The sequence below is a fragment of the Lontra canadensis genome, unplaced genomic scaffold, assembly GCF_010015895.1.
Source record: "Lontra canadensis isolate GAN:19392208 unplaced genomic scaffold, GSC_riverotter_1.0 scaffold32, whole genome shotgun sequence".
Lineage (NCBI taxonomy): Eukaryota > Metazoa > Chordata > Mammalia > Carnivora > Mustelidae > Lontra > Lontra canadensis.
In genome coordinates, this window is record NW_022631026.1 from 12,931,230 (window position 1) to 13,075,408 (window position 144,179).

Below are 144,179 nucleotides of genomic sequence, written 5' to 3' on the forward strand. Positions count from 1 at the left end.
TGATCTCTTAACTTTTTTTTTTTTAAGTTTTTATTTGTTTATTTGACAGACAGAGATCACAAGTAGACAGAGGCAGGCAGAGAAAGAGGAAGGGAAGCAGGCTCCCTGCTGAGCAGAGAGCCTGATGTGGGGCTTGATCCCAGAACTCTGGGATCAAGACCTGAGCCTAAGGCAGAAGCTTTAACCCACTGAGCCACCCAGGTGCCCCTGATCTCTTAACTTCTTAGAGCCTTAGCATTTTCATCTGTAAAATTAGATTTAAAAAACAAGTAAAGGTTACTTTTCATATATGTAAAGTTCCTTGAATGGTGCTAGCAGATTCTAGTCTTCTCAATAAGAACTGAAGAACAGAGAGGGGAAAGGAGGACAGGCAGGTTATTACACTTACTGTGATTCATTAATGCTCATCCTTCAAGATGTGGCTTAGGGTCCTTTGGTAAGTGGCAAATTTAAGAGCATTCTTCTACAAATTACCTGCTTTACTTTTTCTTCCCTGAACCCAGCTAATTAAAAAATACTGTGAATGGGCTAATTAGACCACTGACATTTCTTTTCCATAATGGCAAAGAGCCTTTACCACGTTCAAGAACACGTTAATACTACTCTGGTATGTAACTCGCTCTGATCTGTTGTTCATGCTCATTTGTAGAATTAGATACATGGAGAATAAGTTACATTCATGGGACAAATGGGGAACCTGAGACCTCTTTCCAACACACAGGGTCTATCTCAGAGCAAGTAGGAAGTGAGGCAAACTAGCAGGACCATCCAACTTAACACATTCAGCGGCATTTGGAGCGACGGTGGGGAAAACAGGCTCCCCAGTTACTTTCACACTTCCTCTATACATTTCAAAAAACAAGGTGTGACACTGCAGCTGGATTTTTAAAAGACCTACAGAAGGCAAAATGCCAGGTATTCTGCAAACTCCCTGCTTGAAATAGGTTTTCTGTTTCATGACATCTGTTTGCTGTGGGGAATCCCAATCCGCTCTGTTAAAGCAAGGGCTTTAAGCTTCTTGAAGGATATTTCTTGCTCTTTAAGGTTCTGGGTTTACTGGAGCTGTTGGCCTTTGTCATTCTGAGCAGGGGCATGTTGGAGGCATGTCTGCGCTCTACCAAAACTCAGGAGAATTGTGTTGAAGAAGAAGGCAAGAGGGAGCCTGGCATCCACCGTGTGTGTGCTGGGTGCTGTCCTCCGGAGAGCCTTATTGAAGGAAGAGCTATTACTGTCTGCATTTGACTTGCTGGGGAATCCAAGCCCAGAAGGCTTACCTACCTGTCCCTCCCACCCCGCCCCCACCATGCAGCTTCTCCACCAGTACACCCCATCTGCTCTGAACTGGGTAGCTCTTGCCGGGGAGGGGGGCCCTCTGGGGCACCCTGGCCACCACCTCCTCGCTGCAAATTGCCCTAGGTTTGTTTTCTTTGGCTCCCTCATTAATGAGTTCCAAGGACAATGCTAAGTCTAGTTAGGTGGCCTTAATTGGTTTAGTTACAACAAGATAATTCCTTTTTTCTTCTCTCAGAGGCCTTTTTGTTTAAAGACATTTTAGCTGGAAGATGTTAATTATCAATGAGGAGAAAGTGACACCTGAAGAGTTCATTTTCCATCTTGGTCCTCGGTGTCTCCTTTGAACCCCCTCCGCGGCCCTCTTTCCCACTTCGTCACCTCTCCCCCAACCACCATAAAAGAGAGCTCTGCCCTGGCTGGTGGCGGAACTTTCTTTCTCACTTGCCAGGGAGCTGTTCTCTCTGCAGCTGTCCCCCAGGCATGGACAACCTGCGCGAGACCTTCCTCAGCCTTGAAGAGGGCTTGGGCCCCTCCGACAGCCCCGGCCTCCTGTCCTCCTGGGACTGGAACAACAGGGCAGGGCCCTTTGAGGTGAACCAGGCCTCCCCGACCCAGAGCCTATCTCCGGCGTCATCGCTGGGGTCCTATTCATCTTCTCCCCGACCGGCTGTGGCTGAGCTGGCCTGTGGGCACGGAGGTGCCACCAATGGGGCCAGCGGTGGCTGCGATGGCCGTGGGACCGGTGGCCTGGTGGAGGTGGACTACAATATGTTAGCCTTCCAGCCTGCCTATCTGCAGGGCGCGGGGGGCCCCAAGGCCCAGAAGGGGGCCAAAGTCAGGATGTCTGTGCAGCGGAGACGGAAGGCCAGCGAGAGGGAGAAGCTTCGGATGAGGACCTTGGCGGACGCCCTGCACACCCTCCGGAATTACCTGCCCCCCATCTACAGCCAGCGGGGCCAGCCGCTCACCAAGATCCAGACGCTGAAGTACACCATCAAGTACATCAGGGAGCTCACAGATCTCCTCAACGGCGGGAGGGAGCCTAGGCCCCAGAGCGCCTGAGCGCTGCCCAGGACCCGACCCATCCCAGCCCCGGCGCAGGGGGGCACAGGAGAGCTTTAAAGACCTGGACTAGCTCACGGAACAACAGCATGAAGGTTTTTGTTTTTGTTTTAATATAGAAAGCGTGGTGATGACTTTGTTGTCTGCAACATTGTAAGGGAATCCCCACCGGACTTGGAGCTACCAGAACACTTAACAGCCAGACAAGCTGGTATTTTGCTTCGTGTTCCCACAGTTGCTCAGGAGAGGAGCCCCTAGCAAAGAGATCCATTACTTGGCCCTTCTCTGCCCGTCCCAGGTATTTTAAAGGGTCCGTGATTTGAAATGTATTGTGTCCAGAATGTAAAACTGTTACAGTTAATCTCTTCTCACTGTTTGGGTCTGGGAGCTTCCTTTCTGTGGCTAACTCAACCCATATTTTGTATAGCATCCAGCGTGACCCCCCCTGGATTCTTATTCTGAAAGATTTGTATGGAGTAAAGGGCTCTAGCTTTCCTGTTTTTATTTTGTCTGTGTGCCTGTGTGCTTGTGTGTGTGTGTGTGTGTGTGTGTGTGTGTGTGGGCCCTCGCGCGCTTGTGTGTGTTTGACTAAAATCATGCCTTTTCTTTTGCAGGAGCCCAAATCACGTAGATGCAGAAGGAATTAGCATCATGGTAAATAGCAAGGCACAGGCAGGCAGGCTACACTGAGACACAGTGAAGTAAGGGCCAGCACCTCTTCTCTTAATGCAGGGCATGGGGTGGTGGGGACGGTGGGGGTGGGGAGTGGACGAGGGAGGCTGCCCACCCTGAGGGCTTGGGGATGAGCAGACAGGAAGGAGGAGGAAGTGGGGGACGACCCAGCCCCACAGGAAGGGCCTGAAGCAGGGCTGGAGGTAGGCCGTCCCAGTGCCAGGCTGGTATGAGAATAACCTCATTGAATTCCTTCGCTTGCTCCCTTCTCAAATGAAGAGATTGGTTCAAAAACAATAACAGGGGGGGCGCCTGGGTGGCTCAGTTGTTAAGTGTCTATCTTCAGCTCAGCTCATGATCCCAGGGTCCTGGGATTGAACCCTGCATCGGGCTCCCTGCTCAGTGGAAAGCCTTCTCCCTCTCCCACTCCCCCTGCTTGTGTTCCTGCTCTCACTGTCTCTCTCTCTGTCAAATAAATAAATAAAATCTGTAAAAAAAATAATAAAAGGCTATTTTAATTCTATAGATGAGTGAAAGGGTTGGGATTCGAATTCAGATCTGTCTTTAACACCCCCCACCAGAGGTTTTTATTCTCCCCCCACATCCTCTCCTCCTCCCACAACCCTCCCCATCACCCCACATACATCTATACACAAACACATGTTCCTGTGCAGGGTGCCCTATTTCAGGGTGGGGGAGGCACACTCTCAGTTTGGCTAATGTGAATGGCACAAGGCATTGAAAAGAGGGCTTTGAATTAAGGAGTTTCCCCAAACCTTTGAATTAAGGAGGTTTTTTGTTTTTTGTTTTGTTTTGTTTTGTTTTAGGCTGCATTTTCCTCCCAGTGGTTATTAACCATTTGCATTTATTTTTCCAATGAATAGTCTGTTAAGGTTTCCAGTCATTTCTTTTCCTATTGTTGCTTTTTCTTCTTTGTAATGACACATTAACAAAAGCAGATGTGTTACAATTTAATGTATGACTTCTTCACTTTATTCCTTTGTGGATACACGCATAAGCAAATAAATGAAGGCATCTATACGTTTAAAAAATGCCTTTAATTCTGCAAATTCCTTTTTTTTTTTTTTACTTATCAATACATAATAAAAGTCCTTCCAATGTAACTCAGAGAAATCTGTAATGTAAGTACCATTATTACCTTGACTTTACAGAGGAGGAAACATAAGCACAGGCTTGCTCTAAGTCACCATGTGAAGAACACAGTGGATATCAGAAGTTCAATTTGCAAGGGCATAGGTGTTGTATAATTTGTTTAATGAGTCACCTTTTGAATAATATTTAGGTCATTTCATTTTTTTGTTACAGGAAAATACTTAACAAACATCGCAGACAACTAGCTTTATCCCCAGGTATTTTAAGTAGCCTGGAAATTTCCTGGAAATGGGATTCCTGCCCCAGAGTGCATGCACATTTTAAATTTAAATCAAGACTATTAGATGACTTATAAAAGTTGGCAATTATTTGTGGTCCCTCTAACGTTATGCAACAGAACCAGCTCTCCCACATTGCCACTGGATATGACCAATATTTAATGGATACAAAATGGTTAGTTCACTGTTGTGTTAATTTTAATTCCCCATCTACTAGTTGAGATGGTGCTTTTTTTTTTTTTAACTTTATGTAACTTTTGTTCATTTTGGTTCCTCTGCTATAACTTGTCCTTTTATGTTCTTGGTTATTTTTCTATTGTGTTACTTTGTCTTCTTGTTAATTTGGGAGAGTTGTTTGTATATTATACATATTGAAAATGTTTCCTCCTGACCTATCATTTTTGTGATAGTCCTTGTTTATGGTATCATATATTTATGATTTTGATTATGGTATTTTTTTTGCTCTAGGAAGCTTTTCATTTTCACATGCTCAACTCTCTCTCCTTTTTATAGCTTATGGGTTCTTCCCTCTTGCTTAATTTTTTCCAGTCCCGAGGCTTTCCAAACCTTCAGATTTTTTCAAATACTTTCATAGTTATTTGTGTATGTATCTTTTCAAAATAAGTGTTATGCACTATTTGTTTTTAAAGTAGGCTCCATGCTGAGCATGGGGCCCAACATGGGGCTTGAACCCACCATCCTGAGATCAAGACCCTAGCCAAGATCAACTGATTGAGCCACCCAGGTGCCCCTATATGTATCTTTAATATACCTGCATTTTATTTTTGTCTACAGTGCAAAGAAGGAATCTAACTTTATTTCTGATTAGTGTTCTTACAACTGAAGAATATATATATATTGTCATCAAGAGTGATGAGCTGTGATGGGGCACAGCTGCTAAAATGTCATTCTGTGTATACAAACCTCCATCAGCTTCTCATGTATTTGTTCCTGGTGCTTTACTGAAAAGACCAGAAAGTGTTGGACAGCATCAAGTTTTTCTTCAACGGACTCTGCCTTGTGCTTATATAGATATTTGTGTGAGACTGTATGTTTGTGCATGTGTACCTGTACTTGTATTGGGTGTATGTGTGTGTGGTTTCACATGTTGGGGAGGACTGGGGAAAACAGTAATATGGGGAAGGGGATATCTAGTCTTTGATCAGGTTTTAGATCAATCACTATTTTCCTTGCCATTTTTAAAAGAGTGGGATCCAAATGCCCTTGGCTTTGATTTTTTCAAGATCAAGCATTAAGAATGGTTTATGAATAATTTGGGTAATTTCGGTTACCCGTAGGGACCAGAATCTGTGGATGAGCTAGAGGACTCGCTTGTCCTCACTCTCTAAAAACTTGGAAAGCCACACACTCACCTACTAGTTGGCCTGGCCCTCAGGACGCCTACAGTGTCCACTGGAAAATGAGGAGGAGGTGACAAGCTTGATGGAAGGGGTGCCTCTGGCTCTAGGCCTTGTCACACAGTCACGGCGGAGCTCAGCATGGAGGGAGTCTGCCTCAGGCCGGCTCTGAAGCAACAGCCAGGTCCAGGAGAGGCAGCTGTCTGTGAACCAGCATTTGATTCCGGCAGCAATCCCCTGTGGAGAGGATAGCTGGACCGGGACCCCGATTCCCCTTCGGAGCATTCAGAAGCAGCTGGCCCAGGCAAAACTCATAAATCGGAAGAAGGTATTTCTAGGGCTTGGATAGGGAACCGCAATCTGTGTGTGTGCGTGCTGTGTGTTGGTCAGATTTTCAAAATTTATTATTTCAGTATTTCTCCTCACAATGCCAGGAGCTGGGCATTACTGTCCTATCTTGAGGGTGAGGAAACTAAGGATTGGGCCAGCTCAACGGCACAGAGCCCCATGACTAGCTAATGGCACATGGTTGAATAGTTAGCTGAAGAGCTCAGCTCTAAGTCCAAAGCTCGAGCCTTTCTCGAGCCTTTCTCATGATGCCTTTCCTTCCAGCTCCCCGCCGGACACTGTGGGCTGGGCAGGGGAGAGCTTTCTCAGCAAACACTTGCTCCCGGGCTTCTCGACTGTTTCTCTGCTTCCCCATCTCTGGTACCTCCATTTCTTTCAAGCATCAGAAACATTTCTGATGAAGCTGTCATTCCTCTTGTCTTCTAAATTATTTCCCTTTGAAGTTCTGCCTCTGCCTCCAACATTTCCTCAAAAATTCCTTTTACTTCCTTGCGGGCCCCTAGGATGAACCAGCGAGGAAACCTGACTGCTGTTCATTTGTGTTCAATAAAATGTTCCACAATTCACACCGGGTTGAGGTTTCTTTGTTCTTCTTGTAGTTTCTGCCAATTGGCTAACTGGGACAGAGACCAGAGCAGGGGTAGGGGAGATCTTATGCAAATTGACAAGGAGACAGAATTTCCTTTACTTTAGGATATTTTAAAAATTCAGCAGCCAAAGAAGATGTGTATTCAAGTGAGTTTGGGTGTCGTTGCCTTCGGGATCCTGTTACCATAGCTAAGTGTGTGTCTACTCTAAGGAGTCATTTGCTTCCTATATACACTCCAGGCTATAGAAAGGGCTGGGCCTTGACCCAGGCTGGCTTGAAGGCAGCCAGAGTTTGGCACTCTCCTCTTGTCCTTCTCTGACAATTTGAGAGTTGTTTACCTCCAAAATGAAATCTGAAGCCAAAACAGCGTTTCTTAGAGTACCTGGAAGGACTTGATATTTTAGTTCCAGAAAGGCCCTTAAACTGTGAGAAGGAAGAAAGCAAAAAACTTGTGAGGAAGTTCTTGTTCTTTATCTCTTGGGTTTGGAAGCCATTCCCTTCCCTTAGCAGAATCTCCCCATCATGTTCTTCTGCAGATGAACTCTGTTGACTTCTGTTTTCCTTCATTAAATAAGGTGGGAAGGAAGGCAGGGCTGGGGTCAGGGAAGCTGTAGGAAAGCACCACATGGGCGGTTCCCAGCATAGCCAACAACAGTTGTGGATTCATCACCTGAGGTATCAGGCTCAAGGTCAAAGTCTTCACTTACTTTGTCTCCTTCAGACTTGACTTTCAGACTTAACAGCTGACAATAACACAGGGCTATATTAGCCCAATTTGCAAATAAAGAAACAGAATCAGAGAAGTCAAATCACCTTGCCCAAGGTCACGTAATCAGTGGCGAGCCCAGGGTTCCACCAGATCTGCTTGACTCCTTCTTTTGGCCATTCTAGATTCTAGACTCCAGCTGCCAGGAATGAAGCAAACAAACAATAGAAAAGTCTCAGCATTCCAGCCTTTCTCAGGAGCTTATGCTCTCATTTGAAAAAGCTTCCATTTGAAGTTGCACAGTCCAACAGACTTAGAATTTATGTAGATCAGGGCATAGTTTCAATTGTGATATCCTTTCTAGTCTCCTCCTACGTGATGTGGAGCGTGATTATTCTCTCTTATAAAATGGAATGTGAGAAAAGTGTGGGGATTCGTCACAACTTTGGGGCATTTGTACGTCTCCATAGGGATCATAAACTAGATTTCAAAACATACCCATTCTTAGGGACTACAGCTCACATGCTTTTCCTTCAGTTTCTTTAGACATGAAGTAACAAAACTAAAAATGGCAATTATAATAATAACATCAACTAATACTTACTGTGCCTTACTCGTGGTAAGGCACTGTTTTTTTTTTAATTTTTTAAAAAGATTTTATGTATTTATTTGAGAGCGAGAGAGAGACAGAACGAGTGGGGGGGGCAGAGAGAGGGAGAAGCAGACTCCCACTGCAGGGCTCAATCCCAGGACCCCAAGATGAGGACCTGAGCTAAAGTCAAACGCTTAACTGACTGAGTCATCCAGGTGTCCCTAGGCCCTGTTCTAAGTACTTTACATGGAATAGCTATTTTAACCTTTCTGAGGTGAGAAATAGCTACTTAAACAACCCTACAACATAAGGGCCAAAGCGATCCCATTTTACAGATTAGGAAGCTGAGGCATGGAGAGGTGAAAGCTTATTTAAATCGTGCAACTTGACAGCAACAGACCCAGGATTCAATCCAGTCGTGCTCCCGCTAGGCCCTTACTAGCACTCCCGGCATGTCTTCATGTTGCTTTCCTGATTACAAAGCATTTTACTTACATTATCCGGCTTAGTTCTTATTTATAACTCATTATATATGAAGTTGACTAGGGATGGTTACATCCATTTTACGGATGTAGAGGTTAAGGCTCATCAGGACGAAATATCACAACCGCTAATAAATGACAGACCCGGCATCAGATTTCAAATTTCTAGATTCCTAGTCTGGTTCTTTCCGTTTAAACTCTTCTGTCTCCTGACTTGTGATAAATAAATAAAAATCTTTAAAAAAAAAAAAAAACTTTTCTGTCTCCTGAGGATATCTAGTTGTGCCCGGAAGCCTGCCCCACAGGGCATCGTCCTAAAGACAGAACAACAAAATGTGCTCTATGGGACTTTCCTTCTTGGTGGGTTTTGCAAGCAACCTTTCTGAATTTTTACGTCTCATCAGTGTGCACACAGAAACAGGCAACGTCTGCAAGTAGGGTGGGGTGATGAAATCCTAAGCCCTTGAACTGAGTTTCATTCATGATTCAAGAATTTGTGTCCCCAGGAACCTCCCATCACTATTCCGACTGCACGTCCAATTAGCAGACGTTTAAGTAACTTCGGTCCTGGGGTACTAACAAGCATCACCATGTGCAAAAGCAGGGAGGTCTGTGAGCGCCCCAGGATCTGGGGGGTCAGATGTGGGCTGGTTTGGCTGAAGCACAGAATCAGTCTGGAGGTTCAGGGAGAGGAGAACCCACGGGAAGGCAGGGGTTGGACCGGGAGGGCTGGAACATCCTTCAAGCTCTGGGAAGCCGACTCCGCCTGAGCCAAGTCCCTCTCATTCCGGGACTGCCTTGGGGGTTATTTCTCCAGGTCCCAGGTGCCTGTGGGGTGCCTGGGTGGCTCAGTGGCTTAAACATGGGACTCTAGGTTTCAGCCCGGGTCATGTTCTCAGGGTTTGGGATAGAGCCACACAGGGGACTCAGCTTGGAGTCCTCGCTCTCCTTCCCCTTCTCTCCCTCCCCTTCCCCCTCTCTCCTTCCTCCTTTTCCCCTCTCCCCTTTTACCCCTTCCCCTCCCACTGCTCTAGATCTCTCTCTGTCTCTGTCTCTCTCTTGTTCTAAAATAAATAAATAAATAAACATTTAAAAAAGAAAAAAAGATAAAAGGATCGGGTACTGAACATAACATTAGGATGAACAACAGGCTGTGTCCCACGTGGCTCAGGTACTAAATACTTAACGATTTCCTGATTTACTTCTCACACTGTAGTTCTTTTCCAACCCATGAAGGAATAATCCAGTCTTTGGTGATAATGCTTAAAATCCTCTTTCTTCTCCTGTTTTCTCTGTATCTCACAGCTCCTGCCATACCTTTATTTCAAACTTTGCAAAAATTCCCTCCCCAGTTGTACCCACATGACCCTTGTCCTTCAACCCCTCTGTCTCTCACCACCCCCACCCTTCTGTACATGCCCCTCCCTCTGTTCAACCCTTAGGATAAACTTGTGAGGGCAAAACTCAGCCCCTGTTCTCAAGATAATTAAATGGAGCTGGGGGAATAGGCTTACAAGTAAATAAGCATAAAAAAGCACCTAAATAATTAAAAAAAATTTTTAAAAAGGTCCAGAATCCTTGGGAATAAGGGAAGGAGAGAGGAGTTCTAGCTGATGGGGCACCTGGCTTCATAGGTGAGCTAGCACCGAACTTGAACCTGAATGGGTAAGTGGGATATCGATAGGGCAGAAAGATATTTCAAGAAAGACAGCAAAGCCAAGGTAAAAGGCAGGAAGGCAAGAGGTACGGCGCGTGGGCATGGGGATTGAGGGTGTGTGAGTACAGACTGTAAAGGGCCAAGTGCCAAGTTAAGGGGTGGATGTAGCAAATACCTTTATTTTTTGTTTGACTCATTCTGTAACGGTATGCAGTGGTGATGAATTAATGCACTGATCAAGGTTTTATGGGCTTGTGGGATGTTTCTTAGCCTGCACTTGGTACCTGGGAGAGAGGCAGGATCCCTGCTCTTGGGGAGTTTATTTTTATTTTTTAAAAGATTTTATTTATTTATTTGAAAGAGAGAAAGTGTGAGACAGAGCACAAGTGGGGAGGAGGGGCAGAGGGAGAGGGAGAAGCACACCCCTCGCTGGGCAGGGAGCCTTACACTGGGCTCCATCCCAGGACCCTGGGACTAAAATCTGAGCTGAAGGCAGACCTTCACTGACTGAGTCACCCAGCACCCACTCCTCTTTGGGAGTTCATATCTAGTGGTGGAGGAATAAGATTTCCTGACTGAGGAGAACGGATCGTGGCGTTAGACAGTGAGTCTGCATGAAATTTGGGGAGAGAGGTGAACTCTCTGGCAGTTAGAAGCATGGGTGGAGGGGTTGGAGGGTTACAGAATGTGAGAGCAGAGGCTGCAGGCTTGGGAAGGGAACAAGGGCAGAGCATTCTTAGAGGAACAGAAAGGTATGGGGAAGGAGGGACCAGGAGCGGTGAGAAGGGAACGGTAGGTCTAGTTTTGGAAAGTTATGGAAAAGCCAGAGCAGGAGACATCATTCTGAAATACTGATCAGTCCCCCAGCATTCTGTTGTTTCTCGAATGTTCACTTCAGTGAGTACCTGCCACTAACAGACCTGCCACTTTCTAGCACATCCATCAGGCTGTGAGGTAGCTGCCATTTTCCCCATTTTACAGACAAAAAAACGAGGCTCACAGAGGTCAAGCAAGTGGCCTGGGGCCCATGACTGATGAAGGGCTTCCCCCAGGCCTCTCAGCTGCACTACCCTCCTTCACACAAAGAACCTGAAAGTGAAATTAGAGCATGATGATCCCATGGGAGGAACGACGGATTGCTCAGGACAGTTCTGAACACAGGAAATATCTGTGATTAACACTAAAACTGAAGCATTCCAGGAAAGGGGGAGAGACAGATTTCTTTGTTTATAGCTGATTTAAGGAAGTACAAATGCCTCCTCCTTTTGATCTTTCAGTTTTTGTGTTTGGGAAGGATCTATCCAAAATTCCTAGGGGAGTTAAATAAGTATATGAGACCAAATACAATCGATGCTCCCGTCACTTCCCTGGGGTCTCCGCTTCTTCCAAAAGAGGCCCTTTCAGTCCATCCTACCTTGGTGTCCCCCTGCCCACCTTTCTCCATGGCAGATGGTGAGCAGGCTGGAGGTGCCAAAGTAGGCCCCCAGGAGGCCAGAGGGACCAGGAGGTGCCATTATGAAGGGCTCTACTTAAAAGGAGCAAAAGGTGTCAGAGAAATGCTAGGGCCTTGCTGTTCGTTTGTGTGTGTGGATTTTAAATACCAGGAGGGAATGGCCACTTCATTCCCGAGCCCGAAGCAAGGTTTACAATGCCAAGCACTGGGCAGCAGCAGAGCAGTGCGACTTTGTAGAAGCAGGAGCTGGAGGCAGATGCGATCTCCCCCACTTTTGGAATGCCCTGCCCATCCTCTTTGTGGACAAAGCTGCAGGTGAGTCTCCCAAGCCACCAAGCATCCAGTCCTTGCTTCCAAACCCAGCTGCTCTAGGTCACCCTGCAGCTCAGGCTCACTGGGAAGGCCATGGACAGATGTTTGGGATGCCAAGGAGGCCCACTTGCTGCAAAACAAGAAATCCATTCAGAAAACTTTATATCCAGGTGACAGGCAATCTTGCACCAGCGATGTCCCTGGACTATAGAGAGGGAAGCCCGGAGCGAATGGGCTGCTAGAGAATTTCCCAGCAGGCACCTCGGGGGCTGTGCTCCTGGGCTCCAAGGGGACATCCTTTTCTCCCAGCCAGGCTATGGACAGACTGTGTACCAAGGCAGAAGAAGAGATCTGGGGACCCAGTTTTGTGGTCTGAGAACATGAGACAGTGAGAAGCCCCGTGGGTCAGTGTAGGAACTTAGCAATGTCTCCAAAGCCACAAACTTCATGAAGTCTTTATCTGCAAAATGGAGAAACAAAGTTTAATTCACATACCAGGTGTGAAGATTAAATGGAACGATGACCCTAAGTTCCATGCATAGCGACTGATGGTGTAAATGCTTGTTTCTTTCCCCTCAGGTTGAGGAGATCTGGTAAAAAAAAATTGTCAACGAGTTAAATCAGCAAGCTTAGTGGAGGAGCGTTAGCTGCACACGATTGTCTTCCCCAGTGGGGTGGCAGGGGATTGGTGGCCCCACGATGTCGGAGACTGGGCTCACCATAAATGATCCATCCTGGGGGCAGTGGTCCCAGCTCAACCACAGAAAGAAGCTGACGTCTTTATTTCAGCCTTGTGATGATAGAATTATTAAGTGCTTCATTATATAACAACAACACAAAAAATTCAAATGGTTTGGACAAACTGAAAATGCAAAATAAAACTAACTTTCCTCATTGTCTAGACAACTATTATACTTTTTTTATTCTAGAGATTGCCCTATGAGTTTAAATGTCTATGAAAGACAAGGAAATTGGCATTTGCCTGTTTCAAGCACTGCATCTCCTAATTGTTCTTAATGACTTTTTTTTCATCAGTAGGATTTATTTTTATTTTTTAAAAATATTTTATTTATTTATTTGAGGGACAGAGGAAGAGAGAGAGAGAAAGCATGAGCCGGGGGGAGGGGGAGAGAGAGAAGCAGGCTCCCTGAGGAGCAGGCAGCCCAACCAAAGCTGGTAATCCCAGGACCCTGGGATCGTGACCTGAGCTGAAGGCAGATGCTTAACCGACTGAGCCACCCAGGTGCCCCACATCAGTACGATTTAGAACTTATAAATTTTGTTCTGTAATTACAGTGAGTTGTTCTGTGGTCTACTTATAGGTCAAGTCTAAAAACTGAAAACTGATGAACAACATTTACAATGTTATTCGGTATATTTTATACCATGAATGTTTAACCACGAAACTGTGTTTGGAGCCTTATGGAAGCAGTACATCCATGACTCAGTCTGATATCAAATGTATATTACCTGCACGGCCAGGAAGGGGGGCATCCAAACACAGACGTGGTCACATTTATCTCTAGGGGGAAAGAAGAGGACCCTGAACTTTTCTGGGTTTATCTTCGCCACAATGAGGAGGATCTTCCTGGGGACAAGGAAGATGAAGGAAGGACCAAGCTAGGCATACCCCAAGTCCAATTCTAACTGTGAAGTTTTCCGTTTCCTAATGAAGAATTTCCGTTTCCTAATGAAGAACTTCCTTTGACCTGTTCAGACCTGGGGATTTGTTGACTGCGACCAAGAGCCCCAACACGGAAATAGTCCCTACATAGTACAACAGGCTAACCCCCCCCCACAGGGCAACCTACAGCTGGGTCCAAATTAGCATCATTTGGCGCAGCTCATAGAAAATGTTTGATCTGGGCGCCTGGGTGGCTCAGTTGGTTGAGCGACTGCCTTCGGCTCAGGTCATGATCCTGGACTTCCGGGATCGAGTCCCGCCTCGGGCTCCCAGCTCCTAGGGTAGTCTGCTGCTCCCTCTGACCTTCTCCTCTCTCATGCTCTCTCTCACTCATTCTCTCTCAATAAATAAAATCTGTAAAAAAAAAAAAAAAAGAAAATGTTTGGTCTAACAGCAAAAGCAATGCCTAGAATCTGCCAAGAACCACACGTAGTTAGGATCTTGACAATTTGTTTCAAAGTTTGTTTCTGTAATAGCTAAGCTATATTGCCGAGTGGTTATAAAATAAATCCATTTGCATTTTCTATACAAAATTTATATCTTAGAATTTTATGGGAAAAAGAGTCTGCTTCTTTTTGCAAATGGCATTCCGCTTCTTGTCATTTAAAAATCTCTTTGACTAAATAGTATTTTAATGACTTTTTAATGATGAAGAGACACCATAGTCTAAACAATCTTAAAATTTGAGATCTCTAACTTCCCTTAACGCCGCCATAATATTTATATAATCATTTTTTCTATACTGAATCTATACATGTGTTCTTTTCAGGGGTATCCCAAGGTCAGGAAATATGAATTTTGTAACAAATTCAAACTGCTTTATAATTAGCGTTCTTATCATTTAGAAAGTCTTTGTTAGTTTTGTGGAGGAGATTAAAAAAACTCTACAAGTTTTCATTTTTAATTCATAAATTGTTTTCATAGGAAGAAAAAAATATTCTTAAATTTAGAAATGCTGGGCTTTGGGGGCTGTGAACACAGCCTTCAACAGGCCCTTGTGTCAGTCCCCTTCAAGGTCAGCCAGCTGGAGAAGAACATTTTGGGGGGTAAACTCAAGTCTAAGTGCTCTCCATAATCTTTCACAGTTTCTATAAGATGCATAGCTTCTTTTGAAGGGCTAGCCGCCCCCAAACAGCTGTATCTTATTGGTAATAGTCAACTATTTCCATACATGCATCCATTCCAATGTGAAGTCAGTGGTCATGTCATGGCCAGAGGTCCAGGTCTCAGCGAAATAAAAATCTTCAGACGGCAAATGGGGGCTGGTTAATGTTAAGAAAGGTGGAAGGTGCCAGGGATTTATGGGAAACAGGAGGTTTGAGCTCTACCTACAAAATATACAATCCTTTGACAGTTAAAACCAAGGAGAGCTGCCATGGCTCCCCATGCCCCGTGAGAATCCAGAACAGTCAAGGCTGCAGCAGGAAGGTCAGTTCACTAGTTTCTGCTGTGTGTGACCTTCAGGGTCATGTGCATGAGGCTCTCCCACACTCCAGAGTCACGACGTCTATACCGTCAAGGGGTGGCGAGCCTCTGATTACCACTTGTAGACTCTCTATGTCCAGGTGGACAAGATGAATCTTATCACCTACCAGTGGTAGTGGCTACATGTCTGAAAACCAATGCTCCTAGATGAATTAACATGCAATACAGCACAGACCCTACTGCTGGTCTACACACCAATGCCTTCCCCTCTCTGCTTTGAGAGTATTGAGAGAAGTTTACCAAACAGTCGGAGAAAGAGGGGATGGGGGGGGGTGGGAAGAGAGAGACACACACAGACATACATGCACAGAGAGATGGAGATGGACAAACATGCACACAAAGAGACAGAGAGATGGACATGCACACATATGGAGATGGACACACACAGAAGGAAAGATGGAGAGAAAGAGAGATGATTAGAATCCTGAGATCCTACGGCTCTCTCAGACCCATAGTAAGAGCCTGTTAGGATCACTCACCTTACAAGATACAGACCATGCTACAATAAGAAGCCCATCTTTTTGGACTTTTATCTCTGCAGACAACCTCTGCTTTCTGTTTAGCCTGTTGGCATGGAACTGCCCTCAGTGGGGCTTGCTATCACCAGGAGAAACTATTAGATCTGCCTTTGCTCCCTTCCCGGCAATAAGACAGGTTCCAGAACAGCTGTCGTGCAAGGAGGCCCCACCGTTCTCTGGTTCTCTCCTAAGGCCTGCCTTTAGCTCCCTCAGAATATTCCACAAACACTCCAGAAGAGGCCCCAAAGTAGGCTTCCAGATAAAATACAGGATACCTTAGTAATTTTTAATTTTAGATAATACTTGGAATATTGCCATATTTGGGACATACTTAGAGCAAAAACTTATCCATTGTTTATCTGAAATTCAAATTTAACAAGGCATCTTTCATATGAATTTGCTAAACTCAACATCTCTACTGAAAAGGTTTTGGTTTTGTTGACCTGAAAAGGAAAAATTTAGGATAAGCTAGAATAGATATATTTTTTCAAATAATTTTTTTTCTGCCACTTTTGGTCTGATGCACAAATTAAATGGGTAGCCAGGGAGGGTCCATGAGGTGTCTTTGGCCAGGATGAGGGGAAATCAGCCAGGATGTGAGTCACCCTGAATATGTTTGTGCACACCAGAAACTCTCTCTCCTCATCAGAATGGGAACTTTTCCATGGCAAGAACATGTTATGGACTAAAACCCTTTTGACCAGGGATTGTGCAGAGACCAGGAATGCGGGGGTGAAGAAAACACTTACTTTGTTGCTCATGGCTCACCGGCTGGTAACTTAGCCTCCCCGTGGCTGGCGTGCATCACCGGGAACTTCGTGGGTACCCCTGGGACTGGCTCTGTGCTCAGAGGGAAGAGACAGACGAGGGCCATTCCAGACCGGTACGTGGCAGCTTTATTACACAAGAGAATTTACGTCTGAGGCTTCTCCTGGGCACCACAAGATGAGATCTTAAGACCCCATCCAGCAGGGTCTTAAAAGGTTATAGAGGGGACTTAACTGGGTTTAGTCACCTCCACTGTCCAGAAGCTCTCCTCAACCCACTGCTTTCTCAAGTCTGCATCCTTAGAACTAGCAGTTACTTCGCAGTTATGTGCCATTTTTCTTTATATGAAAAAATGCCCGAGAATAGCAAAATTAAATTTTCTCGGGAAGCTAAGTGAAAAAAGAGTCATATATATCCGCATGCTTTCTGTGCTAATGGGAAGTCTGCCGGAAGTAAATATGACAGAAGAGTAATGCAACAATTTCTGTGCATAAGGTTCTTTCTTCTTTTTTCTTTGGAGAGAATTTTATTTTTTTAAAGATTTATCTTTTTTCCCACTTATTTTTATTTAAATTCAATTGGTCAACACATACTACATCATTAGTTTGTGATGTACTGTCCAATGATTCATGGGGTGCCTTTAACACCGTGTGTGTGTGTGTGTGTGTGTGTGTGTGTGTGTAGGATTCTGAACACTCAAATTTCCAGGAGGCCGCAGTCTTGCGCAGATGCAATGGCAGAAGCCTGCCACAGGGGGGCGCGCGGGCCTCTCTAATGGTTTTCAGGAGGCGCCGCAGAACTGCAGGTGAGGAAGAAAGCCTCGTGAGATAAGGGCAGTCCTAGTCGCTGGAAGGACCCTACTGAAATAAAAAGTGCCCTAAGTCCTCCTTTGTACATTAGCTGGCCCCATGAGGGAAGGCGACCTGCTAGAACGAGGCTAGAACTGAGAAAACAGTCCTAGGTCTGACTTGTGTGTGGCTCAGAGTCAGGCCTCCCTCCTGCTCTTACTGGGTTGAGGGGGCCTTTTCCCTTGGCCCTTAGGCATCTCTGCCAGCCCAAGTGGAAGGGCCCAGTCCCCCAGCAGGGGCAAGTGCCCACCACAAGCTCGGACGCGGGAAGCTCCGGGAGATATGGGAAGGACAGTACACACAGGCGAGAGTGGCCCCCTGCCTGAGCAGAGATCTCGCAGTGCTGGGCTGAGCCATCCGAACGGAGCGAGCAGGAAGAGCTCTGGAGACAGACGGCAGGCGGGGAGGAGGGTGGACTGTCCCCCTTGGGTGTGGGGAGAAGGAGGAGTTTTCCATGGGCCGACTGGGCACCGTGGGCGCCCCCCCGAGGTGCGCAGGGTTGCCCTCTGTGACCTCCGACTATGGGGAGGGGCTTCAGCTGCGAAAAGGAGGGGCTGGTGGTGGGGAGGGAAGAGGCAGCAATCTGGGCTGGAACCTCCTATGTTAGTGGCGTGGGGGAAGGAGACTGCCAGGTCCTCCGAGGTGGGCACACCTCTCCACCCACGTGGGACACTTGTCGCACAAGAGCACTGCTGGCCCGTTGGTGGGAACCAAAGGAGCCACGACCACTAACAGAGAACCACAGCAGTGGCCAATTCATCAAAAAGAAAAAAAAGACCCCAAATCACACCCCACCACACCCACAAAATGACTGTTTCCCCCCCACACCCCCGCTCTTTCTTTCCTCCCTGTTGGCCTCTTGGTCCTGGAGAATGAACTAGGTTGGGGAGGGGATGGGCTAGGAAACAAGTCACCCCTCTCCACTCGCAGGTGTGCCTGACTCCAGGTCCCTTGTCCTGGGCCGACTTCATAGACTCTGGTTATTTTCTCTAATTAAGGTGAGGGTAGCCAGTTTATGATGCCAGACTCATCTGAGAATCTCAGCTCTCCTCCTAAGCCGTCTGAGGCCATTGTCCTGCTCCACAGCCTTAGAGGGTGGAGTGAGCATGTTCTCCTTTCCTCCTCCTCCCCTTCTCTACCTTCTGCTTCTCCTGCCTCCTCTAGTCTTCAGTCCAGCAGAGAGCTGGGGTGGGGAGGTGGGAAGGGGAAGGAAAGTCTCCTGAGTTGTAGCATCTGCCTAGTTCTGTGAGGTAAATGTCCCACCATGGCTACTTCAAGCTGCCAGTGCGGTGTAGCTGGACGTGGCGTTGGGAAGAGGTTGTGAGCCAGTGCGAGGTGGCTGAAGGAAGGATAAAGGCTAGTCTACCTGAGGGGGGCGGGGGCAGACACTGTCCTCTTTCTGCTGACTGCCTCTGCTGCTCTGGGTGCCATCAGTGGGCCCTGATGTCCTCTGTGGGCTAGGTTCTGAGGGGCCCCCGGGATCCCCACTGTTCAGTCCTTGCACACGGAAGACCTGACTCTTCTACTCCTCTTCAGTGCCCACCACTAGTGCCCAGTCCAGGGCCTCTTGCTGGTGATCTCCCAGGGCAAACTGGGCAGCCCCAGTTTGTCCCGTGGGGGACATCTGCAAGATGGTGCAAGCTGACCTGCGTTCCAGAGTGTCTTCCTGATGCACGGAGAAACCATGGACCCCGACACAACACATCAGTGGAATGCATGCGGTTTCATTCCTGTGTCCCCACACTGAGCTCTGTATGAAGCTGTTCTCACTCTCATACCACTTCTGACACCAAATGTGTGGGTTTTCTCCTCCATGCAAGTCTCCAGTTCTCTGTGGACACTAAGTAGGTATCCTATGAGTCCATTTAATTCTGACCCTGACTACCTGTCTTCCTTCTGCCATGTGAGGGCACAGGGAGACGACAGCCATCTGTGAGCCAGGAAGCCAGCTCTCACCAGGCACCAAATCTGCCAGCAACTGGAGCTTCGACTTTTCAGCCTCCAGAGTTGTGAGAAATTAATTTCTGACCTATGCAGAGAATCTATAAGTGTACATTATTCAACATGGGTATTTTAGGAAAAGTTGGATTCCCTTGGGAAAGAGGAGAGGTCTTTAGCAATACAGCAGAATTCATAGGAAGATAGGAACAGCCATTGGAATCCCTGGTGCTCACGTAGGGAACCTGGACAGATTCTAGGGCAGTGGTATTAGATGCTGACCATTCCCTAAGGCTATGATTTGTGTGGTGACGTTGGGGGATGGGCTAGGCAGGGGCCATGCACTGGTAGGAGATGGGTTGCTAGATTTAGCAAAACCCCCAAAAGGCAATTATATACACACATGTATACATGCGTGCGTGTGTGTGTGTGTGGTAGCCATGAGCTGAAGGTTTGTGATTGCCCAAATTCATTGCCTCCACAGTGATGGCATTTGGAGATGAGTCCTTTGGGAGGGAGTTAGGTTTAGGTCAGGTCCTGAGAATGGAACACTCATGATGGGATTAGTGTCTTTATAAGTGTTATACTTGGGGATGAGCTCTCTCTGTCTCTCCAGAGCACACAATAAGGAAAGGCCACGTATGCACAGAGCAAGAAGGTGGTTTTATACAGACCAGGAAGAGAGTTCTCACTAGGAACTGAATCTGCTGGTACCCTGACCTTGGACTTGCCATCCTCTAGAACTGTGAGAAATAAATGTCTGTTATTTAAATCACCCATATTATTATATATATATCTATCTATATATATATATCTCCCAGTTAGGTTGTTTTTTAGTATAAATATGTCTTATGCTATATTTGGAAAATCTTCTGAAAGAAACATTCTGTCAGAAAGCAATGATATGGGGCACTTGGGTGGCTCAGTCTGTTAAGCATCTGCCTTCAGGTCAGGTCATGATCCTGGGGTTCTGGGATAGAGCCCTGTATCAGGCTCCCAGCTCTGCGGAGACTCTGCTTCTCCCTCTCCCCCTGCCCCTCCCCTGCTGTGCTCTCTTTTGCTCAAATAGATAAATAAAATCTTAAAAAACAAGAAAACAGTGATTAAAGGATGTATATTATAAAAAAACCAATGACGGTATAGGTAAGTCTCAAAATTCCTATGCATTCCCATTCATATTAGAGTACAAAAATTAAAACATGTGTGAATTATTGGACACTAAATAAATGGATTAAAAATGTCCCCAGGTTTGGGACACTCTAGTCTGTGCGGCAGCAGATCATTGGTTTTCTGGGTTAGATTTTAGACCTGAGTATCACTAGATGAATTCATGATTGAGGAAGAAAAGAAAGGAACAGCCTTAATTTTTTTTTAGAATGATGATGATAATTTTTTTTTCTTTCACTTTGGTCTTCTCCAGAGTATTAACCCTGTTCTAGCAGCTGGGGGAAAGAATGCTTGGGAACGTGAACTGTTTGATGGTGCTTGCATATTGTGTTTTATAAAGAAGGACGTGGAGGGTCATTTAGAAATGGTTCTCTGAGAGCTAGCCTGCCCCAAGGAGACAGAGCTGGCACTCCTGATGACTGTGAATTCTCCAGAATCTAAGAAATAAACGGCAGACATTTGAGCTGGGAGTGAGCTCTGATCAGGAAAGGTTCCTTCCAACACTAAGCAAACCGGGTTCATCAACAGAGAGTACTAAATAAATCAAGAGTAGTGTTCAGAGGAGCGTTTGGACAGTTTGAAAAGAATAAGCTAGGAATCTGGGTTTCTCACCATTGCAGTCTGCCTGGGAGCCTGTAAGGCTACGATGGGGGCTTGGATCATCCCTCTGTGCTTGTTCCAAAGAGAGATGAATGGAGGCCTGTGAGAAGCCATCTGAACCCTAATGGAATGGCCAGACAAGGATTCTACATTAAGTTTTGCTGATCTTAATGAGCCTTTCAAATTATACACTGATACCTACTTCAAAGGCTTGGAGGTGGTGTTCTGTGAGGAGAAGATGAGGAAGAGCATTTGTGTATTAGTGAAATTTGTGGAGCTCATCTAAAGGCAAAGTCCAATGTCTTGTTTATGATGTGGAGCTTTCAGTAATGACATGGGTTGCTGGGTCCATAACAAGGCTAAGTTGGGTGCTGTGGGGCAGCCCTGGGCTCCAGCTCTAGTAATCATTGGTGTTAGCATTTATCAACAGCCTGGTGTAGATGCAGAGTCTTAGGATGTCTGTCCTACCTGTCCTACCCTCAGACCATTGGCATTGCTTCCAATGAGGGACTGGGGGCCATCTGCAATGGCAAAGGGACTGGTCTATCAAAAAAGGAGCCATCACTGACGACCGGGCAGACATCAGTCACAGATATGCCACTTAGACCTGCTCAAGATAGGGAAGAATGATGGTTGAAAAATTCCTCACTGAGAAGATTCCAGGATGTAGAATGGGGGGAGGGGGAGGGGCAGGAAACAGCCCTTTTTGGTGGTGGATATGATGGAGCTCCTGGCTGCTAGTAACTGAAATGTGACTGATAAATTTAATCAAAGAGTAATTTCCTGGGAGCTCACAGAGTTCATGAGAATCCAGAAGATCACATTTGGGGATGAGCAGAATCAAGGACATTCTGGGTGGTTAAGAAGCTGACTAACTTTGGAAATCCAATGACTATAGGAAGTAAATACTACCCTCCCATAAAGCCCGAGTGCATAGAAGACTAAAAACCTAGGAAAAGACTAGAATAGAAAAACAAACCCACCTTTTGATAAATGGAACTGACAAGAAAGCTTGTCTACTTCAATTTGGATTCTGGGCAGAATAATTTTTTTTCTACCTTCCCAACTAGGTTTGGGGTCTGTATTTATACTATCTTATGGTCCACAGAACTCCCATGCCATGCCATTAACCTAAATGTGGTCTCCAATGATAATGCACCCAAGAAAATAAACACCGTTTGGTACAGCAAGCTTGAAACCAGGCCTTACAGACATCTTGGATGAGTGGGTTGATGTGTTCATTAGGATGAGTGTGGGGCTCCCTTACACTGTTGGAAGGAAACAGAATGGGAAGGCAAGAGTATCTGATAAGGGTCAGGGGACCTCTACCTCTGCTCTTGTCATGGCCTCACAAATATGGATAGGGACAGAACTAAATCCATGGGTTACTTTGCCAACCAGTGTTTGCTAATCAGTCAATCTTTGGAGGTTATATTAGGTCTGTCCAACTGGCTGATTGGTAAAAATTTCCCATCTACTATGAGCTTTTCAATGACAGGGACCATGGGTGCTTAATATATAGTAAGATAATGTTTTAAAATATTAATCAGAGTGTTTCTCCCATCCACAGTTTTTATATACAATTGTCTCCCCATTTAGTTAGAGGTTAGGATTAAGATTATAGGGATGCAAAGAGGAGGAAATATCAGAGTTTGACTTCTAACTTGCAAAATAGGCTCTTGACGCTCATATCTCCATAGCTTTGAGAGAAAGGAATTAAATTATAGAAGCTCAAGAGCTAAGATTCTAGCAAAAACAGTAAATGGGAAAGGGGATACACGAAAACCAGTTTTCCTAGAGTTGATAGAGCAAGCTGAGAGGTGGTGGGAAGACCTTTGATCTGAGAGCTGGTGGAGGCCCTAAGGAGGGGAGGAAGAGGAAAAGTCTGGGTAAATTTGGAAGAATCCCAGAGCAAAGGATACCAGTGTCCACATTTGAAGCCAAATAAAGAGATCTGCTCCCAGCACGGTGTCTGAGGCAGACTAGTGCGCTGAGTAAGCTATTGGGGAATATGGGCCCAAGTGTACCTTACAGGGTGCCATACACACCACATGGTGTAGGAAATGAGGCCAGGAGTTCCACATCCTGTAGAAATGCTGCAGATTGCGAAGGTGGGTGATGGCCCCAAAGTACTAGGGTCAAGTCCATGAGGGACACAGTGAACTCAAGAAGCCCAGCGAAAACGTGGAAACTAGTAATGCACAATGGGTTAGGATGAGTATCAAGCACTGGGCAGCCCAGCCCAGTGGAGGGCTGTAGTAATGCTTTACTTCACTTACCCTCATTGCTGGGGTGATGGTCACAGGCCTCTACAGATCATACCTTTGACCTCAGAGAATAAGGGAAGACAGCAGGTGGAGGGGAGGCTGATTTTACAGAATTTAATCCTATGAATTTCAGGACTTACCTGGAATTGCCAATATTGTTTTCTGCTGTCATGTAGAAATGAGTCCTCAAGAGCCATCAGAGATAGAGAAATAAAGAAAATTAAAAAAAAATTGCACCTATAGATCTGTGTTCTTGAAATTCACATTCAATAATCCCAGTTCTTTGCACTGATCCTGATGTAATAGTCATGTTCTGAAAACCTTTGTTGACTAAGGTATTGAATGAATGACAACACAGCTCTTCTGATCATTGGGGAGAGCATACTAGGAAGCCATGCTGCCAGCCCTCTGGCCTACGGGGTCCTTCCTGTCATCATCTGGCAGGACTTGGAGACTCAGCCCTGGGATGGTTTACGTAGAATGAGAATGTTGTTCAACTAGATGCTCAAAACCTAGTACTCTATTGTGAGAACAGAAGGATACACTTCGAAGTTTATGTGGAATTTATATTGATGCTTCTCATTAGCCAGCTAGAAATTTATTTTGTTCGTGAGGAATTCCTCTTTATATACAGAACAGGAGCATGGGTGCTATAAGCCAGAAAGAAAAGAAGAAGATAAATCACACTTATTACTCTCTCTTGTGCTTGGTGGGGCACCAAAGCCTCAATACAAACTTCTAAGTCAGTAGTATTATTACCATTGCCCTCCCCTTCCCCACATAATGACTAAATTGTAGCTGTGGTTAGTATACTTGACACTCAGTAGACCTTCAAATGTTGGTTGAAGGAATTAATAAGTGAAAATTGAGTCACATGCTCAAGGTTAAACAGGTGGTAAGTGGTACATCCTGGATACAACTCTGAAACCTACATATTTCCATCACATGGTGACATGCATTCTAGGACTATAATTCATTCCTTATGCAATATCTGGAAAATCTTCTGAAAGAAACATTCTCTCAAAAAGCAATGATATGGGGCACCTGGGTGGCTCAGTCAGTCAAGCATTGGTCCTCAGGTCAGGTCATGATCCTGGGGTCCTGGGATCAAGCCTAGTGTTGGGCTCCTTGCTCAGCGGGGAGTCTGCTTCTCCCTCTCCCTCTGCCCCTACCCTCACTTGTGCTCTCTCTCTTCAGTCTCTCTCTCAAATAAATAAATAAAATCTTAAAAAAAAACACCTCTCTTTCTCTTTAGTCTTGCTTCTCTTGGGGACCTCAAAGTACATGGGTATAAGAGGCTTTCCTCAAAGCAGGAGTAAAAGAAAATGTTTCAACCTCAGAGAGACTTTTGACGTGGAGCAGATGGAAGGTGAGGGACCACACATCCTGCAACCTCTATTGTCTCAGTAAGCAGATGGCCAGGTTACATGCTACAGATGAGAACTGGGGATTGGGTGGGGATGGAGACACTCCAGGGCTCAGAATGGAGACTTGGGTGGGGTTCTATGGGAAATGTGGACAAAATTGAAGTTGAGTAAGAAAGATTTGCTGAGCACAGAAAGAGATCCCCGAGTAGACATGTCACACATTTCTGAGGGTGGAAGTTATTATCCCCAAGGTTCCACAGGTAGTGTTATTTGAGATCTGTGTCAACTCCTGTAATTCTCTGTGCATTTTTAGAGCTGGCTCTCCATATTTATCTCTCAGCTGATTATCTTCTAGAATGCTCACTTCTTGAAAGCAGAGATTATTTCTTCATCTTTGCGTGTTCCAAAGTCCTTAACACAATGTGCAGCTCTGAGCAGCCTCTCTAAGGACCAGGATCCGATGGAGGTTGAGGGCTAGGAGATGTCAACATATACAAGCAGGGGTTGAGTCAGCAGATAAGCTTGCCTAGAAGAGCAGCCCTGGAGAAAGAACAGAGGCAGGGAGAGGAGCTGAATTCACTACCTCATGGAAGTGTCTTCTATGAGGGTGAACTCTTGTAAGGATCAAATTGCCCCCCGGCTCATCAGGATTCTTCTTCTGACTCTGGATCACTGTGTGGGAGGGGATCCCCTTCTTCCTGCTTCTCCTTGAGTGCACCTCCATGGCTGATGATTGACTCCCAAGCTTTCTTGCCCTTGCTCTCTATGACTCAGCATCCTACAGCCAGCCTGTTGTACAAGGTTATTGAAAATGATAACTCATGATAGCTCAGTGCCCTGATGAAGGAGAAATCTGGGGCCTTCACAGTGTCAGAGAACCACAGGAGAGTGTTCCTGGGTGTGGAAACAAGGGTGTACCCATGTGTGGCTGTGTGTGTGTGTGTGTGTGTGTGAAGCACATATGTAACTTCTTGAGAGCATATGTATATGCCCACGCAGGTGTGTGCATTTTCGTGTCTTTGTGTGTGAATGAGGGTACACGGGAGCCCGAGTCTTGTACAACAGACTTACTGTCCTAGAAATCTATCTGCTGGGTCAGACGAAAGGAGAATTTTCCATACTTTGCAGCCACAGAACAACCTGAGCCCAAACATTGATTTGGGTCTCCTGAAGGGAGTTATGAAAAATTCCTACCATGCATTGTTGCACCACCACAAAACTTGGCATTTCAGAAGCAAAAAATAAATAAATAAATGAATGAATGAATGAATGAAGCATCTCCATTTTTATAAAACTTCATGACTGCTTTAAGAGCTAAATAAAATAGTACGTGTAATATTTATTAATAGTAATGAAGTAACTGTTGAGATTAGGATCACTCTCATTCATACACACACAGGCACACAAATAAATTGCTTATTTTTCTTTCAGGTAAAAGGGTTGCAGTGATTGGCAGTATATGGCATTTCTCTCATAGCTCCATGAAGTGGGGAAGGCCCCAGAGTTAAACAGCTCTTTGAGATGGGTGTCTGTCAGTTCCGATCACCTCCTAGTCACCTGGTTGGCGAAGGAGCATTCTTGCCATAAATAGGATGAGCCTTGAACACACGACAGCTGACTCAAGACAGATGAGACTGACAGCAGTTTATTAATCACACGTACTCATAGCCACGGGGAGGAGGACACCACACCCCACAGGGGGCCACTTGGGAAAGCTTGGGAGCAGAGAACCAGCAGGGGCTCTCAGGAGGAGTGCTTTGCAGTGATGACAGGATGAGGAGATTGTTGGTTCCTGCAGGAGGATGTGATTGGCTTGTTTGAATAATTCCACAGGCTGGCAGGGAGGCAAAACCCATTAGGTAAAGAAGCAGGTAAGGCGTAGCTGGTCTAGTCAATAGGGGAACTCGCCAGAAGGGGAGACTTTCCCCCTGTGTGGGAGGCATATCTGGCCAGAGTAGTAGAACTCCTGGCTAAGCCTCAGGAGTCCTGCAAAGTTCAAAGGTGTTAAGGCAGCACAAGGAATCTCATAATAATTGGGGGATACCATACAGTATAATATCCCCATTTTACATGGGAGAAATAGAGACCTAGGAGGGACAGGTGACAGAGCTAAATTTTATGTTGAGTTGGGCCAGGTGACAGAGGGCCAGGTGGCAGAGCTAAATTTTATGTTGAGTTGGATACCAAGAGACTTTTTCTTTTCTTCCTCTATATTGCTCATTATCTTATTTGAACCCTACTCCCACTCTATCAGGGAACATCTACACAATGAAGAGACTGAGGGTCAGAGAGAGAGGAAATGCTCCAAGTCTCACAGATAGAGGGGAGTAGAGCCAAGGTCAAACTCAGAGGGTTGAGTCTAGGTCAAACTCAGAACAGAGCCAAGGTCAAACTCAGGGGGTTGAGTCTCAGGTGCCTCACTTGCTGGAAGAGCAGGCTCAGGGGCTGGCCCTGAGAGTGGTCACAAGTCTGCAGACTCCCACATCTCTGCACGGCATTGGGTAGGATACAGCCCCCACAATACAGATGGAAACATCAGCAGGGTTTCTGCAGCTCTGAGAATTCCATATAATAGGACAAGAAACTGGACTGAATTCTTCAGATAAGTTTGTTTTTGTTGTTATTGCTATATGAAAAAATAAGGACTGGGACGATTGTGTCGAGCATGTGCCTATCCAGGGGCAATAGTCAAAGTATTTAACAACTGCTAGAAAGACTGTTCAGTCTGGTTGGGCCAGGCATTGACTCTTTAGTTGTAGGATGGTGGGAAGTTCTGGGGGATCCTGAAGAAGGGCTGAGACAACAGGAAGGATACTCAGGGAGCTTCAGGGCAGCACTATTTACCAACTGGTATAAGTATTTCAATATTTCTATCAGTCTTGTCCATACCCTCTGACCTGCAATCCTGCTGTTGGATATATATATATATATATCCCTCTCAAATTCTTCCCAGGTCCATAAGTGGGCACATGCAAGGATGTCCGGTTCAGTGCTGTGGTGGTGGTGGTTCCCATCATTGAGGAGGGGATGGTGTTCACAATTAAAAAAAGAAAAAAAAGGAGCATATGATGCACTCAGAGCAACAAACAGGGATGGAGGTCAAAACCACCACAGTGTGGAGTGAAACACTCCAGAAGATTAAGATAAAGGACACATTTCCATTTGCATAAATTAGAAATGCATGCACTCAAAACAACCTTCTACAAGGACATGTGGAAACAGAAGGTTATCAATAAGCACATTAGAATGGCTGCCTATGGAGGGTGGGCTGGCAATGCAAGTGTGGAATGGGGAATAAAGGAATAAACAAACAGAAACAGAAGAGAGGTTTTGTGTGTGCTGCTGCTGCCAATATGCCATACCCAAGGATGGTGAGTGATTTAATCCTCTGCAACCAAGAGGAAAAAAAGAAAAAGGCAAGAAACATGAAGTCAGTGCAGCTACCCAACTCTCATGGGTATTTGCAGTTGCATTTAAAGAGGAAGAGGAAGACTGGGGTGCATTGGAGAGAGTGGTCTCCCAGCAGACAGGAGGGCACTAACTTTCCATCTTGCTCTTCCAGAAAGATCTTTTGGTTGCTTCTCACTGTTGTGTCTTGATATGGGAGAATCTCCTCTTTATCACTGTAGTAAGAAGTTGTGATTTTTTTCCAAAGAAATTTTGATAGAACATTCCTTCTGTCACTGAGACTGAATAAGCCACTTCCATGGCCATCCATAAAAGAACTCAGTCATCTGATCTCCCCTAGTGACATGGGAGGCTTGGACATGTAGGCTTTATCCTGGCGCTCAGTGTATCGAGTAGGATGATCAGAGTCCTGGTTTGTCTGGATCGAGGAGGTTCCAGAGATACTGGACCTCTAGTTTTTTTTTTTTTTTTTTTTTTTTTTTTATGCAAGTAAGACAATCCTAGGAAAACCAGGAAGAGTTGGTCACCTTATGATCCAGGTAACCATTGGGTATATTTTTACTGAAGAAACAGAAGAGAAAAGATCACATGGGGTTGTGCCTGGCTGTCTCTACTATGGAGAAACTTTCCACTCTTCTAGTTGGAAATAAAGGCTAGAACCTAAGTTCTATCACAGGTATGCAGGATTATTTATTTATTTATTTTTAAGATTGTATTTATTTATTTGACAGAGAGAGAGATCACAAGTAGGCAGAGAGGCAGGCAGAGAGAGAGAGTTCGAGGAAGCAGGCTCCCTGCTGAGCAGAGAGCCCGATGCGGGGCTCGATCCCAGGACCCTGAGATCATGACCTGATCCGAAGGCAGAGGCTTAACCCACTGAGCCACCCAGGTGCCCCGGTATGCAGGATTATTAAAATAGGTGCAGAACTCCCCAAGAGGAGAAAAACCATGAGGTTGGCCCATCCAGTATTTGGTCCCTCTGAGTTTGTTTTCCTGTACTCTCCCTGAAGTCTGAAGACCTTAGTTCATCCATCTATCCATCCACCTACCCACCCAACTACCTATCCGTCCGTCCATCCATCCATCTATCCATCCAGCCATTCATCCATCATCTATTTTTTTTTATTCTTAGAGTAGTCACTGAACATCTGTAATGCACCAGGCTCTGAAGATACTGAGATGAATAATATCACATAGTGCCTGCCCTCAAGGAGCCCACAGTTTAATAAAGAAGACTCAGTCTACACAGGTGACCATATTGTAAGAGCATAACTGTAACTAGAGGTCTGTACGAAGTATGATGGAGCCCAGTAGAAGGAATAACTAAATATGATTTCTGAAAGCTTCAAAGAATGGGTGATAATGATATTGCAGGTGGAGCTGGCATTTGCCAGGTAGGGAAGGGGGCCTTGTAGAAACAGGGTGCGGGCAGGGCCAAGGTTTAGAAAGCACACAATAAACACAGTGGAAAGATGGATCTAATGGGTCAGGCTGGAAGGTAAGAAGGGATGGTGTGTGTCAGTGTGGGGGAGGGTGTGTGGAATGAATGAGGCAGGGAGAAAAGTGGGAAGAGCTGGAAATATGAGTGAAGAGGTAAGCTTCAGCCAGATTTTGAGCCCTCTGGGAGTCCATCCCTTGGAGTATTTTCATGGCCTGACCTCTCAGACTCAGCCCTTACTACGCTGAAGTAGATTATTATGAATACTGAGACATGGAACGTAGTATGTGCTTGCCCAAAGTCTTCTTGACTATGACACAGGTGTTCTATGGAATTCATCTTGGGAAATGCTCAAAGTCCTCAGAGGACATCTCCAAGACCTGAGGAGAGGATTCCTTTGTGCCTGGAGACCTAAGACATATTCTGTTACAGAGGCTTTTTTTTTTTTTTTATTGAATAATTTATAAATGATGTCCTTTTATCTGGGTAGCTGTAAGGCTTTTAGAACTGGCAAACACCTTGGGGATCATCTTGTCCAAACCCAAATAGAAAGCTGGAGAGGAGAAATCACTGAGCTGATCAGAGGCAGAGATAGATGAGAATTCAAGTCTTTGGACTTGAAGACCACAAATATTTAAGGCACTTTCTTTATTTTTGCTTTATGTTTTAAAAAATATTTTATTTATTTATTTATTTGTTTGTTTGTTTAAGAGCCAGAGCGTGCACACCTGTGCATCATGGGGGAGGGGCAAAGGGAGAGGGGGAGAGAGAATCTCAAGACTCTGCAATGAGCACAGAGCCCAACCAGGGGCTCAATCTAATGACCCTGAGATCATGACCTGAGCTGAAATCAAGAGTCCTAAGTTCATCCAAATGAGCCACCCAGACACCCTCAAGGTACTTTGAATATAAAAATAATATAACAGGGCATTTAAAGTAAACATACACATAATTTTGTGAAAGAACAGAGATCATCGTAGCAATAATCTGGAATAAAAGAATTCTAGCTAATCAACCAGATTTGGTCTTGACCTGCCTGGCATCCTAGCAGAGACTGATGTGATGGTTCATATGTTTTCTCTTTATCTGATGGAAGAAATAATATATTTCAGTTCCCATTGGGAGCACACAGAGCCGAGCAGCCCTATGATGGAGGCTATGGTAAATCACTTCACAAACATGCAGACCCTGTTGAAGGTCCTAGAAATTCAGCCTTCAAGGAGCTCACTGCCTTTTTGAAGATAAACAGTGAAAATCCAGTATGTAGGTGCTACGTAAGTAAGAAGCAAAAGGCATGAGGGAGAATGAGAGAGAGGTTCAAAACCCTGGACAGGGGAGGGGTCTTTCCAGAGGGTAGTGATTAAGAAGAGAATGGTGTCCTAAGGGAAAGAAAATTGGTTGAGCAAAGAAAGGCTTCTGGTTGGGAAGGATGGTCCAAGAAGAGGGAGACCACTGTGAGTGCAGGGAGACATGAAAAAGTCTGGCACTTCAGGAACTGCAAATGTTTCAAGGGCTCCCATTGGCTGGTGTGACATTCAGATGGCTGTTTAATGAGAAGCCAGTAAGAGGAACAAATGTTAGCCACCATTACTAATACTCCCTCACTCACCATCTTCCTGTCAGAGATGAGAACACCTTCATTTTCACACGAAGACCCTTTTCCATTAAAAAAAAAAATTAATACCTCCCCTTCCTCCAGCAATGACACACAGCTGGGTTTAGGGTCAGGGACAGGTTTGGGAGGGGAGAGGAGCAGGAGAACGTGGATAAGTGGGTAAGTGGGTAAGTGGGTAAGAGAACGTGGGTAAGTGGGTAAGAGAGGAAGAACTTACCAAAGGAGTATCCAGAGCAAGGAGAATATGGAAGCCCACATTTGCTTGGCATGTCTCCACTGACTCTAGGAGTCTTCTGCAAACCATGGAGGGGTAAGTACTACTGTCAGCTGACGATCAACCTCTTATAGGTTAATGCATGGCTTGCACAGATGCTTTTCTATGTACACAGTTAATGAAAAGGATATGGGCCATATCATGTGGCATAAAGACATTCTGATGGCGTAGGAAGGAGGCAGTTATATCGACCAGAGCAGGCACTGCGGCAATGAAGACTGAGTTCAAAGGAAGAGGCCCTAGGCACAGGGGGCGAGAACATGGCCGTGTGTGTGTGTGTGTGTGTGTGTGTGTGTGTATGAATCCATTTACTTTGCCTGGCTCAACCTTGGTAAACTGTCAGGGATGAACTTTCGGAGAAACAGACATGTACTTTATGACCCATACAACGCTTTCCTGTGTATTAATTCCATTTGCTTCATATGATTGCCCTCTAAGGGAGGAACTTTTCTTACCGAAGAAGAAATGTTGAACCACTAAGTGACTCGCTCACAGGGCTTCCCCTGAGTCCAGCATGATGAAAAGCCAAGTCTGTTTCTTAAGTCTGTGTCCCTTCTATACCCTGTCCCATATGCGCACAGTGGAGGCCTGTCCATTCTGTCCTAGCTTTCACAGATGCTGCATGGAGGTCCTTTCTGACCTCCACCGTGGGTGCCTTCCTCCAGTTCGCAAGTGCCGTCCAGACCTGTGAGAAGGCCCTGGTTCCCTGGCTTTTCTGCACTGCAGATATGCTCTGCAGTGCATGGAGATTCTGAACATCTCTTATTCTCAAGTAAACAATGCTGTACTTTTCAGATAACTTAGTGATTTAATATGATTAAATAGCTGACTGCTGGGAGAGATTCGGAAGCATTTTTCTCAGGTGTTGACAAAATATAAGCATATTTTTAGAATAATCTTAGATCTTAGGTTAAAGATGCTGATTGTATATGCAAATTACCTTCTTCAGAGGCTTGCGAACAGCAGTGTAGACAAAAGCTTTGGCTTCTCCTCAGGACAGGCTTGGGGGAGCCAAAGAACAATGGAATTAGGGACAGGGCCCCCCAAACATCTGTTCCCCAGCCACCTGCCTCCGTACCTTGCCTTCCATGAGCAGAATGAAAGTGCTGGTGTCTGAGGGAACACTGAGTTGGGCTTATGCCTCTCCTCTGCCATTCCTGCTTGCTACTACTTTCTCCTCCAGCCAAAACTCTCTGTAAGGTGCAGGTTTCATGCCCTTAGCCTACAAGATACCCTGAACATTTCTCCCCTTTCTCTGATTCCTACTGTGGGTTTTGATCAAACAAAAACAATGAGAAACTCCAGACACCCCAGGGTACTTGGATGAGGTCAGAAAAAGTGTCTTTCACCTTTTCCATGCATCTCTTCGCCCCTGCCCCCTCCTTAATGCCGGCGCCGGGCCTGGAACTTAACTCTGTGTGGTCTCGCTAGGTGCTTGTCTGAGGCCAGTGGTCAGCAGGAGCTGGCTTGGGGGCAGTTGTCCCATTGCGTGATGTGGGGGCGGGAACACCGGGCGCCTATAGCTTGGAGCAGCTGGCTCGGAGGAATTATTGCAAGTCTGCACAACTTAAAAATCTGCAGTTTGGGGGCGGGAGGGGGAGCGCGGGGGTGGGTCCCCGAGCGTCCCATTTCTCCTCCCGGCGGTTCACTGAGTTCTTGCTCACTGCAGAGGGGCCGACCATGCCTTCCGGACCGCAGGCCGTCCTCGCTGAGGCCGCGTTCGTTCCTCAACCTCGGGCTGAAGGCATCTCCCTCTGACCTCTTCCATCCTTCAGGAAGGAGAACCGGCTCGTCCCCGTTTCGCTCAGTGCATGCGACTTGCTAGGTAAGTCGAGGAACAGAGCAAGAAACAGTCTTGCTCTGCGCAGTGCCCGAGTCTTCGGGCAGCGGGGCTGGTGGTAAACAGGCTGGACCGGGGCGGCTGTTTCTTCCTTCGCACTTTGTTTTAAAACAAGTTGGGGCCTTGATACTTCCTAGGAGAATCCTGGCAAATTTGCAGAGTGTCGCTTGGGGCCGCGACTTTCGGAAGGCTGTTGCCGGTGCCGCGGGGTGCAGCGGGGGGACGCGGAGGAGACGGTCTTGCCTCCCGCCGAATCGCGGGCTCCAGCCCGAAGGGCGCGCAGGTGAGAGACAGCGGGCGCGCTCCTGCTCCCGCCGGGCGGGACAGGGCACGCGGCTCCGGGGGTGACTCTGCACTCGGGTCTCGGCGGGGGCACGCGCGCCGCCAGGGCGCCAGTCTGTCCTTCCGTGCGTCCGTGGTTCGCACGGCCCGAGCCCGGTAACCTGCAACAGACCTCGGCGGAGAGCCTGGCCCTCGGCCCGGGGAGCGCCGGCGGGGGCCAGAAGCTAGGCGGCGGGCGAAGCGGGACCAATGGGGCGGTGGCCGAGCAGCCGGCCCCGCCCCGTCCCGCCCCGTCCCGCCCTATCCGCGGCTCCCAGGAGCCGCGCTCGGACCGGGCAGGACCGACGGACCGACCCAGGCGGGCCACCAGGCTCTCCTCGCCGCCGCCGCGGCGGGCACCGGGCCGCGCGGCGAGGCCTGATTCCTGCAGCGCGGGCCGGCGGCGTCGCCAAGCGGAGCGAGCCTGAGGCACCGGGACTTCTGCAGGTACCTGCTCGTGTCCCCTCCTCCGCGCGCACTCCGGCGACTTCTCCGTGCGACCCCGCAACTTTGGCCACCTTTTGCTGCCCCTGCAGCCCCGTGGCTCGGGTCACGAGTGCACGGCCGCGCAGGTCTAGGGCCGCAGGGGACTTGGCATTCTGCTGAGCGCCTGCCTCGCGGCGCCCCCTCATCCTCCGGTTCCCGGAGCCCGCCGTCGCTGGAGTCCTCAAGATCCGCCTGTTGCGCGAGCTGCGGCCGGCGGCGCGGTGGCCGAGCCCCTCGGAAGGCCGCAGCCGGGGTCGCTAGGATCCGCTGTTGGGCGTGGGGTGGGTAGTCGCGGGGTGGAGGACTCACTGGAGGCGGGAGAGTCGGGGAGCCGGGGAGAGGCGGCACCTCGCGGAGGGCATCCCTGGGGCGTTTCCTTAGCCGGGAAGCCTTTCCTTCTCTTCCTCGGGAGGAGGCGCTTTCCTGGCGAATGTAAGTGCTTCCCCGGCCGCCTGCTCCGCCTTCTTCCCCGTCATTCCTCCCCTCCCCTTTGCCCTGCAGCGGGGCCGGGCGCCCCGCGACCGTCGCAGGGCAGATCGCACCCCCGACCCGGGAGCTGTGCCGCGCTGCGCCCACGAACCGGCGGCGCGCTCCGGCTGCGAGCGGCTTGGGGCTTGCAGGGCCGCCCGCCGGCTCCCCGCCTTTGCCTCGGGGGTGGGGGGGTCGGGAACGTCCCTTTCCCGCGCCCCTCTGAGGGGGTGGCTGCCGCACCACCAGAGGTGAATGGGCTGGTGAGCGAGCCAGACCTTGCCGTGGGGGCCGCGGCCCGCCGGGCTGGGCTCCTTTCGCATTGCAGGGCTCCGGCTCCCCCCAACCCCTCCTTCCCCGCTCTGTCTCTCCCCGTCTCTTTTGGGCAAGGAGGACCTTTGGCGTCCTTGGTGTGTCACCCGCATCTCGGCTCGGGAGACGGAGCCGGTAGTCTAACTCCGGCAGCCCGCAGCGGCGGTGGTGGGCGGCAAAGATTCCCCTCCAGCCGCGGGAATAACTCCGGGGCTCTGGTTCGATGTCTGAGCGTGAGCGGGTGAAGCGGGGTCGTGCCTGGGCATAGAGAGCGGACTTGCCAATCTTCCCGCTCTTGGATTTTTATTTATTTATTTATTTATTTATTTATTTATTTATTTACTTCGTCTTTCCCTCTGAAGAGCGGGGCAGGTGAGGAAAACCGGATCAGAAACCTTCCCCTCCATCTTCCATGTATTTGTTTAAGTGATTTGCATAACCATTTGCTTAGTACTGTATACATTGTCCCCTCCCCCCCTTTAGACTACTTGCAAATACCTGCCTAGGTAAACAGGAAGCCAGCATTTTTCCTGAGCACCTGCCCCCACACAGTTCAGGCTGAAGGAGGGTGGCATTGATAGTGTGGTTGAACTTGGTGTAACATTTCGGTTTCACTCCTCCCTTGGGTTGTAGAATCCGTGGGGCCGTTGATTGAATCAGTTTGCGTTTACAGCCGGCTTTCCCGGGCTAGGCCCCGGGCTCTGTCCTGGGGATACACAGTACAAAATGAAGTTTCTACTCCGTCTAGTTCGGCCCTTCTTTTTCCTTTTTTCACCAGATTTCACCTTGTGTTCTAACATTAAATCTGTCTTTTCACAACTAGGGATTGTCAATATTGGGGTAGGGAGGAGAAGGTGAGGTGCTTACAAACTCTGAATCCAAAGCACGTTGTGAAAATTCTAAGAAGATCCGTGGAATCTGTTTTAATTCACTTTTGTGTCTGAGCCATTTTTTGCCTGGAAAATCAGCCTGAATAAGCCCATTCATCAATGCAGCAAAGCTAAGCTTTTACGGGTCAAGTGTATAAAAGCAAATGGGTGTGTGTGTGTGCAAGCAGTCTTTGCTTTGTTGAGACATATTACAATATTAAAAATCCGATGCTCCGATGCTTGGGCTTGCCAGCAAAGCACCAGCTAAGTATTTTTTCTTCTTCCTTATTATTATTGTCATTGTCATTCTTATTTTTAAGAAAGATGGGGAACAGTGGTGACTCCAGACACTTCTTCTGTCTTAAGTGAATTTCGCCCTTCATGTCAATCCTTTGTGGACTCTGTGTCCTTCTGTTCTACCCAAGCAAGATCTCAATCTACCCTGTGTCTGGCATTTGGGGTTGGAATGTGCGCAGCTTTGAGAGAGCAGACAGACACTACAGGGTTTTCCTCCTCCTCCTTTTTTTTTTTTTTTTTTAATAGAGATCATTTATTGGCTGAATACCATATGCCAGCCACTCTGCTGGGCACTTTTCCAGACATTATCTCATTTAATGCTCAGAACCACCCCATGAGTAAATGAAGCTTTCCTTCTTCATCACAGTGTTTCCAGGGGAGCCAGCAGTAGATGGAACCCCTCTAGGTACGTTCTAAGTCCCATGGGAGACCAAAAGGGTGGGGCTGGGCTTTGGGGTCCCACTGGCAGGCAAGGGTCACTATGCAGGGTAGCTGGAGGCAGTGCGGAAGGTGGGTATCATTACTGGCCTGGCTTATCAGGTTTCAGGAAGGCGGATTATCCGGAGTGTCCCTTGTGTGACATACCCACAAGGACCTGGGTTCCAGCCCTGACTTCAATCTCTTCATGGATCCTTGACCTAAGTCACTTTTCTTCTCTGAGTCGTAGTCTGTTCAGTGACAAGAATCTGGATGTCTCCTATGTGTTCTTAACCTATACTAGGCACTGTGCTAAAAGCTCTGGATGTCTTGACTCATTTCATCCTGATGATGACCTTTGGAGGTGTGAGGTCTATTACCACCCTATTTTATCTTTAAAAATTTATTTATTTATTTATTTATTTATATTGAGGTATTCTTGACATACAATATTATATTAGTTCCAGAATATACAATATACAGTGATTCGACAATACCGTACATTACACAGTGCTCGCCAGGATAAGTGTAGCAATCATCAGCCTATTTTAGATGAGAAAAAAAGAGAACAACTGGATGACTTATGCAAAATCACACAATTAGGACTATATGGAGCCAGGACTCTTTCCCTGGCAGCCCAGCTACACAGCTACTGTGGGATTCTGCCCTCCTTGGTTATCTGGACAGACCCAACACTAACCTATGCTTTGTAGAACTCAGGTGCGGTTTGTTGAATAGTGAGCGGTAGAGGTGGCTTGTCATTACCAAGTGGCTTTTTGGTCTCCATCTCATCCTTAGAAGGAACCTTGAAAATGGCACTGGAGAAGCGTTCTTTTTGGTTTTGCCAAAAATGTCTTCTTTCCAATGTAATTGGGAAAAAGGAAGACAGACCATAAAGATCACGGGCTAGGTAAACATGGCTGTCTCCGGAGAAAGTGCTTATTATCAATGAGGAATCCAGAAGAGTGGGAGATCAGTTTGTACTGAGTCAAATTCATCAAAAATGCCAACAAGTAACTAGCCTGCAAGAATTTGTTGTGTGGGTGTGATGTGCCCAGTACTGAGACACCAAGGGCAAGCAGACCATAAGAACGTGTGTTCTCTGAGCCTGAGCACACAGTGGACCTGGACATTGAGATTAACAGGCACTAGACAGGTCAACACAAGACGCTAAATATTTGCATCCTGATAACAGTCACAAACTGTCGTATTTGTAGAGCCTGCTACAGTTTGCAGAAACTCTCACAGGGTTACCTCATTTCAGTTTAGTAACGGACTGTGATATGCCCGGGGCAGGGTGGGGGTTTGCAAGCCCCTATTGCAGATGAGGAAAGCAAGGCAAAGTGAGCCTCTTGGACTTGGCCAGAGCCAGGGGTCTTCCGACTCCAAAGCCATCATCTGTCATCCTCACAAGTAACATGGTAGATGTGGAAGGTCCTGGGAGGAGGCAGTGTTTGAACTTCATTCCGAAGCTGGCTTTTGGTCACTGCTCTTGGCTAGTCAGGAGGAGCAGGGGAGGAGGAGAAAATCTTTACTGCTGTTGTCTTACTTTTGCATTCAGGAGTCTGGTATGTGAGACGAGGAGAGAAACCCCAATTATGATGAATTCTGTAAAAATGTCGAGAAGGGGCAATCAAATATAGAACCTGATTTAGGAAAATTTCCATCCCTGCCTTCCTTTATCATTTTTCTTTCTCTTTTATCATTTCTTTGTGGGCAAGAGGGTCTTGCTCTCTTTGGAACCCTGCAGAAGCTTGCCCCATGGTTGGCTTGGAGTAGATACCCTTTAAAATGATCTTTAATTGCACAAGTGTTGAATGATAATGGCCCAACATTTGCTTTTAGCTAATAATGTTACAGTTAAGCAGTTAATGTTGACAGCAGCTGGCTTCAGTGTGCTTGCTGAGGTCCCCCGCAAATGAAAGCCTCCTGCTCATCAGTCCGAGCAGATCAACTGAGCTCATCTGAGCCTCCAGCAGATGCTTATCAATGTTGACTTAATGATTAACTTATGCAGTCATATATACCCTCTTTACAGTTACAAATACAACCCTCTTTCCATTTACAAAAATACACATATATCTTCTTTACATTTACATTACAAATACATTTACAAGGATTCATTCTGTAAGGATTGGAGTACTTACCTGGCATTATGGACTGTTAGGTGCTGGGTATTCTGTGGTAAAGGAAACAGGCACGGAGGGAGTGGGCAGCTACTGGGAAGACAGACATTAAACAAAGACGTGCAAACATTTAAGTAGGGCCAGGTGTTTCAAAGAACTTCCTGGGAGGAGAGAAACAAGGCTGGGGAGGGCACTAGGTTAGATGGGAGACCCAGGAAGACCTTTTTGAGAAAGGGACTTTCCATTCTGAGGGATGCACAGATGTTTATCCAGTGAAAAGTGGGAGAAGGAGGACCTTAGGACGTGGAAGGAGTGTGAGGGTTTGAAGGCAAGGACGCGCATGGAGACTTGGAGGAACTTCTGGAGAGCTGGGGTGGGGGGCTGGGAGGGGGCTGAGGAGGAGGGCAAGGACAGATCATGCTGCACCCTTTACACCAGCTTAGGGATCTTAGAGTTTATTTTGGGGGCTGTGGGAAGGAGCTCATGGATTTGTAGGGGGTGGGGAGTATCAGGAGCCAGTTTACACTTCTGCAGGATGGCCCATGAAGAGAGGGAAGAACAGATTGGAGAGGCTCAGGCATGGCAGTTGGGAGCTTTCTTAACTGGAGGATTAGAGAGTTGGGACCAGATCGACCGAGTGGAAACCAATGGGAGCTGAGGAAGTAGAGGCCACACTTGTACAGCTTGGCTCTGAAAAGGATCAGAGAAGGTGTGGGGATCTGCCGGTGTGTGTGGAACCCACACAGGGCCGAGGTCAGGGAGCTGAGTCCAGTCAACACGTCCACGTCTCTGTGCTTGGAGTCATACGGTGCTAGAGCTTCTAGAACAGAAGACATTGGAATCTTGGCTCTGGTTTTGTCTCTAACTGCTGGGGATATTTGAGTTTATCTCTTGTTCTTCTCTGTTTTTGTTTTTGTTCTTGTTTTCTTCACAGCTTGTTGATTGTATGATTTAAAAAAAACCAGGTAATCTGTCTATGAATAATTTTTTCATAGTATCACTCACGTGTGTTAATTTGGATCATTTTTATAAATTGAACTAGGAGAGCTATGAGTGGGTATGTGGAACATTTGTGGTGAGATTCTAAGCATTTGCTCTTTGATGATTCCCAATACGCTGCTTTTGAATTACCTTAAATGGAGAGACAGGAGTGATAAGCCTGGTGGTGTGGAGATGCGGAGCGCCGCGAAGCTACGTTGGGGTGAGGCCTGGTGGAGAGCCCTGGGCGCGGCTAAGCCAACTTTCTGCATCTCAGTGGAGTCCTTCCTTACCTGCCCTTCCTCATCCCATGAGACTTCCTCTTTATCCATAGACATGTTATAAAAAGATGCAAGAGAGGTGCCTCTGGTTTGTCATCTGGGGACCCACGTTCGGCAGAATATAACGGCCTCTGTCATTGTCTCTGTCACTATTTCTTTCTCACTCAAATAAATGAATAAAATCTTCTTTTAAAATATTTTATTTATTTATGACAGAAAGAGATAGCGAGAGAAGGAACACAAGGAGGGGAAGCAGCAGGCAGAGGGAGAAGCAGGCTCTCCGCTGAGCAGGGGATCCCAGGACGCTGGGATCATGACCTGAGCCGAAGGCAGACGCTTAAGGACTGAGCCACCCAAGTGCCCCTAAGTGAATAAAATCTTAAAAAAAAAAAAGGAAAAAAAAAAAAAAAAGGAAAAGGAATCTCCTTGCAGCTGTGTGGAATGAGAAGGTAGATAGGACCATAGGACTCAAAGTTACTCCAAAGATCATTTAAGACATTTGCTATTTCCTGAAGACTTCTTTCAAGAATGCAGACTTCTATCCTGGCAAATAATTATTGTGGTGAGATAAAACATGCCAGTAGACTAAAATGTGACACTTGAATATGTCCACATTTTTTTTTTTTTTAACTTTCATTCTTTTATGGACTGGTCTGGCTTTCTTAAGCCCTATCTGATATATACCAAGGTGAATCCGAGAGTATTTCCTAGCATTTACTTAAGGTAAAGAATTTCATTGGCCAGAGGGATGAGAGAATTTGGCAGCTAAAGACTGTGGTTGGTAGGTTTGATTGAGAGGAGGAGCCTGGGTTCTGGCAAAAAGTTAGGTCAGCACTCTTGTCTTTGTGGTCAGTAAATCAGACCTCCTGGGCAGGGCTTTTCCCTCGGGTTTTTAAGATCCCGGTTTTCTAAGTGTGGTTCCTTCATGAGGCTGCTGACATCAGACCTCCTTCTCCCCTCCTCCTCTTGGTGATTAGACATCGTCTGGCCATGATTTAGCTCTGAGACTATTTCAGGGTTGAAACTTCTCTGCCTCCAGGCTAAAAGTATAAATGAAAAGTGTCATTATATGGCAGTGTCCTTCTGCCTGTCTGTCTATCTATCTATCTATCTATCTATCTATATCTTCTTTAAAAAAAGGATTTACTTATTTATTTTAGAGAGAAAGAGAAAGCATGAGCAGAAGGAGGGAGAGAATTGCCTTAAATGGAGAGACAGGAGTCTCTCAGGAGAGGGAGAGAGACTATCCAGCAGACTTCGCGCTGAGTGTGGAGCCGCACGGGGCTCTATCTCAAGACCCTGAGATCATGACCTGAGCTGAAATCAAGAGTCAGACAATCAACTGACTGGGCCACCCAGGTGCCCCTCTGTCTATCATTGTTGTCAAAGAGTAAAAAGGTATCGATATCTCTTATCATCTCCTTAAATCACAATTCTATAGGGTAGGCTCTCTGGATATGCAAAAATGGGAATCTCATGGACGTTCATACTATGCCTGAGAACTTCACCTTTTATGCAGTTTCCTCAGACTTCTTGACCTAATTTGAAAGCAGATGTCACTGTGGTGCATGTTGGCAGTGATACGCACTGAGTTTTCTCCCAGCGCCCCCCAGACTTAAAATGCAGGCACTGGAGAGCATTTTGCCTTCTCATCTAGTGTCCTTTCAATGGGGCTTTGAAACAAAGAGGACAGGATGCAGTTCTGTAATGTGGCCCTCAACTCTAATGGGTTTGCTTTCAGCTGTTTTCGACCAGTCACTCCTGTCAGCCACATCATTTAAAAGCATAGAAGCAAGTCCTGTTTTACAACCCTTTGTTTGTAAGTCAGTGTCAGCAGCTCAGAAATAAATCCCACTGAGGCATTATTAGATATTGGGGTTAGGTTTTAGAATACGTGCAAATGCAGAGGTATGTCATAGGAGTGGGAAGCTAGAAGGAACTTTGTGGAACTCCAGGATTGTGTGGTGTTGAAGGGAGATGGAGTTTTCTCTGTTGGAAACAGGGCCCAGATCCCCATGCCACGCACACAGACATACGCCCTCCAGGGTACAGAGGTGGTGCGGGCTGCTTTGCTGATTGCATAGACGTAGACCAACCACAAAGAAGTACCAATTGCATATAAAGTTTCAGTTTGACAAGAGGCAAGGAGTTTGGCAGTTAAATGGTACTGATAGTTATGTACTAAGAATGCATTCAATACCACTGAACCGTAGCCTTAAAAATGGCAAAGATGGTCAATTTTATGTCACATGTATTTTATCAAGATAACAAAATTGAAAAAAAAAAAGAATTTGAGATTCCTTTTTTTGGTCTCAGATTCTTTCCATGCTTAAAAATTATTGAGAACTACTCCCCCCACCCCACCCCGTGCAAAGCTCCTGTTAATGGGGGTTATATCTATCAATATGTTTTTTTGGATACCATCAGTTTATTATAAAAGAGAGACATAGAAATTATTTACATGACGAAAGATTTCACAACTTCAGTTACAAAATGGCAGCTTCATTTGATAGCATTACAATAATAATGTGTTTCAGTCTATGTGCTTTCTGAGAATGTCACGGTCTCTAAACAGGAAATAATCCTTGATATCTAGAACTACTTTGGTGCCTCCATATTTTGGCAGAAGAAATTTATCCCCAACTTTCATGCTAACTGGTTGAATCCTTCCACACTTTCCTTTAGAGCCCGAACCAACAGCTACTATTGTCACATACCATGCTTTTTCCTGAGGCTTTTCTGGAAGCATAATGTGTCCTTTTGTTACAGTTTTGGCTGCACTCCTTTCAACTAAAACTCGGTCCAAGAGGGGAGGAAACTTTCTAAACGCCTGTCCTGCCGGTGACTCCAGCCTGGGCAGTACATACTCTCATCTACCAATATGTATATATTAGAAATTAAAATAGTTACATTTTAAGGGTACCTGCTTTGTTCCATTGACAGAGCACATGACTCTTGATCTCCGGGTTGTAAATCGTAATCTTGACCCTATTGGGTATAAAGATTGTTTAAAAAAAAAAAAAAAAAGATAAAATCTTAAAATAGTTACATTTGGAGGTGATAATTATTAATTCATTTAAAGTGACAGTAATATTCTCATTGCATGTTAACATAAATAACCTATTTTTATGAAAAATAACTATCTTCAAAACAAAAACAATGCATTAGCAGGGAGCCTGCTTCCTCCTCTCTCTCTCTGCCTGCCTCTCTGCCTACTTATGATCTCTGTCTATCAAAAAAAAAAAATGCAAGGGTGGCATTGTTTTACATTTTTAGAAATGTATTTATTGTCTGGTTTAATGGAAGGCAGTGGGATTCTTAGACTTGCCTCTTTCTTTAGTCTATGATCTCACACGTCATATGCTCCCTGGAAAACTCCACCGGACACTTGTGAGAGAAGGAAAGTAAACAGGAAAATATCTTAGTTGATTAGGAAAACAGTTTTGATCTTCTGGGCACTTTAAAGGGTCTTAGGAGTCCCAGGGGTCTCCTGACCACATTTTGAGAACTGTAAAAGAAATCTGCAGCCATGTTAATTTTTTGTTATGATCTATGTTTTAGCTCTTTTCCTCAAATGTTATCTGAACTTGAACTTCAGCATTTCAATGTATTGTTTTATCTGTGATTTCAAATGAAAGAACTATGTGGCTTCTGGGAAAAAAAAAAATACCATATTTTCCCCCCTGAGTTTATGTAACAAACAAACAACAAAAAAATTCTGTTTGTATCATTCTATTGTTAACTTTTTCAGAAGCTACCAGATTGGTCTAGTGTGTAACTATTTAGAATTTCTCTTGCTAAACTAACTTGAGTTGGAAACGCAAGACATGGAAAATTTTGAGCATAAGAATCAGGTAAAGAAAGCCATGCTTTCCTCCAGGGTACACAAAGTTTGCTTTTTTCAAGCGTGCATTCCTGTTTACTATGGAGTCTGTCCCAAGGTGGTGCCCAAAGCTCTCTCCTGGGGCTTGATCTTGAATTTCACTCTTGGGAAGATTCCTCAGTCTTCAGAGAATCTTGTTCTCCCTCCCGCTTTACCCCCTTCTCCCTTCTTTGGAAAACTTGGAAACTCCAAGAGGAGGGTGCACTTAGGAAATGAATTGGAAAAAGAGAGGTGAGAGATTTAATGCTAATAAGTCAAATTGAAAGCTTTTTGGCTGGCATTGTCTTGGGGGAATCTCATTATTTTATATATATTTTTTCATGTTGATGAAGTATAGAATTAGGCACAGCAGATAGTTCTGGGAAAATTGTTAAAAAAAAAAAATTCCTCCCAGGGTGGCTTCTAGGAGCTGGATGTGGATGATTGTGAAGCATAAAACCTTTTTCTCCTACCTTCCAAATAAAGGATTAGGTGCTGTATGAACGATCGTATTTATTGCATTGCATCTTTTAAAATGTTAAATGAAACTTTTTTTCTTTCACCCCATGAAATAGCTACTGGGGCAGCTTGCTAGAACAGTAGACACTAGGTTTCTTGAGTTCCTTGCCAACATACTGAGGATTTATGATTTGGCAAAAGTACTCTTACTTCTAGTAGCAGTAAGTGCTTTTCTTCAATCCTTTGGAAAGGTCATAATGTGTTGGGTGCTCCCATTGGGTAGAGAGAAGCAATAGCTCGTGAGGCATCTTCATCCCAGTGTCCTGGAGCCCCCGGGGAGGCCCGTATGTGAGGGCAGCTCCCAAGTGGCCTTCTTAGCTCCATTTTGAGCGGGAAAATCCTTGTCTTTTACCCTTAAGTAGATCATTTATTTAGCCATACTTCCACCCAAATCCCCCACTTGTCGGCCATGTGTCAGACACTGATGTCACTGTGTATCCGTGAGGTTGTTAAGGAACTGGGAACAGCGGTGCCTGCGTGGCTCAGTCGGCTGAGCGCCAAGTCCCGAGCTCTGGGTCTTGAGATGGAGCCCTGCATCGGGCTCAAGCTGGGTGTGGAGTCTGCTTAAGATTCTCTCTCTCCCTCTTCCTCTGACCCTCCTTCCTGCTCCCCCCCACCCAAAAAAAGAAATTGAGTGGAAGCTCAATTCCAAGGAGACATGCCTACTTTTTTGTTCCTATTTGCATTAGTTTTGTGTGTGTGTGTCTGTGCCTGTGTGTGTGTGTGTGTGTGCGCTCACGTGTGGTACATCAAAGGGAAGTGTCCTGAGAGAGGTGATCTTTGAGCTGATTTCTTGAGGACAAAAGTCAAATTAACTGGAGAAGAAGGAACAGCTTCAAGGAGGTTTGGGGAGAGTGCACTGTGGTTTGGGGATGGGGCTGAGGCAGAGGGGTTTGGAGTGGACTGGTGGATGTCGAGGCTAGACAGGTGGGCAGGATGTTCTTGCTGCCTCCCCTGTGTGCCGAACCGTTCTGAACCCCACGCTGAAGAGCCGGATCGTGAGGGTGCCTGCCGGTCTGGGTTGATCTGCAATTAGAGAAGTTCCTCCAGTCATTCATTTTTTTCTGCTGAGCATTAAGGACATAAAGATTAAGAAAAAATAGGTCCTGCCTTTGTGGGACTCATAGTGTGGTGGTGGAGGCTTCCAGGAAATTGTTCTACTGCAGTTCAGCAGGTTAGACACTTGATGGAAGCAATGGAGGCAGGCAGTGGTCGTTGGGGGCCTGGGTTTGGGGCAGGGAGAGTCCTGGGGTCAAGACTTGGTTCTGGAGACTACTATAAAGAATATGAGTCTCCAAGGGCATTCGGAGCAGACAAATGAGTGAGAAGTCAAAGATGCTTTGGGAGAATCTCAGGTAATTCTTTACAGTTCTAGAGTTTCAGTTGGTTGTGGAAAGTGAGGCTAGTGGATGAGGAATCATGTCAGCTAACATTTCATTGAGCATTTACTTATACTAAGCACAGAAAGCTTTATTTTTATAATCTCATTTTTAAACTTCATGACTGCTCTAATGTGGCATGTGATAGTATCCATGGTTTACAAATGAAAAAAAAAAAAAAAAAAAAAAAAAAAAAAAAACCCAAACTCAGAGAACTTAAGTAATTGTCCAAGGGCTCACAGCTAGGGGGTGGTAAAGCTGGGATTCGGACTCCAGCACTCTGGGGCCAGAGTTTATCCTGAAGGGCAAAGGCAGCTATCAGAGGACCTGAAGACTGCGCATTTTAGAAGGTAGTTTGAACTTGGGGTGGGGAACGAGTCTGAAGGTAGAGGATGGAGATGGGTCTAAGGCAGGGAAGACAATTAGAGGTGTTTTGTAATAAACCATGGAAAAATACCAAGTACCCGAATTAAAGCAGGCAGGGAGGATAAGGGAAGGAAAGGAATCTGAGAAATGTTTGGGAATAGAGGATGAAAGGAAAATGTGGACACATTTATTTTAAGGTCCCAGTGGGACATTCAAGTGGACGTGTCCAGTAGGCCGTTGTAAGAGTCTGAAATGCAGAGGGGACATCAGGGCTGGAGATATACACCCAGCCTCTGAGCGCAATGAAATTCCCAGGGTGAGGAGCAGAAGGGCAGGAGAAACCCAAGGGGTTGCAGTGACAGGCATTGGAGGCCTGCAGATTATCTCCCGCATACAGATTTTTGTGATTTGGCTCACAATAGCAAAACATTAAAACCAGTAATAGTCAACATTTAGAAAATTGGGAAAGTTCACATAAAAATAAGATTTGTGGGTGTTCTTGACAAGTTGGGCGATCCGATCCCCTGATACACACAAATAAGGACCATCAGTCCCCTTTTGGCAGGGCTGGTGCTCTCCAGCTTGTCACAGCAGCCAGACGTCCCCTTTTTTCATTTCAGTCACCTGCATGGCCCCCAAAAGGTATTTTATTTTGTGAACCCCCCCCACCCCAGATTTAAGGTTTGGGAAGACAAAGCAGAGTTTCACAGGAAACCAAGAGTGAGAAAGTAGTCAGAGAGGTGACATCAGTGACCCTCAGGGGCTGGGAGGTGGGCAGTGACAAATGCCTTGGGCAGGTAAGTCACGTGTAGATGAGAAGAGTGCTTTGGGTTTGGTCATCTAGAGGTGCCCTTAGCAAAAATGCTTATTGGGGTGTTAGGGCAAGAATTGCACAAGAAGAAGGACGGGCGAGTCTAAAAAGTGATTTTAAGAAGCTGTGCTGCAGAGAGCAGTTGGGGCTGGGAGAGTTTGTTTTGTTACTTTTTAATATGGGACTGACTTGATCGGATCCGTATAAGGATGTACGAGATACGAAATAGTACTTTCTTTGTCCCCGACTCACATTTCGTAACTACAAGGAATCCAGTCTTAGGTCTGGTTGTTCTTATTAAAATAGGGTGCTCCAGGGGCCAGAATGGAGTGAGGTTTCTTGTACGTGTGTGAAGGCAGCCCTGCCGAGTTCAGATCTCCCCAGCATCAGGTGCATTCTTGCTGGTTTGAACAACAGTGCCTGCAAATGGGCGACGGTACATTTCAACAACAGCAGGTCGAGTGGAGCAGGGCCTGTGTGGTGACTTACTCCCCGCATTTACCCCTGGGTTGTGCGCTGCCTGTTTCCTTATATCCCTTGGCGGGTGGGATCTATGTGATGATCTCATATGATAGCGTCACCTCTATTTCAAGCTCCAAGACTGGGCCTTTTCCTGGTTGGATGCCACGTACCAATTTTTCCATTTGCTTTTTTCTTTTTGTCTTATGACATAATTTGATTTAATGACTTAGTGTGTGTGTGTGTGTGTGTGTGTGTGTGTGAGAGAGAGAGAGAGAGAGAGAGAGAGAGAATTTGTCTGTCTTGTCTTTTTTTTTAACTTTATTTTTTCAGCATTCTAAGTTTCATTGTTTATGCACCACACCCAGTGCTCCAGGCAATATGTGCCCTCCATAATACTCACTAGTAGGCTCACCCAACCCTCCACCCCCCACCCCTCCAAAACCCTCAGTTTGTTTCTCAGGGTCCACAGTCTCTCATGGTTTGTCTCCCCCTCCAGTTTGCCCCAACTCCCTTCTCCTCTCCATCTCCCCATGTCCTCCGTGTTATTCCTTATGCTCCACAAGTAAGGGAAACCGTATGATAATTGACTCTCTCTGCTTGACTTATTTCACTCAGCATAATCTCTTCCAGTCCTGTCCATGTTGATACAAAAGTTGGGTATTCATCCTTTCTGATGGAGGCACAATACTCCATAGTGTATATGGACCACATATTCCTTATCCATTCATCTGTTGAAGGGCATCTTGGTTCTTTCTACAGTTTGGCGACTGTGGCCATTGCGCTATGAGCATTGGGGTGCATGTGGCCCTTATTTTCACTACATCTGTATCTTTGGGGTAAATACCCAGTAGTGCAATTGCAGGGTCATAGGGTAGCTCTATTGTCTGTCTTGTCTTTGATGAAAACTCTTTATTAAGGAAAAAAAAAAAGCAGCAGCTGATAAATAAGCTAGCTTTCTACTGGGATGACCACAGTTTCACAGGCACATTTGCTGTTATTTTTCTTTTTTCCCAGAAATACAGTGGGCGGGGAGAGACTTTAAAATTCAACCTGGAATGGAAGCAGCCAGCAGCCAAGCTATATAATAAATGTCACCTAGCTAATTAATGCAACAACTAACTTTTAAGAACCTACTGGGTGTCAAACAAGGTTGTAGGCACTTGGGATACGGATACGGTGGAGCTGAGGTCTGAGTGGGGAAATAATAAATATGATAAAAAAATAAAGTACATGTCTTGAAGTATATATTTAGGGAGTGATAAATGCTTAGGAGAAAAAAATAGAGCAGGGAGTGGGGGGATGGGGGGATGGGAGTTTCAGTAGGGGCATTTTAGATAGGGTAGCCAAGAAAAGCTTCATTTGGAAGATATCATTTGAGTCCAGCCCTGAAGAGAGAGGGGAAGCAAGCCATGCAATCCCTTATGGATAGGGCATTCCAGGCACAGGGATCAGTCAGTGCAAAGGCCCTGAGGCAGGAATGATGAAGGAATAACAGGGACACCAATATGCTGGTTGGGAATGAAAGAAAGAGGGGGAAGGAGATGAAAAGAGACAAATAACATGGGAGGAAGGGAGTTTTGCTTTGAGGAAGATGGAAGACATTGAAGAGTGAAAAAGAATGAGTGACATGGTATGAGTTACATTTTAACAAGATCTCTAGCTAATGGATTCTTTTCTTTTCTTTTCTTTTTAAAGATATATTTATTTATTTATTTGGCAGATTGAGAGAGAGAGACAGAGAGAGAACATAAGCAGGGGGAGCGGGAGAGGGAGAGGCAGGCTTCCTGCTGAGCAGGGAGCCTGATGTGGGCCTGGATCCCAGGATCCTGGGGTCATGACCTGAGCTGAAGGCAGCTGCTTAACTACTAAGCCACCCAGTCACCCTAGCTAATGGACTCTTAACCCTTTTTGTGCCATGGACTCTTTTGGTAGTCTGGGGGAGCCTATGGACCACCAGAACAGGGTCCTTAAATTAAAAACAAACAAACAAAAAAAAAAACAAGAGCCACAAAATATAAAGGAATCCAATTGTATGGAAATACAGTGTTATCAAAATATTTAAACCAACTTACGATTTAGTGATGTATGTGCTTCTATATCAACTCCTTAAGGATAATCTAGCAGTAGGTCTGTAACTATCGTGATTTCAAGGAAGTAATGAACTTCTGTGATTATTTTCTGAGACCTGGAACAAGTGTGCTATGATATGAAATTACCTGGAATTTCTAAAGGGGTGAAGTCACTGGTCCTGCCGTTTACTGCCCTGGGCCACTGCCTGCATTTTTAATGGCAGGAATAACTAAATTTTAGTTAGAGATTAGCACAAATTAAGATTTTTACCCCCGCATCTGAATTCAAGGATCTCCTGAATTCTCTCTACTGAGTCCTGCTTTCCTTTCCTTTTTTTTCCCCCAGTTATGTTATGTTAGTCACCGAAGAGTACATCATTAGTTTTTGATGTAGTATTCCATGATTCATTGTCTGCGTATGACACCCAGCGAGCCCTGCTTTCCTGTGCTGTTCGGGGGAGGTGAAGAGAGAAGTGGGGTAAATTCTTGAGATGTTGCCTACGTTTCTGGTCTTGCCACTGTCTGCGCTTCACAGACATTGCTGGATTCACTGTCATCCTAGGTCAGCAGTGCCTGGTGGATTGCTGTACCCAAAACCAGCCTCTAATTTTCCAGACGTTCTGGAAATGGCCATAACTCTGAGAGGTTTTGTTTTGTTTTTTAAAGATTTTTTATTTATTTATTTGACAGAGATCACAAGCAGGCAGAGAGGCAGGCAGAGAGAGAGGGAGGGGGAAGCAGGCTCCCTGCTGAGCAGAGAACCCGATGTGGGACTCGATCCCAGGACCCTGGGATCATGACCTGAGCTGAAAGCAGAGGCTTTAACCCACTGAGCCACCCAGGTGCCCCACTGAGAGGTTTTTTAAAATGTCTCCCTGATTGGTTCTTTGTGGTTAAGTAGTTCAGGAGACCTGAGTTACAGTCCTGGTTTCAGTAGATTCTCGGTATGGCCACCTGCAATCCGTTCTCCTTTCCTAAGTCTGTCACTCACTCACCCGGGTTATCCCTGGCTCACAGAGGTGTTGGCTAGTACAGGTAGGATTCTTTATATTCTACACGAATATCTCTAGGTCACAGGGCTCCATTAGCCAGAAAATAGTTATTTTCTGGTCTCTGTGCATACCACAAGCTTTCTCGCCCCTGTGGCTTTGTGTGGGTTCCTTCCTCTCCTCGGAGAACGACCTTCTTACTCTTACTGTCTTCTTTACTTGTCGGTGTCTGACCCAACCTTCAGGCCTCAGCTTAAATGCCACCTGTTCCTGGAGTCGTGCCTCCTTCCTGATCCCAGAGGTACCCCTTACCTCCTGTGCATTTCCACGGCACCTCGGTACCTCTCCTCAGGGTACCTGACATCTTCTGGCTCATACTGCAATTATTTATTTACTTTTGTCCCCTCCTCTAACCACTTCTAACCAACCATAAGCTCTGAGGGCAGGAGCCATGTTATCTTCTGTTCTCTGTAGTTGCCGGGACAGTGTCCGCCACAGAGCAGACGTGCGTGAGCAGCAGAAGCTTATGATTCTACAGATGCCAAAGGAGACCATCAGGGAAGATCCTACCTCACCCAAATCTGTATGTTCACTTAATGTCTAGCCTGTTCCCCCTTCCCTTCCCCAGGTACTGACCAAGGCTGCTTTTGATCTTTTATTTTTTCCAAAAAGAAATGACTATTTACTTATTATTTTATTTTGATTTATTATTTCTTTATTTTTTAAAGATTTGATTTATTTATTTGAGAGAGAGAGAGAGAGAGCACAAGCAGGGGAGCATCAGGCAGAGGGAGAAGCAGACTCCCTGCTGAGCAGGGAGCCCAACATGGGGCTTGATCCCAGGACCCTGGGATCATGATCTGAGCCAAAGGCAGACGTTTAACTGACTGAGCCCCCCAGGCATCCCAAAACGACTATTTACATAAGTGTTTCATCATACTTGCAAAGAAAGTCACACAGCATTGAAAGGTACAGAGTAGAAAACAAAAGTCACTGAATTCTAGCATCCAGGGAGAGATGCATTTAACACTGTAGTGTATATTCTTAGAGATTATTTTTTCCCTTTGTAAAGTTAGACCTCTTTTATAAAGATCAGATCATGCCATATGTTGTACTGTAATTATTTTGTCTTTGTACTTAACATATTGTGGTGACCATTTCATGAATCCATAGGCAGTGGAGTGTTGTGGTTAAGAGGATGGCTTTAGAGCATTATTATTTAAATTCAAGTGAGGCTCTCACTTAGTAGCTGTTGACCCTGGAGAGCTAGTTAATTTCTCTATTTACCAGCTCCTCCATCTGTAAAATGAATCCAGTAAAAATACTACTTGTTCAAGTTTTGTGAGCATTAGGTGGGTTCAGACATGCAAACACCCAGAGGTACTGAAACACCTGCTTGAGTATCGGGAGCTCTTTCTGCGATTATTTCAGTGTTTTTAATGGCCACAGAATATCCCATTACCTGGCTACCCCCTGATTTGACGATTTCCCCGTTGATGGACATTTAGGTTGCCTTTGACTTTTCACTTTTATGAATAACTACTGGTGCCCTGAATATCCTTGGATACCCATCCCTGCACACTTGTCTAATTTATTCCCTCAGCAGACAGTCTCAGATGGGAGACTGCGACTTTGTAATACACATTGCTACAGTGTCCTCCAGAAGGTTTCCTTTTGCCAGTTTCCATCACTAGTACCATGGCATGATAGGTTTTTTCCCCCCTCTCCTCTCTAAAACGGCTTGCTCTCTATTGCTCTTTTAATCACTGTGTTAGTGCAAATGCTTGATGCATCAGCCATAGGAGACACAGGGACAGATGAGACTGAGCCCGGGTCTCCAGCCCCCTGGGTGGGCTGATTTGCTTGCCTGTGTCCTCGCTACAGTCTGAGCCCCTGATTTTGCCCAGTTCTGCTTCAGGGGGTTCCTGAAATGGGGAGGGAGCCAAGGGAGCTCCTTTCTGGGGCTGGTAGAACGGTGGCCCCCCCACTCAGGGTGTCCCAGAGCCCTGTTACCAAGTGCGGATGACCACACTGGGGTCAGTGGCTGCGATGTTTCGCTCCCTCTTATGTGGGGCCCACCCTTCCACAGGGCTTTTCCTCGCTTTCTTTTCTGAAGAGGTGACTAGGTGACTCAGCAGCAGCTTGCTGTCTCCCTCTGTTCCCCAGGGAGGGTTGTCTAGGAACACAGAACCCGAGGAGAGCAAAATGGTGTTTAGTTACCCGTGCATCAAGCCTTAGGGATTTCTGGAGATGGTATTGCATTTACTCATTCTGGATGGCCAAGTGAAATATAATTTATATTAACTTTTGAAATATAATTTAGAGGCTTTGCTTTGGAAGGCACTTACTGGTTTCCTCCCTGAAGACCAGAACTTCTATAAATTCATTTTTAATCCCTGAATGTATTAGGTCCTGAGAAGTGTTCATTTTCTTCTGGGGACAGAGCAAAGATTTTTAAAAAGTCATTGTTAATTCAAGGGTTTCTCATGTTAACATACGTCTTAAAATTTGATAATTTGGAAAAACGAAGTCATTCAGAGATATTCTTAGTAGTCTGCTGTCTGAATCAACTGGGAGGTGATATAGTCTTCTGATTGCTTTGGATTATAAGATTTAAATATAAGGACAATTTTTTGGGCGTCCTAAATCCAATTACAATGGTCTGATTGTGAGATTTTAATTTTATTTAAGCAAAACCTCAGACTACAACTCTCATTAGTTAATCAAGATAGAATTAGGGTTGAATTTCATCTTTTGTTAGTATTCTTATTATTGCATTACTCTTAGATTTTATTGAAAATTAGTCTATGATTGATAAATAGGGGCAAGACTAAACTGGCCTATCGTCTTTGCATTTTTCAATGGGTTTCCACAAGACTGGAGCTTGGTCAGGGGTGGGTATGGTCAACAAGAGGACCCCCACCTACAGAGAGCTGTAGTAAGACATCTTTCAAGCTGTATTAGTGTGCTGTCCTGTGCATAATCTTGGCACCAAAAATGTTAGCAAATGTCAGATAAATTCTCAGAGAAAATCACTAACCTTTACTCTAGACTCCAATTGCGTGAAGCATGTTTCAGGTCTGAACAAAAGGTTAACTTGCCTCTTATCTTTTCTTACTTGCAAAGTTTGCTTGTCTGATACCAGAAATGCCATGATTGAATTCTAGAAGAACAAATGTCCAGGGGAACATCCCTGGCCCGTGTCACAGACGTGTGACACAGATGAGTGCCACCTGCCATTCTGAGCTTTCTGAACTTCCAGCTTCCAAACGGGCATCGACGATCTTTTTACTCTACTCCAGAGCAGTGGTTCCCAACTGGGGATGGTTTTGCTCTCTGGGGCATGTTTGGCAATTTTTGTTGTCACGACCTTAGGGGACAGGGAGGAGATATGCTCCTAGTGTCTTGTAGGTCAAGACCAGGGAAGCCACTAACCATCCTGTAGGGCATCGGACCGCCCCCTGCAGGAGGATTGTCTGGCCTCAGAACATCAGTAGTGCCGAGGCTGGGGAAGCTCTTCTGGAGAGGTTGTCAAGGGCAGGGTATCTCCAGGGAAGCTGGCTGCCTGTCAGGATGATGCTTAAATGTGTCATTCACCTGGTGACCTTATCCCAGGTCAGGCTCAGGCTGTCTGGAAGCCTGCCAACTTCAGAAACTCACTTCCAGGTGTCCCACAGTTGATCAGACTCTAACAGATTGACTCTTATAGAAACTTACAGAAAATGGAGTCACTAAACCTCTTCCTGCCTTATTACGTTCCACTAAGAGGTATATCTAGTGGATGGAGTGGACATGCTCGTGTGCTGTCTGTCGGCGAGGAGCCTGGAAGCTGAAGTCGCCATCAGGTGCCTTGGAGAGTCAGAATCAGAACAAGGAGAGGTTTTGGGGCATCTAATGCTACCTGGAACTCTAGGTGTAGACACTTAAAAATCCACTTGGGATGTCCCCATCAGGGCTGGACAGTTCTGCCTCTACAGGATGAGACCTTTGGAAAGTGCTGGGAGGGGTCTTGGGCAACCAACTTAGATCTTTTACACTTTCCTCCTCTGCTTCCCTTGCTGACCAACTGCCTTTCATTATCCATATTGATTCTTTTAATTAATTTACTTTTTAGTCTCGTTGCCTTGGGGGAGAGGAATTGGTTCAATAAAAATGTGTCAAGCACAATTGTGTAACAGGGATAATGACCATGAAGACTGATATTATAACACTGTCCCTAACTGGAGGCTTCTCAGTCTAGTGGGTAGACGGAGGTTGACAACATTTCAGAACAATGTGAGAAGGGCAGTAACAGGTACACTCAGGATTCTGGGCAAGTACATCAGACCCAGATCTATGCAGCAGTGTCCCTCAGAGTGTCTGTTTTGATCTCTCAGACCCTGATTTTATAGTTTAATTGTTGGAGAGCCACCTTAGTCCTGTGAATCTGAGTCCTGGGAGACGGGCATTAGGAGTTATTATTACCCCTGGGTACTGTCTGCTTGTCCATTTGACTTTCTTTGTTCTGTTTCTGGATGCTGAGAGAGTCCAATAGGCCACTTAATCTTCACCATTCCCTCTCAATAACGGAGCCAGTCATTTTGTGCATTTTTGAATGCTGTCATCAACCCACCAGGAAATACAGCCAAGCTGGAGGGTCCACCAGAAGGATGCTGTAGACGGCCTCCCTCTTTATAGCGAAGAGATTTTCCTACAGAGGCTAGCAATACTTGAGCGAACGTGATGTGTTTTGCCACGATCCTGCTGAATCACTGAGCAAAGTCAGAAGCCTGCTTAGGTACTAAATCACAGACGATCCCGTCTTCTTCTGAACCGTTACACACTGATGGCGTGGTGCGAACGTAGAGAGTGGAACCATGTGGCGGGATGGTTAAGTAGGAAGGGGAGACCGTGTTGGATTTTTCTTTCTCAGGTCTGCTGGTTTGGGACACATCCTGCTCATTCCTCTCAGTCCTTCACTTTTCCTGACAACTAAATTTTTTCATCAGTTACTCATATAGTCATATCACATTTGATTTCCTGTGCTGAGGGGGCATCAGGCAGGCCTACCTCAGTTCGAATCCTGGCTCTGGCATCGACTGGGTTCAGGACATTGGACAAATCACTTCCCTGAGCCTCGATGTCGCACCTGTAAAATGGGGATCACAACAGTTAACACTTTCAGTAGCCGAGGGTAGAGGTAATGTGTGTGAAACTCCTGAAAGGTTCCTGGCATGTTGTAGGGACTCAGAGAATGCTAGTTATCATTTTACATGGAAAAGTCACGCTTAGAATGGGAATGCCCTAGAAGGGGTATGAATTGACATAAATTCACACTGAGAGCTACTGAGTGGTATTATATCTTTTCCAAAAATCTAGTTTTTTGGATGGGAGTTATAGTGATGGAAAATGAGGCAGAACCCTGGCATTCTGAATTTGTGGGGAGACAGAGAGAAAAGGCAGGCTAGGAGGTTTTAATTCATCAGACATTGATGGAGGGCCTACTAAGTACCAGTTTTTGTAAAAAAAAAGACACACTTGGCCCCACTCACAGTCTGTCCCCGGGCCAGTCCTTCTGTGATGAGCCAGTGCCCAGGAGTGGTTGGGGTTTCTTAGAAGTGCCAAATAGCTTAAGTACTTTGTTAATTTTTTTCTTCATTAATTAATATAGTCATATCAAAGCTGTTTGCAGTTAATTATCCCCCAGCAAGATTAATCATACCTTCCTTTAACATGTGCTACATTTGGAAAGGTATCTGGCAGGCAGAAGAAGACTGTATGTGTGTGCTGTACCCTTGAGAAAAGGCACAGCAGCATTCCAGCATTTCAGTGGGACTCAGATATTTGAGACTGACCCAATGTTGTGTTGCTGGGAGGCTGTGCAGAAGGAAGAGTAGGAGGAGGACTTTAACTCCTGAGTTGATTTTATTTATCCCTGCTGAGATTGTTGTACCTCTTCTGCTAAAGAGTCCCAGCTCAGAAATTCACTTTGGGTAAAGCTGCACATTTTTTTTTTTTTCCTGGATCTTTTCTTGTTATCTTTATTAGAGGTGGAAATGCATTGAAGGATTTCTCTGGCTATTATTGGGACCAGGGTGTTCCTGCTCTGCCCCCTCTCCCTTGCCCCCTTGATGCTGGTTTATTACATTTGGTCCTGCTCCTGGGAGCTCCAAGGGTAGGGAGGAAGGGGCAAGCACTGTATCTTGTGTGTGATCCCAAAGCCCATGATAATTCCAGGCAGATCTTAAGCTATAATGAATGTTTGTTTAATGACTGACGCAGCCGAAGGCACTTCTTCATTTTCTTTCTGAAGCTCGGAATCAATCTTTCCTTCCTCCTCCCCACCCAGCCCGGGCCCCCTTTAAGACCTAACATTGATTGGAAAACATGAAAATCAATGGATGGATGCTTAGATACTAATATAAATATATGGGAAGGCATCAACATGAAGCAAGGCTTACCTTTTTGGGAACTGGAACTTTTTTTGCTTTCTTTAATTTATTCAGAGAGAGAAATGTAAATTTGTCCTTTTGTTTTGGTACAAGCTTAAACTCCCTAGACACACTACGCACACATCCACAGACACACTTTTAACCAGCGGACTCTGATCTAGCATGCATAGTCACTTCTGATCTGTGAAATATAACAATTGACAAAGAAAGCAAAATCGAATCTGGCCAGGCTTTGAAACCTATTGATTTCAAATTAGAGCAGCAGTGTTAATTCTATTAGGGCAGTCACACTGAGAAACTGGTCTCTGAAATGGATTAAAATGTATTCATTTAGAAGCTTATAAGTATATCCGTGATAAATTAGCCAGGAAAATAATGCTCCTAGAAGAAACTGTGTGGGAAGTGAATAACCACAGTCCTAATTCTAGTGCCTCATTTTAGCTTTGGATGTTTTGTTGGCTTTGGGGTCAGTGGAGATGTCCCAAGTGTCCACTATAGTCAAAACCTGAGGGTCCTTAAGCCTGAGAATGACTGCAAGTCAGGTCCTGGGGCAACGATGTCTCCCTATCCCTGTGTCTAGTGAGAGGGATGCTTCCATGGAGGCGGGCGGAGGGGAAGAACACTCCGTCCATGAGAGGAGATGGGGCTCTAAAAGATGGGTCTAATCGGTAAAGTGCCCAGATCACTGAGTCTGAGTTAGAATGTCTTGGGTGTGTTTCTTCCTTGGAGCTAAAACTTGACCTCTGGCTTCTTCTGCAGGTGAGAATGATTTCCCAGTGATTGCTTTTGGCCCCTTCAACCAGAAAACAGGATTCTTCTCTTCTTGTGGCCACTAAATGCCTCTGTGTACCACACACACCCGTGAGGGAAGAAGGGCGGAGCTTCTTGGATGATGATGGACGTTCTGCTGGACAGGATGAGGGCAGAGAGTATACCATCGACACCACAAGGGTAAGAGCCGCCACTGATCTTTCCTCTGGCCCCATCACTGACCAGAGAGGGGAGAGTGAGCCGCACAGTACAGTGACAGAGAGGAAGGTCACATAGCAGGGAGACTCTTCTGACTAACATTCGCTGGCAGTTGGGGCAGACGAGTAAAGGAGGGAGGTGAGAAAGCCAGCCTGGAAGGATTAGGTTGGATTCTTTTAGGGGAGGCACCAAGCCCGATTTGGAAGACTCAGTAGCTCTCATTGCCCACTCCGCCTTCGGAGATTTATGGCTCAAACTTGAGGAAGTAACAGCTGCCTTTATTGTGTTAAGATTCCGTTTGAGTCCATTTAAGTCAGTCTGGCTTAAAATGGGCTGTGGATTGGTAAGTCTGGCTCAGGTCATAGAAGGGGGGTTCCTGGAAGTACATGGTTGGGAGACACATGTTGCTTGAGCCAAATAATATTGAACACATGTTGGATCAATTCCAATTAAACTTGAGATGCCCCATAGAAAAATCAGGGTTTCTGGGTCTCCTGGCCCACTGTAAGATACATGCGTGCTGGCTCTCTGTTCCCACAAAGGACTCTGGGGCTGAACGAGCTTTGCCTCTGGAGAGTTCACCACAGTCCCAACCAAATTTGTTTAACTTACTTTTTTGGCCTCTGGAGGCATTTCATTTCCCCTTGTCTGGTCTAGATCTTTCTGCTAGCTCTTTGACAAAAACAGTGATAGCCTTTTAATTCTTCCAGATCAAAGCGAGTATCTTTCACTGGATTATGGACAGAAATTAGCATACGGGTCTGAGACTGCGGAAGTGGCCATACCTGTTTCCTTCCATGGAACAGCTTAAGGTGTAGGGACACTACCTGTGGGGGGCAGGGGAGGAGAACTGTGAAAGAATTATAATATCTTGTGGGGGGTGCTAACACAATTGTGCACTGGGGGCTGTTGGGAGAAGGTGAGAGGGCTGAGGAACCAGGTGGGGGGACCTGTTAATTGGGCCCAGGTGCGTTCAGATTCTCCAGAAGTCTCCTGGACCCCAGTATGAGCATGTGTTTGTGGGTTCCCCCACAAAAGTGACTCCTGAGAGGGTATTACCTGCAGAGTAAAGGCTCCCCTCTTATGGTGGAAAATCTTCCATCCATGATTCTTTGTTTTTTTTTACCAAGGGGACAGATTTCTGGCCACTCATTTCTGGCCTCAGTAAATCCCCCAGCCTTCTGAGTGGTCTCTGCTTGGAGAGGAGCTTTTGGAATGACAGGATGCCTGGGCTTTGCAGAGAGGAGTAGCCACATAAAGAGAGGCCCAGAGGGAATTAGTGCAGTCCTGATCCGACTGTCCCAGGTGGAGAGAGCTGCCTCTCTTCTAGAAGGCTCTTTGAAGTTTCATGTACTCTCCAGGCTGGCGCTGGGCATGACCTTCTAAGACGGCTTATAAGCGGCTGTTCATTTCCTGGAATTGCACTATTTTAGCTGCTCCAATGACACTGGTTTAGGAAGGTCTGCACTAAGGAATGCCAGCATCTCGGTTTCTCAACCACATGGGCTGGGCTCTGCAGTGCCACTGACATTTCCCCGTGCTCTCTGCTCTTCTCTGCCCAGCACTGATTACCAATCTTCTGTTCCTTACGTGTTACACTGGTACACGGGGAGCTCGCTGGAAGAGAAGGTCAGGGAAGGGGCCCGGTGGGAACACCTCCATCCACAGGTGTGGACTGACTTTAGGTTTTGAATTCTGTTTACATCTGCTTGTTTTTATTTGGAATATTCTCACAAGCCATGGGCAGAAATAGAATTTAGCATGAACCTACCATTTTTAAAAACATGAGTGATTGTTCTTTTAAATTTATTAGGATGAAATGCAGCTCTCAGAATAGCCCAAAAAGGTGACAATGCCCTATTTTTTTTTTTTTTAATTTGATGGAAAGATTAATGTAGATTTTGGACAAGTAGGAGGGCAGAAGGAATCAAGGCCTTTGTCTACATTTGTGGAATCGATTGAAAAAAGTGATTCTGCCCAATCAAAATACCGACTTGTATTTGTTATGCTCTTGTTACATTTCTGAACAAGCAAGGGCACCAGCAAAGCCACCTATGCACATGTGTCTATGTATATTTGTCTGACTTGAGAAGACACAGTTCTGAGAGTATTTCTTAAGTGAGTTTGAGAACGGAAAACAAAAAGAGAGGGACGTGGACTAAGAAGAGGTGAGAGGTTAATGGCTTCAAAAAGCCTTTTAAAGGGTGCCACTCAGAGAAAGGAAGATCAATGCCATTTTTCTTTTAAGCTTCCAGTGAATATCTTGGATTTTTGACATCTTTTTCGTTCTTTTAAAAAAGAAAACACCAAGGGACCCAAGGTGGCCAAATACAGTCTATAGTGGTCCCACAATGCATAATTTGGGGTGATAGTGGGCAAGGGGAGTGGCACAGGGAGCTGACTTTCTTGAGAAAAAGAATGAAAATAGCATTGGAGTTTTCAACTTTGCGGCCAGATGCCTTTTGTACTCCCAGATGTGTCTGATTTGAGACCCCATGTGTCCTCGTCATAATTATACCAAATCCTCTATTAAAAGTATAGTGATCTTTAATGAGGATGATGAAAAACTAGGTAAATTCAAAGATCAGCCAGTCCCTCCTCCCTCCCACTTAAAAAAAAAATTAAATACTCATATTTGATGCATAGTGGAAAGAGTCTACTGCGTAAAATCTGGATAATGTTGGGCAGACTCTGTGCCTTAGGTGTCCCTATTTGCAAGGTGGGGTATAAGATCTCACTTAGGACAGTTAGGGAATTAAAGGAAATTATTCATTCATTCAGTGATGCCTCCTCATCGCCCCCTAGTGCCCAGGTACTGCATGGACTGCTGGGAATTCAAGGATGAGCGAGAGTGTCTATTCAAGTACTTACTATGACGCATGGCCCGAAAAGGTGCTTCGTACATTTTTCTTGAAACGTTTTTGATGGAGCATTTTTAACATGGACAAAAATAGGGAGAATAATACATTAAACTCCTGTACGCATCATCCAATTGTAACAGTGATCAATTCAGTGATCAATGCCCTCTCCAGCGTTCCTGCAGTTTTGAAATCCATCCTACAGAAGTAACCCTAACACCTGAGAGGGGTAGCTGAGCAGGCACCGGGACAGTCACTGACCCGACAGGATGTCTCTGAACAGTGATGTAATGTAGTAGTTGTCTGCTCTTGGTCCCTGTGGTGAAGAGCCTCGTTCAGTCCCTCTTCTTAGGACTCTTAAAGGACTGCCCCTCAGAGCTTAGCAGGATCTCTGGGGGCGTGGCGGCCACCCTCCCGGGCCAGTCGGACGCCCACGTAGTGCTCACCTCACCGCACTCTCATCGACATTGTTCTAGGTTGTAGTATAACGAGACAGTACCACAAGTGAACACGTAATGCCAGTGCATACGAACATTCTCGTAGGAGTGGTTAGCGAAGCCGATGCCTCATTTCTGCATTTTGTCATTAGCTATTATCCTCTAACGTTTCAGTGTATCCTTACAGAAATAAAGCAGCATATAAATAAAAAAAAATATGGCCATATCTTGTATGAGCAAGAGACACCTCCCCCTCCTTCCCCCAACCCCCCACCTCCTGGCTCTCTTACCAACCTCCCTCCCTGGGGATTATTTTGAAATGAACCCCAAATGTGGCATAATTTTGTATTTTAGTATACATTTTCAAAAGGTAATGGTTCTTTTAAAGAGTATACTTCCAATACCATCAACGCATTGAAATCTTAATAATTCTTTTGTATTATCAAGTATCTTGTTGATACTCAAATCTCCTGTTTTTCATATGTATTTTTTTAAGCATTTGGCTAGTTAAAATCAGGATTCATACAAAGCCCACACATTGGATCTCTCTGATACATCGCTTATCTGGTCTGTGCTGTCTGTCCCGCGCAGTTTCCCAGAGTCTGGATTTTGCTGTGTCACTGCACATGTTCCTCTGAAATCTCTATCTGATTTCAAATGGCAGATCTAGACTCTCAAAAACATTCAGGCCTGATTGTTGGTTGTTGTTGAAATACTGCAGAATTGTGCATATACTTCCATCAAGAGGCATGCTCTGTCTTGTTTCTTTCGTTACTTCCGGCTCAGGTATTGTTATTCTGACGTAGCTGTTAGTTAACTACCCCATCAGCTTTTTATCTGGGTTTTAGCAGCCTAGATCCATTATTGCATGATGACTTGCATTCCTTCTTCACTAGCTGGGATCCTTTCTTACATAACAGTTTTATTGAGATACATTTCACTTATGATAAAATTTACCTTTCTAAAATGCAGAATTCAGTAGTTCTTACTATTTTTTAAGGTTGTACAGCCGAGTAATTGCAGAACATTCTTATGACCCCTGAAAGAAACACATACCCACTGTCGGTTACACCCTATTCTTTCTTCCTCCCAGCCCCGAACAACCACTTTCTAATGGGGTTTGCCTATTCTGGATGTTCCATATAAATGGAATCATATAATACGTGGTCTTTTTTGGTCTGGCTTCTTTCATTAGAATAATGTTTTCCAAGTTCACCCATGTTACACTACCTGGTACTTCATTCCTTTCTATGGCCAGATAAGATTCCTTCGAATGGACACACCATTTTGTTTATCCATCCCTCTATTAATGGACATGGCTGTTTGGGCTGTTTTCCCTCTTTGACTCTTATGAATAATGCTGCTTTGAACATTAATGTGCATTTTGTTTGAAAATATGTTTTCAGTTCTCTTGGAAATACACTGAGAAGTGGAATGGTTGGATCATATGCTAACTCTATGTTTAACTTGTTCAGAAATGGACCAAATTATTTTCCAACATGGTTGCACCATTTTAACTTACCCTGGTAATGCATGACTGTTCCAATTTTTGCATATCCTCACAAACACTTGCACTATAATACAATGCTTGTATTATTATTCCTTTTTGATTTTAGCCATCCTACTAGTGTGGTGTTATATCATATTTTTGATTGTCATTTTCTCTGATGATAAATGATGTTCCCTCTCTTCATGGGCTTTTTGGCCATTTTTTTATCTTCAGGGAAATGTCTGTTGAAACCTGTTGCCCATTTTTAAGTTGGTTATTTGTCTTTTTATGGTTGAGTTGTAAGAGTTCTTTATTCTGGATACTAGATCATTCTCAGATAAATGATTTGCAAATGTTTTCCCCCATCATGTGGGTTACCTTTTCATTTTCTTGATACTTGTCCTTTGACCTGATAATGTCCTTTGAGGCACAACATTTTTAATTTTCATGAAGTCAGTTTACCTATTCTTCCTTTTATTGTATTATGATTTTGGTATGTATCTAAGAAGTCATTTTAATCCAAGGTCACCAAAATTTTTGCCTGTGTTTTCTTATGCATGTTTTCTAGTTTGGGCACCTATATTTAGGTCTCTGATTCACAGATAAATTAACTTTTTATATGATATGAGGTGGACATCCAGTTTTATTCTTTGGCCTATCGCTATCCAAGAGTCCCAATACCCTTTATTGAAAAGATTGTTCTTTCCTTATTGAATTGTCTTGGTGTCCTTGTTGAAAATCAGTTGATCATAGATATGGACTTATTTCTGGATTCTTAATTCTTTCCCTTGATCTACCTGAGTTGATTTTCCTTCCCCCCACCCCTTACATTCCAGAATAATGAACTGATACTCTGATACCCTCCAAAGGTGACCAATGTATTAGTTTCTTTCTTTCTTAAAAAAATATTATTATGAACTCAGGGATTTTAACATACCAATATAGGTCAGTCTATCGGGAGATTTTTTTTTTCTTTTTGACGCACAAATTTACCATCTTTGGCCAGTGAGAGTCTCCTTAACTTGGCCCAGAATCCTTTTGACTCTACTCCTGTCCTTGTTGATAGCTTCCTTGCTTTCTAATATAACAAGATAGTACAGGCTTATCTTGGGTGTTTCTTTTTTTTAATTTAAATTTAATTAACCAACATATAGTAGATCATTACTTTCAGAAGTAGAGTTCAGAAATTCATCAGTTGCATATGCTGAATGCTCATTACATCATGTGCCCCTCACCCAGTTACCCCAGTCACCTCTCCACCTCCCCTCCAGCAAGCCTCAGGTTGTTCCTAAAGTTAAGAGTCTCTTGTGGTTTGTCTACCTCTCTGATTTATTCCCATTCAGTTTTCCCTCCCTTCCTCTATGATCCTTTGCATTATTTCTTATATTTCATAAGTGAGTGAAACTATGGAATTGTCTTTCTCTGACTGACTTACTTTTCTCAGTATAATACCCTCCAGTTCCAACCATGTCAGTGTAAATGGTAAGATTTCATCCTTTTTGATAGCTGGTTAATATTCCATTGTATACACACACACACACACACACGCACACACATATCTATACCACATCTTCTTTATCCATTCATCTGTTGATGGACATCTGGGCTCTTTCCATAGTTTGACTATTATGGACATTGCTGCTATAAACATTGGGGTGAAGATACCCCTTCAGATCACTACATTTGTATCTTTGGGGTAAATACCTACTGGTAAAATTACTGGGTCATAAGGTAGCTCTATTTTTAACGTCTTGAGGAACCTCCCTAACTGTTTTCCAGAGTGGCTGCACCAGCTCACATTTATCTTGGGCATTTCTTACCCCAGACCCAGGATTAGATATTTCTCCAAGGAGCCCTTGTTCTTTTAGTGAGAAATTGTATTTTGATGCCTCAATCTGCACAAACTTGAGATATTCATTGTTCTTGACTTGGTATCTTCAGTTGGGTTCCCAGGGAAATAGACTGAGACAGAGATTGATGTGTAGGAAGTTTGTTGGGAGGTACCCTTGGGACCAAGACAAGCAGGAAGTGAAGGAAGTAGGATCGGGCAAGGAGAAAAGTTGAACTGTGATGAGGATGGAACAGAAATCTTTGTTGATCCTATGGAAACTCTGGAGCCTACCTTGAGAAAAAGGTGCTGGGTCTTTATAGTCCCCTCATACATATGTCACTGGATGTGAACTGGCCTGGGGAAGGAGTGTGACCTTGGGCAAGACTTTAAATGAAGGTGATTCCCAAAGAGGGACTTAACTTAGAGCCCTTAGCTATTAACACTTCCAGCAGGTGTGAGAATGAGTGGCTCAGTTCTAAAGGGGAGATATAAGTGATGCTTCATAGCTTCCACTGGAGTTGGTCATTTTGCTGTAGGTTTTTCCAGTGGAAATAAAATCGTCCTTTAGAAAAAGTTAAATTATCAGTTCATAATGCTATTTCCAATTCAAATTTAGGATCGTGGGGTTCTTATTTAATTTCTTTGATTTTTATATTTGTATTTTATTTTGCACTAAAAATCTTGGGGGCTTTTCATGACATTAACATAATCATTTATTTGCTTTACCCTATGTGTGTGTGCATAAGTTTCAGAGTAATGATACTGATATGAATACTAAAAATATTTTTAAGATGTTTAGAGTTTATTTGTCAGAGGGTATATACCACTATGGACGTACAATTTATTAAAATTAAATTAAACTTCAAAAATCTGGAAAGAATTTATATCTTTGAGGTTAATGACCAATTTGATACATAGTAAGGTTAAATTTTTAGGGATTGTCTTTTTCTTTTTTATTTAATTTTGATTCATAATTTTGTAAAACATTTACACAATTCCCAAGTCTGGCTTCCAACATTGTCACCTATATCCTGTTCCCTCTCTCCCCAAATAGGGAAGCACTTTGTTCATTTTCAGTTTGTCTTTCTGCTGTTTTTCTCTGTGTAAGTGTGTGTAAGTGTGTGTGTACATATGTGTATGTATATACATATGAATGTATGTGTACATATACACACACTTTTTCCCTCTACTTAAGTAACATATCCTAGAAATCACTCCATTGCATATATAGAGAGAGACAGACCACAATTTCTTTGGCCAATCTTTTATTGATGGCTATTTGGATTGTTTCCAGCTTATGCAAGTGTTTTCAGTTTTTGTCTTTCTTTGGGAGAGATTTCTAGATGAGAGATTGCTGGGGCAGAGGATAAATGCCTATATAGTTTTGTTACATCTGGTCAGATTGCCCTCCAAAAGCCTTCTCCTTCATTTTGCATTCATCCCCTACCCCCCGCTTCCCCACAGACTCATTAATAGGATGTGCAATCCAATTTTTGGATTACAGATCACATGAACACGCCTTAAGAAAGTGCTTTAATGTATTTAAAGTTATTTATGTATTTATAAATACACATATAAATGTGTATATGTTTACATAGATAAATAAATGCATACATTTACAATATATAAGTGAATTACAAATGTATAATTCATATAAATCATAAATATACGTAGACATGTATAAATATACCTTTGATCTTGTAAATGTTTTCTGGATAGGAGTAAATGAACAGGAATCTTGGAGAAAAGGTTGCTCAGTGTCTGCCTGTCTTTATGTTACTTTGGATGTGTGAGGCACCATGCTGTAGAAAGCTCTGGAATCGGGAGAATTTGCACCTACACTCTAACCGTTAATATCTGCACAAAGCCCACTCATCTCCTCTGATCCTGCCTCCTCATTGGCAAATGCTAGGGTGGTCATGAGGGACAAATGACAGAGGGAATGTTTGTAATTGGAAAGGGACTCTCTGCATGCCAGGGAACCTAGCTACCGAGATCCTTCTTCCTGGCCCCCTGCTGGCTGCTGTAGGCGGACCCAGGCAAGGAAACCAAACCTACTTCTCTGGCCACCATGCCTTGGAAAATCTCAGCTTGCATTCTGAGCTCAAGCATTTGGTATAACCCAGACGCTTTGCTTTTTCTCTCTGCTGAAGTCCCCACAACAAGAAGCCCTTATTTTATGATGTGTATTGCTTTTATGATGAGACTGTGTGGCATGAATGGGCTTCATAATGGGCTCTCTTTCACCAGCACAGAGTGATTAAAAAGCAGGGAGGACAGAATGGGAAGACTGACATTAAGGGTGATAACAGTGTTCTTTAGAAAAGTGACTGCAGATTGATCGGGAAATGGATTACACACTCACTGATTATGACACTGGCTTCTGTAGGTGTGTCATGAAGGCAGACACTGGTGTTCTATCACTGTAGCTTTCCAGAATAACCAAGAAGGTGAAAAACAAGCCACCAGAAGAAAATGTCCATTAAAGTCTTAACGCCAGCTTAGCTAAAACTAGCTCCTTGGAACGTTTTACTATAATATGTGCCATGAGCACAAGCCTGCTTTCAGAGATCTGAAGTTCCATAAATATTTGGACCAAGCCATGAGATCTGATTTAGGCCCATCAAAGAAGATATCTAGCTAAAAATAGAAAGCAGAGGCAGAAAAAAAGAAAACAAGTATTTTGAAGAGGTCAGCAAGTCTGTTAACTGGTATGTCAAGTTATGCGATGGTCTCTGGTTTCATGGGAACACACTCATGGGAACACGTTCCATTAGTGTCTCGAGAGCAAGTGCCCATGCCTGCTTTATGACTGGAGGCTCCATCCTGGGGCAGATGGCAGGGGGCTGAATATTGAGGCTGTGTCCTCTGGGGCCTTCCTCAGAGGAGGAATCTCTTGTCTCACTGACAGCCTTGGCTTTTCCTAAGCATAAGGGGCAGAAAATCCCTTCCTGACTTTTTTGCCTCCTCTAATGGTATCCTCATATCAGCCACTTGTGCAGAGTAGAAAACACATCCTCTTTTCACTTTTCCACTTCCCTGTCCTTTTTTTCCCAAGTACTGTTGATTCAACATTATGAACTTTTCTTGATTTCTGTCACTTCCTCGTTACACACACCACCACTGTTATGAGTTGGGGGCCTCTTCCTTCTCTTGCACCTCTGACTCCTTGAACCTTTTCCCCCCAGCCAACTCCCACCCTGCTGTCAGTGGGGTCATTCTAGGTCACAGTCACAAGGACAACTGTGTCCAGTCACTGATTAAGACCATTTAGTGATCTTGCCTACAGATAAAGTCCAGACTCTAGACTGCTCTACAAGATTCTTACCAATCTGGCTTCTTCCCGACCCCCCCTCCCCCTTCCCCCGCCCCCACCACAAACCGCCCGGTGCCCACTGTTGGGAATGCCCTTTCTCCTTGTTTGGTCAGCTCTGCTTGAACCTTTAACTTCTGAGCCAGATCTAACCAATGACAAGGGTGATTGTTCTTTTTAGTAATGCCAAAGATGCTTGACTCATTTCTCTTATAGCACTTTCCACATTGGATTTTTGGATTATAATAAGGGAGGAAGTGGAGGAGAAGATATATGTAGTAGAAGTATCATGGGTCTGGGGCTAATCCAACCCAGGTTTAAATCCTGGCTCTACCATTTACCTATCCTGTAAGCTTTGATTCAACCTCTTTGAGTACCCATTTTTCTGTACACCTTCGTAAGGTGTTGGAAGGATAAAACGACAACATGTCTACAAAGCATCTAATAGTAGCCTGTGGGAACTTAGTATCTGACAAACTCCTACCTTTCTTTCATCTGTACCATTTGCTCTGAGGGAGCACCATTGTATTAGGTGATGGTCAAAATCCATTACTTTCTCTCTGAGAAAGATCTGGTGAATCCCAGTTAGTGTCACAACCAGAAACAGGAAGCATGTGCTGGACCAGTGTAGACTTGGTATCAGTGGAGCAACTGGGAGTGTGTGGGGGACAGTCTATGAGGAGAGGGAGCAGGTGGAAGAGAAGCATGTTGGTGTCAGGAAACTGATAGTGCAATTAACTTATAGAGGTTTTCCCAAGTTACTTTCTTCTCTGTGGATGTACCTGAAACCAGCATCCCGTTAAGTGTAACTATATCTTTAAGATATAGGGTACTTAAGGACAGGGAGATAATTATATCCTCCTGATCGTCCCCACCCAAACATAGGGATAGGACATTCTCTTAAAAGAGTGAAACATGGGAGCACAAGGGGAAAGCTACATCTTTTGTAAGAGCTGAGCAGAACCCCTGGTTAAATGTGGGTTGGGGGTGAGGGTCAGAGCAGAAGGGGGAGCTATTTGGGAGGGTGCATGACTGAACCCTGGGCTCAGGGAGAGGTGAGCTCCGAGCTAGGCAGTGACCAGCCCATCACATCTGAACCAAGCATTCCCAAAGGCAGGAGGCTTGTGGTTGGGACTGGAGATGCCTGTATAGTGTAAGTGACCCATGCATTGTTCCTCTGGAGAGGGAGGGGTGAGAGGTAACTTTCGTGTGCTTAGAAAATAAAGAAATAAGAATTAAGGTTCATGAAAAGGATATGGCAGTCTTTTTTTATCCCCCCTAAGAAAATGGATCTGTCAACTCGAGCTTTTGCAAAAACAACCTGTTTTGTGTTGATTTTCTTCCAGTTCAAATGTGTAAATACTGTATATTCCTTTTTATTCCATTTCCAGTTTTGTTCTTCATGTAGCCCATCATCCTGGAAAGGGCAGATTAAAAATAAGCTTGGCAAGGCACCACGGGACAGTGCTAATGCCGTCTTGTGTTCCTTCCAGGTGCAGCGTGAACTTCCTCATCTCCCTTCCCATCCAGCTCCCTGCCTCCTGGGTCCACCATGGTGTTTGGTGAATTTTTCCATCGCCCTGGACCAGACGAGGAACTTGTCAACTTGAATGTGGGGGGCTTTAAGCAGTCCGTCGACCAAAGCACCCTCCTGCGGTTTCCTCACACTAGACTTGGAAAGCTGCTCACCTGCCACTCGGAAGAGGCCATTCTGGAGCTGTGTGATGACTACAGCGTGGCCAATAAGGAGTACTATTTCGATCGGAACCCCTCCTTGTTCAGATACGTTTTGAATTTTTATTACACGGGGAAGCTGCACGTCATGGAGGAGCTGTGTGTGTTCTCCTTCTGCCAGGAGATCGAGTACTGGGGCATCAACGAGCTTTTCATCGATTCCTGCTGCAGTCATCGCTACCAGGAGCGCAAGGAGGAAAACCATGAGAAGGACTGGGACCAGAAGAGCAATGACGTGAGTACCGACACCTCCTTTGAAGAGTCGTCTCTGTTTGAGAAGGAGCTGGAGAAGTTTGACAAGCTGCGATTTGGTCAGCTCCGGAAGAAGATCTGGATTCGAATGGAAAACCCAGCCTACTGCCTGTCCGCCAAGCTCATTGCCATCTCCTCCTTGAGCGTGGTGCTGGCCTCCATTGTGGCCATGTGTGTCCACAGCATGTCGGAGTTCCAGAACGAGGATGGGGAGGTGGACGACCCCGTGCTGGAAGGTGTGGAGATCGCGTGTATCGCTTGGTTCACTGGCGAGCTCGCCATCCGGCTGGTGGCTGCTCCCTGTCAAAAGAAGTTCTGGAAGAACCCTCTGAACATAATTGACTTCGTCTCCATTATCCCTTTCTATGCCACGTTGGCTGTGGACACCAAGGAGGAGGAGAGCGAGGACATCGAGAACATGGGCAAGGTTGTCCAGATCCTCAGGCTAATGAGGATTTTCCGAATTCTCAAGCTTGCCCGGCACTCAGTGGGACTTCGATCTCTTGGTGCCACACTGAGACACAGCTACCATGAAGTTGGGCTGCTGCTTCTCTTTCTCTCTGTGGGCATTTCCATCTTTTCTGTGCTTATCTACTCTGTGGAGAAGGATGAGCACACGTCCAGCCTCACCAGCATTCCCATCTGCTGGTGGTGGGCCACCATCAGCATGACGACCGTGGGCTATGGAGACACCCACCCAGTCACCTTGGCAGGGAAGCTTATCGCCAGCACGTGCATCCTCTGTGGCATCTTGGTGGTGGCCCTTCCTATCACCATCATCTTCAACAAGTTTTCCAAGTACTACCAGAAGCAGAAGGACATTGACGTGGACCAGTGCAGTGAAGACCCCCCAGAGAAGTGTCATGAGCTCCCTTACTTTAACATTAGGGATATTTATGCGCAGCGGATGCACGCCTTCATTACCAGTCTATCTTCCGTGGGAATTGTGGTGAGCGATCCCGATTCCACAGATGCTTCGAGCATTGAAGACAATGAGGATATTTATAACGTTGCATCCTTGGAGAACTGCACAGCAAAATGAGCAGGGACATTTGTGCCTGTGTCTTGCATCCCTTCCTGATGTTAGGTTAACACAGCTTTATAAACCTCAATGGGTTCGTTAAAATCATTTAATTCTCAGGGTATACCTTTCAGCCATAGTGGGACATTCATTGCTCCAAAATAATAGAATCTTCTTTATTTTTCTCAGTGAAGTGAATTAAATGCCTTGTTAGGAAATTTATTTTTTACAAGAGAGTTGTCATATGCTTTTGGAAAAAAGGTAAATGGTGTGGGGTGGGATTTGTCGCTACGGCTTATATATCATTCTGTGTTTGTCATCTACTCACATTGAGCTAACTGTAAATTACTGACAAGTAGAATCAAAGGCCCAGCTGACTGAAGACTACATGCATGTAAGAGCCACAAAATGAGACAATGCATGTGAATCCATGTTCGTGTTCTAGACACGGAAATTAGGAGCCTAATAAACTTGCCTAATTCAGTACGGAGAATGTCTTGGCTGTTATGTTTTTATGTCAAGTAAGTACATGTCAGTATGTTCAAATTTTGGAAGGGAAATGCTCTTTTTTTGGAGTATCAAGTGTCCTTGCTATTTGTTTCTGAATTTGGGGTAAGCATCAGAAACAGGCTAGCTCTTTTGTTCAGGAGACCCAGTGGTTGTAGGCAGGGAGAAGGTTCATGTCCTGTGTAAACTGATGAAATGTGTGCACTTTCAGGACATACTCAAGTTAGCATATATGCACGAAGCATATGCCCTTACAGGTACCCTTCTAGTCTCTCCTTTGTATTTTATAATTTCTCCTTTTTTTTTTTAAGATTTTATTTATTTATTTGACACACAGAGAGTGATCACAAGTAGGCAGAGAGGCAGGCAGAGAGAGAAGGGGAAGCAGGCTTCTTGCTGATCAGGGAGCCTGATGAGGGGATCAATCCCAGGACCCTGAGACCATAACCTGAGCCAAAGGCAGAGGCTCAACCCACTGAGCCACCCAGGCACCCCTATAATTTCTCCTTCTGAGATAAAACCTCATCACCTGAAAATTATGCAGAGCAGAGGAAAGCCCCACATTCACAGGCAGGGACACACTCCGTGAGTGGAAGAAAGGAGAAATGGTACACAAACACACAGATGTGATTCATTATGGCCAGAGGAGCAAAACTTTAATCACCGGAAAAGGCGACGCCAGCAGCTATAAAACAAGCTGCCATTTTAAAATTGCCTTCGAGACAGTAATGCCTGCCTCTTCCATAAAAGCCCCTCCCAATGAAGGAAGACATATATATACTCGTTTCCAGAGCAGTGACAGAGCAATTCCAGCCCAGGTGGAGAAAATTTAGCTAAAATCTTAATTTTGGAGATGTATGGTGACTCTAACTCCCACTGTCAGACTGAGTTCTTTCCCCGGGATCTTTTTGAATGGAAAAGCCACATGGATATAGTATACAGAGTCCTGTGTTTGCAGATGCATTTCATTGAAAGAAGGATGTCGCCTGTGGGTTATCTGATGAAAAGAACTCTGACTCATCTCTCAACATTTCCGTGCCTTCTGAGATGGATATAACTGACCAGGGTTTTATAGTCACTTTTAAATCTGGAGGTTTATTCACAGACGTGTGTCAGCCCCTGCCCATTTGTTTATTTTGTTCTTTAAATTGAATTAATTAATTAATTAATTAATTTTTAAAAATTTATTTCTTTTCAGCATAACAGAATTCATTGTTTATGCACCACACTCAGCAATACGTAGCCCCTGCCCATTTGAAAAAGCTTTCTTTTCCCCAAAATGCCTTTTTGATGGTGGCGTAAATATACTTTTGAAGCATAGCGATGGAAATCTTTTATCAAACATTTCCCAATTAGTAGCGAAGTAGCCGAAGGCCGCTTCCATAGTAATAATAATAGTTACAGTAAGAGTAATAGTACCGGCCGTGACATTGATAATGAGCATGGTAAGAAGAGCAACAGCAATGATAATAATCAGCTGCTGTGTAGTGCACGACCTTTGAAGTCTCACCGGTGGCTTGCCAACATCGCTATGAACAAGGGTTTATTCCTGTCTGTGCTTTAAGACAAGGAAACTGAGATTTGCAAGGAAGGTGCCGTGAATGACGGACTTGGATTGAGAACCCCGGGATCCAGATTCCGGAACCCGTGCTTTGAACACGGCATCACACTGCCTCGTGCTCCGCTGGGTTGGGGAGCTGATTTAAGGACGCATCAGGGCAGAGTTCATCAGGAGAGGCAAAGAACAACAAACTCTGTTGGACTTTGATTTTTCTAGTAGGTGCGTTGAACCGGGAAAATGCTGACCATGTAGGTACCTGTCCTCCCCTGGTCCACAAAGCAGGCACGTTTGTTTACAAAGCCGAATTTTCTAGAATGCCCTTGAAGCCAGAGCAGACTGTGAGGGTGCTTCCTTGAGCTCAAGTGGCAGGCGCGGTGGGCAGTCCACAGTCGTAGTGGAGTTCAGGAGTCTCTCAGCTGGTGGGTACTGAAGAGCTAGAGTCCTACATCCTTTCACCTGAGCTTTTATGGTGGGAGCAGAGCAGCAATTGTGTTTTTGCCTCTAACCACACAGGTCCCCTGTTGTTCATCCCACATGGTGACATGGTGGGCTTCTTGTCGCCTGAGGGTTGAGTCTGCAGCTAAAGGCCCCCAGCACAGGGGGGCTGGCGGAGGAGTGGACAATGAGGGGCTGAGCAGGAAGCCAGCCAACCCGACCTACTTACCCTGCCTGTTGCTATGTGATCAGTTCTGGGCATTGGGGTTCATGTGAGTGGGATCAGGCCACTTTGGGAGAATTTTGGCTTTTAATTCTTTCAAATTCCTTGTCCCTACCCTGTGACCTCTTTGTCCACATCCTCAGATTTGTGGTAGCGTCTTCAGCAGCATTTGATGGTGGTCTGGAAAGCCAGTGACTCACCCCAGGACCTATCTCACCAGGCTTGATTTCTTCCCTCTCAAGTCTTCCTCCTCAGGAGATTGTCTCAGCTTGTTCCTGTTTCTACTTGCTGTTTCCCCAGTGCTTACTGGGATGTGTGCTCATGGAATGCACTGGGAATGAAAGACTGACACATGGTCTTTGCTCTTAGGGAGACTTTAAGCTAACAGGAGATAAATTAGTCAGCTGATATGTATGTACATGTGTCTGTGTGTGAGAGAGAGAGAAGGAGGGCTTCCTGGAGGAGGTGACATCTGAGCTATATGGGAACTTTAGTCTGAGATCCTGGTGAGTTTGGTTTAGTTTTAGAGAGAAAACCTTCACTGCCACTGGATGAGTCCCAGCTGCAGACACTGCTAATCTCTGCCTTTGGGGCTTCTCTTCCCCCCTCTGCCAACCATCATCCTCTTTAGTTAAAGGATCTTCCATCTTTAGACATGATTATCCCATTTTTTTTTCCCTCTGTAGAGGTTTAACTATGCCCATATTAGTCACAGTTGCTTTTTATATGACTGAAATCATCCCCATGTGTTGATTTCATATTTAGCTTAGAATTTGGGGGGCGATTGTTATTGTCCCCATCTAGAGAGTCATGGTGGGCCATTGTCTTGGGGTTTCTGTAATCTGAGACCCCTGTACTATTTTATGGAGTTGGTTAATATTATTGGAAAAGACTTTTTTCTAACCTTCAGAAAAGGGATGATTTCTACCATATGAAATTGTCATTATTCCATTATCTTTTTTTATTTTTTTTTTGTCTGGAATCACAACAGCTTCAATATGATTCGGCATAATATTAAGGGTTTGCCTTATGTTAACAAAAATGTGTTTCTCAAGTCTCAGGCAAACTTGTGACTGATCCTATCTGTATGTCTACTTTTAGGAAGAAAGTGGGCATCAGGGAGCCTGGATACTGGGTATTAGCACCAGAGCTAACTAGCAGGCCAGGCAGCCTTTCTCTGAGCTCCTTTTCTTAGGTTGGATTTAAGAATAATCATTAGAATCCTTTCTATCTTGGACATTTATGTAATTCACTTTCTTTCTACAAATTGGTTAGTTCCCCTCCAACTTTGTTTGCATTATAAATTCGCATAGCAAAAAAAAAAAATAGATTTTAACCTGCCAATGAATTTTTCTTATTCTCTGTCAGTAGAGTGCTAACCAATGAGGTTTTATTGCTGTTGCGGACACAGGGAATTAGCTTGCCTTAAAATTTAGGTTATTAAAAACATTTGCAGAGTCATTTCTTTCCCTTTGTCTGGTGATGAGGAGCAAAGGGCCCTAGAATTTCTGGAGAGTGGTGGAAGTAAAAGTTTTCTTGACCATCAGTAGATCCATAAAATAGATTTTCTTGAAAGTCACTTGGTGGCTTAACCTTTGGTCATTTTTGGCATCTGCTAGTTTGTCCTTCTCGGGAGGAATGCCAAGGCATTTAGGAACACAGGGCAGAGGAGGGGTGAGCTGAGAAACAGAAGGCACACAGGATACTAAGCACTGCTTAAAGCCATGAATGTGACAGCTCAGAGGGACCTGGGAGGTCATGAGGAAGAGGAGTGACACAGCCCAGCCAAGGCCATGTAGCTAGAGGCATCCATAGAGACCAAGTCCAGACTGGAGCACACTACAGTGCATTCCACCTTCCCGCTCTGCCTTCTCCCCTACCTACATCTTATTATGAAAAATTTCAAGCATGTATAAAAGTTACAAGAATAGCATCATGGAACTGCATGTGCCCACCACCTGGCTTCAACATTATCAACTCACTAGAAACCCATTTCCTCTGCCTCAACTCACTTCCTCCCCTCTCATTTGTTTTGAAGCAACTACCAGTCATCACTTCATCTGATCCATAAGTATGGCAGTAAGTATATTTAAAAAAATAATCTTTTTCTAAATACAAAGGCAATGCCGATAAACTAAAAAGTAACAATCTCTCTCTCTCTCTCTTTTTAAAGTAAGCCAGAGGCCCAACATGGGGCTCAAACTCACAACCCTAAGATCAAGAGTCGCGTGCTCTACTGACTGAGCCAGCCAGGTGCTCCCAGATTAATAATTTCTTAATAGTATCAAATGCCAGTCCTTGAAGGTATTGCAGTTACTTGGCATTTGTGCACACTTGGTTCAGGTGAAAGAATTCTACGAATTATGTGTTGAAGCATCACAAGGAAGCAGGAGCTCAAGAAGTAAGTGAAAGGATTTCTGCCGAGACCCTTGAATAATCTGAGGCAGATTAGTATTTCCTCAGTTTTCAAAGATTTTATTTATTTATTTCTTTGAGAGTGAGGGAGAGAGAAAGAGATAGAGCGTGCGAACAGGGGGAGAGGCAGAGGGAGAGGGAGAGAGAGACTCAAGCAGCCCCCAGACTGAGGGCAGAGCCTGAGGTGGGGCTTGATCTCAGGACCCTGAGATCACCACCTGAGCTGAAACCAAGAGTCCAACTCTAAAACTGAGTCACCCACGTGTCCCCTCCCTCAGTTTTTAAAGATCTCTGGAGGCTGAGAGAGCACACCTTACAGCTTACGTTTAAACTAAGTGTTGCCAACAGTTCTTAAAAGGTGATTTGTCCCTGTGTTACACTCGCTGAAGGTGGAGCTAGTGGCTAACTGCCCCTTGAACAAAGAATGTCTGTGTTCTTCAGGCTGAACAGTTTCCCTTCTCAACTCTCTTTTCCTGCTCTAAAGAATTCCAAGTTTGAAATCTTTATTCACTTTTCTTTCCCCCCAGGAAAGTAGGAAAAAATATTTATTAGGTGTTACCAAATTTAATTAACATCCAAATGAGGTAGGAGTTTTAGTAGAAGGTTTAAACAACTTTCTTGAGTATTCGTTTCCTATGGCTGCTGTGATACTGTCACAGACTTGGTGACTTAAAACAACAGAAGTTTATTTCCTAGCAGTTCTGGAGGCAGAAGCTCGAACTGAGTTTTGAGGGCTAAAATAAGATGCTGTCAGGTTTTTTTCCTTCCGGAGCCTCTGGGGTTAGTGCCTATCCCAGGCTTCTTCCAACTGCTCACAGCTGCCTATGTTATTCCTGTCTGCCCCATGGTCACATCACCTTCTCTTCTGTGCCGTACTTCTCTCTGCCTCCCTTTAAGGACACTTGTGATCACATTTAGGATCCAGGATAATCTTCCCAGGTCAAGACCCCCAATTATATCAAATCCATAAAGTCCCCTTTGCCATATAAATTAACATTCACAGGTTCCAGAGTTTAGGACCTGGGTATCTTTTGGGGTCCATATTCATCTGTCTCCACTAGGGTCACACGGCTAATAAGAAGCCTTAATTTTAATGGTGTGCTAATATGAATGCATCTCGTTGGTTGGGACAAAGGGAGAATCGATAAGAGCGTGGGTTTTAGTGTCAGACAAACTTGAGTCCTAATCCTAGCTTTATCTGTGGTCATAGACAACTCTTGAATCTCTCTTGCCCTTGGTCTTCTCATCTATATTTGGGGTTGATATGGACTTTCTCACAGGGACAGTATAAGGACTAAATTGTCTCTCTCTAGGGGAGCCTGGGTGGCTCGGTTGGTTAAGAGTCTGACTCCTGATCTTAGCTCAGGTCATAATCTCAGGGTCCCGAATTTAAGCCCCTCTTTGGGCTCCAAGGTGGGCATGGAGCCTACTTTAAATATATAATTATAAAATAAATGTAAATATATATGGCTCTCTCTATAAAGTGTCTGATGTATGGTCTGCCCTACAGCAGGCACTCCCTAAATGCTCTTCCATATATCATTATAATGCAAGAATCCTTTTGACCTATCTCAGGAGGCAACCGTGTAGGACGAGGTATTTCTCTGCCTGACTACAGTATATTCATGAAATTAGGCAGAATTTGGTGACTGTCAAGACATTTACAGCTGTCAGGAGAGAGTAATTTATGAAGTAGTGTTGTGTGACAAGACATGAAGCTAATTTAAAATTAAGAACTATAAACCTAAAATAGAAGATTCACATTTAATGTTGGAGCAATGTTAGACAATCCATTTAAGCGGATTGTCAGGGTTTCCAAAAGAGAGACAATGTGGCTGAGATGTAACGAGTTTGAAGACTGGAAAGGGCCCAGGACCTGGAGTCAGAATACCTTCGTTTGCAATCCAGATCTTGTTCATGGCTCTCTGTATGGGCTTGGGGAAGCCCTCTGACTTTTCTAAGCCTCAGGGGGCTCCACGTATGGAAAGGGGACAACAAGATCACGGTTACGAGGATGTGAAAATGCTTCACATCTGTTTTATAAACACTGCATAGTAAGGAGCTATCATGAGGCCCTCTTTCCTTGAGAGGAAAGACAAAGAGAGGAAGCAACGTCCCTTGTATTCTACGATGAATTTTACTGTATCATTTAAAAAAAAAATCAATGAACAGAACATTTGGTTCCTGAAGCATCGTGTCGCTTTATTTGAACACAGCTTTCTTTCTAAATGAATCCTGCCAAGCACCAACGTGAATATACATTTCGTGGAAAAGTTCCATGGGGCTGCGAGGCCAGATGTACGAGGCACACACAGAGCCTCCTCTTCCAGTAGCAATTATCGGATGAAATTGTGCCTCGTTGGCAGCAGGCAAACCGGATATGTCCCCAGTGGAGCGAGGAGCACGTGCTCTGGTATTTATAAACTGGAAAAGATGTCTGTCAGCAGGAACAGCACATGCATTCATCCCTGCGTGCTGGCGAGAAATAGCCGTGGCGGTTCTGAACGGCTGATGAGGGATTCAGAAATTCCGTCAGCACATCTGTTGCTGAGAGAGGGATTCTCTCCCTAGATGGTGACGACTCCAGCACGTGCATTTCTAATCACATGCTGAGCAGACGGTAAGGCTCTGGGCCGGACGCTTGGCTCGTCCTTCCCTGGGCCAACCTGAGCAGATTCCAGAATCAAGGGCCGAGTCGGGATATCCAGTCCCTGGTGTCACAGAGAAGATGAGCTGTGGGAGGTCAGCACTCATGGTCTCACTCTCATGTCTCCGGTGGCCTGGAAAGAGAACTCTGGCAGAGCCATCTCAGATGCATCTCACCCCAGCTTTGGGCCATTCTACGTAGGTCAGCCCTTTTGAATCCTTTCTAGGCTTTTGTGGGTTGGGGGGAGGTTGGCTTTGTTAGAGATGGAGGCAAGAATGATTCATGTTTTCTATACCCTCTGCTTCTTGGCTAGACCGACTGCCTCACCACCCCACGGAAGTGAGCCACCCCGCCGGTCCTCTGTGGCATTGGCAGACAGGGACCCAGACCTTCTTCACTGGTCCCTCCCAGCTTCCAATGGACCTGGGTATGATCTGGTTCCTGATTCTCAGCCTTGTTCACCATCTGCCCTGGAGACTTGGCAAACGATTTCTCTGTGGTTCATTCCAGTTTGCCCTCATACTCTCAGTCTGTGTGTCTTCTCATTTCAGATGATTTTGAATGTCTATCCCAGCCAGCCTGTTAGGACAAGTCCAAATTCCAACCAGCTGGTTCAGCCCAAACTGCTGGAAGCCCCGAAGGGGGACATCTGGACATTTCAGGCTGTTGGAGACCATGACTTCAGGGGACCCATGTAGGCCTGATCAGACTTGATTTCAGATTTCAGAGCAAGAGTTATCAACCAGCACTGGGAGGCCCCGTCAAACCCAAGACATTGCATGATGTACAGCAGGACTTTAAAGGGACCTCTTGTGATCCCTGGTTCCTCCAGTGGAATTGTCCTCTCTTCTGATCAGCTGGCCCTGTGGCTTTCAATGCTTGTCTCTAAGGGACTTTGTGGGCTTGTATAGTTATCTGTGGCAGCTTCCCAGCATGATAGGCAAGGATCCTCGAGTGCTTATTCTTGATGTTCGTCCTCAAGGACCCCGATTATTTATTATGATTTTGCTAGATGTCCAGTTTCATTAGTTCAACAAAAAGGTTATTAAGGCCTCCTCTCTGAGATGCATGTATATGTGTGATACATGGATGAAAAGGACACAGCTCGCTTGTTCATGAGAAGTTCACAGGTGGTACAATGGGCATCTGGGGCAGTGGTGCCCAAGACAGAGCAGCAGGATTTGGTTTTAGGGTGCAGAGCTTGGTTCAGGGGCTGGCTTCACCCTTTCAGTTTCTGTGATCATGGTCACGTTACTCAACCTCTCTGAAACTTCTGTTTTATCAACTGTTCAAAGGGGGCTAATATAGCCAAAAAGTGTTGAGATAATGCACATTAAGGACACACAGGAGGTGCTCAATGAAGTTTACTTTCCTTCTCTTTCCATTCCCTAATATGGCACATGTGGCTGAGGTTTTATTACATAAGATGAACTGAAGCCTCAATAACGACTCAGTGAATCTGAATGGTGTGGACAGTAGGACAGTAAACCAGATGATGTTGACTTCTTGTCTCCCTGCTCTCCACCTCACCCTTTGCCTGATAATAAACTCGTAATGGTTCATCAGCATCGCATTAAATGCTAGCGCTCCTCTGAGATCACAAGCAGCCTCTTCCATCTCTGACTGATTCCTGGTACAGACCCTTCATCTTTCCCTGATGATCGTATGTACCATGACCAGGAGACACCTGAGCCTTGGGGGCTTCCATAAGCAGCCACAGACTTGATGACATTCGTGAATTCAGTATTGCCTGTCAAATAACAAGGGATTCTAAAAACAACACAAGCCCAAAATAACTCCCTCATGAATGCAGTGTTTGAGTGCTGACAGTCATCACTATGGTCCATTAAAGCTTTGGCAAGGATTTCTATCCCTCACTGAGAGTCAGAGTTCTACAATAGAGCTGTTCCAGTGTGTCCTTTCTTTTTTTTATTTTCAAAGATTTTATTTATTTATTTGAGAGAGAGAGAGTGAGAGAGCATGAGCAGCAGGAAGGGGCAAAGGGAGAGGGAGAAGGAGAGAATCTCAAGCAGACTCTGTGCTGAGTGCAGAGCCTGAGGCAAGGCTCCATCTCACAACCCGGAGATCATGACCTAAGCTGAAATCAAGAGTCAGATACTTAACTGGCTAAGCCACCCCAGCGCCTCTGTCCTTCATTTATGATGGTTAAATATTTCAGTTTATCTCAGGAAATGGTCCGAAATCAGTGGGTCTAATAAAGCTGGAGTTTTTAAAGTAATTTGGATGCATTGAAATATGCTGCTGTATTTGGAATGGCAGCTGTACAATAATATCACGTGTGTGCTTTGCATTGGTGCTTTATATGAAATCACCCATTCAATCTTTGCAACAATCCCCTGAAATAGGGCACTGCCATCATCTTCATTTTACCATCAAGAAAACTGAAAAACAGGGATTATCATACTTGGCCAAACTCACACAGCCAGTAGTCCGGGAGTTAGGATCTGAATCCAGGCACCTGGTTGGACCTCAGAAGTCATGTCTTCAATGGCTATAATACCCTGCTTGCACAGTAATAAGTTAGTTTGCCATAAATTCACCGATGCTGGCAGAGGACACAGGACTCCTGGGCCAGAGACAAAGGGCCATTCTTCAGTCACGGCAATGGCGATAACTAGAGTATCAGCATTTACACCTGCTCCCTAAGCCTGTCTCCATAGGGTGAAGCAAGGGGGGCCTGAAGGTGACCCTCAGCGAAAGGAACACTAATCTTTTAAAATAGGACATAAGCATATCTGCCCTTCACCCTAGAGGGTGACATTGCTTTGATTATACTGATAGTAAGCAATTTGCCCTTTATTCTGGATCCAAGGGCACTATCTGGAGACACTCTACCTTCCAAGGCTGTTTGCTTTACAAACATCCTTGAGAAAGTACATCAGAATGAAGGCAACTCAAGGGTCTCTGCCGTTTTGTCTCATCCCGTGAGCACAAACTCTCTCCCAATAGATCTCTGTACTCCCACAAATCTAAAATCTTAATGTGTGGTTATCATTAACAATCTTGAAATCATATTAGATATGGGGTTTACATAGTTTGGATTGCAAATATGAAGGGTTTCTTGGAAGGAAAAGTCACTTTGAGCTAGGGTGGGTATTGAAGTGTTTTTGGATTGGGGGAGATTTCACTAAGTCAGAAGATGGTGGAGAGTGAAGTAAAGGTGAACATTTTATGTTGTGTCACAGCTGAGGCTAGGTGCTTCTTCTAGCTTCTTCTAGCACTGCACTGGGTTCTGATCATGGCTCAGTTGTTTATGAGTCATGTGTGCTAGGAAAAGTCTCTGCTCATTGCTTATCAACTTTTCCTTTCCTTTTCTATAGGGAACGGATACTCATTACCTGCAGATGTAGAGATCAGAATTTTGGTCCATATCATAGTGAAAAATGGAAAGGCTTTTGCTTATCTACATAATAGAGAGTGGAGAAATTGAGTTGGATTTTCTTTGTATTGATGAAAATTGGTGATATGACCACAATTTACCCAGGTTCTTTGAATAATCTTTATTTTGAATATCTTTATTTTGATTCTCTTATTTTTATCACAAGACACAAGCATATCATCTCCCTTCTCCTAGCTCACTCTGACTTTTCTCTCTCTCTGATGGTGTCATTATTGCTCTCAGTTCATCCCTCATACCCATCATCCAAGGCAAAGTTTGGACTCTCTAACTCTGCTCACATGACCTCTTAGAGCTGGCCAGTCTGCCACTTCTGCTTCACCTTCCCTTTCCTACCTCTTATACTCTACTAACTCTACTGACCAACCATACTGAAAGTGATGTTTACACACATACACACACACACACACACAGTCCTGAATTTCCATGTCTTGGCTTATACTCCTCCTTCTCTTCGAAAAGCTTTCTTTCCCACCCTCTCACTATCTCACTCCTGTTCACACTTTATGAATCAACTCAAAATTATCTCCTCCTCCCTTACAAACAAAACAACTAAACTCAATGCTCTAAATGGATTTCTTCCTTCCTGTCCTCCAGCATCTATCATCCATCTCTGTGTTGCTATATTACTCCCATTGTATTATAAAATGTGTAGGTATGTGTGTCTTTCTTTATTAGACTGTGGATTTTTAAAAAGTGGATAATAGGTCCTCATTGGATATTTGTTCAATGAGTGAATGAATACAACTGATTCTATGAACAAAGGAATCTTTGGATATCTAGGTCAAGACCCTCATGGTGAGTACAGAACAGATCACAGCCTCATAGTCTTTCCTACATGGGGGCTTGAATAAGAAGGCAGAGGGCGGGACTGGCTCTGCCTGGACACCCTGTTTCCTCCAATTCCTTCTTACCTTCTCACCCAGCACAATTCCCATCCCTACCATTTACCCCTTTCTCATAGGGGATTAGTCAAAGCTAAAAATCAGGATTAGAGGGAATTAGGAAGAACTAATCCCATTTAGCCTAACCTTTTCTCCTTTTAAGAGCGTTTTGGTTTTCAGAGAGGCCTCTGAAAGATCCAGGAGATGGTAGGGCTCCTTCACTGAAAGAATCCTGAATGGTGGGACTCCAGGCGGAGGCCAGAGAACTTAGTGATCTTCATACCACAGCTCCTTCCCCTCTGGTCTGTCCACAGGAATGAAAGTGGATTCTGCTGGCTGATACTCCCAACTGGCTTTCAGGGTCACAATGAAGACAAAGGATCGATAAATGCAAACCTAGATCAGTTTTGAGAAAATAAGCATTACCGAAGAAAGCTATAAATAAGTTTATTTTCCCAGGGTGGGCTCAGTTTTCATGAATCTGAAGCCAAGGAGGACATGAGGTGTGACTGCCACTCTCTTTGGAGGCATGAAGGGTGTGTGAGGGCTCTATGGGGATTCATCATTTCTGTCTCTGAATTCTCAAGAGATGTGCAATTCAGTGAATTGGTGGTTCTGAGCTGGGAAATGGCTTTGAGATGGATGCCAGAGTAGTGGAAAGTCATTTTCCCCATGCTTGGGTTCCAGGAAGGAGACTTTGAACATGGGGACCTCCCTGGAGAAGTCAGGGAAACTGGTTACAATTGCAGTCACATTCCAGTGCTTTCCATTATTTGATATGTTACAGGGTGTCTCTGTGTACTCATGTATACATTTTGCATGTTGGAGGAAAAAGCCAAAACTTGGCAGTGGGCAGGCATGGGTGGGTGTGGGTATCTGGTAATCTTGGATTCAGATCACTTACTAGCTGAGTGACCCATGCAACTACATCCATCTTCCATTTCCCCATCGGTCACATGGGGATGATGAAGTCCACCCAATTTAGTTATTGGGAGGGTTACATGAAATGAAGAGCACTTGATACAACACATAGTAAAAAGCAGGTTCTCTGTAGATGGTGTCTATTATTAGTATAGAAACAGGATGTATTTATTTATTTGTTGCTTACTAATTTAATGATGTTCCACCTTATCCCCAGCCTGCCCCTCCAAACTGGGGTAGACAACAGAGAATGTGCTCCAACCCCAGCTACTGACTTTGATCAGAACTTTATGAAAAAGAGATGAAAGGAACAAGAAGATAAGACTGAATTGGATGAAGAAAAGTTGGGAACTGTAAAATCAGTTGGAAAACATGCAGTTATAGACTTAAAAAAATATTATTTAATCATTTGTACTCTGACTTGTTAGCAGAGAGTTTTAAAGTAGTTTACAAAGATACGTCAGGGCAAAATGAAAATAGCTGCATTATATGCATTCATACCCTGATTGTGTCCCCAAAGGACTTTAGCTTATAAGTTTAAGCAAATGCCAGGAAATTAATAATAATGAGAAAGAACAAAAACGAGTGAGCAGAAGAAAAATTGAATAGAGTAGAGATGCTAAGGTGTGGTTTCTGTGCTTAGCAAGTAGGCCCTGAAACCTGTCCTGAGCCTTTATCTCACATGCATGAACACTGGAGAGGGCAAGCTCTAGAACTTGAGCGTGGTTTTCTGTAGTCATCTGGTTTCCCCTCCTTTGCTTGCAATCTGCTCCTCTCCCGCTTCTGCCCCCAACTCTCAATTTGGATTCCGTTGTGGTCCTGCTCCTGGCTTCTGGCACCAAACTCTGTTCTCCCTGCTCTCTCAGGAGTTTGCCTCAGGGCCCCTCTAGCACTCTGTTCCTGGCTGTCCCATCTTGGTTTCATGGAATCCAAATCCCCATATGGACAGGAGCTGCCTGGGAGAATGGGACACGCTCTACCAACGGTCACCCCACACCCACACTAACAACCTAGTCTGGTTTTGTCGCTTGCATACATGTCTGGTTCACCTGCTCAGGTGTGGAGTCTGGTTTGGGGACCTTTGCCTCTCCTGACTGCTTATGAGGGCTTGGATTACCTTATGCACAGTCTGTGGTTTCCGTATGTCACTGACTGGCTTGTCAATTTGCTGATGGGACGCTGTGCAGGCATACTCAGGGCGATTGTCCAGGATTCTCAGGTATCTGCTCAATGAATATTTAAACACAAGAGGGCTTGCTTCTTGGCTACAAAACAACATCAGCAGCAGCAACATAAGCAACAGTAGCAATAATATCTTCAATTTTTGAGCAGTTTTGTGCCAGGCACTCTGTTAGAAATGCTATACCCATTCTTACAAAATGTCCTGAGTAAAGGGTAATTGTTAGCCCCATACTACAAAGAACAAATTCAGGCCCAGAGAGGTTAGATGATTTCCCCCAAATCAAATGAGTATTAAATTTAATCACGACTGCAAAACTTTTCTTGACACAAAGGGTGGTTTTGCACATACCTCTGTACCTTCCAGTTCACTCTGTGGCATCCATGGCAGCTAAGGGACAGCTGTCTGGAGAAACTGGGGAGGGGTCTCATTGGGGGTCCGTGATAACAAGTGCCTCAACCTCTCAACACTCTCTGTGTCCAAATATCTTCTGAGGTAAGCATTCATTCAAAATGAAAGCACGTTTTGCAATACTAGTCCCAGTCAGAAGCCATGTATTTATAGCTGTACCCATTCTGCCTTTTTTCCAGGCTAGGCAGGTCAGCCTCTCTCAAAGCCAGCCTCTTCAGCCGTCCGTTTGTTTACATGTTTGTCCTTCATCCATCACACTATTTACTGACCATCCAGACCCCACAGTGGGTCTTGGGGAATGGCCTTTCCTCGGCCTTTGACGCCAGTCCTTCTGCCTGCTTTAGGATGTCCATCCATCTGTCACCCCCTGGCCTGTCATTAATGCCCCCTTTTCTCAATGTTCATGCCTATAAAAACACCCCAATTTTTCCCCATTCTTTTCCATCCCCTTCTTTTTATCACCTTAACCTTTGTTTCTGAGCCAAGCTTCTGAAGAATTATCATGACTCCAACCTTCCCTGTCTTTCTGTACATTGACTCCCAGCCCCTATGGTGTGGCTCCCCTTCCCACCCCACATCAGCCTTGTGGAACTGCCCTCACTGAAGTCAGTCTACTGCACACTTGAGTCCACACCACACTGGTCTATCAGCCACACTGGGCAGGTTTTTCTTTCCTTCCTCTCTCCCTTCTCTCCTTCCTCCCTCCCTCTTTGCCTGCCTGCCTTCCTTCCTTCCTTCCTTCCTTCTGTATTTCCCATGTTTTGTGCTACTTACTGAAAAAATGAAAGTAAACAAAAAACAAAATAGCAAAACAAAGTCCCAGCCTCTGGTCTCATGAGCTTATTTATACTCTAGTGGGAAAGACTGAACTTAATCAAAGTACTGTAAAAATAAGTAGAACATGCATTTGTGATAAATGTTGGTATGAGAACATAAAATGAAATATTTCCCACAGGAAGTGAGGTTTAAATTTATATTGAAAGACAAATATGTCCATGTAGCTCAATGGTAGAAGGCAGCCGCAGAGAGAACAGCATGTGCAAAGGCCCTGGTGAGAGGAAGCCAGTCCACTGAAGGAAACATGATAAGTATGGAGTGGCGGCCACACAGAACAGGGGAGCCTGAGCGAGGCTCAGGGGTGGGCAGGGCTGAGTGTGCAGGGTCTGGTGGGTCAGCTGAGCAGCTCTGGTCTCCATCCCACAAGTACATGGGAAGTTGTTTCTTTCATTTTTGTCCTACAGCATGCAGAATGAAAAGGGAGGATAAAGTGCCATGTGGAGATGGTGGTTGGGAGGCTCGGGGCTGATGGCAGCTTGTTAGTATGCCCGATAACCATCAAGAACAGAAGGGGCTACGGGTCACTTTACAAAGAGTCAATCAATTTGTGTTGAGATAATTAAATTTACCTCTCTGAGGGGAGGAACCTGGCTGTTCAGTCATGTGAGCCCCATTTCTTCCTCAGATCAAGAAAATTTATGCAGTGAGTTAACTTGCTTCCTCCTGAGGAAGCTGCTTTGCTGCTACATAAAGCGATTTCCTGAGATTCCTCCCTGGGCACTGGCCCCATCAGTCAGACTGCATAAGCCAAGAGGTTGCCCTGTTAGCAGTGCCCTCAGATCTTTACCCACGGGGATCAGCTAGGGATGGAGGAAGTTCCAGGAACGACAGTGTCTGGGAGAATGATGGCAGCCTTCTCTTTCCTTGGGCTTGGGGAGCTCTGCCTGAGGCAGCTTCCTGTTTGCCCTGAGCCTCTGATAGCAGGGCCCAGTGGGGATGTCACATTGCAGCCTGGGATAAATGAGACCACTTCAACTGCCAACTGGACTAGGGTTTTAAAATCAATTTTTTTTAACTATTAAACTTTAGAACTGAACTATGGAATGGGATTGGGATATGTGTGTGAAACGCATTTGCATCCTTGTGGCATCCCTTCCTCTGAGTTTTGTGGACATGGTGGGTTGGGGGGAGTCCAGTAAATATTTGTTGAATGAAGGTGCCACTTAGTCACCAAAATTCTAGAAAGCCTCATCTTATAAGAACGCCAGAGCAGCAAGTAGATAACAAAAGATATAGGGCATGCTGGGAAAAATCCTAACCATATGGGAAGATTTGGTGGGACCAGTAGAGTCCCTGGCTGGGGATAGGGGTGTCACACAGAAGGGTAGAGACTGAGGGACATCTGGTGGTGAGGGTACTGTATGGAGAGTGAAATATCCACTAGCTGTTCTGGATGATCCAGTCTAGGGAAAGGGTATATTCAAAGAAGATTTTAAAGATGTGCGGTGCGTTACCTTGGAGTAACTCTTCTAAGTCCCTGCAAAGCCTTCACTGAAGTTCAAGATGACTCTTCAAGGTCTTTGCAGTTAGATGGGTGTCTTATTAGATGGGTCAACAGGAAGAGGCATGTCTCAAGGAAACCGCCATTTTGGTTTACAAATAAACAAAGGACAGTGTCTGTCTGGACTGCGTTACGGTACTGTGTTTCTGGTAGCATCTTGGGATTGGCCCTGAGCCTTTCCAGTATTGCAGGCTATTGGGGGAACAATCTGTACAGGGATTTTATACAGAAAAATACATGGGCACATCCTGGGCTCCCCAAAATTCAGAGGCTATCAGAATCGGAAGGCATTCTGGAGACCATTTAGCATTTTACAAATGGGGAAAATGAGGCTCAACAAGGAATAGTACCTAATAACACAGAACTTCTCAAGGAAAAGCAAGAACTCAAAATTGATATTGTTGGGACAAGAACTTGTTTCTGTTTTACTTCTTTTTCCCAGTTATGTTGACTTCCTTAGTTTTGGTAGCCTTGTTAATTTGAATTAGAACTCCCCATATCTATTAAGACTCCTTGGACTGCAAATAGCAGAAACAATTTCTAGCTAACTTAAGCCAAAGGCAGGGATTCATTAGAAAACACTGGTGAGACTCATAGATCTGAAGGAGGAGCAGAACACCAAACCGTGGGCGGATAGGACTGGGGCAGCGGTACTGACCTCCCTAGAGCACTCCCTGGCTCACTCCAGCAGTTGGGTTTTTGGACTCAGATTAATCATGCATTTCTTTAAAACATTTTTTTCTCCACTTTTACAATCTCAGTTGAAAACATTTTTTTACAATGATTTTTTTTAAGGTTTTTTTTTTTTTTTAATTTATTTGACTCAGAGAGAGAGCACAAGCAGAGGGAACAGTTGGCAGAGAGAGAAGAAAAAGAGGCTTCCCACAGAATGGGGATCGCTGATCTCCGACGTGGGGCTCAATTCCAGGACCCTGAGACCATGACCTGAGCCTAAGGCAGACATTTAACCAACTGAGCCACCCAGGCGCTCCTCAGCTGAAAGCATTTTGAAGAACCAAAATTGCTATAGTGGTTCTTGTCTCTTCGAAAGGATCAGAACTTTGATGACACAGATAAGTTTGGCCACTTCGTGGATTAAATTTAGCGAGTACTTTTATGGACTAAATGTTGGTGTTCCTTCAAGATTTGTAGGTTGAAACCCTAATCCCCAAGAATGTGATGTTTTTTTGGAGGTGGAGCCTTTGGAAAGTTTAGATGAGGTTGTGAGAGTGGGGACCCCATGACATGATTGGTGTCCTTCTAAGAAGATAGCAGAGAGTTTTTACTCTCTCTCTGGCATGTGGACACAGCAAGAGGGGTGCCCCCCTGCAGACTGGAGAGTTCTCACCGGGAACAGCATCTGCCAGCACTTTGATCTTGGACTTCCAGAACTGTGAGAAAAAAATGTCTGTTGTCCAAGCTGCCCAGTCCATAGTGTTTTGTTATAGCCACCCAAGAGGATTAATACAAATACCCGCTTGTGTGCAAATGACTGCACAGCCAGTCTCAGCTGATATGAAGGAGCTAGTTTGCTCGATACCACGAATGAGAGACATGCTAGGGGATTTTTCTGTAAATAGAAGATTGACAAGAAAATGTAGTTGAAACTAAGATTTTGGCATTTTGCTTCTGAAACTCAAAGTATAGAAAGTTGTCTATAAATAGTAGATACCTTAATATTTCATTTTCAAAACTTAGTTTATATTAACTTTTAATATAACTTTTTTTTAACTTTGTAAGTGTGCACAAATTCCCTGTGCTAACAAATTTCATTCCAGCAATGGAACTGCAAATGATTGTGTGACCCTAGGGCAAATTGCTTCGAAATTTTTAGTTTTGTCTGTAAAATGAGGGTATGGAGACTGAGCAGAACATAATGAAATTTTCCCTTGTATTATCATATAATAATATATAAATTATTTTGTATTGCCAATTATTTCTCTAGTGATGGTTTCCCTTACTAGATTTTAAGCTTCTTGAAGACAATATTTTACCATAAGAGCATCACTGGTCAAACTTAGTTGCTACCCAAGCTCTAAGATGGGGATCAGAACAAATCAGTATCTTGAAGGAGGCTGGGCTGGGCTCCCTTGGTGGACTCAGGCTCATTGCTGGAAGACAACTGACATGATTTTGTTATGTTTGGGAAAAATAGCTGTTTTGGTGTTCCTAGTTTGGATGCCTCTTCATTTATATCTCGCATCACTCCATAAAGTGTTTGAGATGCGGCGGATGTCAATTACCTCTGCTAAGCTCTTACTCATAGGGATTGCACATACAAGCTTGGATGGGGAGAGAAGGATGTTGGGGCTTCCTGGTTCTCAGTTCTGCCACCTTGAGCAGTCAGACCAGAGCTGATGCTGTCTTCATGAGCTGGATCACAGTGACAAGCAGATATGCCTCTGTGACCTCATCAATTACACATAGACTAGCAAAACTAAATTTGCCTTCATCACCAGCGAGGAATTCTGACACACAGGCAGAGGAGGCTCTTTTAGATGGAATGGTGTAGCGTAGAGGACTGAGCAAGGCCAAAATACTCAGTCCTGCCCTTCCCTTCCTCTCTGCTTATATTTATTTCATTCATTAATTAGTTAATTAATTAAAAAAACATTGAGCACTCCTACATATCAGCCCAGTTCTTTGGTGAGTGCACTGGGCAACATAGGAATCAGGAGCAGTTGGAGGAATCCAATTCCACCTGGGTGAGACGGGAACAGGGGAAATGTCCCAGAGGAGGATCCCTTATGCTGACTGAATGAATGTGTCACTATTAATTAGATGAGGGTGGCTGGGCATTGGGGAAGATTGGAGAATGGTCCAGGCCAAGAAAATTTTGGTCAAAGGCAATGGTGGACCTATTGAGCTGTGACCTGGGCTGGTGAGCTTGGAATTTATCCCGTGTCCAGTGGGGAGTCTCTGAAGGAGCTTTATGCAGGGAAAACCTCATGAGAATTGTATTCTAGAAAGCTCTCTTTGGCAGCTCTGTGGAGAACAAGTGGAGTGCTAGTGAGAGTGGTAAGAAAAGGAGAAAGGAGGTGAGGACATAAAATGGAATATGCAAGAATCTTATTCAACTGTTCTCAATGGGCTCAAAAGTTTAGGGACAAACAACATGTGAGCAGTTTCCAGAGGTCAAGTGGGATCTTGTTATAAAAGTTCTCATCTTTTAGGTGGACTTACAGCCCAGATTGCAGTGGCCTTAGCATGGGGGCCTGTGTCCACCTGGCTTCTGTTACCCTCAGAGAGGGCCTGGAGTAAGATGTGGCTTAGTGTCCAGAAAGGTTTCCTTTTCTATTTTTGTTCCAGTCTCTTTCTTTGGGAATCGGCCACGTGCAGGCCATGTGATTGGTCCCTCTCTGGTCATGTAACCGGATAGATGTCAAACCCCAGCGACACCAGGAGAACGAAATGTTGCAGCCCTGGGGCCCCCGTCTGAGTACTTGAGGGACGGAGGCTCCCTAGGATCTGCCTCACAGACATGTGCCGCCTCTCTCTGTCTCTCTCTCTCAGGAGGACAATGGTTCACAGGTAGGAGCTGTCTTCATTTCTGCTGTGGTTCTGGTCAGCAGGTCAGGAGGTCAGCCTGCATGACCCAGAGCGTGGTGCTGCCAAGCCTGCTGTCTCTGGGCTTGAGAGGAATGGAGGCTTCTCCTCAGTGGTTGGGCAAGCGTGTGGGGAGGCAGCGCAAGGCTGAGGCCCTCCCTCTGCCTCCTTGGGGACTGCACCTCTGCTGCCCTTCCCCCTGCACTTTCCTATCAGCCTCATCATCTGTCTGTCCACCTCTACTTTCTCCCTCATCCAATAGGAATTTTCATATTCATTTGGTCTTCCCAACCATGTCATTTTTAAAAAGTAAATTAAAAAAATTAAATTGTGTTAAAAGTACACATACTATAAAATGTATCACCTTAACCATTTCTTTTTTTTATTATTATTTTTAATTTCTTTTCAGCGTAACAGTATTCATTGTTTTTGTACCACACCCAGTGCTCCATGCCATATGTGCCCTCCCTAATACCCACCACCTGGTTCCCCCAACCTCCCACCCCCTGCCCCTTCAAAACCCTCAGGTTGTTTTTCAGAGTCCATAGTCTCTCATGGTTCACCTCCCCTTCCAATTTCCCTCAACTCCCTTCTCCTCTCCATCTCCCCATGTCCGCCATGTTATTTGTTATGCTCCACAAATAAGTGAAACCATAGGATAATTGACTCTCTCTGCTTGACTTATTTCACTCAGCATAATCTCTTCCAGTCCCATCCATGTTGCTACAAAAGTTGGGTATTCATTCTTTCTGATGGAGGCATAATACTCCATAGTGTATATGGACCACATCTTCCTTATCCATTCGTCTGTTGAAGGGCATCTTGGTTCTTTCCACAGTTTGGTGACCATGGCCATTGCTACTATAAACATTGGGTTACAGATGGCCCTTCTTTTCACTACATCTGTATCTTTGGGGTAAATACCCAGTAGTGCAATGGCAGGGTCATAGGGAAGCTCTATTTTTAATTTCTTGAGGAATCTCCACAGTGTTCTCCAAAGTGACTGCACCAACTTGCCATCCCACCAACAGTGTAAACGGTTCCCCCTTCTCCACATCCTCTCCAACACACGTTGTTTCCTGTCTTGCTAATTTTTAACCATTTCTAAGTGTACAGTTCAGTTGTGTTAAGTCTTTTCACGTTGTGCAACAAATCTCCAGAACTCTTCTTACTTGCGAAACTGAAAGTTTTCAGTTTCTCCAGCCCTTGGCAACCACCATTCTACCTTCTGTCTCTATGACTTTGATACTCTAGGTACCTCACACAAGTGTAGTTATGCAGTACTTTGTCTTTTTGTGACTGACTGGCTTATTTCACTTAGCATCATGTCCTCGAGGTTCATGGGCGTTGTTGCATGTAAGAGGATGTCTTTCCCCTTTAAGGTTGAATACAATTCCGTTGTCTGGATAGACCACATTTTGTTTCTCCATTCATCTGTTGACGGACACTTGGGGCGGGTGGCTTCTGCCCTTTGGCTACTGTGAATAATGCTGCTGTGACCATCAGTGTACAGCCAACCACATCACTTTTTGAACAAAGTGCCATCTCCTGAGCCCACCCTGCCATTCCCCATTCAGAGAACAAGAACATGGCAGATTTTTCTGCTCTCTGCTCAACTGCTCTCTATCCTGGGCTGCCGAAAGGAATTTCTGTTCTCCAAGGACATCCTATATTCTTTTGCCTGGGCGATTTAGCCTTGTCCTTCTCTCTACTCATTTTTTTTTTGAGGGGAATCTTTGTGAATTTTCTTGGTGGAAATTTTATCTCTTGATTTCCTTTGCACTGTTTTCTTCTGGGAAGATAGAGCGGAAGCATGAGTTGTAATGAGAAGGAAATACTCCTTAAAGGTCTTTCCCAAGGTGAGTGGAACAAGAGATGAAGACACCACAAAGTGACTTCCTGGTTGGGGAGTAAAGGTAGAGGAAGGAGGTGTGATCCTTCTGGCTCCTTCAGCTCCTCTGGATTGGAAGAACATGACCAAGTGTTGGGGAGAGCAGGCCTGGGAAGGAGCATAGGCCAGGCACCCATGGTAATGTGTGTCATGCATGTGAAGGAAGAAGGGCTTAGAGGAAGAGAGCAGGGTGGTGTGAGACCTGCCTGTGTGAAGTGGAAGATAGAAACATTGTCTGTACTCAGGCCCTATTTTAAACACCAACATTTTCTTTAATACTGAGGTACAGTTTATATTTCCTTTGAATGTGACTCCATGCCGAGGCTGGGCCTCATGGGGTTCCCCAGGATTTATTGAAGTAAAATGTTAATTCTAGAATCATTTGTTGTTGGTCTATGGTCAACACTTCCTTAGTTTGAGTTTTTCTGGATTTCCCCTATTTTCAGTCTTAAATTTAGAGTGAAGGCAGTTTCTCTAGGACTCAGGAAAAATGAAATGGAATCTTTGGAAAAAACACAAGTAAGAGGGAAGCAATTTTGTCCTTTATGTAGGAATTCAAGCTTTAAAAGGGAAAACAGTTTCCTTGAGTAATGATTTCCTGAGATAACCTGAAATATGATTTCACCCAAGTTTTCCTCTATTACATTTTATAAGCACACTAATAATTCTTCTGACTATAAAGTATAATATTTCCCATGTGATGTTTTCATACATTTCCTTACTCTTGGCCTAGTAGTAGAGATCATATTGGTCTAAATGTCCTAAGAGACAAACTGTTCTCATTGTCAGGGATGTCATAGAAGACTTGGGAGGACTGTGGTGCAGACCAGGGCTGACCCTGAGAATCCCCACGTCTTGCTGATCACTTGCCTGGGGTTTTGCACCACCTGTTTCCTCTTTGTGCAATGCTCTCATCCAAAGAGCCACAGGCATCTTTCCTGCTCTCTCAAGAGGGGTTTCTGCAGATCAAACTTCATCTGGATTCCATCATAAATTCCAATTTCTATTTCCTTGAAGATGGAAGGCATTCCTGGGGTGCCTGGGTGGCTCGGTCAGTTAAGCATCCAACTCCAGATCTCAGCTCAGGTCTTAATCTCAGGGTCACGAGTTCAGGCCTTGCGTTGGGCCCCATGCTGGCCATGGAGCTTACTTAAAAAACAAAATTGTATCAGTGGTAAAGTGCATAATAAACACATGATATATATATGTATATGTATGTGTATGTGTATATATAAAAATATATACCCACCTATATATACCTATAGGTATATATACATAATAAGGACCTAAACAATATAAATACATATACAAATACATAGACATACCTAAACACATGATATGTATATGTGTACGTGTGTGTGTGTGTGTGTGTGTGTGTATAAAGGTGGAAGGCATTCCCTTCTCTGCCTTCCTGGCCCCCATGTCTCGCTATTATAGTAAGACATTTGTTTAATTTCAGGGCTGATTTGTCACTGGAAATGATGTTTCCACTAAAGCAAGTAGTTTTAAGCTTGCAGCATTTAATAATTATCAAACTCTTCCCTTCAGAAAAATCTCCCTAGGACATGACTTCCAGATGAGGAGAAGGCAGGTTTTCTGAAGCTGGTTGTTTGTAGGAGTGAGGGCGTCTTAGGGAGCCTTGTGGAGAGGGCTGTGACGCTCTCTCACTTGGGGTTTTAGATCTGACTTTAGTCCCCATTTTCCGTATGATGGTTCCAGTTAGTGTCCTTCATGGGCCCTGAAACCACTTTGTTTTCCGTTATGCCTCATCATTTATGGAGGTTTTCCCCACATGGGCTTCACCTTATGTCAGGTAGACAAATACAGTGGCAAATTTCATTATTTCACTATCCTCCCTGACCTCCTATGAGAATTAACTGTTTTATTTAGACAATTGTAGTTGTCAGTCACCCATTACATCCCTGATCCCCGCCTTTCCTCCTCTTATTCTTGCATTGGTGGCAGCAAGAATCTCTCTCTCCCCTCTGGTGTTGGAGGTTTGACTGATTAACCAACTTTCAGCGAGGGACATAGTCACTGGAGCTTTTGTTATACTCCATGCATATTTCCTTCTCCCTGGCTTCTTTGGTGGCAAAGCCCATCTCTCCTCTGGAAAAACCATTCATGTGCCTCTGCTAGGGTTAATGCTTCCACCTGGCAGTGACAGGGGGATAAGACCCAAGCCCTTCAAGAGTTCTCCACGAGCCTCTTGCAGAAGCAACTGGAAGAGAGGCAATGCACCTTCCCCTTGTAGGATAGTTCATTGTAAGGATAATGGGGGTGAAAACTGCTGCTTGCTGGCTTTGCCACCACGTGGGAAGAGCTTGTCTGAGAATGAAGCCCAAACATAGGAAAGCAAAGCTGCAAGATGGAGAACACAAGATGCTCTTCACGACACCATCAGACCCCTTGACATTAGCATATGGAAGTCAGCTGGATCCCTTACGTTTTTGACTATGTGGGACAATATCGTCCTCCATTTGTGTGTGCCAGCTTGAGTTGGGTTTCTGTCATTTGCAGCCAGCACATCCTAAGGGATACAACTCCCAGATGTTTTATCCATGGAAATTTCTCTCTATTCAGTTTCATTGCACACAATGGAGGGACAGCCACCTTTCATGTGATTTTCAGACATTGAAAGGTCTCCTACTAAGGTTGCCAGATAATATATAGGATTCCCAGTTAAATTTGAGTTTCAGATAACTAATACTTTTTTTTTTTAGTAGAAGTATGTCTCATTCGATATTGGAATTTCAGATTAACGAGAAATAATTTTTAGTGTATGTCCCACGCAATATGTGGGATCTACTTATATGAAAAAAAATTCATTGTTCATCTGAAATTCATATTTTTTTGAAGATTTTATTTATTTATTTGTCAGAGAAAGAGAGAGAACACAAGCACAGGGAAAGGCAAGCAGAGAGGAAAAGGCAAGCAGAGAGGGAAACAGGCTCCCTGCTGAGCAAGAAGCCTGATGTGGGACTCGATCCCAGGACCCTGGGATCATGACCTAAGCTGAAGGCAGATGCTTAATTGACTGAGCCACCCAGGTGCCCCTGAAATTCACATTTGAGTGTCCTTTATTTTAACTTGTAACCCCATTTTTATCAAATCTCTATATTTTAGGAATGTGATTGAAATAATATTATGAGGTTTCTAAATTTAAGAGAGGATCCTACATGAGTGTCTTTATACCAAGAAAGTGAAATTCAAATTTATTTATTTATAATTTGTATTTTTATTTGTTGAGCCTGGCAATCCTATCCCCAGACCACCTCAGTTATCTTCTTGATCTGATGATACAGCACCTAAGTTCTAGTATCAGAGAGTCACCTTATTCTCCTGCTCCATGGTCAAGGTAAAAAAATAAGGTCTGGGTTCAAGTCACATCACTGGACACCCATCCTTCTCAGGCATTTGAAGGCATGAAGGCATTACAGTAAATTAAGGTCTACTTCATGACTTGTGTAGGAGGTGAAAGTTACTCAGGAGAACTAACATTTACCAAGGTTCTCTCACTTGTCAACCATGAAGGAGAAGCTTTGTATCCATTGATTCATTTAACTTTTGTGACAGCCATAAAATTGATAGAGTTCATCTATTCCCATTTTTAAAAATAAGGATGAATACCCAACTTTTTGCACCAACATGGCTGGCACTGGAGGAGATTATGCTGAGTGAAATAAGTCAAACAAAGAAAGTCAATTGTCATATGGTCTCACTTTTTTGTGGAACATAAGGAATAGCATGGAGGACATTAAGAGAAGGGAAAAACGAAGGGGGAGAAATCTTAGTGGGAGACGAACCACGATAAACTATGGACTCTGGGAAACAAAGTGAGGGTTTTAGAAGGGAGCGGGGGTGGGGAGATGAATGAGCATGGTGATGAGTATGGAGGAGGGCATGGATTGCATGGAGCACTGGGTGTTATATGCAAACAATGAATCATGGAACGTTACATCAAAAACCAATGATGTACTATATGGTGACTAACATAACACAATAAAAAATAAAATAAAATAAGGACTGAGACACAGACAGGTGAAGTAATTTGTCCAAAACCACATAGCTTGGAAGAAGTACCAGGTTCTACTGACCCCAAAGCCCTTGATCTTCTCATAGGTTCAGTTTCTTGGGGAGAGGGTGACTCCTGATATCTGTTAGCTGAGTGGGACATCCCCAGGGCACTGAAAGAGAGAGCCCACAGAGGGACAGTGACTGCTTGTGGCCATGGCTTTTGGACCAGAGAATCCATGACCTTTAATCTCTGCCCACACTCAGCTGGGATGGGTGAACCCTTTGACTACATGTTTCTCCCATGCCTTTCCTTGGGATAGCAATGAAAACAAAGCAGATGATCCTCAAACATACGAAAAATATTCAAATTACTCATAATTAGAGAAATCAAAATTAAAATATCATGGGATACTGTTTTTCACTTACCAGATTTTAAAAAGTTGAACCCAGCCTGCTGGTAGATCTCTGGGCAAACAGGTACCATTATACATGGCTGGAAGGGATGCAAAGTGGAGAGGCTCTTGGTCACACTCCGCAGAACTCTATATGCACTTAGTTTTTGGTCCAGCCATGTCACTTCGGGAATCTACCTTTAAGACATCGCGACAATGTGAAAATACATATGCACTGTTTGCATTTGCGAAGTATGTCTGTAGTTTAGCTAATAGCATTGTATTATGCAAATTTCCTGTTTTTTTAATTTTATAATTTTATTGCAGTTATGCAAGATGTTAACAGGAGGGCAAGTGGGGCGAGGGCGGAGAGTACTATCCTGTGCTATTTCTGTAAGTTGAAAATGATATCAAATGACAAAATTTTAATGACAAGGAAGCAGAGTTATCAAGTCTGTATGTGGGGCACGGGGTCAGGCCTGGACCAGCAGTGAAGGGCCATAGATGTCCATGGGCCTCCTCTTCAGGCCCAGTGCCTTCTGGAGAAGGGGCAAGGGCTGACCTTGTCTCATCTGTGACAGAAGAGGGGGAGAGGTGCCCACAGTCCTCAGCCACACGCTTGCAGAGACTGCGGGGAGCAGTGAGACCCTCCCTGGGAGAAAGAGAGGCAGCCTACCTGCCCAGACTGTTACTAACATTTAGATTAAGTCCGAGAAGGATGTCCTTGGAAACAGTTTTGTTATTTTAAAGTTGCATCTCATATGTGAGAGGCTGACGGTCCTTTCTCAGTCACTGATTATTTGTATTGTACGTCCAAACACCTTGAACTCTTAAGACCGTATGCAACTTGGTGTGGCATTTTGGGTCCTGCAGAGAGAACACTATGAAATACTTATGATGAGAGTCGGTCCTCTTTTCCTGAACAATTTGCTCAAAAATTCAGTCCTCTTATTTGTTTGAAAGACTGTAAAGCTGGCAAATGAATTCAAGTGTCCTTAAAATGACTTGGGCATCTCCTAACATTTTTATCATTTCTAATTTATGCCTTAGAGTAAAACAGACATGAGCTGTTTTCCATTTGCTCTTCTGAATTATTTTGCTGGAACTTGGCTTTGGGCTTCAGTGATACCTCCTCAAAATATCATACCCTTGATTCTGTGGAGATGGGGTGAATTGATGGGGTCTGGGGGATGCTCATTCTGCGGCCAGCTTCTGGAGTCAACGCAGAGGCAGAGTGGGCCCAACGCAGTAATGGTGAGGGTGCCTATCCATGGGGCCTCCTACCTTGACCACTGGCAGGAGCTAAATACCATGTTTAAGCTGATTTAATCCCCCAGGAGCCCCATTAAGATAAAAAGCTTATGTATTTTTCCAAAGATCACCAGGTTAATAAAATGTTGGAGCTGGGACTTGACCCCAAATCCAGAGCTCTTTTTCCTCTGCACAATATCCAGAAGAGGGAAATCTAGTCAGCCATCTCTGCCCCTTTGCTGAGACCATGCCTATGGGGAAAAATACTGGGTGCCCTTCTGTCAGTGCAGACCCCTCATTTCTGTTCTAAAAATCAGAGCACCTTTCTATTGTTCCCATCCCAGCCTTAGAATGTATTCCTGGGCATGGAAGTCATATAGAAACCTCGCTTGGCATTTTCGACAAGGTTGGCTGGTCCTGGAGGCTTCAGAACAAACCTCAACACCTTCTTTAGGATTCATAGTCCTGGTGTACTAGGGTGGGAATGTCAAGGACTTCCTTCTTTTCTTTTCAAGGGAACATTCCATGTGTGTTTTGAAGTCACCCCTTGAGTGTGACTCTGTCTCAGCTTTGGGTTTCCTTGGATAAATGACTCACTTCTCACATCTCAGTCTTTTCTATAAAGTGGGGATGGCATTTCTTTTCACAGAAGTATGGTCCAAATTGAGTGACCTGCCAGGAAAAGCACCAAGTACATAGTAGGCATTGAGTGAACGAATGTTATTATTTGGACAAACACTATTAATTCTCCATACAGCATTTCCCCGCATATCCCCTTCACAGTGCTCAGGCTCTTTCCAACGAAGAAGGATAAAGTTGGAGAGCATGTTGCCTCTCAGAATTACTTTTATTTCTAGAGGACAGAAATGCTGCCAAAGAGGAAAATGGAATTTATCCCAGGCTTTTGTGCAGGTTTTATTTGTATGCAAAAACGAGCAAGTCGTCTTTGTTCTGAAGATGAATTTCATTCTAATCGTTTGCCAGTGAATCTTTAAAAATTTTGTAATTGCCATTCTTAGCATGCTCCAAACTGAGAGATAACAAAAGGATTAGGTGGCCAGTTCAGATTGGGTTTGGAGATGGATGTGCATTTGAAATGCTTCAGCTGTGCCCTGAGTCATCCCAGTCCACTGAGACGTGAACAGAGCTGGATGGTGGAGTCAGCAATGCCCGCCCCACCTCGCCCCTCCCATCACCAGTCCTGGGGATGCTGGATGGTGCAAGGCAGATCCGAGGGACTCTGAGTGGGAGTGCCCCACCCCCTCCCTAGCTCTACATGCAAATGTGTGGAGCACTTTACAACTTGGGAATTTTTTTTTTTTTTTTTTTTTTTTTTTTTTAGCATTTATTGTCCTATGTGATTCTCTCAAAAATCCTAGGGAAGAGATAAGGCCGAGATTATGATCCTATCTTATACAGGAGGTTCAGAGAGGTTGTGGCCAATATAAATGACAGAGCCTGGACTTGAACTCACATCATGAGACTCTAAAGCTCACAATCTTTCCACTATATTTGTCTGCCTGCATATTATAATGGTCCAAGGTTGAATTAATGACAATCTTATTATTTTTTTTTTCTTTTTAAAAAGCAGTCATGTAATCCTGTGTGAATTACCAAAACATGGAGTTTTGTGCTCTGGGGATCTGGTGCACTGTTTCCTGCTTCAGCTCTCAGACCTCTTGGATCTCTTTCCCCCTCACCACCTTGCTCCCCCAGCCTGCGGGCCCCTGTGGGCAAGATGCTCTCCTTCACATCTCAGAGCACCACCAGTATGAAGTGATAATGTAATGGGTCTTACTAAACATTTGGGGTGACAAGGTCACAGTGAGAAATATTAAAGTTAAATGTTAAATATCACTGCTTCCATCACCCAACAAAGAAGTAAAAAGATTAACCCTTCACAGAGCTGCCCTTATGAAGCAACCCAATCTTTGCCTTGCTTTTCTGTCTTGTTTCCTTTTTCACAGAGAGAGCCCTTCTCTGACCCTTTTTAGGGTATATCTTTCCCGTCTTTAAGGAAATCACCATATTTTGCTCACGGAAGTTGGCTTCGTTCAAGTATCTTTCCTACGGATCCCTTCAGTCTTACTCAGCTCTGGTTGCTACAACAAAACACCATGGCTGGGGGGCTTAGATGACAAACATTTATTTCTCATCATTCGGAGCCTGGGAAGCCCAAGATCAAGGTGTCGGCAGATCTGGTGTCTGGTTGGGGGCCCTCTTCTTGGTTTGCTGAGAGCCTCCTTCTTGTGGGTTCTCACACTGCAAAGAGAGCAAGCGCTAGTGTCACTTTTAGAGGGAAACTAATCACATCCTAAGGGGCTTCACCCTTATCAAAACCTAATTAGCTTCTAATACAATTCTAGGGGGGTTAGGATTTCAGCAAATGAATTTTGGGGGAACACGGACATACAGCCCATAACATCTCTTACATAGGCCATTCATGGGACAAAGGGATCTCTAACAGTTTATTTCCTTCATTTGGTGTGGAGGGAGGAAAGATCTTGGCAAACCAGGTCTGCTTTGAAGGCTCTGCTAGTGTGAGGTGAAGATACCGGCTTCCAGCCACCCGAGGACAGCTTGTGGACACACATCCATGTTCAGATGCACACTTACGTGTCTCCCAAGGACACACACAAGTGTTCGCAGGAAACTCACATGAATCCTAGGTTTAGGATGAGAGCTGTTTCCTAAGGTGACATCATTTCTGATCCTTCCCCTGGCCCAGGGGCAGGCAGACATCTACCTTTTTCTCCTGCCCTCAGGTTCGTGCACGGGAAGGTTTCTGTGCATACGAAGTAGGGGTTCACCACACTACCTTCCTTAAGAACAGAGCTGTGTACCTCTTACTACATCTCTGGCAACAGAAACAAAGGGACACATACTTTGGAGTTTGACCTTGGGTTAGTGAGGCTTCTGTCTGAAGTCCCTCTTGGCCAGCATTAGTGGAGTAGCACTAGCCTCTTACTCTCCAGGCCGTGTGAGATCTATGGAGGCAGGTGCCATTTCTTACACAACCTTGTATTTTCATAGCTGGGTGTACACCTGACCTACTAAGGTTAGTTTACAGACTGACTGAATGGACAAAAAAATATGAGTGTTCCTGCAACTAAGGGAAACTTAGAGGAATAGTGGATATGGTACATTTATATTTAAGCAAGAATAAAAACAATAGACTTACTCTGTATCATTTTGGACTCAGGGTCTATCAGGTGAAGACCATGTATTGATTTTCATATTTACTAAGGCATGTATTAGAATAGTGCTTTATATAAATAAATTCACTGCAGTTTCTAGTCTTCAGGATACCTAGAATACTTTACCTATAGAAACATTTTTGAATGAATGGGTTTTAGGTCAACATAAGTGTCTTCATGTCAACATACGTGTCTTCATTTTTCCTTCTTTTTTTTTATGTTGGTTTTTAAAGTCAGTGATCTAGAAAATTCAATTACTGCATCAAAACTTTCTCTGATTATGACAGACTAATCAATTACTGCTGGAAATATTCCTTTGTAGAACACAGCTTTGTAATTATTTTCTTGCTTGAATGCAGAACTTGGCAATTGCTTTTACATGTAACTTCTGGGTAGAATTTTTATGACTTTTATTTAGTGTTTTTGATAAAGGAATGAGAAATTTGGTGGGCGAATTCTTCATTTAGTGTGAAGTATGGGAGATTAACTCAGGGAGATGTCTTGGGAAATTGAATTAAAAGGTTGGAAAATAAGAGAGAAAAATGAGATGTTGAGGGAACTGGTTTGGGATCTCCACCATCTATAGTAGAGACATTCTAAAAAAAAAAAAAGAAAAAAGAAAGGAAAAAAAAAACAATGAAGAGAAATAGAGGAGAATAAATTATGAAAGAAAGACTTGTAAAAATTGATTGGAAATGAGACAAAATATATTTCCATATTGAAAAGGTCACATAATGCCCAGTGTGATGTTCAGAAAAACCCATATTGAGGCAAATCATTGTCTCAGAAACAGCCTAAAGTTTCCAGAAAAAAGAAAAATAAAACAATTCACATATAAAGGAGCAAGAATCAAAATTGTTACTTCTTCAAAAGTAATGGGAACCCAGAAGTTGATATGGTAATGACTCCAAAATTTTGAGAAGACAGTATTTCCATATTTCTATATCCAGCCAAAATATCACTATGTGCGAGGGCAAGATAACAATAATTTTAAACACACAAGACCTTATATGTTTAATGCCTATGTACCCTGTGTTGGGGAGCTACTGACAGACACACCTCATAGAAATGAAAGAGTCAATGAGGGAGACAAAAAGACACATCTGGTCCAGAAAATAGGATTCTAGTAGCAGAGAGGAAGGGCATTTTGAGAACGTCCATGTAAGGAGATCCCAGGATGCTCGTCAGGCAGCAGGAAAGCAGCCAGCCCTGAATGGAGCAGAGGTAAGTCTTCTGGAGGAAAATCTCCAAAGGGTGTCTGTGTGCGTGGAAGGAAACTGACAGACCACTTGATAACATTGGGAGGATTGTTACCTCACAGTTGGAGTACTTGGCATATAAAAACCTAACACATATTTAAAAAAAAAACTAAGCAATTTTTTTTTCCAGGAAAAATGCAAATTTTTGCAAGAAAAGAAATGTGCTCCTAGTGCACCTACGTCTCAGCTGTGAGTAATATTCCTATGGTCATAATAATGTAAGAATTGAATATTAATTTACCAGAAAGTGTTATCAAATGTATTAGGAGAATGGGGAGAGGGAGGGATATGTGTAGTTGCATATGGTGCTGGTTTGAAGAATGTTCCATTCTCCATGGTGATAAGTCAATGGACAGAGTCTAAAACTGACAAATAATCAGGAAGTAGCCGTATAAGCACATTGTTCAGCAAAGTATGGTATCAAACACATGAGACAGGTAAGAATGGACAGTGGCTCCCTCAGGGTAGGAGGATGGGGACTGTGAACACTCTGGCCCTTTCTCCTTCTTTCCTTCTCTCTACACATTCTCAACAATCCTACACTGACCAGACAAATAGAGAACTTTATCTCGCTGTGTTGGAATGAAAGGAATGAAGAGAAGTCCATAACGTTGCCTTAGAAAGCTGAACGATCTTTTCCCCAAATTATTCAAATTCTTACTAGGCTCTAACAACACCCGTTCTTTTAGAGAGCCCGGCCCTATTCCTAAAGCAGAGAGGAAGTTTGAAAAGAAGTTCTGTCCATGAACTAGTGCTTGGCTCAGCTTGATGCACCATGGAAACTTATAGAGGTGTGACAGGTTACATACATCATGGGCTTGATCATTTTGGCCTGGCCACCCTACAAGGAGTTTAACAATTTTTTTTTTCCACTAAAGATGATCTTGGATCGACATACCCTGTGAAATCAGTGAGGAGAACTGGGTGGTGGTAGGGGACGTTTTACGTTGCTCTGGAAATTGAGGCAGAGGGGGGGCTCAGAGAAAGCATAATGTTGACATTTTGGTATATTTGGAATTGTTTTTATAACTCCTTTGCCTCTGTTAATCCATTACTGAGTCATGCTTAGGAAATGAAGCTGTCTTAGAATCAAAGTATTTACTCTCTTTCTTCAACTCTCCCTGCTCCCAATCTTCCCCTTTCTTCATCCCAGCATCATTTCCTTCCAATGAGCTACTCAAGTCCTTGCCCTTCCAAACCCAGCTTCCATGGGTGTGGATATCATCAGCTGAGTGCCCGCGTGGGTGAGGCCATTGGCTGCAGTGACATTTTCACCCCTGGGGATGTGGTTGCATTGAGATACAGTAACTTTGGTTCCAAATAGTCTCTAAAGACATCTGGCCCATTAAGGCAAATAGTATTATTTGTGAGTGATTATTACTAAGAAGGCTCAGGCATGTATTGTGTGACCCGTTAATTGAAAAATTACTTCCTGTTTTCAGTGTTCTGCTGCTCAAGATAGACAAATGATGATGCATTTGACAAACTTTTCGTGAGTTTTGTGTTCCAGCTTAGCTCTGAATATGTAAAACAGTCTGTTCTCTATTCGGTGCGTCCTGAAGTGAATTTTTGAATGCAACATGTTTTGTTCCCTATTAAAACTACCCAAGCTTTTGCAAGTGTCGAATAAAAGAACAGACAGTAGTAGGTCTGGGCTAATCCGGGGGCCACTAGAGCCAATAAGATTATTTATTTGTAAATCCTCTGAGGACTAGGCAGTGTAAGCTTTGCTCACTTTTCTGTTTCTCCTAGGGATTCTGTAGAATTTGAGCAAAGCTGCAAAATCTTTTCTTCCTATGGTTGATAGCAAAGATTATAATTGTGGGGCGCTTGGTGCCATTAAGACAGAGAGGCCAAAAGGGTGTTTAAAAGGATGACAGTGTAAGTTAAACGTCCTAAGACCGATCAGGTGTCCTCTGCCTTCGCGCAGAGTGTCCGCCAAAAGCCCACTGCTGTTGCTGAAGCCATGTGGTTGGTACTTAACGAATGCTTCTCTTGTGAGTGAATCAAGGCTCGAGGAATGGCTCGTAGGGAAACCACGTGAAGTTCTTTGAGGCCCCAGAGCTCGCAGCCTGCTTTCAGAAGACCTAGGTTTCTATCTTAACTCTGTCACTTTTCTCATCCAGCGAACTTCTCAGAACCTCCATTTCTTTATCTGCAAATAGAGTTGATTCTAGTTACCCCTTGTGAGTAGGAATTAAAATCATGCATGCCAACAATGTGGGTAAAGATATGTTTTTATTTAGCTTTAATAGTGGAAGTGATCAATGAAAATAGATGTGTGCTCTCTGTTACCAGGACAATTTACGTTTAGAATCCAGCACAAGAAATAAAGAATTATCTGCTATTTGAGCATTCAGAATTATTTGCTATTTGAGCATTCAGGCCAACAGGTAACAATAGTTTGTGTATGTAATAGAAGCATAAGATTTGATTCAAATGGAAATAAGTCTCTACATATTTTAGGTTACATTGATACCGTCAGTTCTGAGTTCCTGCAGCATTTGCTTTTTTCTGCTGTTCACTTAGCACTTGGATGCGGTAAGAATGCGTGCTTGAATAACAATTATTAACTTGAGCGAGTTCAAACTTTCCTTCTGCCAAAGAGAATCTGTAGTTGGCAGCCGCGGGTATCATCCACCTCCCAGTCTGTTTTCAAAAAGGTTGTTTTTGCTTTACACAATTTGACATAGATATATTTGTTTTCCTCTGCTTTAAAACACCATTTTAAATGGTCTTGCCATTTAATTAGTGGAGACACTGAATCTAGAATGCTTGAGAAATAAACAAATCAAACAAGAAAAAAAAAAAGGGTACTTTTTGTATTAAAAATCCGTGGGAGAGAATGGAGAGGGAAGGCAGGAAGAGGAGGAACATAAAAAGAGGATGGAGAGGAAGATTTTTCTAGGGACTCTTAGCAAGTGAGAAGCTCTGGAGGCAAAAGCCAGGGAAAAGTTGAGGAGAAAGGAAAAATTTCATCGGTTTTACACAAGCCAAGAGTGGACTTCAGGCTGTATTTTGAAGGTTGACCTCCATGTGGCCTGACTTAGAGACTGGCCCCTGTGGTTCATGGATTTAATTGTGTTATAGATAGAAGGGACCACGTGATAGTTCATGGCAAGTTTTTCTCTGTCCAGCCAAATAGCTGCATATTTTTTGTCACTTTCAATAGGCTCCTGCCTCATTCATTCCCCTCTCCTGACCGTGAGAATAATTTCTATGAATCATGACGGTGATTATGTCAACCTTCTGTTTGAAACTGTCTCGAAGGACATGGACCAGTCACACCCTGTTATTCAGGTGTGACACATACACACACACACACAACCATGGGCCGATTGCCCATTTGACTGCTCAGCATGGCCCTTCCTCTCTCCGTGGGAAAGAGTCTTCAATAACCCAGTAAACAATACCAATTTTCTGTCAAAGAGTTAAGATGATTTCCCAGCAGAAGATGGAGAGCAGAGCTGTTCTCTTGTCTGCCCCAGTAACGTCTGCCCACACCCAGAGTGGATGCCGATCAAATTGGCAAAGGCAGAAGCCACATCCCACATGAAGTCTAACCAATACACGAAGGCACCAGTGACATGGCAGAGGGCAGGGGTGCGGTGGGAGTGCCTGCCCTGATAGGGAGCAGTGTTCCATCACTGCCAGTGTGGTCCATTGTCGTGATAACACTGCCTGCGCCAGGGGCAGACTGCTCCCCACTCCCTTCCTCCTTGCTCCACCATGGGATGGCACCTCTCCCTCCCTCGCTTTAGCTAGAGTTTGGTGAGCTATTGTATCCCGTGTTTGATTAGACCGATACAGAGATCCTGATGACCTCCCAGGACTGTAGAAGTCACAGCTTGAGGTGTGACTGGAGTTCTCGAGGCCCGGCACGATGGGTCCACTCCCAGTAAGACCAGGGGAGTGAGTCCATATCTTAGACTCTGGAGACGGGCTGCTGGCCCCAGAACGATGAGACAACCGTGACAGTAAAAAGAGCACTGGGGTTGTTCAGGCAGCTGTAGATGGGACCTTAACTTTGGCTGGCATGCCTGTAGTCACCTTCTGAACTGTGAGTTGCTTTTCTAAGTCCCTATAGCCATTAAGTGCTATTCCTTTCAAGGGGCTCTGTTAAATTAAGTCCTGAATTTGTTATACTTTCAAGGTGCTTTATAAAGTAAACTACTGTTGCTGTTGTATTCAGGTGCAGCTGCCTTAGTTACTCTAAACCCTGAAGCATTTTGATTTTAAGTAAAAGCTCAAAAAAAAAAAAAAAAGTAAAACCTCAGCTTGCTTCAAACAGACAAATATTTGAGATTGTGACTCGTTTCGGACAAATCCTTAAAGAATAAAAGGTGATTCACACGGTACAGAGAAAAGGGAAGCCGTCAAGTACTAAAACTAACGTTACCAGTAGCGGGGCAGCCATGAGAAAGGGAGGGGCTTGGAGGAGAGGCCAGTGGTTTAGAAACAGACCCTTCCCGGACCCTAGAATGGGCACAGCTCACCAGCACCTGCAAGATGAAGTCCCTGCTCCTAAATGTGGCAGATACAGACGGTGACACACTCTTTCATGCCTCTATGCCTTTGTATGCCCTATTTCCCCTCCCTGGGAAGCCCAGTTCTTTTTTTGTTTTGTTTTGTTTTGTTTTGTTTCCCTTTCTGCAACTTCCTATAGTCTTCTTCAGGAATTAGTAAAAAATATCATCTCTCCCATGGACATTTCTCTGTTTCCATTCCTGGTCATATCCCAAACAGAAGCAATTGTTTTCTCATCTGTGAAGTTGTTCTAGAGTCAGGATGCCAAGTATGACTCTTGTCTACCCCACTTAATGCTGTGTGATCTCCAAGAAGTTATTTAATCTCTCTGTGCTTCATTCCTCAATCATAACATGGGGATCCTATCAATAATTCCATCACTTATAAAATTCTTAAAAATTTTTTTTAAAAGATTTTATTTATTTGTTTGTCAGAGAGAGAGCACATGAGAGAGAGCGAGTGACAGCCAGAGGGAGAAGCAGGATCCCCGCTGGGCAAGGAGCCCGATGCGGGACTAGATTCCAGGACCCTGGGATCATACCTGAGCCAAAGGCAGACACTTAGCTGACTGAGCCACCCAGGCATCCCTCACTTATAAAATTCTAATGAGGATGAGGTTCTTAAGAAAGTTTCCTGGAATCGCATACCAACTTACTAAGTGCTAATTATTTATTATTTTTTATTATCATTTATTACTGCTACTACCATTACCACTATCTTATATACCTCCCTAGCGTTTTTGTTCACACAAATTTTATTTATGTGATTATTCTTATTTGTGTTGGTTTCTCTCAATCTCATTTATTTTTAATCTTCAGGGCTTACCATAATACCTGGCATGAAGCGATATCCAGTAAATATTTCTGATTTTCAATTATTGGTGTCTATGTTCTTTTTTCCTTATCAGATGATAGGCTCTTGAAGTATGTTTTCTGCTTTATAGCCGTACCCTGAATGTAATCATCACTCAAAAGTCTACCGCAGAAACTGGTGAATTAATGAAGAGTGCATAGAAATGACTTCATTTAAATATTGGCTTCCAGAGAGCTGGGCAGACTGCTGGTGTAATGGAAGATTGTCCCAGCTTGTCCTGTGGGATCAATTGGAAACCTGAAAGCAAATACTTTGGTCCGATTCTTTGTTTCACAAACTTCTGCTAAAACTAAATGGCAGTCAGGATGTCATGTGAAAGATGAGGGTCTGACTCCTGGACCTGAAGTCGGGGTGTGGAAGCCATCAGAGATAGATCAGGGGCTCTTATGGGGGCAGTCAGGTGACCTAGCTAACTCACATGTTCTTTGTGAATCTGAGAGTTATGATTCTGTGCCCCCCCCAGCCTTAAAAGTCTGTATTTCCACAAAATAAGCCCTTATCAGTAAAGTTTCTCTTCTTCTACAGACCACCTAGTGGATATTATTTGATGAGAGTTTTCCTTATGCTACATTCATCAGGTTACAAATAGCTTAAAGTCATCATTGTCCTCAACGAGGGATCACACAGAACACAGCACTTTGATCCAACTTCTAACTGAGGGAATATATTTCCATGGAAGTGGTTAAAATGGGTTGGTCCGTACCCCAAGATCGTGATGCGCTTTTGACCTATTTCACATCTTCTTCCAGGGAATAACATTCTGAACTTTGAATTGATTATTTAACAGCTCTTACTAGCTCTTACTATTAAATACTATTCCTTTAAAGGGACACTTCTTAAGCTCTTTGAGTCCTGAATTTTTGTCTTGTTTAAAGAGTGCCATTTAAGGTTTAGATCAAGAGATTTTGGGGGAATGGTTCAAGTAGAAAATGGGAAGTTACTTGAGCTCAGATGTAAACTTTAAAGTCTTTGCCAGGGACCTGGAACACAGAAAAAAAATGTGAGGTCATTATAAATGCAATGTAAGACTCTACTTTTTTTTTTTTTTCCTGTAAGCTGCTGGAAATGAAAAGTATAAATGGAAAGATAAATGAGGGAAGGATTTCGAAAGTTCTTCAGTTATTGCCTGAAATGGCAAGGAGAGTAGTGCAGATGCTTCTTGAAGCTGTCTTGGACAGATTCAAACATCCAAGAAGCCTAAACATGGTTGCCAGAAGCCCCTTGCTATGCTCGGCTTTAGCACCTGCCTCTGGGTGTTGGGTGCCCATAGAGAAGTTTCTTTTTTCCTCCTGACCTTTCAGGTGATTATGCTTTTTAGACCAGTCAGGTGAGACCACATGCCTAGATTCTGGCTAATGGATTTGAGCTTCAGTAATGTTAGCCACTTCCAGGCCAGGCTCCTAAAGTACCTTATACAGTCTCTTTCATCATCTCAATCTGAAAGACCAAGAGCCAAAAAAGGAATCCAAGGCTAGGAGCAAGTCTTGTCCCCATGCAAGCAAGCCTGGGTTCCTGAATGACCACGTGGAGGGGAGCCACCGGGGATAATGTTCTGCCTAAAAATATCTGCAGGAGGCTTTGTGCAATCAGCAATGAACTGAGATGTTGTTAAGCTACAGAGATCTTAGAGTTTATTTGTTATGGCAGCAGCTGTGTGACATTTTCTGACTAACAGAAATGAGTAAAATACAGATCTTGTCTTCAAGGAGTTAACTTCTTGGTCAGGAGAAGCATATAAATAAATGATTATAAAGCAATATGATCAGTAGAGCAAATGAGGTGTGTAAGACATAACAGAAGTAGAGCAGGAAGTGAGATGGGCAGATGATGGTGATAGAAAGACTTTCTGGAGGAAACCCACCATAGTGTATTTCTTGCTCTCATGGGTGTGTTTGGGGAGGGGGACTGGGGATGGGGAGAAGAGGAGAATGAGAGGCAGGTCAGTGTTGCTGGAGCAGAAAAGATGAGGTTGAGCTTGGTGACATGTGGGGCTGCAGACGAAGCAGATGTCAGACCTTGCAGAGTCTAACCGATCGCACTGGGGACCTGGGCTTTTGAGATCAGTCTGTTCCACGTGGTGATCTGTGGTGATGTAAGAAGCTTGGGTCAGGATGTACATCAATACTCCACTTCTTGGACTGTTCATGGAGAATCTCTTGCTATTTAAAAAAAAAAAAGCTGAATTAAATAACAAGTGTAGTGATAGAGTTGATTCCCATTCAGGCAGGAGTTTCTTTCTTTGTCATGTCCAGGAAACTGTTCATTAATTTGAGGGAACACTTTGAGTCTCTTTACTTTAGTCAATTCATGCCACTTCTGTGGATGATGGGTGTGTATATCCAGGGTGTACATCCAGGACAGGAACCACTTAAAGGGCATGAGGAAACAATTCCAGAGGAAGATGATAAAGACATTAACTAGAGCAGTAGTCATACCACTAAAGAGGAGGGGATGGATTTCAGAGATATTTAGTGCAGGAATGCGGCACCGTGTGGACAGTGAAGGAGAGAGAGAATTAAAAACTAGGTTTGTCTGACAAGACTAGTGTTCTATTTACCATCCTATGCTGTACAATGATCTTAAGGTGAGATAAGGCACCAGGCAGAATGTGAATTGAATTTTGGTAGTAGATCATTTATAAGAGCCATCCTTGCTCTATTTTCATAGGCAATATCCTTTAATGAAAGGCAGAATGTTCCTTCTGAGGAGCATAAACAAAATTCAAGTCAAGGGCTTTGAACTAATCTGATATTAGGTATATAAAAAAAGACCAGATTGATCAGCAAGTGACAGGGAAATAGGGAGCTTTTATATAGACTGAAAAAAAAAATCAATACTAGCATAATAGTTTACAGAGGCAATGCATTTTTTAGTTAAAAATGTCTGAAGATGAGCATACTAGTCGATAGGTACAGAAACTCTTGAGGACATAATTCTCATTCAGTGCAGATAAGCAGTTATCCGAAGCCAATTATCTGATATAATAAGAAAAGAACTCATGTTTTTGTAAAGTGACTTCCTTTGAGTACATTTTAGGAATGATTATTTTTGAAGTTAGCCAGCTTATTAGGGGAATTTTCTATATCTAACCAGAGAGAAAAAGGGGAAGAAGATTTTGAATATATATTATGTTTAAAGAACCAGTGGTGTTATTGGGCTTTTTAGAACTGGGTCAAGAGGCGTAGCCAAGGTTTTCAGAAGCTCTCTAATTTAGGTATTCAGACTTTTCTGTATAGGATTTCTGGCCCAGAGGCTCTGTGCTTAGTAGTCTTGCAATTTCTTCTTATGTCCCCCAAATAGCCCTTTCAGAGATAGTCTACATTATAAAGTGTTTTAGATATTATAAAATCCAAATATTCTAATTTATAGTTAAAGAAAGAAGACACAGATAGGGGAGGAGACTTGCCCAAGGTCACAGTTCAGGTAGGCTGTGACTATAGCCTAAGTATCTTAGCCTCCAGTGGGTCTGAAATGTTAAGTTCAGTGCAAAACTGGGGTCTATCTTAGCCACTGCCATATCCCTATAGAGGCTGGAGCCCTGCATGGCACAGAGAGTCTGTTGGCTGTACCATTCCAGTAATGGACCACGTGCTTAAGTTTTAAGATTCCTACAACATGGAAACGCTTAGTATGACATTGGTGAGATTCTGGTTCCCCCAAGTGTTCTAGTTTTACCAGGTTCTCTGTCTTACAGCCTACTCATCACCATCACCAGCTCACATGAGTCCAAGGATTTGGGAGTAGTCCAGCCCCAGGGTGGCAGGAGGCTGGGGAGCCCAAAGGCTCTGCACACAGGCAACCTGGCTTTAGTTCTCCTGTGACCTGGCTCTGATTCTTGCTCTACCTTCACTAAGCAATTGAAGCTGTTTCGTGATAACCTGAAGCCCAAGTCTCTGTCTTGGTTTTTTGCTCGTTATCTTAGTCAAACTAAACGAGGCTCGAGTGCAGTAACAAATAAACCCCCAAGTCTCAGTGGCTCGATACATGAAGGTTCATCCCTTACTCAGGAGTCTGGCAGCCCTCTAGGATAATTTCCTTTCAAGCAGTGAGTTAAAGATCTCAGTTTCTTGCATCTTGCAGTTGTACCATGTGGAAAGCATGACTTCTGGCTCAGCTGGCAAAGGAAGAGTGGACTGGAGGGTTGGACACCATCTCTTAAATGCATTAGCTTGGAAAAGACGCATGTCACTTCTGCTCAATGCCTATTGGCCAGAACTAGTTACATAGCTTTCTCTAATTTGCAAGGGGGTTGGAAGTTTAGGAGAACGTACAGATTTTGGTAAGTAATGAAGAACTCTGTGAAAATGGGACCACGCAAATAAGTGAGAGATCACTGAGATTTTAATCCTTTCTTCTCCCTTCCTTAAAAAACAAAACAAAACAAAAAACTCTTATAAGAAGTTGACTATGCACAGCGGAATGTTCTTTGTGGCTTAAAAAGACATAAACCAGCAGTGTTGGTGGATCTAGGAAATATAATCGGTGAGGCTGTGGCTTAGCAAGATATAAACCATCAAGACTGGTGGGTCTAGGAAATATAATTGGTGAGGCTAGCTTCTTGACAACTTCGCTAGTGCCAGTGACTGCTTTGAGATTAGGTCACATGAGTTGTCTCGTGGAGTAATAAAAGGTAGCATGGACATGGCTGGGCTGATCCCAAGTTGGCTGACTATTCAGTTCAGACAGAGCTAAAGAAAAACAGTTACCCAGTGGCCTTTCAACTCTGCTCCTTTCTTGTTATTTCTTCAGCCATTTATAGTCTCGTGTCTGGATAGAGCTGGGCCAAAGTTTGGCAGGATTCAAGGAAGATAAATCATTTGCAGACTAGCAAGGGCCTCGCAGCTTTACCAGGAAAGGGAAATTGGAACCTTGGATTGGAGTAGACCAGTGTCTCCTTTTACTGGTCAAACATGCTTTTCTTTTAACCCCCATGAACCAAGGCACAATTCTAGAATCATAAATTCTGTTCCTTCATTGGGTAAATGCCCTGCTATGCATTTGGTGGGAAGGACCCAAGGGTTCCAGGCAGGCAGAGCAAATGTCAGTTGGACATGATGTGGCTGACGTGGGACATTGTGCTGGATGAGTGGGGCGTGATGCCTGTCTTTGTGTTTTCTACCAGCATCTGTTCTTGAACAGGATTGGCTTAGAGACTTCTGTTACACATGAGAGAAAACAGTGGGGAAAAAACCAGCTGTAAGTCCTTCCCACTTTTTCCACCACTAGTTACCCCTCCTGAGGCTAATCAGTTGTTACATCCTCACAGTTGTGACTGAATACCTCACCAATCTGTTTTATACTCCCTACCTGATTGTCTTTGCCTTGGCTTAAATCTCGACCATGTTCCATCTAGAATATTTTAATAGTACCCTAACTGGTCTTATTACCTTGACTCTCAATTTAACTAGTTTGTTTTTTATTCTTCTAAATGGATATTTCAAAATCCAAATATAATCATGTCACAGGTGTGTGTAAAAATTTTTCAATGGTTTGATCATCTGTGGAATAAATTCCAACCTACCTGTTGTATTTCATATGGCTTATCATGATGTGGCTGCTGGTTTTCCCCTTTGGTCTCTCATCTCTACACTCCACCATATGTGGAATAATCTGTAGTTATCAGATTGTCTTATGCCCATTAGTGCTTCTTGTCTTTTCTTGAATGTTCCACCCAGAAGGCCATTCCCTTACATCTTCACCTTGCATACCCTTTGATCTTTCAGGACTCTGCCCAGATACGGCCTCCCTTAGGGAAACTTTCTAAATCTCTTCAGTTGAGTTAGAAACCCTGTACTGGGGCTCTAGTGGCATTTGTTACTTTGAACCATCATATTTGACATGCTCAGAATCTTTGTGTAGGCACCAAACCTCTTGAAGGCAGAAACCATATCTCTCACTTTGTCTCTGTCATGTTTGGCTCTGTTTTTGGACCCTCTGTTCTATTTTATCTATCTAGATATTTGTTGTTATGCCGACATCCCACTGTCTTAACTATAGCTTTATTATAAGTCTTGAAATCAGATGATGTAAATGCCACATTTTATTCTTTTCAAGGTAGATGTGCCATGACTGGAGCTATTTCAAAATAGAGCCAGAGCAGGCACTGCAGAGAAAGTGCCTTACTTGCCTTGGTTTGAACTGGTCCAAAAACTTTGGACTGCACCAAACAGCCTCTGTTTTACACAGTTGTTGAGGTGGGCAGGGCAGTGGGCATCCCAATCGATCATAAGATTGTTGGCTGTGGATTTTCCGAAGACAAGATAGGTAATAAATTCCTATCAGGAATTGTTTCCTTTGTTGACACCAATAGAATTGTTGATCAATGTGTAGCTGAAAGTGGCTCAGCGTGTTAGTATCAACTGACAGTAGTTTTTCTCTTTTATGGAAGTCATATGACTGCCCCCCTTCCTCTTTCTCATAAAAATCCCCTTGCTTTCACCCCCCAGGTGAGTCACTTTTTGGGTTTCTAGCTGAAGCTGAGCTCCCTGAATTGCAATTCTTTGATCTTAAGTAAACACTTGTTTGCCCCTCACTGTGTTTCCTTATTTTCAGGGTGGCATGTCACCTTTCTATCTCCCTATAAATTCAGAATCAGCTTGGCACTTTCAACATCCTTGGGATTTTGACTGAGACTGTATTTAATCTATGGATCCACTTGGGAAGAATAAAATCTTAACAATATTGAGTCTTGTGACCCAGGAATATGGTGGATCTCTCCGTTTATTTAGGTCATCTTTCATTCTCTCAGAAATGTTTCATAGCTTACAGTATACACTCCTTCACATCTTTCATCTCTTAAAAAAACCCTAATAAGCAAAAGCTCAAATCTAGGAGACAAGTGAATTGGGAGAGGATTCTTTGCTCTTTAGATAGATTCCAGAAAATGTTCTTAAATATGAGCAAATCCCACATTGGAAAGAATACATTGCAGAGTAGGTGCTCAGATACCCTGTCGACAGCCCTATGCCTTCTGTGATTTAGAGAATTTCCATGAGTAACAACTTCCCCCAAATCCAAAGACTATTGGAAGTCAAGGGTTTATCCTTGCATCCTGTTTACCTCACTCCTCCATGGCCTTTGTTTTGGTTCTTTGCAGGCAAAAATTTGCATTCCCTGAATGTGGTCATCTGTCTCAGACAGAATCAACACCTGGGAGAGAGAGACTTGGTTTGGTCTCAGTGACTAGGGCCTGGGACCACCTGAGCCCATGAGTTCCTGTTAGCCCAATGATTCCTACAAATGACTCTCCCTCCCACCCAGAGCCAGACTATGTGCATGGGGATGATGGCTAGCTCCACCAGTCAGGCATAATTTACGGGTGATTACAGAAAGCAGAAAGTTTCAGGCTAGACTGAAAATGTAGAGACGGATGTAACCTCAGGGTTATGCCAACCCCGATCAGGCTGTGAGAAGGTCATGGTCATGGTCCTGTTCATTTTGCACCTGCTTAGAAGTGAACTGTCTTAGAGTTCAATTCAGCTATGCCCAACCCCCATCCCAGCTGGAAAGCCTCAAATGACTCCTTCTTACCACTAAATAGTCCACATTTCTTTTTATGACATTTAAATCCCTTTACAATCACCTCCCAAAGACCTAGCGCATCTTATCTCCCGTGTTTCCCTGCATTTCTTCTGCCCTCTGGTCATACTGGGGTGCATGCAATTCCCCACAAATGGCAGAATTGTTTCCTTCCTCTCACCACTTGCAATTCTCTCTGTAAGGTATAACCTCATGCTCCTACTTTATGCATTCTCTGGTTTTCTGAGAGCTTTCTGCAATTTCATCTTCTGATGGTTGGATTGAAATTTCATTTCTGCTATCCACCCAATCCATCCAGCTCAGGCTGTTGGGATAACATTCCTAGCTTATAGCTCTGCTCATGAGCCTGTTAAAACACTTCAGTACCATTCTAAGTCCAAAAGATGAGGCAGAATGTATTCACTTGGCATCAGGACTCTTTGAAATCTACTTTCTCAGGCTCTAACCTACCTGATTGACTGAGTTTCTTACTCTAGTACACAACTCTGGGATGGTTTCCCTGGAGCCCTTCTCTAGCACTTAGGCATTGGTTGTTCCTACCTGCATGTCATATTTGTGGCAGATTTTGTGTGTGTGTGTGTGTGTGTGTATGTGTGTGTGACTATGTCTATACCCCTACTAGACCATGGGCTTCCTTTGGCCAGCACCTACTTTGTTCATCTTATGCAGCTTCTTCAGGACCAAGAACATTACTTCTCACAGTTGACATCTAATTAATGATTGCTGGTGGTTCATAACAAAGAAGTGGAGCAGGGTTGCCTAGGGTACGTATTGATCAGGGAGTTGCACATATCTCTTGTTTAGAAGCTTACAACCTGAACTTGGCTGGGTATAAGAATACATGAGTGCTTTTCCAGTTCTATTTAACAGATATATGAGGATCACCTCAAGGTTAGATATTAAAATGTACCATTAAATACTGATCTCAGAGGAAAAAAATGCAAATTCACGTTCTGCTAATGCCTGCCGGTGAGATATTAAGCGTGGGCCAGCTTTCTCTGATTTAATGAACTGTGAAAGAGCGCCTCATGATCTTCCATCTGCTTCCCCGGGCTTGTGGTCACAACCATGACACAGCCGGACTTCATCAGCAGTTGTAACAAAGACCAGCAAGTGCCCTGTCAACATAGAGAAGACCACTGAAGGTCAGGGACAGAATAAAAGGAAAGAGTAGCATCACTTTCACTTTCACCCCACTGAAGAAATTTTCAGCTGATGGACATTCCTGAAACAGATGGTCTGTTCACAGAGCTTTTGTTGCATTTACAAGCAGCTGAATTACACTGCGTGCCCTGCAGAAGCCAGGGGGCGCATGCTTGAATCAGACACAAAGAGCCACAGGACTGCCATTTTAAAAGGTCCCTCAAATTTATGGACAATTTGACACTTTCCCTTTCACTAACCTGTCCTCTATCCTTATAAAGTTATATCATAAAATGTTAAAAGAAAGAAATAAAAAGGAATAATGGCTGTATCCTACCCTCAAAGAGAATTGTTGTGATTGTGCTCAAGTTTTCATCCCTGGACCTATGCCTAGGCACTTTGTAGGAATTCAGAACACAAGATACATTCTTCATTTTCACTTCTTTGCAACACAAGCTTTTCCACATGTTAATGCATAGTTCCTTTACAGTTTTTACTCCATTTAAAAAAATTAGAGTGTAATTAACACAGAGAAAAATTCTTTTCTTTTTTTTTTTTTTTTGTAGTGCATAGCTCTTGTGAGTTTGATGAGTGTATTCAGTCACATGATGACCACAATAAGAAACAGAAAGAATTTCATCGTTCCCCCCACAATTCTCCTGGACCTCTTTGTAGACAATCACCCAAGACTCAGATCCTGGCCAACTACTGATCTGTTTTCTGTTGCTATAGTCTGGTTTTACAAGCATTTTGCATAAATAGAATCTATAATAGGAGCACTTCGGTGGCTCAGTCAGTTAAGAGTCTGACTTCTTGGTTTTAGCTGAGGTCATGATCTCAGGGTCATGATCTCAGGGTCATGAGATAGAGCCCCATGGTAGGCTCAAAGCTCAGCATGGAGTCTGCTTAAAGGACTCTCTCTCTCTCCCTCTGCCCCTCCCCCTGCTCTCTCTCTCTCAAATAAGTAAGTCTTTAAAAAAATAGAATCTATAGTATAAACTTTTGGGTCTGGGTTCTTATACTCAGCATAATGCCTTTGAAAGTTATGCATGTTATTCTGTGTATATAGTTTGTTTATTTTTATTGCTGAGTGGTATTACATTGTATGGATTGACCATACTTTATCGTTTCCCTAGCTGAGGTACATTTGGGATTGCTTGAACTGAATTAGATTTTGGTGATAAAATGAAAAAAAAAGTACAGTAAACATTCACACAGAGGATTTTGTATGGACATAAGTTTTCATTTCACTTGAGTCAATACCTTGAAGTGGATTGCTGTGTCATATGGTAAATGAATATTTAACTCTATTAAAAAAAATCCACCAACCTAGTGCCCAGATTTTGATTTATAATACTAATCTCTAATAAAAGGAACTTGGGCTCTTTGGATGAATGGCTGATTGTAAGACCAGAGCAGGAAATATATAATATATAATATATAATAATATATATGAGCTTGGTACATTGGTGGGAATATGTCCAAGGGGCATAAGGGCCAACTGAAAGACCTTCCAGGGGCCAAAGATGGGACAGTATGAGCAACAAAACAAATAAAACAGTGTTGGACTATAACCTAAAATATAAAAGAAATATCCAGGTGTCTATGCTAATATGAATAAATGATTGAATAAATTAGTAAGTGGGGAGGAAAAGACAAATCTCCCATGCAGAAGAGTTTCAAATAAATTATATACTTACTCCACTGTAAAAAAGGGAAGCCTAACTCTGCACTCCTGAAGGATGGGTTGTATATAGTGGTTACCTCCAAAGTGGTACAGTGTGGAATTGGGAGATGGTAGCAAAAGTCATTTTGAAGCTGAGAAACACTACCTCAGCCAGGTGATCGAGGTCAAATCAACAGCAGACAATAATGTGATTGTATATAGGTTTGATATGATGTGATAAAAAGGCACTTTCCCCTGTGATTATCCCCACAAAAACCCATAACCTCAGTCTAATTATGAGAATAATATCAGACAGGACCCTTGGGTGGCTCAGTCGGTTAAGTGTCTGCCTCCTCCAGCTCAGCCAGGGTCCTGGGATTGAGCTTCACATTGGTCTTTCTGCTCAGCCTGGAGTCTGCTTCTCCCTCTGCCCCACCCCCTACTCACGCTTTCTCTCAAAAATAAATTAATTATTTTTAAAGAAAAGGAAAACATCAGACAAATACCAACAGAGAAGCATCCTACAAAATATCTGACCTATAATCAGAATAACCAAGGTCAGAAGCCAAGGCAGTTCTGAGATACTATCATAGCCAAGAGGGGCCTTAGGAGACATGATAACCATACATAATGTGATATACTAGATAGGACCCTAAAAAATAATTTTAAAAAGAGACATTCAATGAAAAATAAAGAAATATGAATAAACTGTGGACTTCAGTTGATAGCAATATATCAGTATTTGATTCATTAATTATAACCAATGTACCATACTAAGGTAAAATATTAATAATAGCAGAACCTAGCTGCAGGAGTAGAAGGGAACTCTATACTATCTGCTCGATTTCTCTATAAATATAAAAACCATTCTAAAAAATAAAATCTATTCATTAAAGAAAACTGCAAAACTCCTTTCAAAAGTGGCAGTATCATTTTATATCTCCATCATTAGTGTGTGAATGTTTTAGTCGCTCTACTTCTTTTATTTTAAATTAACATATAATATATTATTTGTTCCAGGGACATGGATCTGTGATTCACCAGTCTTACATCATTCATAGCGCTCACCATAGCACATACCCTCCCCAATGTCCATAACCCAGCCACCCTATCCAAACCTCCCCACCTCAGCAACCCTCAGTTTGTTTCCTCGAACTTACGAGATTCTTATGGTTTGTCTCCCTCTCTGGTTTCATTTTTACCTCCCTTCCCTATGATCCTCTGCTTTGTTTCTCAAATTCCTCATATTAGTGAGATCGTATGATAACTGTCTTTCTTTGATTGACTTATTTCGCTTAGCATAATACCCTCTAGTTCCACCCATGTCGTTGCAAATAGCAAGATTTCATTTTTGATGGCTGCATAATATTCCATTACATGTGTACATATATATGCCACATCTTCTTTATCCATTCATCTGTTGATGAACATCTAAGCTCTTTCTATAGTCCGGCTATTGTGAACACTGCTACTATAAACATTGGGGTGCACGTGCTCCTTCAAATCGCTACATTTGTATCTTTGGGGTAAATACCTAATAGAGAAATTGCTAGGTCATAGGGTAGTTCTATTTTCAACTTTTTGAGGAACCTCCATACTGTCTTCCAGAGTGGCTTGCACCAGCTTGCATTCCCACCAACAGTGTAGGAGGGTTCCCCTTTCTCCACATCCTCGCCAACATCTGTCATTTCCTGACTTGTTAATTTTAGCCGTTCTGACTGGTGGGTGCTAGATACAAGCCGTTTAACAGAAGTGTAACTTACAGCTTTTTTCTCAGTCTGTGACTTGTTTTTCTCATTCTCTTCAAAGTGTTTTTTGAAGAACATAAATTCTTAATTATCATGAAGTCCAATGAATCAGTTTTTCTTTGAAAAAATTTTTAAAATTTAATTTCAATTTAATTATGATAGAATATATTATTAGTTTCACAGGTAGAATTTAGTGATTCATTAGCTGCATACAACACCCAGTGCTCACTCCTACAAGTGCCCTTGTTAATGCCCATCACCCAGTTAACCCCATGCCCCCACCCACCCTCCTCTCTAGCATCTCTCAGTTTGTCTTCTAGAATTAAGTCTCTTATGGTTTGTCTCTCTCTCTGTTTTTGATTTATTTTATCACTCAGCCTTAGGGAAATACAAATTAAAGCTACAATGAGATACCACCCACCCATACACACAATAGAATATTATTCAGCCATCAAAAATAATGAAATCTTGCCACTTGCAATGACATGGCTGGAACTAGAGGGTATTACATTAAGTGAAATAAGTGAGTCAAAGAAAAATAAATACCACATGATTTACTCATATGTGGCCTTTAAGAAATAAAACAGATGAATATAAGGGAAGGGAGGGAAAAATAAATTTTTCTTTTATGGATTGTGTTCTTGATGATATATTGTTGGAGGAGGCCATCAAGAGAACATGATTGCTAGTTGATCTGTGAGCTGGACCCAGGAAATCAGAGGCTCCTTACTCCCTCCCTTATCTTTGGAATATATGTGCTGCCCACCATTCCCAGACTAGGAGTAGTTTCAAGGACATGGCCTTGAGACAGTAAGGTGCTGTTGAGACCGTTTGGGTTGAATACATTATTGAACCCACTTAAGGCCTCTAAGTAAACTTTGAAGATTCTGGCTGGTGGGGGCAGGAATCTACTCATCTTGTGGTCACCCAAGACAAGTCTTATATGTTAGGCTACCTTGTGAACTAATGTATATCTAATAACTCTTAACTTAATCCAGGGTCACTAAGATTTTTAAAAAAGGTTTCATATATTTATTTGTCAGAGAGGGAGAGAACACAAGCAGGGGGAGCAGTAGGCAGAGGGAGAAACAGGCTCCCCCCTGAGCAGAGAGCCCCATGCAGAGCTCGATCCCAGGACCCTGGGATCATGACTTGAGCTGAAGGCAGATACTTAACCAACTGAGCCACCCAGACATCCCTCCCCTAGAATTCTTATAATTTCAGGTTTTACATTTAGAGTTATGATTCATTATAAGTTAATTTTTTGTATAGACTGGGAGATAAGAATAGTGAAGTTTTTTGGTGTTGTGTTTTTTTGTTTGTTTGTTTGTTTGTTTGTCTTTTGGCACATGGATAACCAATTGTTCCAAGTGGCATTTGATGAAAAGACATTTCTTTGTCCATTAAAAAGTCTTTATGCTTTTGTTGAAAATCAGTTGATCGTATATGTTGGCTTCATGATGGACCATCTATTTTGTTTCATTTATCTTTAAGTTTATCTTTTTGTCAATACCTCACCGCCTTAATTTCTGTAGCTTTATAGTAAGTCTGGAAATCAGGTACTATGAGAACTGCAATTTTGTTGTCTTTTAAAAAAAATAATGTCTGATTCTTTGGTTCCCCTCCCCGTATATAGAAACTTTAGAATCAGCACATTGATTTCTATAAAAATCCTGTTGAGATTTTGATTGAAATTGCATTGAATCTATAGATTCTTTTCTCCTGCTTGCTTTGGATTTGTTTTGCTTTTTTTTCTAGTTTCTTAAAATAAAACCTTAGATCACAGGTTTGAGACCTTTCATCCTTTTCTAACACACTCCTTTTATGCCATAAATGTCCTTCAAAGTCCAGCATTTAGTATGTTACACACGTTTTGATGTGTTGTTTCTCCATTTTTACTCTCAAACTATTCACTGAGTGCCTCCAGCCGAGTATCAGAATCACTTGTGGAGCTTTGAAAAATGCAAGTGTCCATTCATTCCCAAGGCTGTGTGAATCAGAAAATCTGGGGGTGGGCCCAGGCATTATTTAGTTTTAATAGCTCCTTAAGTGTTGTTAATGTTCACTAAGATTGAGAATCCCTGCTCTGACCTTACTGTAAGCAATTCCCGGATTCTTGTGTGCAAATGTTCAGCTGAACTCTTGCTGAAAAATTCATATTCTTGCACCCACTATTAGAGATTTTGGTTCAGCCCATACATGTGATGGTCAGTGGAAACTAAATTTTCTAAAAATGTAGCCGTGTGATGCCGAGGCATGTGGTCCTCCCACTACACTTAGAGAAAACCTGCATTACAGAATCCATAAAATAAGAAAGAAGCCCCTGCAGTGGTAGCAGCTGTATGCATTTCAACAGGCAAAAAATAACCTGAGTGCTGTTGGCACCCTTGGAGAGGGTGCCGTCCCCCAACTGCCATGCTGACCCAGAACAAATCTATGGGGGCAAAGAAGGTTTCCTTGCTGTTGGGAATAACTGGGATGGCTTCACTGTTGTGACTGTTGCCCTTAACATCATTTTTCAAGGCCAAATAAAAATATCTTCAGAGATCTCAGATCTTTGCTCACACAGTTAGTTTGCTCTTCTCTTTTCTAATGGCTGACTCCTACTCATCCCTGCCACTCCACCCAGCAAGACTTCTTTGATCTTGTTTCCACACTAGAAGTTTCCAGACTTCGGCAGTCTACATCAGGTATCTTTCCTGGGGGACCTCATGACCTCCCTTCTTGTTAATATCAATGGTTAATCACCTACTTACTCATCCAACTCTCTCACTAAACCCTTCAGGACAAGTCTAGTCTGTCTTCTCCATCTTCAGGCCACAGCCTAGGGTTTGGCCATAATACCTGTTCAGGAAATGTGTGCCGGGCTGATCTCAACTGAGTACCTTCAAAGAGCAGGTGTCCCACCATTTTGCCTTCCTATTGGATTCAGTGTGGGAGGCAGTCAGGCTAGTGACTGTCCACGGGTCCTCTGTCAACAACCCCACCATCTAGAACCTAACCAATATGTGGGAAGGGGGGCACGGAGTGGGTGCAGAAACTCCGATGGCTCTAGGAGTCTCTAGCCCAGGGTCTGGCCAATAATACCTGCTCAGAAATTTTGTTTGATTAAATGAAATAAGAAAACAAAGAAGGAGAAAGCTAAAAGATATCCAGAATTAGGATGCAGAGGCCCCACCAAGTCTTAAATCATGGAAGAAAAACTTGCTCAACTTACGCTTTGTTAGATTCTAATTACTCTGGAATATCCAAACCCACTTCCAGGCTTTCAAAGTAGAAGAGACTTATAATTAGAGAAGGACTGAGTTTGGTTTCCCCATGAACTAGGATAAATGAGAAGATTTTTCTGAACATTCCAGTTAATGGGTTAATGTAATGAGTGTTGGTAGGTCAAATAATGGAGTTGTATGAACAAGTGTTTCCACCGCTGCCAACAAAGAAGTTTAATTTCCCTGACAGAAACCGAGTTTTTAGGCCCTTTAGAAACATTCACTTACAAGTAAACAAGCTGATAAACGCAGTATTTCTCAATGCACAGTCTCAGTCCCAGGGCATGTGTTTGTCACAGGATGTCGGATTTTGCTGTAGGCATTGTAAATAATAAAATTGCTTTCCTTTAAAAAATAATAAAAACACTTGCGCATTCCCCAGGGTTATTCAAAGTAGAGATAATTTTTTTTTGTATAGAAATGAATGCATGAATTATTTTTTAATTTGAAGAATGAAATAATGTCCTTTCCAGTGTAACGTAAGTTAAAGAGCAGGTAATAGGATTGTCGCTAGGAGCGGCTGGGAGGAGGGATCAGTTAAACTCCAAAGTGTAGGGTGAGAGGGAGAGTTGAGGACGGTTGAGCTAGTCTGCCGCAGAGTACCAGGTAGGATTGGTTGATGAGAACTTCATTCACTCAGTCAGAAAGTATTTATCAAGTACTGACTGCATGTCAAGCACTGTTTTAGGAGCTGAATGATGGTTCAAGAAGATTTCACAAAACAAATTATGGGATAGAAATCTGTAGAGGTAGAAACAGGTAGAATGTTCTGAACAAAGAAATTGGTGAATGCCTTGGGTAATTTCTCCCCCTCTCTGGGAGCTAGTTTCTAAATGGGGGAGGGAAGATGAGATTAGACCACATGATCTCCAAGGTCCCATCGATCTCTGTCATAGAGGTATTAGCAGGCTGCTGAAAATGAAAATAGGCATCAGGGATTTTGATGTGGGAGTTCAGTGTGTTAAAGCTCAGTTTCGGTCTAGACTTTGGATTCTGCTTAGACTGCCCCGGATGAGGGAGAGAAAGCATTCTCTCTTTTTTTTTTTTTTTTTTAAGATTTTTATTTATTTATTTGACAGAGAGAGATCACAAGTAGGCAGAGAGGCAGGCAGAGAGAGAGGAAGGGAAGCAGGCTCCCTGCTGAGCAGAGAGCCTGATGCGGGGCTCGATCCCAGGACCCCGGGATCATGACCTGAGCCGAAGGCAGAGGCTTAACCCACTGAGCTACCCAGGCGCCCCAAGAGAGAAAGCATTCTTGATTCATTTTGAAGCCGGTGTGGGAAACTCGGTGGCAGGTGGCAGATTGGTGGAAAGGTTTGAGAAAATAACAGGTAAGGACTGGGTCTATTTCTCTCTGTCTCTGTACCACTGGAGGGACGGGCTGTGGTCAGAATGAGCACAAAGACTGAAGCCAGGCTTACTGTCAACTGCACGGTGGTGTAGCAGGAAGAGGTAACTTTGTGATAGTCTTGGTTTGTTGTTTTTATGTCTCACTCTGTTCTTAGTTCCATGAGCTCTCCCTCTGCCCTTTTCTATCTGTGTGACATTGGGTAGTCTCTAACAGTTTCAGATCTAGACTGATGCATAGATTATACGAGTTTAAACATACAAGACACTTAAGTAGTGCTTGATACTGAGTAAGTTCTAGAATGTCAGGTTTTGTTTTCTTGCTTGCATGAAAGCACAGTAATCTGAGATCTATTGCAGGGCCAAACTGTGAACATATATTCCTTTAGAGTTACTCTCTCATAAAGATAATGATGACCATGACCACCTCCTTGAAAGGAAGTACATATTCTCTTTCACAAGGATTTCCAAATGCAGGCTTGTATTTTTTCCCTGCACCCAATTACTCATTTTGTTCCTGCCTCACCCACTGCTGTTGGAGGGTCCTTTCTAAAGCACAATTCTGATTGTATCCTTCACGTGTTCAGAATTCAATGGTGGTTCCTCATTGCTTACAGGATAAAATCCCAAGCCCGAGCTTGCCTTTCTAGCTCACTGTGCTGCAGCCTCATCTCTCACCATATCCCCCACACAGTACTCTCCATCCCAGGGCTTCTCAAACCCCAGCGTGCTTCAGAATCCTCTGGAGGACTGGTTAAAAACACATGTTTCTGGGCTTCACACCCAACATTTCTGATTCAGTGTGTCCGAGATGGGGCCTTGAAATTCCGCATTTCCAAATAGTTCCCAGGTGACACTGACTCTGCTTGTTGGGGGACCACACTTTAAGAACCACTGGTCTCACCACACAAAGCACTGGCTCTTTGGAGGGATAGCTGGTACGTGCCTTCACATCCCAGCATTTCTCATACTCTTGCCTTCAGCCTGCTGCTGTTGGTAGAATTCACTCATTTTCCCAGCTACTTTTACGTTCTTAGGAAGGTTGTCTCTATCACTCAGAATTAGACAGGGAGGCACTCTCTTATGTACTTTCACAGCTTGCTGCTTATACTTCCTTTTTTGTATTTATTCCATTCCACACAGTATTAGAGCTAATTCTGTGTTTGCCTTCTCTTTCATTCAATCATCATTCCCTTGAGGGAAGGGACCATAATTCATTAATCTTTGAATTCTCGAAAGGCTTAAATTTCATTGTGACACCTAGAAGGTCACCCCAGTAATTATACACCTCCTCTTCTCCTTTCTCTGCTTATTGTAGTCCCCAGGAGGGACAGCAATCTCAAGGGTGGCAGCCACCCCGACTTCTGACACTCAAGGATTTGCACCAGCTAGGTATCCGAAGTGATGGATTGCATCAGCGATGCTATAGAGAATTTCACCAAGGTTAGCAGAGAACCTGCTGTAAATTGTTGGTCTGGTAGGTCTCAGAGCTGCCTGTATCATGAAGCTGCTAAACTACATTCTGGTAAGTCGAGCTGCCATGGGGAACACTATCTAAAGTCAACTCCAATCTAATGAGGTGTTTGAATTTTTTTAAAAGGAAAAGTGCCAGAGCGATTTCTTCTCTTTGGATAGCCTTTTCTTGCACTGAATGTGCAGGAAAGAAGCAGGGGAATTAGTAACGAAACCAGAGTGAGTGAGTGCACAGGCTGGAGAAAGTTTTGTTCAAAGTGAATTTCAAGAAATATAAAATAATCAGTATCCTTAAATACCCTGTCAGTTTCCAAAGAGTGCAGGGGGAACTCAGTTCTCCCGCATGACTCTCTTGCTCAATGTTAGTCTCTCCAGCTCCTGCTCCTCTTCCCCTGCCTTCCTCGTTAGCACCAGGACCTTTTCCCGTCACTGTTGGTTTTCTATGCTTCACACTATCCTTGGGAAATTCCATCTGAACCCATGACTTTCCCTGTCCCCCTTATCAAATGACTGCATCCAGTCTAGATTTTTCTCCTGATCCTCAGACCCCTGGAGCCAACACTTTCCCCTAGGCTCCCTTTGGCTGTTCCACAGGGAGCTCAGCTTCAATATGTATCTAAATTAATTCATCAATTTCCTAGTACCCTGATCATCTGCAGGGCATCGATTACAAAGCACATGGGATTGTTTAACGATTTTAGAAAACTGTTCAATCATTTCTATGAAGACTGAACAAATGCATAATGTGTGACACCAGAATTCCCCTCCTAAGTAGATGGCTAACAGAAAAGCTGACATACATTCACCAAAAGATAGGTACAAGAATGTTGAAAGCAGCGCTCTTTGCAATATCCCCAAACTGGAAACTATCCAAGTGGCCCAGGGACTGGATACATAAATATGGTTCATGTATATGATGAAATGCCATAGAGCAATAACAATGAATAAGCTATGTCGATGAATCATGCAAACATAATGTTGAACAGAAGAAGCCAGAGACAAAAAGGACACACCCTGAATGCTTGCCTTTACGTAAAGCTCAGAAGCAGGCAGAATGAGTTTATGCTGTGAAAAGTCAGAGGAGTGACTGCTCTAGGGAGAATAGATGGGCAGGAAGCAGGGGGCGGTGGAGAGGAACTTTGGGTGCTGGTGATGTACTTGTCCTTGATCTGGGTGCTGAACTGGTGTTCAGTTTATGAAAATTCCTTGAGCTATACATTAAGAACTGTGTACTTTTTTTTTCCCAATGTGTATTATACTTTAATACAAGTTACCAAAAAAGAAAGAAAGGAAGGAAGGAAGGAAGGAAGGAAGGAAGGAAGGAAGAAAGAAAGAAAGAAAGAAAGAAAGAAAGAAAGAAAGAAAGAAAGAAAGAAAGAAAGAAAAGAATAAAGAATAAAAGCCATTGCTCTCAATCTCTTTGCAGCTGAGTTTAGGTGACAGATGTGGTTTCTGTCATTTCCCTGTTCTACGACATTATGGCTTATTTCTCCCTTGGTGGCCAAAAAATGGAACAAATGACCCCAGTTGAGTGAGGAGGCATATTATAAGAAGGCAGACTGTGTGCAAGACCTAGTCAAAGCGATGTTTCTAAACATCCAGTTGGCTTTCCTTGCCTCCACACTTGCCCCTTCTCAGCCCCCAAGGGAGGTCTCCAGGGATACTGGCTTCAGCTCAGAACTCAGCCTTAAGGAGAATTTGCAGGTTGAAGCTCTATTGCTTGAGTAGCCTGTGGACCTAGGCTCCTTATCTAACAGACTATGTGTGAAATGAAGTCATAGTTTCTATAAAAATGGAATTTTAAAGGCTGTCATTAGCCAGAAGCCTGGATCGTATCACAAATGGAATATAGTCCATTATTGAGTTGCAACATTGGTGTTTTAGTTAACTGATAAACCCTGGAATAGCAGTAGATGAACTAAGTAGAAGTTTACTGATAGCACATAACATCACAGTGGTAGTAGCAGGGAGGTGAGGGAGGGAGAGAAGGTTCTGCTCTGTGTGGTCATCCAGGTAGATGGAGGTCTGGCTTCTTCAACATGTGGCTTCTGAAGTCAGCTTGGGCACTGACCTCACCTTGGGCACTGACCTCCAACTGGCAGATTGGGGGAAATGAGAGTAGAGGATTGTGCAGGCTTGAGGGGCAGGTCTGGCAGTGGGACCTATCACTTCTTATCCCTTTTCACTGGCCAGATCTGGTCATATGACCTGATTGTATGACCATGCCTAACGTCAAGGGAGGCTAAGGAGGTGTGCTCCAGCTGTGAGCACGGAAGGAAGGAAAACTAAATCCACACTTGGATTTAGCTGCAAGCAGGGAAAAAATTAAACAGAGGTGGGAGGTTGGTGTGAAAGCAAATGTGATCCTCTGTTGGCAGGACTGTGCTACAGGTGAGGCATCAGGAAGCCTGGTGGGCTGAAGGGAGGGATCTAACATCATACTGAGCCTTCATCAGAACTCAGTTAATTTTTGGGAGGTAGGGGTGGGAAGAAAGGATGCCATAGTCAGAAATTGGAACACTGGACAAGGGGCACCCATATCCATTCCCTGATGAACAGAAGAGGAAGACCAGCTTTCCTAATCCACGTCTTCTCATGCTAACCTGTTCCTTTTCTTACATTATCTGGTATTTGTAGTCATGTGAGCATGACACTGGGAGTAGTTCTCCCATCTCTACATTTATCCAAGTATTTAGTAAGTCCTATCAAGTTCCTGCCCTAAATTTTATTCACTCATTTGCATCATTCCATTTCCATCATATGGTCCCATTCCTGGGTTTCTTTAGCTCTCAAGTGGGTTTTTGAAATAGGGCTCAAATATATCTTCCCAGTTAAAAGCTCTTCACTCTGATCTACCCTCCACACAATGTCAAAATAACTATGGCACCATTATTCAGGCATTTCAGGGACTCCCCATGACCTAGCAACTTAAATATAAACTCCTTCATTTAACATACACAAGATTTCTCAGTCTAAGTGACCTATCAAATCTTATCTCTGGTAATTTAAATCTACAAACTCTATTCCAGACCATTCTAATTCCTTGTCATTCTTTCTACACTCCACATGTCCATGTCACAGGCTGGTGAGCTCCTCCTCATTAGCAGCACCTGATTCAAATGACACCTCTTCCAAAGTGAGACATCTAGGACTCCACTAGGAAGAGTTCATTCCTGTAAGATTTGTCTCTGTTGTAACACATAGTACATTGGATTGCATTTTCTTGCTCTCCATCTCCATTGCTAGACTACCCTGGGGGACAGTGCCATGTAGTGGAGAAAACACGGCTTTAGGAGCCAGATTAGATCAGGACTTGAATCCCCACCTCTCTGTATTTCTACTTCTGTTGCCGTAAGTTAGCCAAGCTCTGTGAACTGCAAGCTTCTTTTCTATTAGATGAGGACAGTAATATTTACCATGTGAGGTTATTGTAAGGATTATGAATACAGACAATATCTAATATTAAATATACTCTTTAAAAAGTTTGTATAAGATTAATATTGTTTCTTCATTAAATGTTTGATAGAATTCAGCAATGAGTTTCAGCAACTTTGTGGGAAAGTTTTAAATAAAAATTCAATTTTGTTCACTAGAAGTGCAGTTACTTACAATTATTGTTTATCCTTGTCATTGATAAAAATGTGTTTTCATGGAATTTTTCCCTTTCAAATTGTTGAATTTACTGGTTTAAGATTATTCATTTTTTTAATTTTTTATTTTTTAAAACTTTGAAATAAATTTATATTTGTAGGAGAGTTGCAATGACAGCCTTCAAGAGAGTGTCAATACAACCTTCACCCAGCTTCCCTGGACATTAACATTAAAGAACCATAGTAAATTAGTCAAAATTAAGAAATTAATAGTGATACAATACAAGTGGTTAAAGACAATTGAGATGTCACCAGTTTTTATACTAATATCCTTTTTCTGTTCCAAGATCCAATGTAGGACACTGTATAATTTTAGTTGTTTTATTTTTTATTCTCTGCCAACCTGTGACACTTTTTCAGTCTTTCCTTGTTCATGACATTGACAGTTTGATTTGTATAGGTAGCAAATATTTTATTCAATTTTTCATATGAAGTTTTGTAGTTTTGAGTCATAATTTTCTTCTGAAATCCATGTTTGAATTAATCTTAGTATATGATAAGAGATATAGATCAAAGGTAATTTTTTTTTCTATATAGGTAAAGCCAGAGTTTCCAACAGCATTTGTTGAAAAGTCAATTGTTCACTCAGTTGTCTTTACGAAAATCAGTTTTCTATATATGTGTGGGTTAATTTCTGGACTCTCCATTCTGTTCTATTGATCTATCAGTCTATCCTTAAGCCAGTATCATACTTGATCATTGTCTGCATCATTGTTAGGATCTCTTTTGGAGGTCTGCCTTGTGAATTCCAGCTCCAGACTCCAGACTCCATCTTTCTTCTTGTCTTTTTCAAGCCTTCTGAGGGAAGCTTTATTCTGTGAAGCCTTGGAATGCCTTGCATTTCTCTCAGAAGTCACCCACCTGTACAGCAGCCTGGAAATTTTCTCCAGAGTTTAAGTGGGACAATTGTAGAGCCCAATTTGTTTGTTTCAAGGATCAATCTCCTGCATTGCTTGCTATCCATTGTCTGAAAACTGTTGTTTCATATACTTTGTCCAGTTTTTTTTTTTTTTTAATTGCTCCAAATGGGAAAGGATATCCTGGTCATTACACTATTTTGGCCAGAAGCACAAATCTATATTGATTTTTTAGGTATATGTCTTCTTGATTTATTTTCCTGGTTGCTTTAGCTACTGCAATATAGATCTTTAAGTTATCAAGTTAAACTTCAAATAAATTATACTGTTTAATATACATTAAAGAGCCTTACAACTGTATATTTCTATTCACCTTTCTGTTTTTTTGTGCTTTTATTATGTTTTTTCTCTGTATATACTAGGCCATAGTGTCTTGTTATTCCTTATATTTTAAACTGTAAATAACTTATAAAACATTTCAAAATAGTTTCAAGATGCTAACAAAAAATACTTTTATATGCCATTTTGTGCTCTTTATTTTTTCTTATAGGTCTGAAGTTTCATCTGGTTTAATTTTTCCATCAACCTGAAGAAACTTCTTACTGTTTTGTTGAAGATCAATTATTTTTTAACTTTATGTGAATAAAAATATCTATAATTTTGTCTTCATTTTTGAGGGATATTTTCATTGGATATAGAATTTTAGATGGACAACTTTTTTCCTTCTCAGTACTATGATTGTTCCTTTTTTTTTTTTTTTAGTTTCTGCTGTTTTTAAGGAGAAGACAACTCTATTTATATCACTGTTCTTTTTTGTTTGAGGTCCATGTGAGATTTCCTTTTTACCTTCAGCTTCACATATTTTCATACTTATGTCTTATGTAGCTTTCTTTATATTTATTTTAGTTGGGATTGGTTTTATGAATCTGTTTAATCAATTTTGAAAAGTTCTTGGCCATTTTATTTTCTTTTTTCTGCTTCTGAGACTCCAGTTACATGTGTGTTAGAGATTTTTATATTCCCTATAGATTTCAGAGGGTCAGTTTTTTATTTTTATTTTTTTTCCATCTTGCTTTAAAGGCTCATTTTGGTTACTTGATGTTGGTCTACAGGTTCATTGGTCCTTTCCTCTGTTGTGTCCATTTTGATTCTAAGGCCTTATACTGAATCTTCATTTCTGATATTGTATTTCTCATTTCTATGGACTCCATTGGTTTAAAAAAAATAGTTTCTATCTCTCTCATCACTCAGCTCTTGAAGCATGTGAGACATCTTTTCTACTAGATCCTTAGCATTTTTATCCTTCTTTCAAAACCCAGTCTGACATTTCATCATCTGGACTATCTCTGGTTCTGCTTTTATTGACTGGTTCCTTGACTGTCCATGGGCCACATTTTCTTACTTCTGATGTATTTATAATTTTTGGTCATATGGCAGACATTTTGTATAAAAAACAGAAGCAAACAGTGTCCCCAGAAAGGAACACATCCTTCTTTCTATCAGTCTTACAGAGTGAAGGCCTACATCAATTTGACCCATCATTGAGCTGAGCCTGGTCTCTGGAGTGGCTAGTTTGATTCAATATGCTCACTGCAGGCTTTAGCTGTTTTGAAGGTGGCTTGAGACTTTCTTTTCAGCAGGATTTATGCTCTGGAACTGCCACAGTAGTGGAGATTTTTTTATGGATTACAACTGAGTTAACAGCTTTCCAAACTGTATGAAAACACTCTGCTTTATAGTTTGGTTCTAAGATTGATGGCTTGCTAAGGGACTTTCTCTTAGTTGTGTTTTTGTGGCTTAAAGAAATATTTTTCCCTGCTGGCCTACCCAAGCCTTCTGAGGGCAGCTTCACTTCACTCTGAAGCCTTCAAATGCCTTGCATTTCTCTCAGATGTCTTGCATTTCCTCAAGCAGTTTGGGGCCTGAAAATCAGTAGTGCCTTTCTTTTAACTCACTTGTCCTATTTTTGCTTCTAAATGTGGCGACTTTACGTGGAGAAGGCACTGTGCACCCCACAGGTGATCTCTCAGCACTCCTGGCCTGTCCTTAAATGTTTGGCATATTACCTCTGAGAACTCTGTGAAGATCCATTGGAAAGATTTGGCAGGTGAATTCATCTCACTCTGTGCCTGCTGGTTCTCAGAATGTTAACCTGTCATGCCAGCCTATAGATAGCTTTAAAATTTTGTTAAAATTTTAGCTGGGCTTTACTTATCTTTGACTATGTTTTGCTTTGTTTTGTTTTCTCTACTACTCTGCCAGGATGCAAACAGCTATCTTGGGACAGGTAGAATCATATAGTCCTGGTTGCTCCAGAAATCTCACTAATAACACAACTCATTAGTGTGGAACTTCTATAGAGATCCAATCACATTTACTGCTACATCCTCAAATCTTGAAACAGTATGTGCAGAAACCAAATATTCAATAAACATTTGTTCAGTAACTATATGACCCTTAAGCTTTCCCTGAAGATAAACTGAAAGGGGAAATAATTCTCATTTACTAAATGTCTGCTTTGTGTTAGGAAATTTATACACATGATTTTGCTTAACCCTTAGAATAATATGTTGATACATATTATTGATGTTTTGAAGAATAGGAAGCTAAGGTATTAAATCTCTCGAGGGAGCTTGGCTCTGCTGGAACCCAGGCTGACTCTTGGTTCTTTACTTTTTCCATACTACGACATTGTGTCTCAGGAAATGGTTTGCCTACTTGAGAAAACTGAAGACAACAGTGTTTCTAGAAATGCTTGACTCTTTTTTTTTTTTTTTAAGATTTTATTTATTTATTTGACAGACAGAGGCCACAAGTAGGCAGAGAGGCAGGCAGAGGGAGAGAAAGAGAGGGAGAGAGAGGAGGAAGCAGACTCCCGGCTGAGCAGAGAGCTGGATGTGGGGCTTGATCCCAGGACCCTGGGACCATGACCCGAGCTGAAGGCAGAGGATTTAACCCACTGAGCCACCCAGGTGCCCCAGTGCTTCACTCTTGATAACTGAGAGATCTCTTCTCAGTTATAACCAAAGTTCAAATGTGTGCATCAGGAAAGAAAAAAGACATATAGGCTAATTTAGATTCTCTTTGTATGTTTGACATCCAAGATGGAAATTGACTTTATTTTTTTCCAAAACCAAATTCTTCTTATGTAAGAAAATTAATGCACTTTTATAAATAAAAATGCCACTAGGATTCTAATACCCATGAATTTTTTTTTCATTCTTCCTTCTCTCCCCTTTTCTTTCCTTTCTTTCTCTTTCCTCCTTTCTTTCTTTCTCTTTCCTTCCTTCGTTCCTTCCTTCTTTCCTTCCTTCCTTCAAGAAGAAGCATGCAAGTAGTAGAGGGAGAGAGAGTGAGAGAATCTTCAGCAGGTTCCACACCCAGCATTAAGCCTGATGTGGGGCTTGGTTTCATGACCCTGAGATCAGAACCTGAGCTGAAATCAAGAATTGGATGTTTAACCTACTGAGGCCCCTAGCTTTAATATCATGTATTTATTAAAAACTCTTGATTGTTTCCAAAATTTCCAAGATCAGTGCACTCCTGTGTGAATCTTCTCCACCTATAATAGAAGCTTCTGGTCTTAATAAACCAACCAAGAATCATCCTTTGTACCAAGAGGGAATTTAAACCACTAGTTCCTAAATTTACTACATTTTAACAACTCTTACATAGGTGTATCATTCTATGTTTGCATTAAAGTAATATTAAAATATGATCAATTTGGCTATTTGCAGAAAACTGAATTTATTTATTTTTATTTTTATCTTTTTTTTAGAGAAAGAGAGCATGAGTGGGAGGGAAGGGAAGAGGGAGAGGGAGAGAGAATCCTAAGTAGTCTCCACATGTTCGCTGTGGAGCCCAGTGCATGGCTTGATCCCATGACCCTGAGATCCTGACTTGAGCTGAAATCAAGAGTTCAATGCCTAACTGACTGAGCCACCCAGGTACCCTGAAAACTGAATTTATTAAAAGAATTGAATTCTTAATATAATTTGAGATGACTACATCATCCCTAATTTTCTATAAATAAATATATTTCACAATTTGCAAAACCTGTGTAAAACATTTCTTTTTTTTTTTTTTTAATTTATTTGACAGACAGATCACAAGTAGGCAGAGAGGCAGGCAGAGAGAGACAGGCGGAGGCAGGCTCCCTGCTGAGCAGAGAGCCCGATGTGGGACTCTATCCCAGGACCCAGAGATCATGACCTGAGCTGAAGGCAGAGGCTTTAACCACTGAGCCACCCAGGTGCCCACTGAGCCACCCAGGCGCCCTAAAACATTTCTTTAAAACCCACATACTGGAGTTTTAAAATCAAATCTCTTCATTGCTGATTTTTTTTCCTAATATTTAAATTTGACTTAACTCCATCAGAATAGTACTATTCTGAGGATGGGTTTACTCACATTTCCAAAGACATTAGGTATCATGAGCTTAGGAAGTGCTGAAAGATTCTGGATCTACATGGGAGAAAAGGGAGATAAGGAGTCAACATTTAGATGCAGGCTAATATTTTTTCAAAGGCATAACTGTTTTGGAGCCCACACAAAGGAATTTCATTACCAAAATATCAAAAGGTTCTTATTACATGACAGAGATCCTGGGGAGAATCAATATATGTAAAACAAATGTAGGACATATCCTGTAGAGCTCATTACTGGGAAATATTTTATTTCACCAATTTGTTAATCTGCCTTTTCCATCCCCCTAATGAAAGCTGTATAATTTACCCTGCTTATCTTCAGTTTGACTCCCAGGAAGCTCAGGTTCAAGTTATATAGAGAGCTTGCCAGCGTGCCAAGTACTGTCTCTCTCTCTCTCTCCTCTCTCTCTCTCACACACACACACATACACACATACACACCACATATGTTGAAATATGTATGTATAAATTGTATGTACATATACATACATATACTGAAATATATGCATGTACACAAACATGTATAAAGAGAATACACCACATTTAGTCAGTAGCAATCTCTCTTTACTACAGTCCTAATTTCCTCATCCATATTAATATTACTGGGCATCTTTGTTGCAAAACATCTTCAATCTTTAATTTTTTTTTAAGTTTTATTGAGAGAGAGAGAGAGAGAGAGAGAGAGAGAGAGGCAGAGGGAGAGGCAGAGGGAGAGATAGAGGCAGAGGGTTCCTGCATGGAACCAGACGCAGGGCTTGATCTCACAACCCTGAGATCATGACCTGAGCTGAAATTAAGAGTCAGATGCTTAACCCACTGAGCCATTCAGGCACCCATGACATCTTCAATATTTACAGACAAGAAGTGGGATGTAAACAAATATAAAATGCTATGTAAAATATATATATATGTATACACACACATAGCATTATATATATATATAATTTAGTAATGTTTGAAAAATGTTAAAAAGATAGAAGAAAACTGATTCTATTTCTAGCATTAGGGGATGGAGGAGATGGCAGAGAGGAAGGGTGAATGATTCAGAAGAAAGCATAGTTGATGGAGGCAGGCTCAGGGAGAAAAAAAAAAAAGTATAGTCCTACTAATAGCTGTGTGAATTACTGCAATCCAATTAATTTCCCCAGTGTCATGTTTATACTTCTGTAAGATAGGGCTAATCAAACCTATCTCATAGAGTGCGGTCAGAATCAAATGCAATAATGTAGGGAAAACACTTCACAGTCTGTAAAACACCCCTCACATGTAATTTGCTTGTAATGTATGTCCAAGAAGGAACACAGCAGGAAGGTCAGCAATAACTCTGGTTGGTTGCCCCATTTCTACCCTGCTGTTTGCAGTTTCAGCCAGGCATCTGGGCTGGGTGTCTGGGTCAGACGGGTTAGACGATGGCCTTAATGGGAAGCAGCAAGTTCCCGTTCTTCACAAGAGGAGAGTCTGATGATGGCCTCTCAGAAGCTCTGCTTTTTCCATTTTAACCCTCTCTGTCTCCTTAGAGGGAATGCTGCCACTTCGTCGTGGTCTCAAGTGAAATTCTTGCTCAGCCAGAGTTCGTGCCCCAGAATCTCTGCCTGTACTCCCTGTTCGCAGAGTAGTTCTCCTCGCAGCATTCAATGCACCAATGAATTGCTGGTCATCTGTCTTCATGTCCAAGTCCCACTTGTCAAGCTCATTGATCCATTCTTGAGGAGTTTGGGGATGGGGGATCTTGGGTGAGCAAAGCAGCCTAAAATAACAAAAAATATGAATTACTGTCTGTTTTTTAAAGCAATTCTTTTCTTTTAAATATGCAAACTTCCTAGAACAAGAAGAATAACATTGTCCCTAAGGACCTTGCTTTGGTGAATAGCCAAATAAGATTCATAATTAGCACACTAATTATGGTTAGAGACAATTAAGTGGTATGCCTACTTCCCCTCCCTCATCTTATTTACATTATTAATTCAATCAACTGACACCTTCTTCAAAGAATACAAGGTGAATATCAACCTCCAACTTAAATTACATTCAGCAGTCACAAAATAAGCTTCCAGTTGTTCCCTTCATTATAACAGAATCACGTTCTTGTGCTTTAGAGATCACAAGGCATTTTATTCTATAATGATTTCGTTTGGTCTTCCCAACAACCCTAGGAATTGAACTGGACACTTTTCTTATCTAATTTTGCAGCTAAGGAAATGTAGGTTCCAAACCTTATGTTACTTGTCTAAGACCACACAGCCAGAGATCAATCAGATCATCCGTTCTTACCCGATCTTTCAAAGATTTCCCCTTTCTATTGATATGTTCAAGAACCCACGCAAAATTAATACAGTGCCAGCAAGATGGATCATTTCATTCATTCATCTGTTCATTTATTCATTTATTCTATCCCCAGAGATTGCTACTCTGCCCAGAAGATGATAAATATCTCTGTAGAGTGCTCACTGCATGAATGGAAAGGAGAATGGATGGAAGAATTTACTATCTGTAAGGAAGTAAAACTAGCCTAGCTCATTCCATGTTGTCACTGACCCCTCCCCAGTGCCACACTTGCATTCTTTCCAGTAGGGCAAGTAACAAGGGACACAACCTCCCTTTATTAGTCTGTCCTTCAGGAGCAGGGGAGGGAGCTAGATGACAGCATGGAAATGACAGCTTGTAAGTGTTCAGATGGCCATTCTTCCCTCTCTCTCCCCCCACAAATCCCCACCAACTGCTTTGGTTCTCATGACTTCTGTTCCTGTATTAACCTTCTAGGCCATCTTTTCTGCCTTTCCCTCTCTGTGTATGGGTGTCTCTTGGGTTTCTTTCTTTCCCCTTCCTTCTCTTCCTCTTCTTTCTCTTTCCCTGTGCCTACCCTCCCTCCCCCCCTTTTTTTTTGTCCAGTGAGAACTGATTTGTAGGCCAAGTGGTCTGACTCAACAAAATATTTCTACAAAATAATGACCCAGGATTGGCTCACTTGAGGATTAAGACATGCCACGTGTACTTCAGCTAAAGTCCGTTTTCCGTGTGAACCAGCCATGTAACTGTTAAAATAACTAGGGTCTGAGTTTTCCTGGTGATTAGCTTAATTCTCTAAGCATTATCGAGAATTATTTACTTATGGCATTATTCTTCTGTGTTCAGAATCTTTCTGAGGAGTATCAGATAACAATACATCCACTTTCTCTTTTTGCTGAAATCAAATGAGATTTCTAAGAAATACCTTAATTAAAGTTTTTAAGAATCCGCTTTGGACTCAGAACAATTCTGTAACAGTGTCCCTGTCCCTCTAAGTGTGAGGCTCAGTGTGTTCTCTAGCCTCCTAACTGGCTACTAAGCTTCTAATTTTTCAACTCTTCTGAGGCCCAGCCCCAAGAGTGAATTTTCTTAAAAAAAAAAAAATCAGATTTTATAAAAATGTCCATTGGTTTCTTGTCAACAAAGAAGTACCATTCACACTCTTTTTTTTTTTTTCCCTCTCTACCTGGTCCTTCTTAAATTAGTCCAGGTGTTCTCTTTATACTTGCCTGCAACACCTCCTTCCCTTTTTTACATGGATGTTATAAATTTTTTCTGGAATGTCTCCTCCTCTCTGCATACCCTTCTTGTACTTTACCTGGTGATGGTGATGGAGATAAGGGGATATATCTGAGGGACATTTCCCAGATCCCAAATCCATCTCCTCATGAAGCCTTGGTATATTTTGTCATTCAGAGCATCGATCTCTTTCTCCTTGTGTGTTCCCGCATTACAGCCTCACAAATTCTGTTTTGAATTGCAGTAATTTTTTTTTTTTTTAGGTGTTTATCTCCCTCCTTGCCTATAAGTTTCAATCTTATTCACCACCCTTTCAGTGTGCTTCTCTGCGTACTTGGCACTTACTCACTGTTCAGGAGTAGGCGGCCACTAGGTTGTTGAATTGAATTCTCCTTCTGTGCTTTGAGTTGGAATGTTCTATGGATAATAACATCCCTTCATTTCTTAGGAGCCAGTTCTGGATATCATAGCCTATGAATTCAGCAAGAAATGAGAGCTTAAAATTCATTTTCTCATAAGTTAAAAGTTCTGACTGAGGCTTTATTTTGGAAACACATCACAGAAATGCTGAGAATCAAAAGCTTTTCTTTTGCATCTATAGAAGATAGTGACTCAGCTCTTCCACTACCTTCTGTTCTGGTGGCTCTAGGCTCTCAGAACACGCATTTCTGTCTCAGATGGAGTCCTGAGGGTGGCTTTGGGAATTTCTGTCTTTTGCCTGGAAAATGAGTCATTTTGGACTGACTGTTTTTGCATGACGGGAAACATTCTCCACCTCCTCCACTATAGAACATCTAGATTGGGTTTGATTTTTCTACAATCATAAATCCTGTTTCTAGATTTTGTTGATAAAGTCTTATTTCATGGTGTGTATCCAAGGCTGATGACTAACATGGCAAGGGGCTACAGCAAGGATTTGACGTCAGGAGATTTTGGTTGTTGGTGTATGACCTTGGGTAGGTCATTCACTCTTTTGAAGGTTCAATTTCACTTGTAGAACTAGGATAGTGAGGTAGTCTTCTTACAAAGTTGCTGAATGGATCATACAAGGGGGTGTTTGTGAGTGGGCTTTTTAGCCTGCCTGGTAGGCTATGGAGGAGTTCTTCCACTAGGGATAGAAGGTAGGGAAAGCTTGAAAAAGGCCTTACCAGCTCTGCTATTTGAGGAGTTATAGTTTGTATCTCATATTTTCCCTTTGTCTTGATCAAGACTCATTTTTATGTATGTCATGCAGATACACATATATGTGTCATTTTATCTGGAACTCAACCATTTTTTGTGCCATGAATCTTATAGGTACTAGTGAAGGAGATGAATCTTTCTAGAGAATACTGTTTTTAAGTGCATAAATTAAAAACAATAGGCTGAAAAAGAAAAAAAAAATACATATTGAGATACAGTCCTATCTATAGATTTTTTAAATTTTATTTTATTTTTTTCAGTGTCTCAAGATTCATTGTTTATGCACCAAATACAGTGCTCCGTGCAGTACGTGTCCTCCTTAATACCTACCACCAGGCTCATGTAACCCTCCACCTCCCTCCCTTCCAAAACCTTCAGGTTCTTCCTCAGAGTCCACAGTCTCTCATGGTTCATCTCTCCCTCTGATTTTCCCCAATTCACTTTTCCTTTCCTTCTCCTAATGTCCTCCCTGTTATTCCTTATGTTCCACAAGTAAGTGAAGCCATTTGATAATTGACTCTCTCTGCTTGATTTATTTCACTCAGCATAATCTCTATAGATTTCTTGGGAATGCCTGCACTACAGCTTAAAAATTCTTAGAGTGTTTTAAAAATTTAAAATCCAAAATGGTACTGAAGAGTCACAGATTTCTGTGCTCTCACTTCATAGGTGGGAAAAAATTAGAACCCAAACCCAGTTTCCCAAGACTGGTCCAGAACCACACAGGAGTTTTGTCCACTGGATATTTATAAAATACTTCTGTTTACTTTGTGTCCAGCTACAAACAACCTTTGGAATTATTTGTGTCTTGTTTCTTTTTTCTAGCTCATAACACTGTAGACTTGCTGGGTTGAATGGTGTTTGGAGTGGTTTACTGACTGAACATTTCAATCCAAAATGGAGATCACAAATGGAGACTTCCTAAATATTCAGTATACCCCACCAAAGTGCATTTGCTCCATCAAGGTTATACAGGTATTAATTATTCATAGGCAGAGCACTGACGAACGAATTCTAATTGCCAATAAGTGCAATTGCTGTCGATTGCATAATTTATGATTCCATTTGTTAAACTAAGACAATGGGAGTTGATGAAAGGCATTAAGTGGCCCCAAATTAAAGGTAATTTGGGTTCAAAAGCTTGTATCTATGAGTGTAACTTGAAGTTGTTGACTTTTCTGAGACCCTCTCTTCACACTGGCAATAAATACACGAGGTAAGCTGTGTTCTTTCAGACTCTGTGTCTGGCTGGAGATGTATCACCTAGGCTTTCTGGAGACCTGTGGTCCAGCCCATGATGGGATACTCTCTTGCCTATGTGGGGCTCAGAAGCTGCCATCTTTCTTTGTGGCTCAGAGCCTGTCCTCTGGAACTTGGCTGCATGAGAGCCTGGCTGGGCAGATTTCTCTGCATTGCACTCTGATGCTTTGCAGAGGAGTGCTTGAATAAGATGGTAAATAGGCACTGGGGAGGTTCAGTCTAAAATGATGTCCTTGAAAATGAGGAAGATGCTTTTCTTTCCCTGGGACAGACACTGCCACAGATCAGCAACTCACAGAGATTAAGTACAGTCTGAAATTGCTCACTGCTCTTCCTACAATGCAACATGAGATGAAAACTGTACTGAAGATGGAATATTTTGTATAATAAATTTCAAGATAAGTTTATTAAAGAGAAAAATGGATCTTGGGGAGATAATTTATGGTGTGTGCAATGAAGTAGGTGAGATTGAAAATATGTATTGTGATAGTCATTCCAGGGGTCTGGCTTCCTTTTCTTTGAAGAAATAGAGCTGTTATTAAGAAATATTTAGCCTTCAAATCTTATGGAAATATTCTTGAAGGGAGAAATTTTATCTAAGAACAAGGGAAGGGTTTGGAAACAATGAGTTTTGACATAATTGTGTTTGTGTTATGTTTTGTGATTAATTAATGAGCATGGTGATGACTTCATTAACTTTTGGTTACATGTCATGTACTGAGGTGGGACAAACCACTGACCCAGATTGTAGATTTTTATCGTGCCAGGCATCACAGGGCTAACAGCTACTCAATGGTAACACACCTTATACACCCAGGCCACACCCAGGTAGCATGAGTCCACCAGAAAGTTGGGGAGACCCAAGAAGGGCAGCACAGCTAGAACTTTCTGACTCCAGGTAACACAAAGTGGAGAGCAGCCACTGCAAGGGAAAACTGTGGGCAAAAGGAGAGCCCAAGGCCCACCCTTATGGTCTTCTGTACATCTGCAGGGAATGATTACATATCCCCTATTGTTTAGTGGTTGTTGCTGTAGGAGAATGAAGGAGTGTGGGAAGCCCTTCTGCATTGCCCTGGGTTAACCATACTGAGCTGTGCTTTCTAAGGGGACTGTGAGGATAAGCTGAGCCCCACAGCCATGACTGGTCTCTAGAAAGTCCTGTTCAGTTTTGCAAATTGTTATTTAGTGCTAATCACTGGGGATACCATTGTGAGCTACGTAGGGTCCCAGGGCCTGGGAAACGCCGCATCCTGTGATTGACTGTCTTCATCTGCTGAGTCCCCAGTGTTCCAGGCACTTCCCAGTGTTATCTCACTAAATGTTCACAACTGCCCTCAGGATGGGTAAGTCTGCTCCTGAGACAGAGGGTTAGAGAAGCTCTCTCACAGCTGGTAAGGGGGTGGCCTGGCCTTACGCTCTGTCTTAGAATTTTGAAACCAATGCTTTGAAAAGTGCAGGTGGGACAGGATGGAGGCTGTGGCACCTCAGTGGTCCAGGAATGGGGCCTTTACTGCAGGCAGGAAGCGCTGTCTGCCAGTGGAGAAATTAAGTGTGCTGGAGACGGTGACAGGTGGAGCAGTATCTCAGCTCCACCACCCACTGGCTAGGTAAACTCCACTGAGTTATCCACCCTCAGCTTCCTCCTCTGTAAAAGGGACTGTGACATATGCATGTTTAGTTCGGCTGTTGTGAAGATCAGGTAAGATAAAGTGCTGATACGGTGGGTGGCCAAAATTGGCACTCAGAAGATCGTCCCATGCCTGGTCTTTAAGAAGTCCCTCCATTGCCCCTTTCAGTAACATGTGGCATCTGGAAAGCAGAGAAAAAAAGGATGCTAGAGAAGGCAACCCTTCTCTGGACTAGGAGCCAGGACATGGTCATGTGACCTAGGTTATGTCCCCTAACAGCTCTTGTGGCTTTGTCTGGGTGGTTGAGCCTTGGGTATGATGGAAACAGAGCATGCATCTTGTGAAGGTTACTGCCCATGCTCTAGCACTGGGCTGGTTTATCTCAAATGCCCACACCATCTCTGTTTTGTTTCCTCACCAGCACCTACTTTTCCGTTCTCCTACTTCATCTCCAAGGAGTGTGAGGCTCATTGTCCCATTCATCTTTAATGGAAGTTACCACTAAGAGACTCTCTGAAGTTCACTGACATTAAAGCCCAAGTTGTCCAATAGGCAGGCTTGAGAGCCTTAATGAGAGGTGTCCACTGCTGGTGACAGGAATCAGAGCACAATAGGAGAAGGGATTAAGCAGTTGGGGGGTGGGGAAGAGAGAGGACCCTGGAACTATTCTCTTCACTATTATGAAGGTGGTCCTTAGCATTAAACTTCTGGAACTAATGAGGACAGAAAGAAGTTTGCTCTGTCCTACTAAATGTTGATTTGTTCATTTGAGCCAGAAGTATCAGTAGATGAGTATTCTGCTTGGTTGAGAATGCAGAGAGTTAAAGATGGCAGAGCTTTGGGTACAGAGAGCACAAGATAGTGGGGGAACTGGGGAGTTAGGCCAAATCATGGAGGATTATATATGGCATGCTTGGACTTGACCTTGGAGTTAATCATTATTTATATGGTGCTTTTAAGCATGGAAATTATATAATTAAATTTTTGTTCTGGAACTATATCTCTGGATGTCTGTGTAGAAAATGGATTAGAGGGAGTGAGCTTGCAGCACAGAAGACAATTAGGAGACAGCAGACATAGTCCAGGAGAGAGA

General features: G+C 43.5%; 2 protein-coding genes across 4 annotated transcripts; both read left to right on the forward strand.

The window, feature by feature from the left end:
* Nucleotides 1-1,773: 1,773 nt before the first annotated feature.
* On the forward strand, nucleotides 1,774-2,355 carry MSGN1 (mesogenin 1). The gene has a single exon (XM_032867028.1). The coding sequence runs from the start codon at nucleotides 1,774-1,776 to the stop codon at nucleotides 2,353-2,355; it is 582 nt and encodes a 193-aa protein (XP_032722919.1).
* Nucleotides 2,356-32,741: 30,386 nt separating this feature from the next.
* Nucleotides 32,742-70,967, forward strand: KCNS3 (potassium voltage-gated channel modifier subfamily S member 3). 3 transcript variants are annotated; one of them, XM_032866886.1, is made up of 3 exons: nucleotides 32,742-33,117; nucleotides 57,335-57,526; nucleotides 68,966-70,967. In XM_032866886.1, the coding sequence occupies exon 3, from the start codon at nucleotides 69,025-69,027 to the stop codon at nucleotides 70,498-70,500; it is 1,476 nt and encodes a 491-aa protein (XP_032722777.1). In that variant the 5' UTR covers nucleotides 32,742-33,117; nucleotides 57,335-57,526; nucleotides 68,966-69,024; the 3' UTR covers nucleotides 70,501-70,967. The 3 variants fall into 3 exon arrangements, with proteins under 3 accessions (XP_032722777.1, XP_032722776.1, XP_032722778.1); XM_032866885.1 differs by lacking the exon at nucleotides 32,742-33,117 and adding an exon at nucleotides 33,779-33,900; XM_032866887.1 differs by lacking the exon at nucleotides 32,742-33,117 and adding an exon at nucleotides 50,685-50,727.
* The last annotated feature ends 73,212 nt before the right edge of the window (nucleotides 70,968-144,179 follow it).

Excerpts from the sequence above, each read along its gene's own strand:
- MSGN1 (XM_032867028.1), top strand. The coding sequence starts at position 1,774 with ATGGACAACCTGCGCGAGACCTTCCTCAGCCTTGAAGAGGGCTTGGGC.
- KCNS3 (XM_032866886.1), top strand. The coding sequence starts at position 69,025 with ATGGTGTTTGGTGAATTTTTCCATCGCCCTGGACCAGACGAGGAACTT.